The sequence below is a fragment of the Micrasema longulum genome, unplaced genomic scaffold (assembly GCF_059751315.1).
Source record: "Micrasema longulum isolate JH-2025_06_02 unplaced genomic scaffold, ASM5975131v1 h1tg000823l, whole genome shotgun sequence".
Classification (NCBI taxonomy): domain Eukaryota; kingdom Metazoa; phylum Arthropoda; class Insecta; order Trichoptera; family Brachycentridae; genus Micrasema; species Micrasema longulum.
Genome location: NW_028278015.1, coordinates 3952 through 125583, shown reverse-complemented (window position 1 = coordinate 125583; position 121632 = coordinate 3952). Strand labels below are relative to the sequence as shown.

Sequence of the window (121632 nt, the reverse complement as noted above, 5' to 3'; positions counted from 1 at the left end):
AAAAAATGTATTCTTACGCGCGGTAAAAATTAGAGCAATAAATTGGACGACAAACCGAACTACTTTGAACGACGTCACTTGTTCATATGAATCAACCAATGATAAGATTTCCGGTTTACTTGCCGTCAACGACCAATGGGCAGAACACGTCACACGCGTAGTTATTTCAGAAATACAAAACTTTAAAAAATCGTGACTGATAATACGATATATAAAAATTGAAAAAACAGCTATTTCAGTTGTACCTAGGTAATGAATAACTGGCAAAAATTAATGCAAATTCTTGTTTCGTATTTTGTTTTTTATTTAACGTTAACGTTGACTTAATGTTTAAATTACTAATTAGGATAACGACATTGACGGCGATTTCAATTGAAATATTATATACGAGTACAAGGTCTGAAGATTTGTGAAAATGAAGCTCTGATACGCTGCTAAATATTTTTTTGATGGATTTAGGATACTAGAAAAAATAATAGCAACATTTTAAATATCTTATATTATTATTAGTATAAATGTGTTTGGTTGTTATTTTGGATGAATGCATTTAAAAAAATCACCTAAATGTATTTTTTTCTGTTTCATGTCATTTACACGAAACTATGATATTATGACGCGTTTGTTTTAAAAAATAAAAATTGATGATTTCACACATGTTTAAAATAATGTCCATGTGCCCATTCGTTAAAATACATTTCAAATAATATCTCAAAACGTCATCAATATTAATAAATAAATAAAAATAGAACTTAATATTTCTATTACACCCCTGTTCAAGGGTATAAATACTAGGTACCTTGATGAAATGCTTTCAGTCATCCGCGAACCGCGTCCGACATATTTAGGTAAACTTAAATACCAGCATTCAAAACCTAAGATTATTAATTATTAAAAGAAAGTAAAATGGCATCGCATAAAATTAGCACGTTTTTGATTATGAGTTTTGGATTTTTGATAGTTTCTTCTTTAGATGACTTAGCGAGGGGTGATATCAAAGACGCAATTGGAGTCTTCAAACGACAGTATTCAGGTAAGAAAATCAAAAATATATTTTAATAATCTTACTAAAAAACGTATTGTTTTCTTTGCTTACCATGATTATTAAGAATAGTCCAGAAGGAGCGTAGAACCATATTTGAATACACCGGACTGTGTCCAATAATTCCCCCACTTAGACACTCTTTCGCCGCGCGCATACTTGAAGTCACCGAGTAATATTGCCAGATCGCGAAGAGTATAACCATAACACAAATGTAAGGAAAAAAATAACAATATGTTATTTTTCTAAAATTTTATTGTGCACTCGGAAACGTTGATTGACACAACAGAGTAGATAAGTAAAGGGTCATTTAATAAGAGTAATTGAATTAATGAACTTTGAACTTAAAATGTAAAACAGACATTTTTATATCATGTAAAATAATATTTTATGTTTCAAAGATAATGTGAGCCAAATGTCAAATTTCTCTTATTATATTTACAAAGATTTTTTTTTTAACTACCCTGGCAATACTAACGAAATTTTTATTTTGTTTCTTCGACAATCTGACAAATGGAAAAATAATTCAGTTTTTACGTAATGCATTTGTGACAAACACATTTATTTGATAATTACACATGAAATGTGATTGCATCCTGTTTCTTTAAGATCCTAGCAGTATTTCTACACATTAAAAGGACACAACACGGCATAGTTAAATTCTAATCAGGAGTTGCGTACTGAGCGACGTCTACAAAGAAACTAATGGGTCAAAACGTAAACCTACTCATTTATGAATAGTTGAGTCACCTTCTGTTTGATGTGCGTATGCGGTTTTTGGACTATTCTTAATTCTATAAATAAAGCATTAAATAAAACGAAAAATCTTCTTAGTGATGATAATAATAAATTGAAAACTGAGACAACGAATGGTCAAATGTCGATCAGTCTTACTGTACGGTACAGAGGCGTAGATTCTTAAAGTTAATAATATAAACTGCCTTGAAGCATTTGAAATGTGGATCCACCGTAGAATGTTAAGAATATCTTGGACTTAGCCAATGGAGAACTGTTCACAACGGTTAGACTCCGTAAGATTTCAAATTTTGGCCAAACGTTGAGAGGTGATAAATACGCCATTCTTCAGCTTGGCAAGAAAAGGAAGATCGATGGACACCAGATTTCAAAATAGCTTTTCTGGCCTCGAAAATGAACTAGATTAGAAGTGTAAAGGAACTGCTACGCACTGCTCAGGACAGGGAAGCTTTCTTTAAAGTTATTGTCAACGTCGGGGGGACCCGACATGACACGTGAAGAAGAAGAAGTTTAATAAAGGGCAATATTAAATTAGGTTATTTCTAAATTACCGATAAGTTAACACATGGACACTTACATTATTCAATATGTTGAATCTGATAACTGATACAAAAAAATACTTATGAATAAAAAAAACAAACAATAAAACAAAATTACGTTAGAGCATTGTGGCAGTACGGCTTTAAATGGGGTACATGGAATTAAAATAATTGAATTCTGATCTGATGTAATTAGAAGCAATCTGATTTTTTTAAGTGTCTGAAAACCATTTTTAAGTATTTAAATGTTTCGGCAAAGATAAAATAATGTTTTATTTTGAGACAGCTCGGAAAGTCGAGAAACCATCTAATGAAAAAGACGATCAACACTATGGTGCGATGAGCTGGGTCGGCTCGGAGATGAATACACTTACAAATCGTAATAATATCGACACTACAAAAGAAAAACGTAAGTAATAACAGCTGAATTCTTCCGGAGAAATCAAGAAATCCATCCAGCAGAACTAGTACTCTTTTGCGCCTTCAAGAAGGCAATCTATCTACCAGAACTAAAGTATTGTATTGCGCCTTGTACAGGGCAATCTATCTACCGACTCAGAGGTGTTATATTGCGCCTTTTATAAAGCAATATATCTAGCAGAATAAGTATGCTATTTCGCCTTCAATAAGGCGATATATCTGTCGCCGCCAATAAATTAAATCAGCTCAACAGAGCAGCTAAGCTTTTCATTTATCAATTGAGGTAACTCAACGATCAACGTGTTGGTTGGTTGTAAGCTAGCCCCATAGAATTAAGAATATTTTAACTCTATGCCTGGAATATAATGGCTTTATATAACCTTTTTAAGATCAAATATAAAAGATAGTCAAAGTCGCCGTTATTCGTAAAAATTAGTTCAGTGCCGAAACGTATTTCGCCGTAGCGTTTATTGGCAAAAAAAATTAAGTACTTACTTGCTATAAAAAATAAAATAAGTATTTGTCGTGAAAAAATTACAAGAAAATAATCCTAGCAGCTTCACTAGACACAAAATCAAACTACATCAAGATCATATAATTCTAACACTGACTTACCTACTCTTAATATGTGGCTATTCTGCTTGCTGTTATTATGGTTCTTAACTCTTGTGTGACTGTGATGTCACACTAGTCGACATACGATACAAGACTTGATATATCTCTCTTATTTTTTAAAATGATGAACTAATATTTTTTGTAATATTTAAATGGACATTTTCACACCGGATTTAAATTTTTTTTTTGTATAAATGCTGGATGTTAATAAAAAAAATATTTATCTTTGCCACTTTGCTAATTCAGCATCAGTACATCATCTGTATGTATAAGAGAGAGCGCGAAGATACAACTCATAACAAGGAAGACAGAGACGCTGTTCTAAGGCGGGTGTTGTGTAAAACAGATTCGGTCTTCAGTCGGTTGATGACAGTGATGGGGGACGCACGTGCGTAGTATGAGCGGCGTATTTAGAATTTATATTACTAAAACAGGGATAAATTATATGTTTATTTTCATAAATTATGGAAATGGAATTGTTAAACAGTGTGAACTTTAGAATATTCCGTCTTTTACTAGTGGTAACACGATGTTACATCACCGCGCGCAAAGGGATTATTTACCACAGTCTTTTGAGAGATAATAATAATTGGTTGAATGGCTGCCTTTAATTATTTGGTTGATAAAATTCTAGAATCCGTCGTTTGTAATTAAAACGCGTTGATGTTTTAGTCGAATCCAACTACACAAATGCCGCCATGCCATATTTCGTGCCACTGGATGTGGACAGCAATATCGTCCTCTCTTGGGGAATAGACAACAAGGAGAGGAAGGTACTCTTCAAGGTAACATTCTCCAAGGAAGTTCCCAAATTCGACTGGTTTGCTCTGGGCTGGTCGGACTTTGGATCTATAGAGTCAGCTGACTTCTGCCTACTGTGGTTTAGCTGGGATGGTTACGCTTTCCTTCAGGTAACATTAAAGGCCCCGTTTATTTACCCAAATTTGTATACATTAAAAGCCCCGTTTATTTACCCAAATTTATCTTGTGGTCTCTTTTCCGATCCGCACATTTAAAAAACAAATTTAAGGCTTTAATGAACAAATTCTTATTTTAAAAATTATGTTTGAAGCTACTTTGCAGTTATTTTTTGTGCAATATTGTTTTCCCAAGAGCTTGTCCAGAAAGGGCGAATTTGCTACGATACTCTCGTGCGTAATCGCGCATTTGGGGATGAATTAAGTCAGTAGAAAACATGGAGTTGAATGAAACGCACTTAAAATGTGCACTCGCTCTGGAGTTCGCGCGTCAACTGGACGCAACTAGGCGTCTCTGGTATTACGACTTGCGCGTAATACGCGCGAATCAAGCGTGAGTCGAGAGTCTGGGGAAGTGCACGCGATTGACGCGCGTATTTTGAATTTGCACGATGCTTGTGGACGCGCTGTATTGGCGCCTAGTATCTCGCTAACGCGCGAACGAATTCGCGCGAAACGTTTCGCGGCGAATTCACCCCTTCTGCTCATGCCTTCGGGCTCAATCACAAATGACTATCGACGTGCTAAAAAACGTGCTAAGTATTTGATCGATCACACCGAACAATTATGAACACGCTGAAGTTATCGCGGTCGCGTTGCAAAACGCCGAACGCCTTCAACAATTGTTTCGTTTAATAGCTTTCTCAATTTGATCCAAATCAAATAAATAGCATGATAAATTGTGAACAAAAAAATAAAACTAAATTATTTTACATACAGTTTATGAATATTCTCCATATTTACAAAGGTAAAATTCAAATATGTGACTGCTTATGCTTTGCAAAACGTAAATATTTTGAATTTTGACATTTAATATTAGGTGTTACCAAGCATCAAGTTGAAGTATGACAATATTAAACGAATATAATAATCTCGATCGATAACTTTCACGGATGTTTCATTGTGACCGCGCATACGATAAACAACCACGGTGAAAATTTGTTATCACGCCGCTAATTAGCACGTCGATAGTCATTTGTGATTGTGCTGCTGGACAAGCTCTAAATTTTACCTTGATTAGGGAGCACGTAGTAGCTCAGAAACCGGTCGGTAATTCAATAAATAATAAGCGTTTAAAAAGAAAGTGTTCTTATTTTAAAAATATTGGAAAAACAATAACTCTGACATTTCAATACATTCTTTGTTTAAAAAAGATTCGGATTATTTACGACCAGATGCGCATAGAATATAGAGATATTTTATCTATTTATTTTATTTATTTATTCATTCAAAATTACCCTCGCTTTCAGATTCATGAACTTATTAAGGCTTTTTAGGCTTTTCCCGTGTTAATCCATAATAATTAACAAGAACAAAAAAACACAGTAAGATAAATTAAATTACAATAATATATCACGTGATAACAATCCAGATAAATAAATAATATTAAATGTTAGTAAATATTAATATACAGCCACTTACAGACTTTTTATGTCTACCGGTTTCGAGACGTACCCGTTTCTTCGTCAGGACACTCACTAGATCAACATGCAAATACTTAAATACACTTTCGCCTTTACCATCACCGTAGTATACAAAGTATTTACGAAGAAATAAATAAATTACATGCAGAGTTAAAGGGGATGCAAACACCACCATGTCCGAACAAGCACTAAAATTAGGTTAGTAAGAAATATAATTAGCCAAAAAGAACTTGTAAAAATATATTATGCAATAAGTCAATCAGTTTTGGATTACGGAATAATTGGATGGGGATGTGCAAGTGACACATTCATCAAACAAATAATAATTGCACAAAAAGCTTTAATAAAAATTATCTTAAGAGTCCCAATCAGAACTAGCTCCCTCGGTATATACCCAAATCTTAATGTAACATCTGTAAAACAACTTTATGTAAAAGCTCTGTTACTGTACGCACACAAATATTATTCTCTACCTTCCATAACTCCTTCCACAAATACAATACTTACTAGATACTCCACCCTGATGCTACAAAAACATTAAAAAATTAATGCAACTTTCGGTCAAAGAGGATTGGCCTACTACTCTGTTTATTACTCTGCAATTATTAAATACTCACAATATAAAGTTGCTATTAAGAAATGGATGGTGGAGGTGGGTCGCGCACGGATCGATGAGTGGATCAAGCCAAATAGGTAAAATGTGTGCACTGTTTATGATATTTGGTCTTTATAAATTGGTTATGTTTTTATGATTATTTTAGTTTCTATTGCTTATTATGTTAACGATTAATTAATTAAATTGATTACGTTTTTATTTTATTATTATGTTAACTTTGTTTAATAACTAATTAAAGGCATGTTTTACTCATTGTAAAATGTTTCCCTCGGCACGGGACACATTGAGGGAACATTATTATGTATAAAAAAAGAATACAAACATTGTAAAAGTATAAATAAATACTAATATGTACTAACATTCATTTAAATGTTTGACCACAAAGTTAATGCTTTGAACATAAATAATAATATTTAAAAAAAAACAGATACAAATATTAAATAGGATACAAATATTAAATAATTACATGCATTATCAAATAGAAAATAAAACAAAAATATAATTGTAATGATAACGTAAGAAATTAAAGTAATAAATATGCCAAACAACAGTTGGTAGCAAATTAAATATTAAAAATAATAATAATGGAAAAACATCAAATTTGTATATCTAAACATATTTTTTATATTTATTTACAGGATACCTTTACGGATAAAAGTGGAATGATGCATAAAGACAAACACAATGATTGCATAGAGTCTAGTTGGAAAAAATCTAAAAGAACTTTAAGGTTTTCAAGATATTTTGACACGTGTGATAATGAAGATTATATCATTGATGTAAGTACTTTTGATTATGTTGCCATCAATAAATAATATAGAGTAGGCAGAAATGAACAAATAAGGAAAAACTTACCGTACTTCATAAATAAATAAAGTTTGCTTTGTAAGACTCATTTTCCTTCGTGTACTTCACAAATTATGGCAGAAAGGCCGTTATAAGAGTCTATGCACTATTAGTTTCGGATAACGGAATGATGATTGATAAAATATTTCAAGTAGATTCATCTTATACAAGTAAAAGTGACCATTTGCAAAAATGACGAAATTGAGATTATTGACTTTTTGACATCACAGCATAATGCTTGACTGGTAAAAATGCCAAGTCGATCGGACACTCCAAAAAAAATGTAAAATATGTGACCATTTGATAGAAGCTCACATATTTTTGACTAGTAAAGTTTTACTTATCAGTTGACCAACACACATAGTCACTTTTATTAGTAAATTTAAGATCCAAAGAATTGACCAAGTAACAGATAGTCAATTTGACTTGTAGGTGATGTCACCAGTAAAGAGTTAGAGTAAGTAGTAAGTAGTTAGTAAGTTGGTATACGTTTTGTATTTGACAGATACGGTTTTTTTAAATAAAAAGTTTATTAATAAAATTTATTCTTCAGATTATTACGTAACACTTCTTAATTATTTGTTATTTTTCATTTATTTTGTATTTCTGTGTTTATTTAACCTTCATAAATATAAAAAAAATGCATTATTGAAATAAAAAGTCCCAAAAACATAATTTATAGTTATAAAATAAAATACTAACTCCCTTAATGAATGAAACAAAAATGATTATCGGCAAAATTTCATGTCAAATTTTACAGGTAAAATTGACTAAGTTTTTTTTTTTTTTGTATATAAAAGTAATAATGTTTTTTAAATACGTTTAAACTTTACATTAAAGTTAAAAGTACCGTACATATAATGTAAAATTACCAACCACCTACTTGAAAAATCTGATCTTTGAGAAGCAATTGAACTCTAGAAAAACACTAAAATGGCTCCCCTGGACATTATTGATTTTGTCACTTGGTCAATTTCTCTTGTATGCCCACGACATTTCTATCTTCATATATTATGTTTTGAAGGGAATGATCAAATCTTTTTAATTATGTCATGGCTAAACTGGCAGAGCAAAACGGAGTTATAGTACCAACACTTATGTATGGAAGTGGAACATGGAACTGGCAGAGGAAGGAAGAAACCAGAGTGAGCGCGGTTGAAATGCGATCTCTTAGATGAATGTGTAGGAAATCGATATATGACAGGGTTACGAATGATGAAATTAGGCGAGAGTGTAAATCTGAGTCAGTTATAATTGATAAGATTAAGAAAAGAGGATCTCTGAGATGATTTGGTCGTGTAAAACGAATAGATAACGAAAGAATGGTAAAACACAGTTTATATTTATTTTAAAGGAACAAACAGTCGACAATGATATAATAACATAAAAAAAATACGGTTTAAAGACAGACCAGCGAAGTTTCTAAATAATAATCATAAATTTTATTAAATTGTGTTACAACAAAAGGGTGTATTTATGTATAGGAGAGTAAGTGTACATAGATGTGTGTTTATGTGTATTAGTGTGGGAGTACCTAAGTGTTCAGGTTATGGCGAAAGATCTCGCGATCAGATATACCAAAATCTTAAGTCTGGTCATTTCAAAAGCAGGCAGAACCGAAGGGCAATGTATGACAAGATGTATGAATGTGGAAGAAGCTAGGAAAGTTTGCCAGGATAGACGTGTGTGGCGGGCCATTCTCTCAGCCAACCCTCCAAAAAGAATTTAAAGTATTTGATTTATTATGCTCTTGTACAGTATTCTCTTTCTTATGGAATAATTGGATGGGGAGGAGCCTATAATAATCATATTAAGCCCTTAGAAACCGTACAAAAACTAATGATTAAAATTATACTTCACAAAAATTCAAATTTTCCCTCCAATCAATTATTTCAGGAAGCTGAACTTTTGAAGCTACGAGAATCTATTGCCAGCAATGTCCAAAATATGTTTTTATGCGCCAACATTTGTTTCTTAAAAATTTTAATAGATCTAGTCAAAGATTGAATAGTTTACTTAAAATCCCTTGTTGTAAATCCAGACTCGGGCAAAGATACTCATTTTTCATAGCTCCAAAACTTTTTAATGCATTTCATACGGACAGTATGATATATATGAATTATTTGAATATATTACGATTTAATTTATTTTTTTTGAAATTATGGATAGCAAAAATCGGATTTAAATACCTAATTTTTTTAATGAATAGAATGTACTTTTACTATAATTTTCTCATTTTTAGTGACAAAAAAATTGTGTTCGAATATCACCACTCATTTTAAATTTATTGATATCTATTGTTTTCTTTCAGTAGGTAGCCTTTATTTTAATTTGTTTATTTGTTTATTTGTTTAAATTTAATGTTGTGCACACAGTGCTATGTTAATATAAATCTAAACAATATTACGAACAAAAAATAAACCTAACACAGCACCAATTACGTACACAACACAATATATGAAACAACTATCTAACAGTACAACAAGATGTAAGAAGATTTTGTGCTTTGTGTGAATTTACTAGTGATTGTGTTTTTATTGTTGTGAGTATGAAATGTAGTGCGTGGAGTGAGGTGTATGGAGTGATGTGTATAAGATGTGGTGTTTATGTAGTGTGTATTCTGGTAGTACCTAGTTTAGTATTAATTGTTTCTGTTTATTTTCAAAGAGGCTAAATGATACTAATATTACAGTAACTTTAAACTTTGAAGTAAGGCACACATAAGCAAATTTCCCTATGTGCTCCAACAATAACAATAATAACATTAGTAATACTAAACATTAAAATCTATAAGACTCAGCTTCCGTTTGTAGCAGAGAGCTGAGTCGTTAAAGATGTCTAAATCGTACATCTTCTCAATTTTAGAAAAGTTACTAACTGCTCTTCCAAAGAGCGAATTTTATTAATTAATTAAAAATAAAATGTATACCCACTATATGTATATACTCTTACCCACACACAGGCCATGCCTTTGTGGGATTTTTTTTGTGTTAACACACACATTTTTATGTGTATTTGTAACTGATGTACACCTGTAAAAATAAAAAGAAAAAAATGTTTTGCACTAATTTCGACGAATTGATCATGTTCAATCAATTGAATATCCATCAATGAAGTACATGTTGCGCAGGTACCTCTAGATTACACTTTTAGTACAACTATGCTAAGGCTCCTAGATTACAGAGAGTTGCTTCGGGCAGCTTTTCTTGTTAGGCAACGAGCCATTTTTCCTTGTATGTAGGCACCGCCAAGGAGACATAAGTCCTGCGGTATGTGGTAGGCAAGCCATCGCCATGGACGTTGTAAGAGATTATATTTTCAGGAAGGAACAACTCACATAGTTTGGGCCCGTGGAGTGGGGCGCCCGATGTCTCCCTCCCCGGCGAAGACTGTGCGTGTGCAGCTACGCAAGGGGGCGCGCGCGCCGCCCGCGCCGCCGCCCTCGGCGCGCTCGCTGGCCGTGCTCGCCAACACCGTGCACGTGCCCGCCACGGACACGACCTACTGGTGCCACGTGCACGAGATGCCTCCCTGGCTGCAGGAGAGGCCGCACCACATTATACGTGTAATATACCAATATATAAATATATTAAATAAAACTCTTCAATGTGAATCTGAACAACCTATTTAGAAATGTAATGTTTTTAATTCAACTTTATCTGCATCCAGGCGGACGAAAAATACAGTTCTGCTTGTGAAATAGAACCAAATTTCCGGACGAGTGCTTTCGAATCGATGATTACTCTCAGGTAAAAAACCCGATTGCTGAAAACGAGTGGAGATAAGTTCGCTTCGTAGTGTAGTCGTTGACGCATTCGTATACCATGTTTGAGGTCTTGGGTTCGATTCCCGGCAGGGTCGACGTGAGATGTTAATGTAAATGACAAATGCAAATTTTTACTCCTACTTTCCTCCAATCATCCTTCACCACTCCTTATCAATTTCCTTCTTTTCCTTCCCACTATCTCATTGTTTTATCCATATTTCTTTTATTTTAATATAAAGTATATTTATTCGTCAAATAATTTAAACCGTCGTTGCTATATTGTACCTAGTATAATTTAGTGAATACATATTATTGGATGGCAGGCCCTACTATGTATACATTTTTTATACTTTTTATTTATATTCATTTAACCTGTACATCTGTTTGTATTCGAAATAAATAAAATAATATAAACGGTGGTTCTACATTGCAATATTCCATGTTCCTGCCGTGGCACCTGAAACGTAAGTGTGGTCACCCTACGTTCATGTAGCAGATGATCCTATCGAGTGTATTTGCAGGCACCTTAATACGGAATTTATTTTATCAGTATTGGCTTCAATTCTCATATTCCTAATAAATTTGTTTCAACAGTTTGAATCACAAGTGACCAAAGGAAACGAAGGTCTGGTCCACCACATGGAAGTGTTCTACTGTGACGCTGCTCCTGACAAGGTCATATCGAGCTACCGGGGCTCCTGCTTTTCTCCAGACAGACCTGAAGATACCAAGGTAGTAGAGTAAAATAGTTTACCATACCCGCAAATATTAAATGATTTATTTTATCTAAACTATAAGTGATGTCCCATCTCTGTTGCAATCAATTTATTTTTTTGTTCCCAACAATGTCATCAGAAGTCAAAATCTGCCACTTATAATATCTTCTAAAAGCAACATTTGTTTTTATGCTCCAGTGTCCAGAATGTGTACATTAGTCAATTCGTCACACGACTTAGAATTCTTTGGGATAGATCTTCCGGTTTTCGTAGATATCTTTCGATATATGGACGTTGCAGCGCGTTGTACCCACAGATGCAGAGAAAGAGGAAGATCGAAAAATACATGGAATGAGGCATGACCAAATCTAAGAAACACTTGAAAATCGGCGTGTCAAAAGTTAGAATAATCGGCGTGCGTTCATTAGGAGATATAAGAATGTAGATGAAGCAAAGTGTGTGTGTGTAAAATCAGAGGATTTTGGCATTGTATCCCTCTGCCTACTGAAAAATGGCGTGATGTTTTGTTTGATTTACTAAAGGTACCCGAGCAGTTGTTATTTGATCCATAATATTACAAATAATAGAAAGTGTATATTACCAGTCACAGCTATTATCAAAAAGTTATTTTTTCTATACTTAGTAAACAATCCTCTATGTTCTTAATATGATGCGTTTCATATTTGTTTTCCTCGTGATGGTCAGCGCATTCGACGGACGTCCATGACCTCTATATGTCAATCATGTGGTGATCACTCAGTTATCTTGTGACTTCAACTTGATGATCATGTGTCGTTCACTCTATGATCATGCAACAGCCTCTTTTGGCTAAGCTCGTATAACATGGGCCAGGAAATGGTACAAGATCTTGTGCAAGATTTGACCCAATGGATATCGTGTTGTGTAATACACAAATCGGGTGAAATTTGTGGTCAAATTCATAATAATTAGAATACATCCTACTTTGCAAGAAACGTTGGAACCAAAATCTGCGCGCGCATCCCACGCATGTGATACCGCAAAACCGTCCAATTTTGCCCTTGATGGATATTTTCAAATTGCATTTAAATATGACTGAATTTACAATTGTAACCCAATTCAATGATTACCAAGGTCATTTAACTTAGTAATTAAAAAGTAAAACATAAAGTACATTTTTTTTTTAAATCACATAATTGTAAAAAAGCAAAATTGGATGGTTTCGCGGTACTGTTAACTCTCAACTTAACTTTCAACGCGTATTAATTTGTTGTTACTTCATGCTTGCATTTCTTTGTGGAAACACCGATCTTGATACCTGATGTTGATTGTTATGAAATGGTCCGAAATTTGGCATAATAATTAATGTAAGATCTTATTCAAGAACTTGCGCCATTTTTTAACACATGTAATACGAGTTTGATATGCGATATTCGAATGGCATTCCGGATCCATCATATAAATGCACTTCGGATGTCGAATATTTATTTTAATATAACATAAATAAGCACCACGACACTCCATTTTATTCTGAATAAGAATCCGAATATTTTCAATCGTAGGTATGCACCAAGGTTCGTGCTGCCTGGGCTATGGGAGCTGGTCCCTTCGTGTACCCAGAGGAAGCAGGTCTTCCGATTGGAGGACCACAGTCCAACAAATACTTCATGCTGGAAGTTCACTACAACAACCCGGAAATGAGATCAGGTAGGTATTTTAATACGGCACGATTGGTCTATTTTACGTCTAAATTCACACGACCGACACAATAAAATTAGGGAGTACTGATGATTAAAAAAATAATATTTAGTAGTTCTACTATAAAAAGCCCTGCAAAAGGAAATCGAGTGGAGTTTAGTTGGCTTCATGGTGTACTGGTTAGTGTATTTGACCGAAATTAAAGAAAAAAAAAATATTACACAATAAATATATCCCTCCTTATGGTGGTGCTATGTGAATTTTTACCATCGGCGTGGCGTTGTATGAAATGGGCTATTATATTAATTTCGCAGCGAGTAAAATGAATAACCTGGATACGTGTTTCTAAACCTAGGGGGCTAATGGGTCTAAAAAAAGATATTTTCAGAAAAGCATTTTATCAATTATATGAACTAAATTAACTCTCTTTTACAAACTTTCGCCCAGTACGCAGTAAAGTGTTTATTATAATATGAGCACTTTGTGGATTAATTTGCGGACGGCATTGGAGCGTACATCATCCAAGTACTAAATCTTTAATGAAGTTTCCTTAAGAACTGCGCCGTTATTATGTTAATGTTTTAACCTTTGCATTGTGATCAAGTGGCGATCATTAAGTGACAACGTGATATGCTTTCGATAAATCACGTGATGTCCACATATTTACCACATGATGTCCACTCGGTTGGCACACGAAGTCCGCCCACTAATCACGAAATATCCACTCAGTTATAACGTGATGTTCACCCATTGATCACGGAATTTCCACTTACTGATCACACGATGGCAGCTCACTGATCGCGCGATCTGCACTCACTGGTTACGTGATGTCCAATCACTGGAGCACTCATTTAAATACAAATGCAAGAATATACGATTGTGCTCAAAATGTCTGAGATATTTATTTCAGGATTGTGTTTTTATACGACAATTTTTAGATGGAAGTGTTATTGAATTTTTATGTTTTAGGATGGGTGGACAGTTCAGGTATCCTGATTCACCTAACACCCGAGTTGAGAAGATATGACGCTGCTATAATGGAGCTGGGATTGGAATACACGGACAAAATGGCGATCCCACCAGGACAGATCAAATTCCAACTTTCTGGTTACTGCACCACGGACTGCACCAATATTGTTAGTGTTTTAGTAATCTATTGATATTTGGGTATTTAAAAGTACAAATATAATGTTAGGTCTCCAATCATTTTTTTCTAGAATAGCTGAAATAAAATAAGCAAATAATGCATGTATTTTTAGGAAGAAATGAACAGTATTCCGATGTATTCGAAATCTTCTATCAAGTAACGAATTTTATTAAATAACACATTATTTGTAAAAAAATATTTAATCGGAGAAAGTTTTTTAAGGTTTATTTTTTAAATTTGTTACCTGGCCTTGAGATTTTTTTTTCTCTATTTCGCATTTCGCATTTTATTTCTTTGCCGGCCGTTGATGAGTATTGTTTTATGTTCTTGAAATAAAAGACGAATGATACTTAAATCCACACATTTAGTGGTATAGTCAGAAACCGGTTTCACGACTTTCATATTTAAAAATAGTATCTTTATAATAAAAATATATCTGTTCAAACAAAATCAGTACCTAAGAATTTAAACGAAAATTTTATTTTCGAAATGAAGGCAACAGTAAAATATTAAGAAATTGCACATTAGTTACTTCAGATGTCTGAATTTAAATATCATTCGAAAAAATACCATTCTGTGTTTGAAATTGAACCAAAATCCTGGACGAGTGGAGCATGACCCTAAAACAACGACGCATGTGATTTTCTTTAACTGTGTTCATAACCTGGTTAGGTACAAAAGTATATCTTTTGATACTTGGGTTAATTATATACGTGTTTTTTTCAAACCTGGAATACAAAGCCTTCATAAAACAACTTCTTCAAAATCAAATAAAGTGAACGCCGCATTTTATTCACATCCGAGGTCGTTCTACGATCACGACGATAAATTCACCTCGTTACGTAGTGGTTGGTGTATTCACCTACCATGTTTGAGGTCCCGGGTTCAATTCCTGGAAAAGTTGCTATGAAATATTCGATTTTAATGCTTTTTTGAAGAGCAATATTTCATTGTTCCTGGACTAGCGAAAGTCTAAGACTGGTCACCTTACCTTCACGTAAAAAGAGATGAAACAGTTTCCTATGCACCACTGGGTGCGGAAATGGAGAGCATTACGTCTTTTTTTTCTGAAATAAATAAATTACAAATAACTTTCACTTCACTGGCTATTGTTTAAAGCCAGATTGCTAGTTCCATCAATCCAATGTAGAAAAGGTATTTCTTTTTTAGTGGATAATGTTTATTTTTTTAATCATTCTCATTGACTATAATAATAATTATTCCTAATTCTTTAAATTTTATTTTAGGGTTTACCGTCTAGTGGTATGTATGTATTTGGGTCTCAACTGCACACACACTTGACGGGTAATAAGGTGGTCACTCGACATTTCAGGAACGGAAGAGAACTGCATAATCTTAATAAGGACAATCACTATAGCACACACTTTCAAGAGATCAGGCTGTTGAAGAATCAAGTTAAAGTCGAACCGGTAAGAACATTTATTGAGCAGGGGATTAAGGTTATTTCGTAGCCGGATTTCAAGACCACCGGTCTGAATTTTTGTCATGCCATACAACGTATTATAATTAGGTCGATATCATAGGCAGCGCACATCAAATGAATATTATGGTGGTAGGTGGTGGACCGTCTTGCCATTTTCTTCTATGAGAGACAGCACTCGATTTTCAGAATTACCAAATATTAAATTTGTTAATGCTTTTTTTTGTAATATTGTGGGAGGGATTTTTCACTCGTGATATCTTAGCGGACAAAGAAAATCAACAGATTATCAGTTGAGTCAATAAAAGCAATATTATTAACACAATACAATTTTAAACAAATTGCATGTAGAGAACATTTTGCACCGAAATTTCCGGAAAAATAGACTTTATAAAAGCTTCTGCAAGTGGCCAAAAAAGGCGTCAATTTAATTGAATTAAAGCTATTAAAATTATTTTTGACTAAAAGCCGGACTTTTAACCACCCGCGACCGGCTTTCCTATTTTGGCTCCTGGTAAACCGGTGGCAAAACGATAAAAGACAGGCCGTTGGATTTTGAACAATAACAGTGTTTCTATTTCCAATATCTCTCCTGACTATGATATCCGTCGGATTAGTGTGTTTGCTAACCTTTCAAGAGATCTTACTTTGACACCCGACAAAGTCGAAAAAAATATTTGTTTGAAAAGGTGGTCTAGAGGTCCGAGGTTCGAACCCCACTTAACCACAACTTTATTCCCATTTTCTAATATTGATTTATTTACAATTCATTAAAAATGGCTCCCAAAATTGGAATATTTAGGTAAATTATTATGAAGACGCAAATATTTCTTTAAAAAAGCACGAATTATTAGTTTATAAGGTGTGTTACATGGCAATATTTCACTGTTTCTGGATTGGCACCTGAAACGTAAGACTAATTTAACTTCCGGTTACGCATGATCGAGATACACTGTATGTACTTTTCCAACGCAGTGCCCTATGCACCACAAGGCGTAAATTGTGGTTTGATAATGATTAATATTATGCGCAAATAACCTAATAATACCGCGAAACCGTCCAATTTTGCCCTGGATGGATATTTTGTCCAAACAGTCTAATCTATGATCAACCTTTAAAAAAAACATATTTCCATAATTTGGTACCAAATTTACCGAAATCAAATGGAAATATGTTTTTTTAAAGGTTGATCATAGATTAGACTGTTTGGACAAAATATCCATCCAGGGCAAAATTGGACGGTTTCGCGGTACTGATTGTGAATTGACATTTTTAAGGGGGATTTCCTTATAACAACCTGCGACTACAATACCACGGGCCGAGAGCAACTCACCTTCGGAGGACACTCCATAACTGACGAGATGTGTGTAAATTACATTCACTACTACCCCGCCAGCACACTCGAGGTGTGCAAGAGCTCCATTGGAACTGTTGCCTTGGCTAATTATTTTAACTACCTGAAGAAGTAAGATATTTTTCTAACAATTAAACGGAGTTTTTACACCGCATGTAAAAGTCAACTTTCTCGATCCTTTGTCCGTCATTGAGTGATAAAGTCAGGGCAGGATTTGTTGCAATCTGGGTCTTTTGAGACCTAGACGAGCGATATTTTCCTGCAGTGTGTCAACAATTTCCTGAAGATCACTAATATATTAGTGATACCGAGTCCGAGAATGGACGTAGCAGCCTCCAAAACGAGCGTCTTGGGGATTCGGTTGTGGACTTGACTTAGACACGTGCTGCGGATGCTTATAAATTAGCTGTCCATACTGTTGTCATTGCTTCCTGGTGAGGAATTGAGGTTTTTTTTTATTCTCCTATTAATTTAGCGATTTGATATCCGCTCTCCATAATCAGCTACCTATTTTGATGTTTTTGATTATGAATTGTTTACATAGACAAAATAAATTATTCACATTCTGCACTGTCCTTAAAACGATAGTAAGTCAGATGACAGTGGGCATTGGTTTCCGGGTGAGTCCCACAAAGTATATCGTATTAACATGAAAAAAAGTAGTCAGAACACTCAATATCTTCATTATTGTTTTTTAGTATCAATTTCCAGATCGTCTAAACCCATCTTCAAATACTGACAACCTTTAATTGGTTATTTTATAATTTATTATTAATGTTTTCACTTCATGTTATATTATCACCATAATCATCACGCAAACATAAAATATTATTGAACTTAAAGAATTATGTGTTGTCAGATGGGAAAACGTGGATATGGCTGTGAACGGCACTACAAGGGAAAAATACGGCAGTGTCCACAACTGGCACCCAGCGAGGGTTGACCTGCTGAAGTCTCTCTACCAGGAGTCTCCCATCAGCATGCAGTGCAACGCCTCTGATGGGAACAGGTTTCCGGGAGAGTGGGACAACGTGCCACAAGACACCATCCTCACAACACTTTCCGTGGAGCCAAGAATCTGCCCTGATCTTTACTGAAATACCTTGAGAATTCTTCCTCTTTCTCAAAAAAGAAAAGAATACCTGTTTCATTAACAGTTCAAACTGTTAACGAAATAGGTTTTCTTTTGGGACTTGCTTTAATGTGGAATCAAGCCAAATAATAGCTAATGTTAGGGTTGAAATATCATTATGATAATAAAAAACTACAAATTAATATTATACAATGATGTACCTATATTAATAAGGTATAAATTAAAATACTTTGTGAATGTTACACACTGTGTAAAGTGGCCACTTAAACCAGCCATTGACAGGTCATAAGCCATGTAGATGCCTAGACTTCCATATTACCTTCTCTCAAATGTTCTTCATCTCTGTTGTAATATTTTACTTTGTACCCTTTCAATTATTTATTCACCCTCATAAATTTCCACCAAGAACTGTCAATAAATATCAAAATCAAATCATACATTTATTTAGAAACATATTATACATAATTTTATGTAATATTTCCTTATGGACAAATATACGATAATATTTGACCCATTCAAACAAATTAACATTACATTATAAATATTTACCAAATGTTATATTGCTGTTATTATTAGGTACTAACTACTTTATTATGTGTACATATCTAAAAGTATAGCAAATGCATTATTATCAAAAAATATTGAAAATATTACTTGAAAGAATATAATTAATTATATAATATTAAAATTGGTTTTAATAATACATACGTAACGCAGAAATATGACAATTTATTATTATTAAATATTTACATTACACTTCACTTAACCAAGAATCTGTATGCTTTTGGTTTAATATTTTCAACTGTTGTGTGAGCAATAAAATTCATGAATTTGGTCTTATTATTACGCAAATAAATAATGTATTCTATTGGGTTATATTTATTCACTACAGCAAATTAAATAAACTATTTGAACCAAAAACATTCATTGTTTTTTTTATAAATCAACAAAGTCTGTAAATTGCACAAATCATATATACAGGTAATAAAAATAAATACCACCCATTGATTCACAAATACTGTTTCATTTATTCTATTAGCTAAAAAATGATATCCTTTTTAGCAGACTTTCGTACAGTACCTATTGTAAAGTTTGTAAATGTGTCTTTTACCTTTAATTTTTTTGGTATATTTTGAATCTCGAAGTAGGCAAACATTTTAAAACATATTATTATATATGCTCTAATCTTTTAGATTTAGAAAGCCAACGCTTCGAACTCCTCCGAACCTCCAAATCAGATCACATTTTGTGTAGCGTTTTATGTAGCGTGTATTATCTATGTTTTAGGTCATCGCATTGCAACTATGCGGTAAGCACGCGATGTCCACACGCACATCACGTGATTTTCAATCCCCGATCATGTGATGTCGATATTCGTACAAAACTGTATCGGTTAAAAGATACTATATTGGAAAATTGCAATATTTGGGTAAATCATAAAAAAACCAACAAATAAATATATACTTTAAAAAAAAAAATGTATTTGGGAAAAAAAGCACTAAGAAAAATGTTAGCGTCAAACTAAATCAGAGACAATTATATTTCCGAACTAATTTAGAGAAAATATGTCTCCCTCTAGAAACCTTTTGAGGCATATTTTTTAGCAGTATTTATTTGGTCTGGAATAGCTGATTTGACATCGCTTTTGCTGTAAGAAATGTCAATTTCTTGGTATCATGACCGAAAAAAAAATTGAAAAGACAAATTACTACGTCATTGTGGTCTCCTATATAAATTTAAATTTTCCATCCTAAAGGTCTCAAGTTAGACCCGAGTCTCAAGTTACCCCTTTTGACGGTACTGACAGACACTGAGCATAGACTATCATCCTAATAAAAATACATTAATATTGACGGTTTTCATAGATATATGACTTCCATGATTTATAAATAAATAAAAATATGATTTGTAAAAAAAATCTAAGTTTGAGAGCCACTAGCTTTATATAGAAATTGTTGATGGCTATGCTTCATCAGCTAAATCTATGGTCCATGTCTATGCACATCTTTTGGTTTTCCAGTTGTCAAAATCACGTTAAAAGTCAAAATAAACCAGTCGAAAATACCATTGGATTTTAAATTAAAATGAATCCTGATATTGAAAATGCTCTTATTAAGAAAGAAATACTGTACACTGGAAAAAAATATGTTGCTCTTCGAGATGGCTGTAAGGTAAATACATTACAAATTATATTTCACCAGAAATGATAGAAGGTTTATTAATCACTGTGTGTCAATTGATAATTACAATAATGTTTCTATTGTTCAAATATTGTAATATTAAGTGAGTGTTGTATAAGCCTGTGTGGATATATTTATAGGTTCATTTTCATTTCCAAACACGCAAAACTGATCATGATAATTCTCTAGTGGATGATAGCAGAAAGATTGGAAACAAGGAGCCGATGGTGCTGGTTTTGGGAAAGAAATTCAAACTGGAATGCTGGGAAGTCATGGTGCAAAAGATGGCAGTTGATGAAGTGGCCAAATTTACAGTTGACAAAAGTGTAAGACATTTTAATTAAGTGACTAAAAATAATTATGAAATACTTGCTTGGGCCCTAATTTATCTAGGTGTAAGTGGTCGCATTAAGGTTTCCCATCTTGAAATAAGTCATGATATCTGGTAATTGATAATAACTAAGTCTCGGCGTATTGAGACTTAGTTATTATCTCCAATACCGTGCGACAAACAAGGAAGGCAAAACTTAAACGACGCGTGCCCAGTGTCTGCATATTATTCACACATTATACACTCCGTCCACTATAGTCATTTTGTAATAACTGCGTATCGTCGCTGTTCAAGCAAATGCCACTTACCCTAAAAAAGTCCGTTTTGAGTTGAATATGCCATTCAAAGTGTAAAATTATGTTTTTTAAGAGGCAAAAGCCACCAAGGTTACTTAGAAAAAAGTTGCGTCAATAGAAATGATTTGTTGCTAGTGAAAAACAGTAGAGTTTTTTTTTTTTTTTTTTAAATAAAAGAAATATTTGCGTTCTTATGATTTACCCAAATATTTAATTTTGAGGGCCATTTTCAACGAGTTGTGAATAACTCACAGAAAATGGAATCAAGTTGGGGTAGAGTGGGATTCGAACCACAGACCTTTGGTCCGTGAGTCCGAGACACTAGCCACAGGACCACAACCCGAGAGTTACTACAGTACTTTCAATAAAATCTTAGCAAGCGTATATCACTAAAGGCAGATAGAATTTATTGACGGTTTAGGGAGATTTGTTTAATCTTTTAGAGATAAACTCCAGGCTTTAAAGCAAATATCTTGTACCATGACTGCTCCAGATAAGAGAGTGGTGTGGGAGCTGACATTTTTTATTTATTTTTTTGAACAGAAAAATAAATTATATATAGCGTTCTTATAATTTACCCAAGTATTTCAATTTTGGTCGCCATTTTTAACGAGTTGTAAAAAACTCACTATTAGAAAATGGAAATAAAGCTAGGTTAGATTGGGGTTTGAACCTTGGACCTCTGATCCGTGATTCCGCAACACTTGCCACGGGACCACAACCCGATAAATAATTCTGGCTTCTGCTGTAGTGGGGATGAGTTCCTTCCCTCCCAGGTCCTCCGGGGGGAGATAAAGGTAGCTGTCAGCTGCTATGTTAGAAGAGTAATGTTGTGGGACCGAGACAGCGATATATGGACTAAAAATTGTAGGTATCTGTTTCAGCCGCACGTTACAATCCATATTATGCCAGCTTTATCTGCCAGTTAAAAAACCGCTGTTATTTTTAATTCATTCGGTTTTTATATGTATATGCATATTTCAAATATATTTTTTAGTACAAAATTTGACCAATTCTTCTTTTGACCAGTCTGTGGTTTGGTCGGCTGGAAGATATTGCTTTTGGCAAAAAGTGCACCAAAGTACTTTAATTTTGTTCTTGAAGATGTAAAAAAAATAAATTTGCTGCAACAGAGCTGGAAAACATTTTCGATAAGGGAAAATGGAAGTCTAGGCATTTACAGGGCTTATGACCTGTCATTGTCTGGTTTAAGTGGCCGATAAAGGTTTTAGCTCCTTTACTTCACAAAAGTCAACAGGTGGAAGATTTGAGTTGAGGTTGAATGTGGAAGTTTAAACATGGGCAGAATTCTGCCTCACAATTGTGAATGTTACAGTGTGTAAAGTGGCCTCTTAAACTAGCCAATGACAGGTCATAAGCCCTGTAAATGCCTAGACTTCCATATTTCCTTATCAAAAATGTTTTCCCTCTGTGTTGCAACAAATTTAGATCTGAATAACTCCCTAGGGAAGAAATCCAGCCTGTTTGCAAAAATTTGAACATAATCAAAAGATTTTAAAATAAATAAATGCTGAAACAATTATAACTTTGCGAGGTTATTTCATAGTTTTTCTTTTTATCTTTTTTCAGTTAGTAATTCAATATCCGTTTGTATCAAAAACATTGAGAGACCTTAGTAAAGACGCTTGCGACCGAAGAAATCATTTCTGTGGCGTATCCTTACAAAATGAAGGAATTGGCTACAAAGATCTGAACGAGCTCATAGCCAAACCATGTGACTTAGCATTCACAATAGGTAATATTAAAAGTATTCTTTATTTCATTGGTTTTCTTTTTTATTTTAATTGATACATCTCCCGCAGGGGGCAGTCATAGTAATTATTAAGTATCTCATGAGCTTCTATCAAGTCCCCTCTCTTCTGTCGTTCTTTCAATGATGTAAGTCCTAGTACTTTTAATCTACCGTGGTATGGCACCCTTTTGAGTAAATTGGGGATTTTAGTAGCACATCTTTGGACTTTTTCCAGTAGCTCGATGTCTTAAGTAAAATAGGGACTCCATACTTGATATCTATACTTCAATAAAGGTCTTACATAGGCAAAACATGTTTGTTTTAGTCTGCATGAACATTTTATGTTGTACTATATTTTTTGACTCGGATTTCTGAAAATCTCTACTCGTATGCATGAGTTTAAAAATCAATATTGTGAAAATCCATGTACTGTGTAACACTTCGTACCTTGATGCTCAAAATCGCCTGACTGTCAAACCAAATCATCGAAAGGGTTGAGAGTTTCAAATACTTCGGATTATATATGTTACAGAAAATGACAGCTTTCAAAAAGAACTGGGAGTGTGGCTAATTGTAGCAGGCGCCGCATTCAACAGAATGAAGGCTGTCCGGAGATGGGATATTTACTCGGCGAAAACCGAAGCCTCCTATATAACGCTTGCGTAGCATCTATTCTCCTCTGTGATGCGGATGCGAAACGTGGCACCTCACTAGGGCCCACAACAGCAAAATACGAGTTTTGAGAATAGGTGTCTCAGAAAAATCTCGGGTGTGCGGTAGTTTCTCTTTGTGAGGAATGAAGTAATAAGAGAAAGGACGCAGCAAACTCCGGTGACAACTGTTATCAAACGGAGGTGATACGGTTGGCTAGGCATATACTGTGGATGCCTCCTGAGAGCCTTAACCACGCTTGCCTACTTTACAAGGCATCAGGTTCTCAACGTCCTGGACATCCACTGCTGACTTCGTCGGCAGTTTGTGTCAGAACTACAGGATGCGAACCTGACTTGGGTGGGATCACAGGAGCTGGCAGCCGATGGATGCATGGAGGCTCTTTGTGGACACCATATGCTCCAACTAGGGAGCGTACATGGAATGATGATGACTTATCATTTATCTAGTTGCCTGAATCAAGTTGAAATAATTTAAAATTTGAACATTTTTCCAGAATTATTAAAAGTAGAGTTTCCCGAAGACTACGAGAAGGACGCGTGGCAGTTGAGTGACACGGAAAGGTTGGACAACATTCCTGTACTTAAAGAAAAAGGCAACGTTTTATTCAGAAAAAAATGCTACAAAGAGGCAGCTGACATGTACCACGAAGCCATCGCCCTCTGTGAACAACTCGTATTAAAGTGAGTTAATTCTGATTATTGTAATCACATTTTATTGCTTACTACATTTCGCGCCGGTAAGTTCTGGGAATTTGATATAAAACTTCAAAGTCGAAAAGTTGTTAAAATAGATCTTCTATAGCATCTCAATGCTAAAAAAATCAAATTTCAAAAATAAAATCGTCATGATTATAGAACAACGACACATGTGATTTTCTTTAACTTATGTGAGCGGTTTATGAATTTTTTTTGACACTATCTATATCACAACTTGAAAAGTACAAAAATATATCCTTTGGCACTTGGGTTTTTTTTAAATTTTTTTTTATTTATTAATAAAACATATAAGACATGAATATCATGATATTATATTCCCAGGAGTTGTACGAGAAAACTCATTTGGGACGGTACATAAAAAAAATAGTACATTTCTTGTAACAATACATAGTATACATTTAAACAATAAAAATTTAAACAAATTTTAACAATCTATGAACTTAATATTAAAAAAGGAAAGAAAACATTTAAACAATCTGTGAACTTAATATTAAAGAAGAAAATAAAAACATTCAAACAATCTGTGAACTTAATATTAAAAAAGAAAAGAAAAACATTTAAACATTCTGTGAAATTAATATTAAAAAAGAAAATAAAAACATTTAAACATTCTGTGAACTTAATATTAAAAAAAGAAAAGAAAAACATTTAAACCTAAAACACAATATATAGACTATTCACAGAAACTGAGCTAAAAACTATCACTTTCAAAAAGATTCAAGAAATAGGTCTTCATTTCTGGTCTTTGAGATTTACCACTCGACATTTCATTTTTAAGGTCATCAGGCAGTTTATTAAATTGTATACGACCAATGTATTCCAAAGACCTTTTGCCGAACTTCGTGGAACAAAATTTAGAAATGTGAAGATTTTTTGCATGTCGTGTATTATAGTTGTGAATTTCATGATTAAATGTAAGTTTTAAATTTGTGTGAGCAGAAAAGTTTATGATGTTTGAAATAGTGTTAGTGATGTCATACAGTGCCATTACCTTGAAAGGAAGTATTTTTGTGTTACGATAAATATCCTTGACATGGGAATCCCATTTCAAACCAAGAATGCTTCTCAGAGCTCGGTTTTGAAGAACTTGAATCTGTTAGTTATATATATGTTAGTTAAATATATTTATTTTTTTTAAATCTGGAATATAAAAAAGCCTATATATGTAACCTTTTCAATACCAAATATAAAAAAAGCCTATGTCGCATTTTTCACACATCCGTCATTATTCTACGATCATGACGAAATACCTAGTATTGATAGCATTTTTAATAATACAATTGTTTTCAGAGAAAAACCACATGATCCGGAATGGAACCAGCTGGAAGCTATAAAAATGCCATTGCTGTTAAATTATTCCCAGTGCAAGCTGTACGAGGGAGATTATTATGCTGTTATTGAACACTGTACCACTGTATTGAAGACTGATCCAGGTGTGTTTTTACAAATTCATTTCCATATCTGCACCCACTGGCGTACAGGGCACTGCACCCTGCCAGAAATCAAACCCAGGATATCAAGCATGGTAGGCGGACGTGACAGCCACTAGACTTTGAGGCGGACTTCTATCCAAATTTGTTGCAACAGAGGGAACACATTTTTGGAGAAGGGAATATGGAAGTCTAGGCACAGGGCTTATGACCTGTCATTGGCTGGTTTAAGTGACCACTTTACACACTGTGTAACATTCATCATTCTGCCTATGTATGCCTAGACTTCCATATTCCCTTCTCAAAAAATGCTTCCCCTCTCTGTTGCAACAAATTTAGATCTAAATAACTCCTTAGGGAGGAAATCCAGCCAGTCTGCAAACATTTGGACATACTCAAAACATTGTTGGATTTATATCCACTTAATTTCCCTTTTCAGGATTTTTACCCGAGTTATAAAAATATTTCCAACAATTTTTTTTTGACATCTTATTTGTGATATCATTTTAAAAATAAACATTAGCGTCTGACTAACTTGCAAAACTCCAATCTCCAAAAAAAAATTTTTACAGGAGGGTGAAAAAACATTTTAATTTCAACAAATTATACTGTTTTTCACCCTCCTGTAAAATTATTTTTTTTGGAGATTGGAGTTTTGCAAGTTAGGCAGAAGTTATGCTTTCTTATTTCAAAAAGGTATTTTTTATCAATATCATTAATTTAATTTCAGATAATGTCAAAGCCCTCTATAAAAGAGCGAAAGCAAATATGGCGGCGTGGAGTCCAACAGCCGCCATTAACGATTTCACGAGAGTCATGGAACTAGATCCAACACTCACAGCCGCTGTCACTAAGGATCTGAAGGCAATACATGAAATGCAAAAACTTCGAGATTCAGAAGATAAAGAAAAGTTAAAAGGATTGTTTGGTTAGCAATTTATAACTACCTAATTTCCATTATCATGTAATATAAATTATTTACAAACTTATATGATACATACATATATAATATGTTGAAATTGTTTAATATCTTTGTACCTTATAGTCTAGAGGATATAAATACATCATTTTTATGTATGATTGTTTAAAACATATAAATGTAATATTATGTTAATAAAATTTGTATAAAACCACTCACCGACTTATCTGTCTACCGGTTTCGAGACGTAACCCGTCTCTTCGTCAGGACAACAACACTACACCAACATGCAAATACCACTACACACTTTCACCATAGTAGATTTGCAAAAATATAAAATCGACATGCAGGTTAGACACATGCTTCACTACGCCACCACCGAGGGTTAATGACTTATGAAGCTAATATTTCAAAAGGATTAACAATCGGAAAAGGAGGAAAAAGGGAGGGGGAGGGTAGGGTGACCATTACAATGAAATATCGAATTAGTTATTTATAAACAAATACGTTTATTTCTATTTTTATATATTTTTAACTTTTTAATCTTTTTTTTTTTTCTATTGAATATGTTCTGTAACTTGAATTATAAAAATAAAACTTTTATTTTATTGGTTGGAAGAAATTGCCATTTGGCAATAAGCCCGCCAATGTACAAATAACATTATGTACAAAAAGTTAAATAAATAAAAAAAACATCACAGAGGAAAAAAAATTGCATAAATCTGAATTATTTGTTTTTCACAATTTGTCTTTATATTATTGTGTATTAAAACATTAAAAAAAAAATGTGTAAAAAAAAATTTAATTAATTAAAAATTAATTTTTAATTTATTTATGATTAATTCTGATGTTTCCTTCCTTTCACTAACTTTTATGGCAAACTTAACCAAATTTTAGTCACCTTTCCCCATTAAAAACCGTCCAGATATTTTTTTAATGTATCAGATGTTTTAAAGTATAAATGTTACCAGTGGAATTTATGAAAAAGACTTTTATTTATTAATAACATTGTACATACATTTATTAGCGACAGAGCACAGTTTACAGCGACACAATCCATTACAGGAACGACCCACGCCTGCGAACTTGCCCGACTCGCTAGAAAATCCATGTTGAGTCGGGGCACTTGTAATACATTCATAAACATACAAACACACATATAAACATATTCATATTATATACACATATTAAGTTGATACATATCATTAATGCTTTATACATTATACCACTTTTTACATTTTACATTTAAACATACATATTGGTCATTCACCAATTATTCCACATTCCATCCCAGTGGTCCATTCCCGTTCGAGCAAACCAATTACTCAAACCAGATTTGAATTTTGAAAATGACTCAGACTCCTTTGTCGCCTGATCCAGTAAATTACAGATCCTTGGACCTACCACAGAGAAATGCCTCTTAGCCAAAGTTGTTTCACTTTTTGGTACGTAGTAATTCACGTTAGAGGAATATCTTGTTAATATTTTTTGTCGAGTTCTTTGTTTACCAGAGGTCCAAAATTTGATCAGACATGACTTAAAGTAAAGTTGTCTAATTGAAAGGACTTTGGCCTCTTTGAACAATGAATCGGATGAAAAGATAAGAGGATATTTATATATGATTTTTAGTATTTTTTTTTGGGTTATCATGAGTGGTCTATAGATTGCCTGAACACAACCACCCTATCCTATTATACCATATGTTGCCACTGATTGGAAGAGTGCAAAATACACCGAACGAAGAGTGCTGTGGTCTAACACATTTCTTAAGTTGTAGAATAGTTTTCTTAATATATCAGTTGTTTATATGAGATTTCCAGCAAAGATGTTGGTCAATTTATCTGTGGACAGGAACAAGTACCACTGTTATTATAAAAATTCAATATGTCTCAAATGCAGCATTAACTTGAAGTTATTCTATGAACTTTTTTTCAATGAGAACGTCAGGTATTTTGTTTTTTAAATATTAAGTGTTAATAAGTTATTGTCTAGCCAGTATTTATTTATTTGCTTTCCGAGAGTAGCTTTGTGGAAGGTTTCATTCCAGGTATTTCCTTTGAAAATTATGACAAACATTTATAAAATTGTATTGATATTGGTTAAATGTTATTTTATTAAAGCAAAACAATATAATGATTGATTTTTTTAAAAACATGCCTGCAATATAATTAAAAACCTTTAAAAAATTCAACTTTTGCTTTTCTTATATAAATAATTAGATGTGAGAATAAAGCAAGAGATAAATATTGTTAAATATTGTTGTAAACTCGGTTGAAACTTGAGTTTAAATCTGACCAGTATATTCATATATGTAAAAAACATCACCTACTGCCTCTGCAAAAACGTTGTGAAATAGCGGATATAATTTATTTACTTAAAATTGCCTCTGGTTCAATTGACTGTCCTGAACTACTTTGCAAACTTTCTATCAATGTTCCTTCCAAAGTTTTAAGAAATAACCCTCTTCTTCACATACCTCTTGTTTCATCTAATTATAGGCAAAATTCATATTTATGGCGAACTTTTAATAATTTTAATGTAATAAATAAATCATTTAACATAGATTTATTTGAAAATAATCTTAATAACGTGCGGCGTTTGCTTTCGAAATAATTCGTAGTATTTTTTTCTTTTCTTTTAAATTTACATTTAATTACTATTCATTTTATGTTTGAGAATCTTTTTTAACTTACTGTGATGCTACTTGTGAAAACCTGTAATTGGCTTATTTGTTATTTGTTTTGTTATATAAATATGAGATAATTATAGCTGTTGGTTATCCAAATAAATAAAATAAAAAATAAATAAATAAAATATCGAAATAGGAATTTATTTAGAATATTATAGTAAATAATATTGTGTCCATAAAAAATGTATGTACATATTTAATTACATGAGTAATTTTAAACTGTGGCTTCACTTGTCTCTTCAGAAGGAATTTTTTCACCAGGCAATGCTTCAGAAGTCTTTTCTGGAGAAAGTGATTCGGTTAACTCCGCTTCTGGTTCCGTATTTTCCACGATACCTTCACTAGCCATAGATGATAATTCCTGGAAAAAACAGATTCAATATTTATTGTGAAATAGATTTAAAAAATATTAAAATTGCTCTCACATTTGAGATAGCCTTTCTCACATTGATTTATTTATTAATTCAAGGGATACGAAAAAAAATAACAAAATAAATCGTAAAGTTACAAAGCCAATTAAAAGACATCACCGTTGATATTAATAAAATAAAAAAGTGAATAAGTTTGATGTAAGTATTTATTTATTTTATTTATTTGACACTTTATATACATATACAATAAATATACATATAAGGGCGGGTATATTGCCTTAAGGCAATTTCTTCCTACCTACCCAAACCGTTCAGTTTGAGAAAATTATAAATACATGGACATATTGAATCTTACAATTTTATACAAAAATTAAAAGCAAAGATTAACAAAAAAAAATATATGTATAAAAAAATAACACTTTACTATGAAGAGAGGAGAGGGGATGGGAAGGAAAGAAGAAGGATAAAGGAACAATTTGAATATTTAGATAGTGACATTTCAATCTTGACTTAAATGTAAATAAAGAAGGGGCGTCTCTAACATTAGTGGGTAGATTATTCCACAATCGAGCGGCTACTACTGTGAAAGAGGAGGCATAAAAATTAGAGCACATAAGTGTGTGCATAAAAGAGGGTATTTAAGTGAATAGTAAAATAGTAATAGTAAAGTGAACGGGAAGAAAGGGTTAATAAATCATTTTTATATCAACGGTAAAAAGGCCACTGACTGATGGACCATTATAGCCGAAATTCAGTTATATATTTATTGTATCTTTTTTCTCAGATTTTTAAGCTGCGTCGTATGAGCCGACACCCATGGATATCGGGACGTGCATATATCCTGGCGTTAACATTAAAAACCTTCTTATACAGCATTCATAAAATCGACGGATTTATACAATGAAAAATTAAACTTATATTTATGAATTAAGTCAATAAATTAGAACTAAATATTTAAAAATGCAAAATAATGTCATTTCATAGAACAAAACAACCAATTTCCTTCGAGTACCTATTAGAAAACTCCAAAATTGATGTAGTCAAGTCCATCAGAGATTTAGGAGTTGTTTTGGACTATAAACTGACGTACAACGAGCATATAGATAATACAGTAAATAAATCACTGAAATTACTTGGCTTCATTAACAGAATATCCTCTGATTTTACTAATGTCCGTACAATCAAAACTCTTTATTGCTCAACTGTTTGCCCTCTTCTTGAATATGCCTCAGTGGTCTGGTCTCCATTCTATGTCAATCGCATAAATCACATTGAATCAGTCCAACATCGCTTGCTTCGAAAAATAGCGTGGATGCTTGGACTAGAGAGAGATAATTATTCTTATGCTGAAATAGAGTCAATGTTAAATATTTCTAGTCTACAAAAACGTAGAACTAATATTGACTCCATATATATGTTCGGCATACTAAATGGTATAATCGATGTTCCATCATTACTGGGACAAGTAAAATTCAATATTCCGACTCGTAGATTGAGAAACAATGAAGTACTGTTCATCGATCAGCATAGAACAAACTATGGCCTAAATTCTCCAATGACCCGCCTTTGTCGTATTGTTAACTCAAGACAGGATCTGGACTTTTTTGGTTTAAGTTTACAACGATTTAAACGAGCACTAAATAAATAGTCCAGATCTTGTCTCGATGTCCCTTATGTTTGTCAATGCTTCTTTCTTTTTTCTTTAAATGTTTTAAACTATTCTTTTATTGTAATAATTAAACCTTATAAATTGTATACATGGACAATGTCCGTTAATAAATAAATAAATGAATGTCATTTAGGTATACCGACATAAACTGGTCAGCACCATGCGAAGGAACTGATAAAAGGGTACTCTAAAAGGTTCACTTTCAACCTAAAAAAGCTCAGCCTTATCAAGTGAGGGTTATCACTTGAGCCCACCCAGGGCGCTGCAGATTGAACAAACACCTCGCTAGAATGAACCTTTCCAAAACTTCTAAATGTAGGTTCTGCAGTGCAGATGAGGAAACACCCATACACATTCTGTGTGAATGTGATGCTTTACATCATAAAAGGAGCCTCATCCTCGGGGGACCACCGGTTTAACCTGACGATGTTAATGAGCTCACCACCTACCCAATAGCCTGATACTTTACGAATCTGGGCTTGGTGGGGGAGATTGAGCAAAATGAGAACTCTCGCCTTCCACACAGTAGCCAGGCTCTTTATAGAAGTGGGTTTGGAAGGCGAGAACTATTCACGGGGACCCGCCACAATAGATGTTTACAGGTTGCAGTGACGTCACAAGCTCACATAGCACTGACTTCCGCCTCCAAGAATAAGAATACCGACATTAAAAAATGTTTTTGGTATTTATCGTACATGGTCTTAATAGTTTTACATAACACCTATCTTACCTGCATAGTTTTGAAATTAATTAAAAACAAAATCTTTAATGGACTCTCCCATAAGCATATTCGTAAATACCCGACGAGTTAACTATTTGGGATGTTTCGGAATCCACTCGAAACAGCTTCGTAAATAGTAGACTTGTCAGATGGAGATACCTAACGCGGTATCCACCCCAGTAATAAGAGAAAAAAAGCTAATTATTTTATAATACGTTTATGGCGTAGCCTAGATACTACAGTGAAATTGGGCGTTAAGAGGTGCTAGTCAGGGCCTATTTTGTTTTGTTACAAAATTGAACAGTGCTAATTAATAACAAGTGCCCGAGTTTTTTGACATGTCCAGAACGGGAGACATATTTTTGAGTTATACCAAAACACCCTGAAAGGATAGGGCATTGGGGATTTATGAATATGCTTCCTACAAATTCACTTTAAAGCCTTTTATCGAGGGCGATATAATTGCATTTTGAATATTCAAAAAAAGAATAACAATTTACATATTTGGCTCAACAGATGCATATATATAAGCAACATTATTTGGAAGTGTATTTTGGATTGACTTTTGATATTCATCAATCACTATTTAACTCATGATTCTTTAAAAATGTTATTCTACATAAAATTAATACACAAAAGTAAACAAAATCTAGATCGTGCCAAACTAATAATGAATGAAAGTTTGTCATACCTCTTCTGGTAGTCTCTGGAATAGTATTACCAGCTCAGTGTGCTTGGTGTAAGGGAACATATCTACAGGAATGGCTTTAGTTGCGATGAAGGGATCTCCGTGCATCGTCTTGGAGCTGGCGCGCCCGAGGTCGATGAAGTTCTTTATGGCGGCCAAAGGATCGCAGGATAAAAATACCAATTTCTTTATCTGCTTCATGCGACGCAGTTGTGTTATTGCCCGCATGTCTGAAATTACACATTTATAAAACCCAACCTATTTATATCACAATATATTATGATTCTGGCCGATGCATCAACGCAGAAGGAGCCTATTTTGAAGAATTTTGATGTGTCGTAATGAAAAGTTCAATAACTTCTTTGTAATCGACTCACTGACATTATTTTCCGGACACAGCATGTATATCTGTTTTACCATTCATTCATCATCCATTATACCTTTCTCAGATTTCATCATTCATAAATCTGTCATTCATTGATTACCTAGACATTCGTCTAAGGGATCGCATTTCGACCGCGTTCACTCTGCTTTCATCCTTCTGCCAGTTTCACTTCCATACATAAGTGTACAATTGAGCCCTTGCCCCGAATAACGTTGTATCTGCCTAGCTTAGAACTGGGTATGTACCCTTGTTAGCTGGGCAAAGTGAATGTAAAATTGTATTTTGATAAACAGTGTAAATAAATAAAATAAATAAATCCAACAATATTCTAGTCTACAACATTATTCGGGGCAAGGGCTCAATTATTACAATGTTTAAATAATTCAATACTAACGTAAACCAGCTCTTGGTGGATCCACAATGGCTATGACATCATCGTTAGTTGACCTTGCCACGACGCTGGACAGAATATCTTCAGCCCGACCGGCAAAGAAGTCCGCGTTGGTAATGTCATTAGACACAGCATTAAACTTGGCGTCGGTGATTGCCTGAGGAACCAACTCCAGGCCAAGAACCTGTCCACAGTGCTGCGAAGAACAAGTTATCATTAGTTTTTAAAATATATTTCTTATTGAAATCACTTTTTATATCAAATTCTGAAGAACATATTTTTAATATAGTGATAAAATTTAAAGGCAATGGCCAGTTGCACCAAAAAAGTAAAAGTTTAATCATTGTTAAGTTTTTATCAAAATGGACAAAATGGGTAACATGAATAAAGTAAGATAAAGCAAACCATTTTAAGGAAAATGCAAAAATAAACTTCATTAACTTTTAAGGGCCCATGTTGCATATTAAAGAGATGTAATTTTTGACAAGTTGGCAATATGTTGTGTTTTTATTAAAAATAATGGTTTATTTAATAATGTAGGCGCGAAGAGATGGCACTGAACTATGTAGTAATATCATGATAGCCAGAAAATATCATTATCGGGAGAAGTGATGGTAAAAAAACACCTGGCCAACTCAAATGTCAATGCCCATGCTGTGATAGAGGTTGAAAAAGCTCTCTCAGATAAACAGGCGAAGTGGGATTATTTAAAATATTGTGAAGAAGTGATAGAATGTGAATGTTTCTTCTATGCCTGATACTGAGCCAGTTATGTGGTCGAATTTGTAAAGATTAAAGATATAACATGTACAGACATTCTGCCATCGTTCCACCTTATCAAGAAATTCAGCATTAGCATCTGGATAACATACATCTGCATAATCAAGGAGTGACTCTAGACTAATTTTTGCTTAAAAATGATTGGCAAGACTATGTTATAAGCCCAAAAAGGGCAGCTATAAGAATTAATAAAAAAATATGTTACATGCGTCGCAGTCAAAGGCGAAATGTCTCATAGATTGCCGGTGATGAACCAGCAAACGTGGTAACGCGTATGTCACTCTCATCTAAACAATAAACTTACAGTAATGCTGATTTGGAAAGAAGTTACCTTTGCAAAGCAGAGCCCAATAGTTCCGGTTCCACAGCAGATATCTACCACAGTGCATTTCATTTCAGGTTGTGCCAACTCAATAGCTGTCTGATACAACTTTTCCGCAGCAGCCGTATTGATCTAGAAATTAAATAATAACTTTAATATATGTGTACACAGTGGTGTGGTTCCATATAGGCACATAAGCAGTGCTCACCCTACTAGAATTTCATCAAACCAATAGCAAAAAATTATATAAAATATGTGAGTAACTATTTGTAAAATTTGAAAAATGCGCCAGATATAATTCAGTTAAGTATTGTGTCATACCGATCAGCGCGCCGCCATCGGCCAGGCACAAACTACAAATGCTTATTTTGTTCATATTGCAGCTGTTGTTTACATGAACAAAACGTGAATATGTGTTTTTTTCAGTTGTAATTACGCATGTATGGCTAACTTTGTAGGCAGTGCTTTTCATAAACTTTAGTGAACTGTTTTAGAAAGAAAAACGAATACGTTACTGACATCTAGCGTTTTTTTCAATTATTATTTAATAAAAGATGATCAAAGATCAAATGTCAAAAAAATAACCTCAAACGCCTTGAATCTATTTCTTTCATACAATCGAGAATATGGTCCACGTTTATTTTGATGATAAAAATTTAAATGGAGTTCAGTGAAACTTGTGATAGTGACGGAAATATGTATTTAAGCGTTTTAAGAAACAAGGCGTTTTCTCGGTTATCCTTTATGGACAAAAAACTAATGTGACGAGTGAAGGAAACTGTTTGGCAACATTTATTACTTATATTTTATAAAACCTTTTTTCTACTGTCCACCCTAGTTAAAAACTCTGTGCACGCGACTCTGTATACACATAATCAGGGCCGCGACAAATTATATTTTCATCGGTACATATCGAGACGGTATAAAGTAAAATAAATATGTATGTATGAAAATGTGTAGATTTGTATGTAAATTCAAAGTATCTTCGTTGGTAACCTGTAATTGAATATGTTTAGAAAAAAAAATTGTAAACGTATTCTATTTTTCATACAGAAAACTTAATTTTACTAAAATTGAAGATAAATTTAAACTTTCCATTAGAATATGGGCCCAGGGCCCCGATAACAATGGGAAGTTAACATTTATCTTCAATTTTATCTACAAAGTAAAACTAAGTTTTCTGTATGAAAAGCAGGTATAAAGTAAAATAAATATGTATGTATGAAAATGTGTAGATTTGTATGTAAATTCAAAGTATCTTCGTTGGTAACCTGTAATTGAATATGTTTAGAAAAAAAAATTGTAAACGTATTCTATTTTTCATACAGAAAACTTAATTTTACTAAAATTGAAGATAAATTTAAACTTTCCATTAGAACATGGGCCCAGGGCCCCGATAATAATGGGAAGTTAACATTTATCTTCAATTTTATCTACAAAGTAAAACTAAGTTTTCTGTATGAAAAGCAGAGTATACATATATTGTTTTCTTCTAAACATGTTCGATTATAGGTTACCGATGAAGATACTTTAAATGTTCATGCTAATATACTCATTTTCGTACACAAATATCGATTTTTCTTTGTAGACAGTCGAAGATGACTCTGCTAACTTTGTAAACATAGAGAAAATGAACCTATTGTGTAAAGCTTTAGTAAAATTTGTATAATAAATATTATGTATTAAAAAAACAACTAAAGCTGAGTTTATTTTTAAGCCTTCACTAAGGAACATTCGTATTACAAAACCAGCCATCATTAATTTTAATTAAGTAATTTCACACAAAATATTATTTAGTATGTAAAATTGACCGATTATCCAATATTTTATTCAGCTTCTAATTTGCATGAAGTTGTAGTTACAATCATTTGTAGTTTCTAAGAGCACAATAAAATTAATAATCTCACACAGTACATCCACAGTTAAACAAATAAATACAGCAAAATATTAACCTGGAAAAAAGCAACCGGAGAAATTCTGAAGTTGAGTCTAAGAATAGTATCATAAATATGTGTTTCTCCCCATAGCAATTCAGGGTCGGGTAGCGGATCTCTTGATTGCCTTAAATTGTAATAAATGCAGCATATTATAACAACAATGTGGTTTCTATTTTTATTTAAAAGTTGTAATATTTCATGTAAATATTAATACAACACTGCTAATAATTATAGCTTTCAATAGAAAGTAACAATAATTCAAATAAATTAAATAAAGATGCAAACTTCTGCTGTCCATTAAAACAATTGGTAAAGAATGTTTAAAAAAGCATTAAAAAAATAGATAATGGAGGTAGGTAGAAGTAAAATGGACTATATCATTCGGCCAAACCAATTTTGAAATACCTGCTATGCATACATTTATGATGTTTTTTATGTTTTATAATATAAATAATATATGGGTATACGGAGAGAAATGAAATATATTTGTAGTGTTTTAACCTGTTTTCAAATTTTGTGAATTTCTCTCTGCATATTATGCTTTCTAGGTATGTATATTCACTTGCAAAAAAAATGAAAGCATATTGTTGTGTCTTTGACATGGGTTGCCCCAGTAAGGACACATTATTTTTATTGTTTATAATGAAAAAAAAAAAAGAATAAATAAATAATTGACTAGTACCTGCGAACAATAAGTTGGAAATACAATGATTTGACATTGCCTTGTTTAGTTTCGTCAGAAGTAAAATGCTCCACTAATGATTTCTTGACATTTACCAGAATGTCCTCAGATAAATCCTGAAACAAGATATTAGGTAAACTTTTTGGACAGATTTTAATTCATTTCCTTTTTTTTGACATCACAAACTCACTATAGATACATTTATTTTAATAATTATAGTCTATTTATATAATGTTCTTGGTTTCGGGTGATGGTTTGTTGGCATATATTTGCCTGTCATACCTTAATGAAACCATTAACCAGACTCCTGGGGGACTGAGTCACCTTCTCAATTCTTACTTCAGTAGACCGAAGTGTTTAGGTGACTAAGTTTGGATAAGGGCTCAGTATTGTGGGGTATAACGCGATCCCTTGCCCAGGGCTACGGGTGAAGACCTCAACGGCAGAGATGGGGGAGATGATGTGCTTCGGTATGACAAAACGAAGGAAGGGGCGTAAATCTTCTCTCAGGCCACTCGGACATACAGCGGCGTCGGGCAGGACATTGCCCTGAGGATGGCAGCGGAGAAACAATAGTCAACGGTGGCATCCTAAGCCCCAGTTAGCGAGGGGGGTTACTGTCTCGGCGTCAGGTGGCAACTGGTGGAAATCTCCTAGTCCGACATGTAGACTGAAGACTAGGAGGGCTGATCTCAAGTAAATGGGACATACAGCCAGGAAGAAGAAGTCTATTTATATGATAATATGCAGTATTTTTTGTCATCAACTAAATAAGTAAACAGTTGGGAAAACGTTTATTGATTATTAAAACTTCATTAGAAATGTGTAAAAAGTTATTAAAAATGATTCTTAGTTTGTGATTTTATTTTATCAAGTTGAACACAAATCTGTTCTATTTCTGTAGCTCAATCACAAATAACTATAAGCGTGCTAATAAGCGACGTAATATCAATTTCTCACCATGGTTTATTGTATTCGCGATCACAATGGAACATCCATGAACATCTAAGATTAAATGTCAAAATATTTGCGTTTCGCAACATATAATCTTGCTGCGCAATCACATGTTTGAATTTCACCAGTGTAAATATAGAAAATATTCCAAAACTGCTATTTTTATTTATTTATTTATTATTTATCATGCTATTTATTGCATTTAGCCGGCAGTTGGTAAAACAAATGTCAAGAAAAGCAGTTGCCATAGTAATTGTAATTTAATTTTCACTTTTTTGTATTGATACTCCTTACTATTTTGCGAATGCAATGTATTGTATTATTTATAATAGTAAACGCCGATTTTTCGCCAGTGAACTGTATTTATTTATGAGGAAAACAAAAAACAAACCGCCACGAGCATTGACCTAAGTCAAAAAATCTCTAAAGATTACACACGCATTGACTTATGACTGCGATAACTTAAGCATGTTCATTATTGTTCATTATGATCGCTCAAATGCTTAGCATGTTTTTAAGCACGTCGATAGTTATTTGTAATTGAGCTACTGGGTGCTTTTAAAACCTCTTACATACAAGATTTGAGTATTTTTTTTAAAAGCTTGGCAGTCTGTTCCAAATCTTTTTGAAGTTTTGTGAAAAAGCTTATAATTCATTAAAATTATAGTTCATCCAGCTTAATATATTGAAAATACGTTTCACAAGTTAAGCAGATTTTTTGATAAGCAATTTGGAAAAAATTAAACAAAAAACCAGCAGCTTAACTGTTTGACTAATCATTCCAAATTAGCTTTGTCATTTTTGTATGTAAAATCACGCAAACAATGCAATTTCCCAGTGGTAAAAAGAGGATAAATATATTATTTCTCACCTTTGGGTTCATTCCAAAAACCAACATCAAGTCTCCCGAGGTGGCTGACTGCCGCATCGTCACCTGGGACCAGTTACCACTGTGGTCTTCAGGATTGTACGGCTTTATAGGACTAGCTCGCACAAAGTCTTGGAAAACCTGACAAGAAATACAAATACATTTGAAGCTTCACTTGGAGTCGTTTAAGACAAAAATTCACCCTTTTTTAGAGTCAGTATTTTTTCCACTTAAATGTCTTTCAGTTAGGATAAAAAAAAAACCCTGAAAACAATAATAACAATAGTTAAAACTTGAAAGCAATCAAGTGAATGAAAAAAGTTGAATTACTAATTGCCACATTAAAGCTATTTGTGGGTACAACGTCCATAGATCGTTGAGACACATTGAAATCTAGAGCGTCGACCGAAGAAGCAACTTGGCATTTACATAATACTGTGCAAGACCAACATTATTGCACACGGGGTTTTAACTCTTAATAACGAGATCGGATGATAAATCCAAAGCAACGTTTTGGAGTACTTCACCCCCACCATAGAGGACGTGAAGAACAAAAGAACACGAGTTAAGTCAGCCTGTCTATTCATCATCGCCTTTTACTTGTTACTCTCGCGCTTCATAACCAAGTTTTATTCCATTTATTTTATTCATAACTAGTATTTTATTTAGCATGTAATAAATACACATCGGACATTAACTTAGTTTCTTATGTCATCTCCAACTGCGGTAGGAGCTCCATCCCCATTTAACAAATAAAAATTCTACATATTAATTATTAAATATGCTTTGGCACGGATTTACGTGTAACTTTCTTGTGTCTTTCTTAAACTTAATGGAATTTGAATGTATTCGCCGTGCGTTTTCTCCTCACCTTTAACACGTTCCTGAACACTTTTATCTGATAGGATCCACTCATAATTTCATAACACATATCATAATTTTCTTATATTTTTTTAATATTTCACTTTCGATTGGACCGTAGTTGACGATTTGAAGTAAATCTTATTTTACTATTACTGGGACACTTTTTTTGCTGGCTGTTTTTTATAGGGACAATAATATCTCCTCCAACCAAATAATTACTTCAGTTTCACATAGCCTATAGCCGTCATTTCCTAAATGGGAGACACAATTTTGACAGCTAAAGTCACCATAATTGCGAACGTTTTAAACTAGCAAAACCATTTGTAAAAATAAAATAGATTTTATAAATTACTGAGCTGATCTTCTCACCTCCATAAACTTGTGAAACATTATATTTAAGTTGAAATGTTAACTATTTACCAGTCCTGAAGATGCCTACGTAGGCGAAAGTGTTAGATGGTCAATAAATAAGTTAACAAAACTAAAACCAAGAAGTTTGATTAATACTTTATATTAAAATTACTAACTGTGGAGTTTTATAAAAAAAAACAACATTATTAAAGTACTTACTAAAACAGCTTTCTTCATAGCATCAGATATATGAACTAGATTTTCTACGGGTGCCACCCCAGTGTCGCCAGTGATATATCCGCCGATCCTGAAACCGACAGTAGTTAACTTAGTCTTGGTGTCAACACCGACGGTGAACTCGCACTTGTTCCTGTATCCATCAATGGCTTCAGCCGTCCGGATGGCTCCGAACTCGCACATCAAGCCGTCATTTAACTTTCTCTGAGCTTCAATGTACGGGCGGAGGTTTGGGTGAGCCTTCCAAAGATCATTACCCATTTTATACATGATGTAGCGCACTGCCGTGTGTTTTAACTCGATCTAAAATGAAAAAGGCATAATTCATTATAACTTCTCGACCGACATTTGTAAATCATAATGACCATCTTTTTGAGGAAGTTATCTGTGCTATTTGTGTTAATGGGTCTAAAAGTGGAAGATTTTCATCTTCTAGCAAAGTTATTTACTCCAAAATTGAAATATTTACGTAAAACGCACTACAAATACTTTTAATATATATTTTTTTTTAAAAACACAAGTTCATGCATCATGTCTAATCTGCTAAGGTATCTATTTTTATAATAAACATAGTTGTTAATATTACATTATCTTAGTTAAATGCATAGATTAGAATTTTGGGGCTTCAAATACTAATCACATCAATAAAATTATTTACATAAATTGTCAGATCAAAACCAAAATCGATACTTAAAACCATAGAATCATAAATAGTCAATTCTGTCAACAATATTTCGAGTATTTCTAAATGCTTGTAGACAGGCTGGATTTCCTTCCCAAGTAGTTATTTAGATCTAATTTTGTTGCAACAGAGAGGAAAACATTCTGAGAAGGGAATATGGAAGTCTAGGCATTTACAGGGCTTATTACCTGTCATTGGCTGGTTTAAGTGGCCACTTTACACACTGTGTAATTTGGACATACTCAAAACATTGTTGATAAAACCAACTGGTATAAGAAGAAGTACAAAAATTGGAAAACTGTTGAATTGGTTTAGCTGGATGAATGCAGTTAGCTGTCTTACCAACCGCGCCATGGCGCCTGGCTTCGAATAAGAACTACCGATAATTGATTAATTTGTTTTACCTGTTTCTCATACGGTATATTCCAATATGGTGTGGTACTGTCTTTAATTTGTTCTTCTTGAGTTTTATCCTTTTTCTTTTTCTTACCATCTCCTTCCCCTTCAGCATCAAGTTTCCGTTTCTTCACAAGAGGGTCAGGAGTTGGATCGGCAACCTTAAAAGAAAAACTTATTATGGCAAAATTCACCAGCTGCATTGTGTTTTTGCTATAAAATATGAATTTAATGTCTTGTTTTGTTAAATTAACAAAGAACCGCTATGTGCTTTTCGTTGATACACCCAAAATTCCCTCCTTTTGTCAGCACAACTCAGATAAATTAATGTAGACATTATTAACTGCACATTGGTTTATACAGAAAATTTCTTCTTGGAGATGATTATTTGGGATAGCTGCTGAATGTACATCTTGAGTGGTTTATACTATGTATATGCACTGCATGTAATGTATGTGTTTGTGTATGTTTTATATATGAATGTAAATGTGCGTATGCATGTGTGTCTTTGTGTATGTTCCTATATGTGTGCATGGATGACTCAGAGTATATAGAAATACTCTTCTGCTAAAATGCAATGTTCAGTAAAAAAATTGAGCCAATCCATAGATTGCTCTTTACAGGTTTATTATCTTAAAAAATAAGATATTCTATAAGGTTTGCAGGGCGTAAATCAACACAAAATATGTGTCCTATAAAGGGTAAATGGGTGATTTATAGACAAATGAGCAAAACTGCTTATCAGCTGGCATGGCGAAGTCAGAGTTGATTGTAAAGATGAATTATTGTGACATGCCAAGGATTTTTTAAGTTTTTGAAAAAACTTGAGCTAGAAAAATTGTTAAAAAAAAATATGTACAAATCAAAATGTACGAATTTAATAAACAAACTGGTCACTGTATAAGATGTATTGTCAATTATTTATTTAAAAAAAAAAAAGAGAATTATCCGAAATCTCCGGGCATGTACCCTTTGAAAGGTGGCAGCCCTAGACACCGCATATATTATGCCATGCATGGTCAAGTGCAGGACACGGACAAATCGATGGATGGGATGAAAAATGAGACTTCCTGTAAAACACAAGACAGGTGGCCATCCTAATATCAAGTAAAAACATGTGTTTTTGTGTTAATATATATTTTTATGTTTAATATCCAAAATCACCTCAGCAGTTAGCTCCTTTCCTTTCCATTTGAAGCCGTTGAGAGTTGCAATTGCCTTGGTTCGATCATCTTCATTACGGAAACACACATAAATCCAACTGCTTCCTCTCCGTGGTGGTTTAATCTTTCCTGGATTCAGCTTCAGTTTATTAATCAATAGCTTTCTTACTTCCTATAAATTTGTTTAAAAAATCACATTTTTATCAATCGTATCAGTAACTCTATACCTAATAATTATCAATAATTCTACTATCTTTTATCCGAAGTTTAAGAGCAAATCTTACGCTTATTCCATAAAACTTTGGCATATTATTCAATTCAATTTTGAAAAGTTCGGATGAAAAACCTCCAGTTTCCAAGTAGGAAAATTCGTTAAGTTCATTGTTTTTAGGGATATCCGTTTTGGGTGACGTGCACGGTGGATCTACAGCCATTGGAACCTCAACGCTAGCCATATTTGAAGGAATATATAAACTATTTTCCCAAAATTAAATGCGGTTAAAAACAAACACAACCACGCCGTAGGCCAAGGAATAAGCCGGTTTGACAGATTTCAGTTTGAGTTAGGTTTGAGGTTAGGTTGTGAAAAATACAGTTGACACAATATTCCATAGATTTTGTGATTTTGTGGTTTACTTTGTGGTCAGAGGTGCTATTCTGAACCACTCTCGCGGCACGAAAAAAATGTTTTTATCGTGTATTTTGTATGTAAATACACGAGATAATACGGCCGCGAGAGCGTTTGCAATACCAGCCCAGATCAAAAAACTTCATCAAGGAATGGATTGTATAATAATTTCAACATTTCTCATAAAAAATCGTCATCATCATTCCCTTTCCGCACCTAATGGTGCATTGGGCACTGAATCGGTACAAAAATTGCAGCGTATCTTGATCAATTTTGTTACATGAAGGTAAAATGATCAATCTTACGCTTTAGGTACCAGTCCAGGGACTATGAAATATTCCAGTGTAAAAACACCCTTTTAAATAAATATTTCATATCAACCATGTCGGGAATCGAACCCGAGACTTCTTGCATGGTAGGCAAACGTCCTGACCATTACACTACGAGGCCGTATTAAAAATAATCTGGTATTCCATTTTTCAAAATAAACCCAGTCTTTATCTGTATTGTAAAATAATCTGATATTCCATTATCCGCAAGAAACCCAGCTTTTATTTGTATTGGGAAAATACGTGGACGCTGTTTGAAAATATTTTAATACGAAAAAATAATGTAACTTTCCAATGCCTGTGTTCTAGATTTTTTGAAAATAATAATATGTGAAATATTTATGAAATTCTACTAAATTTCTACGCCTTCATTTTTTTATCTGCACTCCGTGGTACATAAGGCACTGCATCGGTACTCCAATCGTAATGTAACATCAATAATTTATAAGATGTATAAAGGCAAGATAGGCAGTCCTACGCTTTAGGTTCCATTCCAGGAACTATGATAATGAGGAAGTTCAGTGTCTTTTTTTTCTTTTTTTATTTGTTAATAGAATATTAAACTAGGCCAAATAATTTTAATTTTAATATATCGTATTATCATCGCTATGATTTTTTAAAGTTTTGTATTTCTGAAATAACTCCGCGTGTGACGTCAAAGGTTGTTTTATGACAGTTCTTTCGATTGGTTCGTTTACGGTCACCAAACCGGATATCCTTCAAAGCTCTCATATTGTTGGATGGTTCATATGAACGTCATTCAAAGTAGTGCGTTTTAAAGAAAGTTTAAAGAAATTTTACATCAAAATTTAATGCTCTAATTTTTACCGTGCACAAAAAAACATTTTTGTATCCAATTTCCAATTACCAAAGACCTTTATTTATTTATTTTCATTTGAATTTTATAAATAAAGGCTTTCTTAAAACTCCTGTACGCTTAACTCATTTTCGTTTTCGTTCCAAATAGTCTGTTGGACAAAAACGAACTGAAGCGACGATACGTGATTGTTTACCCACCCATAGTTATTATACAAGTTATGCTTCGTTATAGTAAACATATTTTAATAAAATGTAAATCTTTCACGTCACCCTGCAAGGAATCAAATCAGGAACCACTACACAACAAGGTAGACTTATCTACACTCGATTTCATGTTTCGGGATTTTTATCTAAGAGATTTTTATCAACTCTATCGAAACAATTAATCAGTATTTTAAATAATTACTTCGATAGGCTGGAATATTTTTCATATTTTTAGCCTGGAATTTAGAACTTTAGCTTTAATATCAAATTTTATCTGGCAAGATGGATGCTTAAGATATTATATCCAAATTAATATCTACGTACTGACACTTAATTTGCTGTGGGAAATTACAGAACGAACTTCTTCGTCTCTTTTCTTTTCACCAATGCCAAGAATGCTTAGGCTTTACAATGAAGTGTCCAAAGACAGCTCGGTTGTTTTGAGTATGTCCAAATGTTTGCAGACAGGCTGGATTTCCTCCCTAGGGAGTTATTTTGATTTATGTTAAATTTGTTGCAACAGAGAGGGAAAAAATCGAGAAGGGATATGGAAGTCTAGGCATTTACAAGGCTTATGACCTGTCATTGGCTGATTTAAGTCCATTCTCAAAAATGATTTCCTTCTCTGTTGCAACAAATTAAAATAAATAATTAGCTCACTTCTGAAACTTTCCGACAGGGTAATGTCTTGTCTCTCGTCTCTCTGAGATAATTATTATTTATTTGCATATTTTTTTCTCAAATTATTTATTTATTATATGGCACAAGTGCCTTTTATAATATAAAATATAACAATATGATATTTAAGTTTGTAAGTGAAAATTATTGATGGAAGTTCATTGTAATTTATTATATAAATAAAAGACGAGTGATACTTAAATCCAAAAAGATGATACATGTATGTATGTCAGCATACAAAATATATAAAAAACTCGGTATATTATGAATATAAAATGAGTTAACACCAGAACATTGGCATAAGTAGCTTTTGCAAATAATTCGTTAATTGTTACTATAGAACATCATAAAATATTTATAGAGATGATTTGAATTCACCGAGACTCGAGTTAGAAATGTCGATATGAGAGGTACATTCATTTTCTAGTCTGTGTATATGCGGTAGGTATATATGAGTGACAAAGATAGTTGGTTTGAGAAGAGTGACAATAATATAGACCATTTTGTCTAGTTCTACGTCTTTGATATTTATTATACCTAGGAGTTCGAATCAATCGAATTTAGAATTAATGAAATATTAAGTCAATTATTGTCCTGCGGTCCTCCAGAGTGGGTATTTTTTTAAAAAAAGTAACAAAGACATGTGGTTAATTTGTTCTAAATGAAGTCGTTGGACTTTTTTAACATTATTTATGTGAATTTTGTAAAAAGGGGACCATATAGTAGAGTTGTACTCCAATTGGCTTCTTTCCAAGGATATATACAAAAGTTTAATTATTTTAACTGATTCAAAATCCTTTATGGTTCTTAGAATGAAAGCCAAAGTTTTCACACTTTTAGAAGTAATGTAGTTGATGTGGCTTTTGAATTCAAGTTTTTCGTCAAATATGACACCAAGATCTCGAACCTCTGTGATTTTTATTATGTAGTTTGTAACTTATATTTTTTGTACATACTTTTTACATGTTCATTTAATGAACTGTTAATATATACAAATCCATAAGGGTTTATTTGATAACCTGTCAATTGGTTTAAATAAAAAATAGATAAAAAAACTCATGAATTTGTCCAGTATTTCGGTTTTAAATATTTCACGCGGAGAACTGTAGGTATTCTACATACGCCTTTTCACGGTTAAAATATTAAGTATTTACGAATGATAAAAAAAAAAAAAAAAAACAGACGTTTTTCGTGTTTTTTATTTCCCCGGGTAAGGCGCTGCGCAGTTTAAGTACCCGATTTATAAATTAATATCTTATTTGTCCTTGCCTTGAACATTAAAATTAATGTCACGAAGAGCTACTTCAGTAATGATAAATATTTTCCTAACACCTGCAGATTATCACATCTACGCAGATATTTTTAATTGTTCTTTGTTCTCATAAATGTACGATGTACGAGCTAAACCCGACAATGCTTTGATATTTCTAGATTTGAGGATATACTCGTAAATAGATTAAATGAACACAACGTACCTATCTTATTTGTGAACTTGTCCAACTTATACGGGATAACCCAAAAAAATATATATTGATTAGTCATTGTTGTTTTAATTTACTGAAATTCCGAAATCAGTCGATCTAGTTGAATAGATTGACGATGACTCATAATAAAATGACGACATAATCTTTTTCGCATGAAAAAATAATTAGTTTTTTAAAACATTGATTTAAACTTTTACTAATGATCAAACAAGCAAGCTTTATTAATAGCTGGATCTCATATATTAAAAAAAAAAAAGATTACAAATAAAAAAGCACGTAAACATACATGAATTGAATATTTTTCAAAACAAATATTTGTGTTCTTATGATTTACCTAAATATTTTAATTTTGAGGACCATTTTCATCGAGTTGTAAATAGCTATGTATTAGAAAATATGAATCAAGTCGTGGTAGAGTAGGGTTTGAACCCCGAACCTATTATCCACGAGTCCACGACTCTAGCCACGGGACAACTACCAGGTTCGGTCATAAAATAGGTGTAAGATTTTTTTAAATTGTGAGTAGAGACTTAAAATCAAGAAATAATAGTAAAACTAGGTGGTTTGATCACGAATAAGATGAAAGAGGCGGCTAAAATGTATACTCAGTTTTTTAGACTTCAATAAATCTATATATATAAAAAATAGTGTATGTATGCATAGAATTAAGAATAGTCCAGAAGGAGCGTATAATCATATTTGAATACATCGGACTGTTTCCAATAATCCCCGCACTATTGCCTACTTTTGCCGCGCGCATTCGTGATGTCGCAGCGTAATGTTGCTTGATGGGAAAAAAATACTCATTACACAAATGTAAGGTTAAAAAAGCAATCTGTTAATTTCTCTAAAATTTTATCGTGCTAGCGGAAACATTGATTGACACAACAGAGTAGATAAGTAAAGGGTCATTTAACAAGAGTTATTGAATTTTTGAACTTTGAACTTACAATATAAAACAAATTTTATTTTACATAAAAAATAAATAAATTGTATCATGTTAAATAATATTTAATGTTTTAAAGATAATGCCGTTCAAATATCCCCCACGGCGTTGTTTAATTCGAGGTCTAATTTTCATTAGTTCTTGCATTAGATGAGCCAAGTAGGGTAAAAAAGTTTACTACCCTGGCAACACTAACGAAATGTTCATTTTGTTTCTTCGACAATCTGACAGATGGAAAAATAATTCAATTTTTAAGTAATGCATTTGCTACTTAAACATTCGTTTGCTAATTACACATGAAATGTGATACCGTCTTGTTTCTTTAAGATCCTAGCAGTATTTCTACACTTTAAAAGGACATAGTTGAATTCAAATCAGGAGTTGCGTAATGAGCGATGTCTACAAAGAAACTAATGGGTCAAAACGTAAACCTACCTCGTTTATGAGTAGTTGAGTCGCCTTTTGTTTAATGTGCGTATGCGGTTTCTGGACTATTCTTAATTCTTTGTATGTATGTATGTTTGTCCTTTATAGATTCAATAACTACTGGACCAATATAATGGCGATTTTTTTCAACATAATCTAATTTAGTTTTGTAAATATATCTTTAATTTGTTCATCAGTTAGGAGAGAATACGTGTTTTTCATCGAGCTTCCAGGGTTGCATTTGACTAAAATGCATATATTGAAAAATTCGGAAGAGTTTTTTTTTATTTATAAAAAAGTTTGTATTTTAATGTTTACAAATATAAATCATTTTTGATGGATACTGAACTGATTAATTTCCTTACAATTTCTTAATTTATACATATTAGTTCATTTTGAATGGATTTTTAGTTATGCTTAAATAATTTTAACTGACATTTGAAACATTTTCGAAAAACGGATTCTTACACAAAATGCACCACTGTTGGTAAGTAACGCAGAGTTTGACATTTGCAAAAAGAATTATATATTTGAAAATGAGTTATTTTATGTTTCGGAATTCAACCATAAACAAGTACCTAGGTACCTGATTAAATTAAATATTTGAATATTAAAAAAAATATTTTTGGAATTAAATCATAAACCTAGGTACCTACTTATCAATTAAAAGTCATTTTCCTTTTATCCAAACAGTTTTTGCACACTTTCACGGCACAATCAGGCATTTTACTTTTTATTTATTTTGGTTTCGAATTAAATGTCAAAACACGGCTGGCGATTAAAGAATGACTAAATTCGCGTTGGACATGGGTTCAGTGTCGTAATTTTAGAGGGCTCAGGGTAAATCGCACTCTGAATTTTCTTTATTAACACGTATTCCCGTATTTTCTGGATTATTTTTAGATTTTTGCACAATTTTGATTTGAGCACGACGAGAATTTTCAGCCAATCACATGAGGAGATAAAACGAAAAAATAACCCTTTTTACCAATATATATAAATTGCTCAAAAAAGTACAAAATAAATAACGTATGTCCGCATTTGCGAAAAAAACGTTTGTTCAACCAGCAGGCAAGCCAACGTTTGGGCAGGACAATGTTTATCGGGTCCGCTAGCAATAAATAAATGCTTACCGAAATCAAGCGGTATTAAAATATGAAAATGGCGGTACGCAAAAAACTCATTGCTGATTTAGAAAAAAACGACTATGACGAAAAAACGATAATTATGATTTTAACTTAATAATGCCCGTTATTTTGTATTGTTTTAACGTATGTTAAAATCTATCGTTTGCATGTCTAAAAAGTACGGAAATGTAACCAGATTTTTAAATTCCCGTAAATTTTGGGCCTTTTCGTATAGTGGTCAGCGCGTTTGCCTACGATGCAAGAGGTCTCGGGCTCGATTTCCGACATGGTTAATATGAAATATTTATTTAAAAGGGTGTTTTTACACTAGAATATTTCATAGTCCCTGGGCCGGTACTTGAAGCGTAAGACTGATCATCTTACCTTCATTTAACAAAAATTATCAAGATACGGTGTGATTGGTGTACCAATGCAGTGCCCTATGCACCATTAGGTGCGGAAAGGGAATGATGCTGATGATGAAATTTCGGGTCACCGGGAAAGTTCCCAGGAAGTTACGAGGAACATTCCCGCCTAGCGAAACATTCCGGGAACGGCACATCAGTACGAATATAGCAGGCTATAATTTGATAATTTAAAACTATGTTAGTAAAACTCAGGAATGAGGCATGCGTTCATTTGTCGTCGAGGAGCAGACTAGTGATCAGTGTGGCCAAGTGTGTCCGTTGTAATGCTAACAGAAGTTCTCTGTGTCTTGCTAGGTTCCGTGGTATTTTTTTATTATTATTTTTACCAGAATTATGATTATTGGGAGGTCAGAGGGGTTCCCTTTGTGAAGCCACAATTTCTTTTTGGGAATTACAAGGATGCCGTATTGGGGAGAAAGCACATCGGAGTCGTCCAAACCGAATTGTACAAGTTAGTTCCACATTTTGTCATTTTTATTACGTGTTTTTTTAGTTTTTTAGACATTTACAACAAATTTTGAGTACGTACAAGCTACCTGTCTGAAAGGAAAAGCTGCTTGAATGAGCTCTCTGTAATCTAGTAGCCTTGGCATCTTTGTGCTTGAAGAAGTTTTTTTTTTTAATACACAATTTTACATAGACATAATTATATGTTTTTTTATGTCCCGACTTGTTAGAGAATTCCGTGTTAAGTCGGGACTCTTCGATATATAAATCAAAAATATTTATTTACATATGAAAACAATATACAAGTAATCAAAACAATATGCAAAATAATCAAAACAACATACAAAATAATAATTGAAAAATATAAATAATAAAAATTAATACATGTCAAAAAATGGAATATGGAAAAGTTATATAATAATACGTATGACAGTGATGATATACACATATACGTATATGGATAATAATGAAGACAGCAGCGATGTTATATATTTATTCCCGATGCAATCTCACACAGTGGTCTCTACCCCTCGATACAATCCAATTATGGATATTCATATTAAATATAGACCTTGTTTTGGAGAGCTTAATATGTTCATCCAAGACTCTTGGAGCTATATATGAAAATTCATAAGGTAATTCAGAAGTTCATAATATGCACAAATTGTTATTTAATATTTGTAAAATAACCAATTACCGACTTTTCTATGTCTACCAGTTTCCGAGACGTGCCCGTTTCTTCGTCAGGACACCGATTAAACCAACACGCAAAACCCACTATACACCTTCACCATAGTTGTTGCACAAAAATATAAAACCAACACGACATGCATTAATAAGCACATACACTGATTAGGACAAACATGCACATAGAAAAGTCGGTAAGTTGTTATATACAAATATTAAATAACATTTAGTGAAATGTTTAACCACAAAGTTAATGCTGTAAATATTTATAATAACATAATATGTACAATTAATTTTTCACTGGCATAAATTTTATTGTTTTTTATATATATTTTTTATATTTATTTTATTTAGTTCCATGAATAAAATAGTCTAAAACAATATTTACTTCTATACTCGTACTAATGATTCTACCGTTATTTATCACTACAATATACTTTCATCCTAATTTATGATATTTAAACGCTTATTTTATATTTGCACTTAGATGAAATATTTTTATACATAATAAAACTCTGATGGTATACTCTTTATATTTAATTTTAATATACTCGTGTTGACTTTTTTCTCCTTTTTAAAATTTCTGGAATTTCTTCAAACAACTTTATTCTCTTGTACATAAGATAGTTCTGGGTTCTAGGACGTTGCTTTTGATTCCAGTCTTTAATTTTTAGATCCTCTTGTTGCATAGTTATGAAAGAACTCATTATTGTTTTCTCTCTTATCTCGGAACTATCACATTAATAATTTAGTTAATTTCATTAGCAACACAGAATTTTATTTTCCGATCAATGATTGTTCGGTTGTTTTTCAATTTTTTTTATTTGTTAAAATACTATTGAACTAAGCCATAAAAAAAGGGTTTCGTATTATCAGCGCTATGATTGTTCAAAGTTTTGTATTTCTGAAATTACTCCGCGTGTGACTCCTTAAGTTCTCTTCGGCTTCTTCTCGGTCATTTCCACCGATAAGTCCGTTGACGGTAAGGGAACCGGAAATCTTTCACAACTCTCTTAGCATTGGTTGATTCATATGGACTAGTGACGTCGTTTAAAGTAGTTAATTTTTATTGAAATATTTTCAAATATTTTTTTCGTACGTTTTCGAGAATCTTTGCAGTATAATTGAATTCTCTAATTTTTGAGCCAATGTAAAAGGATTGTGAGTAGACATTACGTTCGACAACTTTAACACCGAGGGTTAGAAAGGTAACACTACTTCCCTTGATGGGAAAGAGAAGTATTGTAAATGCTACAAAATGGACATATCTCTAATCGATTTTCTCATTTGTCAAGGATTCGGGTTTTATTTCACACACAACACTGTATTTTTTACGGTCCCCGGGACTGGCCAAAATAACACGTTATAGGCACTTACACTACTTACGCTAGTTTATTTGGCCATTAATTTAATGCCTCAATAATTTAATTTAATGTAGATACAACGTCATTTCATTCAATGTATTTTTAAACATGCGCTCGGAGTGAACACACTTAACAAAGGAAGTAAGTAACAGCTTAACACTATTTTTATTAGTGACGTGTTGAACCCGGCAATGCTTTGCTGTTGCTAGATTTGAGTATACAAGTGTGTTCAGAAAATAACCAAAATTTTTGTTTTTTGAAAAATAATATTTATTTATTCGTCTACAATAATGTTGTCGCCATAGAATTAAGAATAGTCCATAAACCGCATACGCACATCAAACAGAAGGCGACTAAACTACTCGTAAATGATTAGATTTACGTTTTGACCCATTAGTTTCTTTGTAGACGTCGCTCAATACGCAACTCCTGATTTGTATTCAACTATGCCGTGTTCAACTATATCCTTTTAAAGTGCAGAAATACTGCTAGGATCTTAAAGAAACCGGATGCAATCACAAATCATGTGTAATTAGCAAACGAATGTTTAAGTAGCAAATGCGCTACTTAAAAATTGAATTATTTTTCCATCTGTCAGATTGTCGAAGAAACAAAATGAACATTTCGTTAGTGTTGCCAGGGTAGTAAACTTTTTTACCCTACTTGGCTCATCTAATGCAAGAACTAATGAAAATTAGACCTCGAATTAAACAACGCCGTGGGGGATATTTGAACGACATTATCTTCAAAATATTAAATATTATTTAACATGATATAATTTTTTTTTTTTATGTAAAATAAAATTTGTTTTATATTTTAAGTTCAAAGTTCATAAATTCAATTACTCTTATTAAATTACCCTTTACTTACCTACTCTGTTGTGTCAATCAATGTTTCCGCGTGCACAATAAAATTTTAGAGAAATTAACAGATTGCTTTTTTTTTTTTTAATTAAAATAGATGACATTAAATGATAATCAATATAAAGCTCTGTTACACATTAACCATTTAATTATTTTTTTCTTAAAATCTTTGTCAACATTTTCTTTTAAAATCATCTTAGGAATCTTATTGAAAATTTTAGTAATTGTACAAAGAAGTGTTCTTTGGCCATACTTGTTTACAAACCTCGGTACTGACAAGCTTTCGCGTTGTGCTAGCCTTGTATTATGTGAATGTAAATGCCTCTTCTGGTAGTTACTATCAAATCGGTATCTAGTAACAAATTTGGGCCATAGAATAGCATTTACGGACAGGCACCCTTGCTTTTTAAAAAAATCGGGTACCTCTTCTTTATCAAGTCTAGGTGATCTGTTAATCAATTTAAGAGTCGAGGTTTGTAAAGAGTGAATTTTTTAAATGTTGGTTTTACAAGAAAGGGCCCAACTGGTAATACCGTACCTAATAATTGATTCTGCTAATGATTGATAAATAAGTCTTAATGTTTTTATTGATACAAAATTTTTTATTCTAAACATGCTGCCTATAACTGTCCTTAATCTTTTACACAATTTGGTAATTTGTTTATCCCATTAAAAAAATATATCAATAGTAATGCCTAAATACACATATTCATCAACTACACCAATTTTTTCACAGTTACATAATATGACAATACCACTATGAAGACAGTTAAAACTATGAGAGACTTTATTAATTTGATTCAGTGCTGGTACATGAGGAGATCTGACATGCATAATTTTAGTCTTTTTTGATTAATACATGAATACAAACGTCGTCGCATATATACAATTTTATAAACTCTTTCTTAAATATTATGTATTATTAGATTAACAGTGGATTTTTTTTAAATGCCCTTGTTTATATTTTTTTATGTAAATAGCTGCAAAAATCCCAAACAAATAAATAAATATAAGTCCTGTAGAATGGAGACCAAATAGGAGAAGCGTATCCTAGATGGAATCGAACTAGTGAGCAATGAAGAGTTTTGTTGATATTCATATTTTTGACGTCCGTCGCCATTCTATTGATTAAACCGAAAAGTTTGAGAGGTTTGTTTATAATATTATCAATGTGGCCACGATAGGAGAGTTTACTATCTAAAATCTGAATCTGTTTTACACAGCACCCGCCACAGAACAGCGTCTCTGTCTTCTTTGTTATGAGTTCTATCTTCGTGCTTTTTCTTATACATATGTGTTTCTGAATTAGCGGACCTTCATTCTTCGCGTAGCAAGGATAAATATTTTTTGTATTAATAGCCAGCAAAAACAAATTTTACTTTCCAAATTCGATGCGAAAATGACAATTTGAAGATTACAAAAAATACGAATTCATTATTAAAAAATAAAAGAGAGATATGTCAAGTTTTGCATCGTATGAGGACTAGTGTGACATCACAGCCACACATGAGTTATCCAGAGTCTATCGCCGAGTTCCTTTCTCCATAGATCCTCTCAGCGTTTTTCTGCAGAGATCTCCGAGTCAGTTGTCACTTTGAGGAAGCCCTTTCTCGATCCCATGGTGATAATTATAACATATTAACGACTAAATGAAAATAATGTTTTTTTTTCTAGTAAGTTCCCGAACGCTCGCTACGCTGGTTACTTCAAATTAAAATATCCCGCCATAATACTGAGGGATCCAGAACTTATTAAAGATGTTCTTGTAAAGGACTTCAACCATTTTGTCAACAATGAGTTCCAAGTATGATAAAGGATTTAATACATTATTTTAATTGATTATTATTTCTGAATATAAGTCCTGTCTGTGTAATTCACAAGTTAGTGTGAAAGCGTATTTTAATGATTGCTGACGTGCGTACCCAAAGCGTGCAGTAGCAAAAAATTCGCTTGTCCGCCTGGGGTAATATATTAAATATATATTTATATATATTACATATGTTTATATATATATATATATAAGCGTTCTTATAATTTACCCAAATATTTCAATTTCGGTTACCAGTTTTAACGAGTTATAAATTAGAAAATGGAAGTCAAGTTGAGGTAGTGTGGGGTTCGAACCTCGGATCTCTGGTCCGTCCCCAACACTAGCAATTGGACCACAACCCGTTTCAAATTATGTAGTAAAGCTTAACAAAAGATATTTTAATGAATATTTTATCAAAATCAATATTTAAATTTAACGAGAACTCTCGAGTAAAAATCCTGCAAAAGGAAATCGACTGGAGATTAGTCGGTCTCATAGTGTATTGGTTATTGCGTTTGCCAGGCATTAAATAAATGAATAATTGTAAAACAAAAAAAATCGATCCACCGTATTGTACTTCATCGTGCCGTGGTATAAAATGAGCCGATCATGCGATATCACGGGCTCGTGGTTTGCACGTGCACAGCGACAGCGGTCTGGTCCCTGTGAATGTACGGTAAAAAGAAGATAAAAGACCTGAAAGATTTCACATCCTGAAAAATGGCGTCGTGGTCTCCGGCAAGGATGTACGCATCCATACACATCCGTTCCTCCGGTCCTGCGCCAATTTGAGGGCAGCGTTCAACGAGGACCCGTTAGTTTCTGTAGAAGGCTGTCATCTTGGTCGTTTACTCTCGAAGCTGTCGCTGTAGCTATAAGTTTTTCGAGACTATCTTCGTTCTTTCTGTCAAGAAATAAAAGTTTTTATTGCCCAACACTCAAACTACTTACATAGTTCGACATCGCACTTCATTTTTTTTTTAATAATTCAAACCGACGTGAGTCCGGCTCTAAAGTATTTCTCCGACTTGAAAAACAAATTGATGTATCGTTAGAATTATTTCAGCGCGCTACCGTCGGCCGTGTCAATACAAATTTCTATGGAGGCAGGTGGCTCTAGCGTTTCGAACTTTTACTAAAGTTTGATTGAATTACAGTGAACAATTAATTACTTTGAAGCATTTAGCATTTAGATATCCAATATCCAATTTATTTTATCGGGGATAATGAAAGAAAATATAAAAATAAAATGTCTATAACAGGCGCACGAAGCATGACAGAAAAGTAAGTTCCTGCACTCATTTCTAATAGGATTTAAAAAATATATATTTCAATCACTGTATGAACACCTTAGATATTTACTTAATTATCCGTATATAATTAACAGTTCAGTTATCAGCAAAATTGCCTCTGTTGAAATGATGCGAAATGATGTTTCTGATATCTGACTCTTAGATACCAAAAATATTTATTTGATACATTTTTAAGCCTCATTTTTTCTTCTGCACAGGTTGACCCTTCCTGTGACCCAATATTCGCTACTAACCCGTTTTCCAAACAAAATGAGGATTGGAAGACAACCAGAGGACAATGGTCTACAAGCCTCACAGTCAGTAAGATAAAAGTCATGTACGAGATCATGTGGGAAAAGGCCAAAATCATGGATGAATACATCAGGGACCATGTGCAGCGTTGTCCTGATCAGCCTTTTGAAGGAAGGGAAGTAAGTATTAAAATTATTGTACAGTATCGACGATGGCCCAGGTTTGCCTGATCGGGTTTGGCTCTCGCGGTCTACTAACAAGCCAATGAACTAACATAACCTATCACCATCACGATGAAGAAGTTTAGGGCTACGGGAAATTGGATATTAAAACTGTTTTCTAACACGCGGAACAAATTAGAGCGTACGGCGTTTCGAGGACGAAAATGTGTAAAAAAATAATCAAAATTAACTAGTTTGAACTAACATATTACAAAGGAGACAAATATTTTTTTGAGAAGTGAATATAGAAATCTAGGCATCCACGGGGCTAGGCATGACCTGTCATTGGCTGGTTTGAGTGGCCACTTTACACACTGCGTAACATTCACCATTCTGCCTATATTTAAACATTTATATTCCTGAAAATCTTCCATCTGTTGACGTTTGTGAAGTTTAAGAGCTCAAATCATTATTGTTACGGGTGAGATTCATCTGATTGAATTATTTCACCTAGATACTAGGCAACGCCTGAGTTTAAAAAAAAAAAATATACTTCTTGGACCAGGTGGATTTATCAACAATGTTTTCAGTTTGTCCAAATTTTCGTAGACAAGTTTGAACTACGTCACAAGTTCTTCGGAATCAATCAATGATGGAGTGTTGCGATAGATCTCCGGTTTCCGGGAGGCCAACTCACCGGTCAGGACAACTCGCTAACGCCAACTAGATCGATTCAAAAATAGCGCAACGATTCAACTAAAGCAATTTGTTTCGATGTAATTTACTACTTCAATTGATTCAGTTATGTCCTAACGGAGATTACGTGTATATATTTAAATTTGACAATTGGGTAGTTAAATGTTATGTGTGGCCTGTATTGTTGTATGGCTGTGAGACTTGGACTCTGAAGGTGAACGCTATGAACAGGCTGGAGGCTTTTGAGATGTGGTTGCATCGCAGAATGCTTAACACTTTGTATCCCGGAGCCGTGCGAACACGTGATTATACAACCACGCGTTGTGTCCCGGTCATGTGTTTTCACGTGGTTTACCAGCTGTCCAAAAAAGTGCATTTTATTGACATTTAGTGACTTTTATAAAAAAAAAGCACGAAAATAGGAGTGAGACCATGTATATTTTATTTATTTATTTTATTTTATTTTATTCAGAAAACATACAGTCATCCAAAATAAGTATTAAAAACAACAATTTTTTTAACGTAAAAAGACCAATTAAGTTTTCATAAATTAAAAAGATATAAACATTAAATGTGAGAAAAAATAAAAAATAAATAAGAATTTTAAGTGAGAAAAGAATAATTGTTGACATTTGCGTTTTCCATGGAGGTAATAAATTAAAATAAATAAAAATACCGAATGTACACTCCGAGCCATCCACGCACACACATGAACGCACATATAAAACATACACAAACATATACATTACATGCGGCACATATACATAGCATAAACCACTCAAGGTGCACATTCAGCAACTATCCCAAATAATCGACCCCATGAAGAAATTTTCTGTACAAATGCAACGTGCAGTTAAAAATGTCTACATCAACACTGAGTCCGTTATAATTTCCACAGGTACGTCTAATGAATGAATTCGAGGTATAATTGTTTTTACAAGTTGGTACATAAAAAAGGGAATTTAATCTAGTATAGCGAAGAGGACAACGGAAACCAATATTTTGTAAAAGATACGGCGAATCAACTATATTATTGAGAATTTTGAAAAGAAAAATTAAATCATATGTAAGGCGCCTTTTTAGTAGTGATTCTATATTAAAATTGATCAAAGATGCGCCGTAATCATTTTCAATGTTGCCAAAACGATATTCCAGGCTCCTTATAAATTTCTTTTGAATGTTTTCAATTTGATTAATGTATACATTATATGTGCAAACATTGCAATGTGGCTCTCCATAAAGGTTAATGTTGGCAAAATTATCATACAAAAATGACTTATTAAATTGTTTAAAATAAATATGAGAAGTTTCAATTGATTTAACTTAGTATTTTTATAATTATGACACTTTTAAGAAATCCTTAAATCAAATTATATGTGTATTCGGCCGGTACTCAAAGTGTTAAGATATCTTTGACAGACCTGATAACAAACTCAGAAGTCTTAAGTCGAGCTAGAACGAATAGATAACTCCGAATCACCATAAATGTTCGTAAAATTTAGTATCTGGGGCATATTATGCGTGGAGAAAAGTACCACTTGCTTCATTTAATGTTGAAAGGCAAGAGGAGCTGGAAGAAGACAGATATGGAGCAGATTTTCCGGGCAGCACAGGACAGAGAGACTTTTGCCAGAGTGATTGCCAACGTTGTGGTTACCTGACAGGGCACTGAGAGAAGAAGAAGAATTGAGTAGTACGCAACTTGTAATGTTTTTTTTTGTTTCAGTTGTCCGCTACATTTTTCACGGACGTGGTAGTGGCGGGGATTTTTGGTTTGGAGATAAATTCCTGGAAGGTGGTAAATAACCCCTTCAGAGCAATAACCAGGTCTATTTTCCAGGCCACCTTCTGGGATGGTTACATCAATCTCTGCTTAATTATCGCTCCCTGGTTGAGCAGAATACTCAAACTTAGGCAAGTCCATCGATGGATACATATTTATAACGTTGAGACGGGACGTGATCCTGTATATAGGTCCCGGTTATAATGGGAAGTTAACAGGGTCATCTTCAATGAGGAAGTTTAGTGCTACGAGAAATTGTTCAGCGAAGTTTTTTGAAAATGTATGAAAAGAATTGACAAAAATAATCACTTTGTAAGACATCACTAGTTCTTCCAAATCAATCAATGATATAGAGATTTACGGGGAGCCAACTGACCAATCAGCAGAGCTCACCGAGAACAAGGGGAAGAGAACTTGAGACGTCACTCGCGGGGTAGTTTCAAAATAAGAAAACTTTTTTTCAAGAGATGGAAGAGTAGAAAAAGAAGTTGAAAGGAGATTGAATGCGGGCAACAAGATAAACAGCGCACTAAGCACATTAATTGCTTATAAAAATATGTCAATTGAAGCTAAACTGGCAGTGCGTAACGGAGTTTTAGTCCCAACACTTATGTATCGAAGTGAAACATAGAACTGGCAGAGGAAGAATGAAAGCCGAGTGAACGTGGTTGAAATGCGATATCTTAAACATATGTATAGGAAATCAATATATAACAGGGTTACGAATGATGAAATCAGGCGAAAGTGTAAATGTGAGGCAGGTATGATTGATAAGATTAAGAAAGAGACTCTGAGATGGTTTGGTCATGTAGAACGAATGGATGATGAAAGAATGGTAAAACAAGTATATATGGAGAAAATGAACGGTAAAGTGAAACTAGGACGACCAAGGAAGACGTGGCATGGTCAGATAAACGAAAATCTTTAGTCTGGGCTGGTATTCCGAACGCGTTTACAGCGCGCTATAATGCATATTTAGTACGTAAAAACGCGCTATACCACGCTATAATTTCGTTTGGAATACCAGCCCGGGTCATGTCAAAAGCAGGCAGAACCGAAGGGCATGTATGAAAGTGGAAGAAGCTAGAACTGTATGCCAGGATAAACGTGTGTGGCGGTCCATTGTCGGAAACAAGGCGTGATGGTAGTAGTAGCTGTAGTAGAAAACTTTGAAAAATCATAGCGCCGAAACTACGATAGGCAATTTTTTGCATATTTTTTATTGGCTTAGTTTAATAGTCTATTAACAAATAAAAAATATAAAAAACCTCTGAACTTCTTCATTGTCTCAAAGTAAAAACAGATTTTCTGTATGTGCGATTAAATTTTTATTTAAAAAAAAAAGTAAACGTGTAAATTTGTTGCAACAGAGAGGGAAAACATTTTTACATCTCAATAACTCTCTAAATGTGCATGTGATTGTGTACCTACTAAACATGTGGACTGAAATTATTGTAATGTTTTTAATTATTATTGTAGGTTCGTATCCAAACGTATAGAATTACTCGCGAAAGGAGTAGCTCGTGATATTCTGGCCACCGGCAGTGAAAACAGCATACTGAAAAATGATATCTACGAAGTGATGAAGAAGTACAATGAACTGGATTCTAAAAATGGTGAAGTTTTAAGAAAAAATCCTAACCGCGTCAACAGAATACAAAATCATTTTCATTTTCATCTTATTCGAGTAGAAACTATCGCCATATAACCTTTGCAATACTAATAGTGTGACCACGGTGTAAAAATATAAAAATATTCTTATTTATTTTTAGCATTATTAACTTGATATTTTGATTTGAACATAGGCACCAGGATAATAAAATGACAATGTATTAGATGTCTGATTTCAAGTCTGAGAGATGCGTATAATATAAAAACGTAGACGTATAGCGTAGAAGCAGAGATTCAGAGCAAGGGAACATTTAAACAAGAAATTTCGATTTATACGTGTTATTAAATACGTATCGTAAAAATTAACAAAGTACCAAACACATTATACAGTAAATTTAGGGAGAATATAAAATATGTAGTAAGAAATCATCAGGTAAAACTAACATATGTAGTAAATGTAGTGAAAATAAAACGTAATAAAAATAATACATTATAAACAAGTAAGAAAATGTCACAATGTAAAAAAAAAAAAAAAATATGTATGCAGTAAATGTAGCAAAAATGTAAAATAGTAAGAAATAATTGAAGTAAAAAAATGTATTTATTTATTTTAATACTTACAATTATTCTTAAAAGTATTAACTACTCATCACAATCCGATGTGTCATCACTTTCGTCATCTGACACATTAAAAACCAAATCACGGTTTGCGGTGAAATCATCAAATGCAACATTTAACACGAGTTCCTTAGTTTGTCCGCACAAAGCCCGGCCTTGTCCCATCTTCGTAGCTTTAGACATGGTCACTGTATTTTTCTCGAAAAAAAAAAAACGGATCAGTAAATTTTGAATTTTGAACCATATGGTACGGACACTAGCCAATCAAACGACGTGATTTTTACAACACATTTCGATACCTGCATAGTACACAAATGGTTTGTTTTAGTGTTAGTTTTGGAAAGGTTAAGTGGCGGGCACTCTACCTATGGTTTGTATGCCCCAAAATTAACGCTCAGAATAGGAAAATATCACATATTACGAATACCAATAAAAATATGTAAAATGGATTTTATTTATTTATTATATATATACGGCCTTACCCAATTACAACAGTTACACGAAGAAACATAAATGCAAGAAACTGAACAAAAAGAACATAAAACTATTTAGCAAAGACAAACAAGGGCAAAACAATAATAGTATACAATATATTAACAAAAACGAAAGACCAAAAACTTTGAGCTAAACCATGCCAATCCAACTTCATCCCACACTGTTTAGTCGCGAAGAGATCTACGAAAAGCCGGAAGATCTATACCAAAAAATTCCAAGTTGTGTGATGAATTGACTAATCTACACATTCTGGACATTGGGGCATAAAAACCAAAGTTGCTCTTAGAAGATTTTATAAATAGCATATGTTGACTTCTGGTGACACGGTTGGGAACATGAAAAGAAATTGATTGCAACAGAGATGGGACATCACTAGGCACTAAGTATTTTGAAAATGCATGTAAGGTCCATCTCAGTTCTACGTCTCTCCAATGAAGACAAAAAAAATAATTGTAAATTATTTTCAGAATCAATATGGATTATGTGGAGAAATGTTTTCATGCATAACTTTTATTATCAAATTGTTAAAAAATATATCTCCGTCAAAACGCGACATGTTTGGCCTTGACAATTGTGACGTCAATATTCGTAACGATGTTTGATCGCGCCACTCGCCAGAAGCCGATGGATGGTCGAATATTGCTGGTTCGCGGATTGCGTTATCTTTATATTCTTTGCCACCGAACCCTAATACAAATAAATGCAATTACCTACCTTGTACTGGGATTCTTGGAACCTTATTGTTCGGACTTCTCTCGCTGCAGACAGGATCAGATCCTGTGGTCAGGATCGGCAGTTGTCGGTTTCTTGATTATTAATATGCGATTGTTATCGCATATTAATAATAAATAAATAAGTCATTGAGTCGTGTTCGACTCAATGACTTATTTATTTATACTTTTACAATGTTTATATTCTTTTTTTATATAGAATAATGTTCCCGGGGTGTCCCGTGCCGAGGGAAACATTTTACAATATGTAAAACATGCCTTAAATTAGTTATTTGACAAATTTAACATAATAATAAAATAAAAACGTAATTAATCTAATTAAACTAATTATCATTATTATAATAAGCAATATAAACTAAAATAATCATAAAAAACATAACCAATTTATATAGACCTGAAGACCAAATTTCATAAACAGTACACAAAATTTTACCTATTTGGCTTGATCCACTCATCGATCCGTGTGCAACCCACCTCCACTATCCATTTCTTAATAGCAATTTTATATTGTGAGTACTCATTAATTGTCCTTATGAATAATGGAAGTAGATTGTTCACTTTAACCGAGTAGTAGGCCAATCCTCTTTGACCGAAAGTAGTATTAATTTTTAATTGTTTTTGCAGCATCAGGGTGTTGTATCTAGTAACTGTTGTATTTGTGGAAGGAGTTAAGGAAGGTAGAGAATAATGTTTGTGTGAGAATGCTAAAACAAATTATTTGTGATCGCGCTGGGAATATCGAAAATCATGTTTACACTCGGTGACAGTTCAGTTGTTATTAGAGCCGGAGAGAAAAATATTCTACCCGCAGTAGTATAATAGCAACATCTAAACTAGGGCCCAGTGGGTAGCAAACAAATTCAACGCCGCAACCTAGTAAATGTGCCATTCACAAACACATATAGTAAATGTGGCGGAACCAATGTTCTATTTAAATGTAAACGGTTGTGACCGTTTAAAACCAAAGTTCAAAATATTACCGAATCGTGACGTATTAGGGGCGCGGCCAATGCAATGGACCGATTTCGCGGGAATTTAAAACTACGATTATTTAAGTACAAATAAAAAAGTTTTTTAACTCAACAGTATTTCATAGACCCTTATTAATTTTAAAGTGTAAAAAAATATCTTGATATTGCCCTAATAGTAGACTAGTAAATGATTAAATTATTCTTCGACTTGTAGTTCTTTAAAGAATGGGATAATAATTATGGCCCGTTGCAGTGAATTAACTGACATTTTAAAGGTGAAGTAAACACATTGATCAAATGCCAAAACTCTTTTTTCCTGGTTTTTTATATACAAAACATCCATCTTAATTGAAAATTTCAAAACAGTTTACACACACTTCTTTTTTTATACACAGTGTGTAAAGTGGCCACTTGAACCAGCCAACGACAGGTCATAAGCCCTGTAAATGCCTAGGCTTCCATATTCCCTTCTCAAAAATGTTTTCCCTCTTTGTTGAAATAAATTTTAATTGTTATTTGAATTATTTGAAAACCAAGTCATGATTAAATCTTAAATTTTACAGATTTCTGCATCAGTCATATTTTACAAGACGTTTGTATTTGTTATTATCTCTTGTAGTAATAATTATATTACAGTAATAATTCGCTAGAGAAGCCCTTTAGCTCTTTTGCATAGAAAAATATCGTTCCAAATTTCTGATTTGATTTTTAGTTTTACAACAAACGTGTAACGGACGGCTTCAGTTTACGCTTACAATTCTCGGTCTAAACACCTCTGACCCGTTGTATTGCTGTATACTGTAGCTAACTTCGTGGTTTCTGTCTCCCGACCCTATTAGCCGGTGGAGTATTATTACTCCAAGATTATTGAACTGTTGTTTATCAATCAGCCAGTTGAATCCTTCTATCTAGACTGATTTATAGAGGCCGGAGATCATAGATAAACCTTGTTATTTCGAGTGTTTGCTTAAGGTCAAGTTATTTTAGGAGTTGACTCTTTGATTTCAAGTAAAAAATAACGTCAATGATCAGTAATGTTGAACAAAATCAGCATTTTTTTATTAGATTGGAGAAAAACATAGAATATATTGAAAATTGAATAAGCAACAAAGTTCAACAGTATGGGAAGTGGCTTGTTTTTATATTACTTATTGAATCGATCAACGCTATATTTTGACAATTTAAATATAAAACTGTTTGTGGAAAGAATCAAATTTTTAAAATCATTATTGTACAAACGTGATATTGGAAAACTATAAAAATAAATTTAAAAGCACTATTTAAGTATTATAGACAGAAAAAAGTAAAAAAAAGAGTGTTTTAACTTCTTTATTTATTATTTTTAAATAAGCAAAAAAATTGACGGTTATTATTCCGTGTGACGTCGGATAAATTTCTACAAAGGTTTAACATATGCATATTTAGAATTATCTGAAAACAAGGCGTTTCGCGGCCTATGGATTAAACGGCACATATTACGTTACCGCACCATATTTATACACAATGTTTGTTAGAAGCGCACTCGGCGGGGATGACGTGTGACGTCAAAGTGATGTGACGCCAATAATTGCGAGTTTTATCATTTGGTTGTATTTAAACCGGATAATTAAAAATGAAAACTCAGAGTTATAATTTTCTAGAGAACTATTGCCTAAAACAAAACCGTTCCAAATTTTGGCAAACTAAAAAACAAAAAAACAAAGTTTTTAGTTTAACAACAAACGTGTAATGGACGATTTCGGTTTGCCCTTGCAATTCGACGATCCGTTGAATTGCTGTAATCTGTAGCTAACTTCGTGGTCAATAATCATAGAATGATTTTTCTCTGCATAGGCGGCTCTATTAGGTCATTAGTCATTACTCTAAGAATGAAAACTAGTTTCATATACGTTTAATTTATTTATTTTTACTTATACATATATTACAAATTATAACGTATCCCTAACTCATGAGGCCAAGAGCCCTGTGATGAGTTGGTATACAACATAATTAAAAGTGGAAGCATGAATATTATTAAACAGTACCAAAAATAAACATTGTTACATAAGCATATATATGCTTTTGTATATATGCATATTGTATATAACATATATATGCATAAGCATTAATACATATGTATTTCAATAAACATCTGGATAACACGCTTAAATAAATCAATACAATATCTCGCAGCAGATATACATTTTTTTTTTTTTTTTTTTTTATTATATTGAAAACATATTATACATAATTATATACAATATTCCCAAGGAGTTTTTTTAAAAAAAACTCATTTAGGGACATACATTGATAGTAATATCATTAGAATCGTAATAATCCGCTATAAATATTTAATATATTTCCCAATTTATGAAATACCCTTATTATTTTAATTACTTTTAAACACTCAGTTAAACATTTGGTACGACTTTTGAACTTTATGTATAACATATTATATGTATAGTTTTGACATCTTTCAAACTGTTTTTATAAAAAAATGTTTCTTCTCAGAGATTTCAGTGATGGATCTTGCTGGTCGCGTTTTCGGCTTCTTACTGGACGGAACAGAAACCTCGAGCGGAGTTTTCGGGTTAATACTGTTTGAAGTGGGTTAAGTCTTGGATTTTACCGAATTATTATTAAACCACTTGATTTCATTTTGCCAGCAGATACACTATTAATTTGTTCTATTTTTCTGCATAGTTGGCGTCGAACCAAGAAATACAGACCAAACTGCGAGATGAATTAGACAAAGCCGCGCCTAAAGATGAAAATATTCCTTTTGATGTCTTGGATAGTCTACCATATATGGATATGGTTTTTTCTGGTAAGCTTTAGTATATTTGAGTTTTTTGACAGATTTAACCTTATTTCATTAAAGTTATTTGGTGAATATCGTTATCATAATCCATCCATTGACTGTGAATTACAGCAGGTTATTGAGAATTGCGTAACAATAATTAGAATCCGAGAAGATGGAAATTTGTAGTTGTGGAACTAAAAAAACTCATCAAAGGCGTAGATTTTCAAGAAATGATTCAATGTGCCAATAAAATGTCTCCTGGGCTCAAGTAACCGACCGTTGTCTAATGAAAATATTAAAAAATGTATCCTCAAAAAACTGAAAAAGAGGGGGGTCAAAGAGTAATAAAAAAATACACTTAAGTCTTACCTTTAGGATTTTTTAGAGAAAACCTCTGATGCGATTCTATGATCTAAGCGGTTTTTATTTAATTATAACTTATTATTTATAAGTGATAGACACCCGTTTTTGCGTTTTTGTCGATATTTTCATATACGAGTAACAACAGCCGGTCACTTGACAACGGGACACATTGAATCTCAAAAACTAACGGTTTTTTACTGAGGTCTTTTTACTGAATTTAAACGAACGGCTTGGAAGCTTTGAAAGAAAAGTTTTAAAGCGCCAAAATCGTTTGATTTCCATACTACAATTTAAAAGTCGCTAAAGACTGTGCATTTTTTATAGTTAAGACTGGGAAAGAATGATATAAAGAAGTGAGAGTGATTGAATACGTGATTAAAAACAAAACCACTCGAGTTCGGTGCGAACAAGAATACAAAGACAACAAAATAAAATTCTTAAACTAACATACAACCTACCCTACCTGACCTCTACGACTGAACTGTACAAACAACACACCAGTTTGACATAAACTACTTGACTAAAATTGAGACTTTAAAAATTGTGCACAAAATAACACTGGGAAACATACAAGACGACGACATAATATTAGTCAAAAATGCTGACATACACAAATATAACACCCGACAACAACAACACTATCATATTGAAAAAGCAAAGACAAACACAGGACAGTCAAAAATACTACATAATGGACTTAAACACTACAACGACTTACCTTACTACTTGAAAACTTTTACTGGGGACAAATTTAAAATCAATCTGAAAAAGCACATGATGACTGAACTAACTAGACTAGACGAGACATAAAATGACTAGACAATATTCAATTTCTAATGTAACCCTAACGGGTTTTTTTAAATTGTAAATAAATAAAAAAAATAAATTAAAAAGGGTATGGTCATACTTTTATAGACTAAAAATAATGCGAACGCAAATGCTACAGACGGTAAATAAGTAAATAATAAATAATTTTTTATATTTGTAAAAATAAAATAAAGTGTTCAGTAAACTCAAATCAGTGTTTGATTTCTAATATTATAAGTTTAAATATACAAAATAAACACCAAATCAATCAATAAATTGATAAATAAGGCTCTCAGTATCGAAGATGGCCAAACGCTAAAAATAGTATTAAAAGCGCCTAACTGTATATTTCATCTGATCATTTTTATCACATGAAGGTTAGATGGTCAGTCTTACACTTACCAGTCAGGTACCAGTCCAGGGACTATGAAATATTCTAGTTTGAAAACACCCTTTGAAATAAATATTTCATATCAACCATGTCGGGAATCGAACCTGAGATCTCTAGCATGGTAGGCAAACACGCTGACCATTACACCGCGAGACTGACTGCATATTTAATACTCTATAAAAATAGCGTTTCTTGTTATGTTAACCGTTGGGTTAATTATTGTTCAAAGTTTTAATGGAACCAAATATTATCATATAAATTTTTTTTTTTCGTAAATATTTAAATTAAAAAGTGCTATTACAGATTTTCGAAATTTTCACGAAAATAGGTAAGAGGTCGTTCGGCCATTTTTGATACTAAGAGTCTTAAATAGTTAGTTCGGTATTGGCGTCAAAATAACAAATTAATGTAAGTATAGCTAGATAAAGCAAAATGATTATTAATTTGTTGTTACAGAGACTCTTCGCATGCACGGCCCCTTGTTGTCCATGAATAGAGTTTGCAGTAAAGAGTACTCCATACCACCAGCCACTCCTCAGGGGAAGGCAGTGACAGTTCCTGTAGGAATGACCGTCACGATCCCAACGTTCGCCCTGCAGATGGACCCGCAGTACTTCCCTGACCCTAACACCTTCAACCCAGAACGATTCTCAGCAGAGAACAAGAACAGTGTCAACAAGTTCGCGTATCTGCCTTTCGGTGGAGGGCCGAGGGCTTGCATAGGTTAGTTGCCTTACGGTGTCTATGTGTTTGAGGCATACGAGTGGATATAACTATTTATTTATATATTTTTATTCTTTAATCGGATAACTAACAGCTACATTTATCGTTATATCTATAATCCTTCTGCACGTGTGATGTCACTGAACTCCTCCTAATCGGCTTAACCGATTTACAAGCGGTTTTCAGCGAAATGTAAATCTTTGCGCTGCACGTGTTCGTAGATATAAAAATTTTCAATTGAATCTCTAAAAAAGGTTAGAAGCATAAACCTTTTTTTCATCGATCTACCTAGTTTGCATTCGACGAGAATGCATACATAAAAAAATGGAAAGATGCTGTTTTTTTGTAATTAAAAAAAGTTTGTTTTTTAATGGTTACAAACAACGTTAACTTTTTATGGATCCCAATAAGATTCTTTCCTCACATTCCTTACAATTTCTTCCTATTTATATCTTTTTACTGGATTTTTGGTAATGCTAAAATAATATTAACTGACATTCGATGCATTTTTTAAATCGCATTTATGAATAAAGTGCACACCTGTTGGGGAGAAGAGCCGAGTTTGAAATTTTCAAAAAGAATTCTATATTTGAAAATTAATAATTTTTAGCTATAGACTTCAATCATCAATAAGTACCTAGGTACCTACTTGGCTCTTTTACTTCACAAAAGTCAACAGATGGAAGAGTTGAAGAAATGTGGATGTTTAAGCATAGGCAGAATGGTGAATGTTACACAGTGTGTGAAGTGGCCACTTGAACCAGCCAATGACAGGTCATAAGACCTGTAAATGCCTAGACTTCCATATTCCCTTCTCAAAAGTGTTTTCCCTCTCTGTTGCAACAAATTTAGATATTATTTTTATTATTCGTTATTGGCAGGTGGCCTTTGCTGATGCGCCTATATCTCGTGTACTGCTTTTTGTCCAAGTTCTTCTTCCTTCAAAAAAGCATCCAAATGTGTTTTGAACCGGTTGACCGAAATGCAATGGACAATTATTAGAGACTAGACCTGGCAATGTATTCCAGTCTGAAACACCCTGCTGGAAAGAAAGTTTTTCTTAGGATTGAGGTGGAATTAGGGACGATAGAGCTTCCAGCTATGACCCTGTAAATTGTGTTGGGATTTAATTGATACATCTCATGCAGGTGGCGGTCATAGTAATTATTGAGTATCTTATAAGTTTCTATCAAGTTCCCTCTCTTCAATCGTTCTCCTTATGATGTACGCCCTAGTGCTTTTAATATTCTGTGGTAAAGCACCCTTTTGAGTAATTTCGGGATTTTTGTAGCACATCTTTGGACTTTTTCCAGTAGCTCGATGTCTTAAGTAAAGTAAGGACACCATACTTGATATCAATACTCCAATAAAGGTCTTGTATAGGTCTTGTATATTTCAAGACATACCTCTGGAGATATTTTGGAATGCCTTTTTAATCAAATAAATTATTGACTTATCTAATTAAAGTAAGTAATAATCTTCTTCTTCTCGCGGTGCCTTGTCAGGTCCCCCCGACGTTGGCGATTGCTACAGCGAAAGCATCGCGGTCCTGCGCTACTCTCATATTCCTCAGCCAGGACAACTGCTTATTGGATGTACTCGAAATGGCGATTATTGGGAAAAGATGACCAGAGTAGTTTCCCGTTGCCTTCTCTGGTGGATTTTTCTGTCGGGGTTACCTTCCTTTAGCTGATGGTTTTGAGGCGCCAGAAAATCGCCTTTCATCCTGTATAAATCAAGTGTAAATTTGACGATTATCGAATATTACGAATATTGGGGTTGACAAATATAGGGTTCTACAGTACATACCTACTCGTGAATCTATTTTGTATTATTAAACTTTTTGCAGTTAATGTTAGTATTTTTCAATCACTTACCGTATTTTTATATCTACCGGTTTCGAGATGTACCTGTCTCTTCGTCAGGACACCCACTAAACCAATATGCAAATACTAATATACACTTTCACCTTTACCTTCACCGTAGTTGATATAGTATTTACGAAAAAATACATAAATTACATGCAATATTCTAAAATGGAGAAAAATTTGGTATGTAAATAATACCTTAACTTTCAATTTTTTTATCAAAACATTTAACCTGCTCTTTATACTAAAAATAATATTGGAAAATTACTGATAAATTGTCCCACTTCCTAATCCCCACCACCGCACATTCTGTAACATATCGCTGAATATTATTAACCTAATTTTAGTGCATGTTCGGACATGTCCGAACCACCACCATGGTGGTGTTTGCATCCCCTTTAACTCTGCATGTAATTTATGTATTTTTTGGTAAATTTTATATTTACTGCAGTGATGGTAAAGGTGAGTATTTGAATGTTATTGTATATAATAATGAGTGAATGGCGGGTACGTCTCGAAACCGGTAGACATAAAAAGTCAGTCAGTGGTTAAATACTAATATTTTCTAACATTAAATAAAATGTTTGACCACAAAGTTAATGCTTTGAACATAAATAATAAACTTTTTGAATTTTTAGGGGTAAGGTTCGCCACGACCCAAACTAAAGTGTGCTTGGCCAAGCTGATCCGTAATTACGAACTTACGCTTTCTCCCAAAGGACAACAGAAACCGGTCGACATTGACCCTACGGTTTTCGTGTACAGAGCTTCTAAAAAACTTTTGATCGATTTCAAGATCAGAAAAGAATGAAATGCCAAACATGTATAAGATTTTCAAAAATAACTTTCAATAAAATGATTATAATCTATGGAGCATTTTAATAATTTAAATTATTACCATGTCACAGACCCCGGGATTGATTCCCGAAATGTTTAAGACGAAATATTTATTTAAGGGTGTTTATTAGATATCTTTAGATTTGTCGATCTCGTGGTGTATTTATTTTTATTATTTTATTTATTTTTATTTTTATTTTTTACATATTTATTACAGCAATTTACAATGAATTATTTATACAACAAATTAATTGAGTAGTAAAAGTATACATACACATTTTTTATTTTTGCTGGTGGTTCATCTAAACTCTCTAAATAGGGAGATCTTCCCCGTTCTAAGGCAGTAAATTGTGTATTTTATAATAATATTAAAAAGTAATTACAGTTTTATTATTATGTGTGCTTTTTCAGTCTACATTAAACAATAAATATCCAGAGAAAACATAAATAATACCAAAATCTCTATATCCTAAGTCCTAAATCATTACTAGTAAATCAAAAAACCAGGATACGTCTTTCTACATCGGACAACAATTTCTCTGACTCGCTCCGACCAATATGGATTAAAAATGCAGTCAACACCTTCCTCAGCCTGGCAATCCCACCACATTTCCATGAATCTGGGATAAGGTTATATACCCTCGGGCCTATATAGTATTGCTGCCTTTGAGCCAAACAAGTATTAACTCCTCTCTGTAGAATCAGATCCTTATTGGAGTGTCTAGTATTATGAACATGACAAACCCTTGCGTATTTTTCCCTGCGTGACCGCTAATGACCTCAAAATATACTGTTGACGAATATCCAGCTGGTATATTGGTTTCCACGTTTGCCTGCCTGTCTTGAATTTGATTCCTGGCATCGTTGAAATGAAATATTTATTCAGAAAGGTGTTTTTACAATGAAATATTTCATAGTGCCTGGACTGGCACCTTAAGTGTGAGACTGATCATATTACCCTAATGTAACAAAAATTATTAAGATACGCTGAGATTGGTTTACCAATGTAGTGCCCTTTGCCCCACTGGGTGCGGATAGCGAGACGTTGACCTTGCTCTTTCATGACATTGGTTGTAGGAAGTCAGAAAGGCTGATGCATGCCGTGGATTGGAGATGCTTACTGAATGTTAAAAATAAAAATATAAAAAAAGGAATAGTAAAAGAAAATATATATATACAAATGGCAATCATGAAGTTTCGTATTATATATTAAATAAATTGTCTGTGTTTTATGGATGTATGTATACATATGCGCATGGGTGTATGTACATGTGTGTATGTGTGTGTATATGTATATGTATATATATATGTATGTGTATATGTGTATATGTATGTATATATGTGTGTATGTGTGTATGTATATGTATCAAAATGTGTAAAAGAGTAAGATTATATTTTATTAGTCTGTGCTTTCTATTAACTTATAAACCATTTCACGTATTGAAATGTAATTGCCTAGCTTCAAACGGGGTATGTACCCTTATTAGCTAGGCAAAGTGAACAAAAAAATGTAATTATGATAAAATGTATAAATAAATAAATAAATAAAATAATAAAAAATAAGAACAGACAAAATCATAATTGCTTCCGTTTTATTTTCCATCGAATCGTTTTTTTATTTATTTACTTTCACATACATTGATTTGTTTTCACAATATTTTTATGGAGCGGAAAGGCCGTGAAAAGTCAACCAGAGATCCCCTACGGCTCTGGTCACCAGAACAGTCGGGTCTATAGGGAGTGGGCGAGGTTTGGTTTTGGAGGACAGTCTCAGTTCGAAATTCCTGATGATGGAGCAAATGGCCACTTTGGAGTTGACCAAACCCAGCCTCGAACCTGAAATATTAGTAATACTTAAGTGTAGGTTCTAAATTGCCATGTATTCAACAGAAATAAATGATATTTTTAATGATAAAAGCTTTGTGGAACATTTTTATTCAATATTACAATGGAATAACTTTGTTTTTTATATGTACCACTTTATTTTTTATTATTTGATAACTAACTACTTTGGCAAAACACTATGCTTTCTTCAGGGTTAATTACAAACTAACATAACAAATATAAAAAATACACGATGGAGGGGGTGCAGCTAATGGAGAAATTAAAATTTTAATTTTCTTTTTTTTTTCATTCATAAATGGCTTTTCTTGTATCATAATATTTTTTACTGCAATAATATATACAATTTAATTTTGTGTATTTTTTTTCTAAATTGGAATCTGATTTTTGCATTTTCCCTGTTATCATGATCATCTTTTTTCCAAAATTCTATGGTTGTTTTAGAACTTAAATTTTATACATAAATATCATGGTATTCTAAAACATTAGTTGCCTGTATGTAAGTTATACATATTTGTAATTAACTATATTTTGAGTTTGTCCAAATTTTTGTAGACAAGGACTGGATTCAACTCCCCGGGGAGCTGTTAATATTAACATATTACTACAGATAAAAGACGAGTGATATTTTAATCCACAAATTTGGAATATCCAGTGACCGGTTTCATCGCTTTCGCGACATCTTCGAGATGGGTATCTTTATTAAGGAGTTTAATGTATTTATACAGAACAGAGGTAAGGATAGAGAATTCAAAATTATATGTATATACACAATATCGACTTTATATTGAATATTAAATTATATTGTGCATGTTCATTTTAAGGAGTTTGAAAAACGGTTGATTAAAATTAATCTAAGATAATTTTGACGTTAAACTATTACGTATTAAGCTATTTAGTCATGAAAACCCGTTATTATTTACCCCATCATACAGAAAATTATTCAAAATCGAAAAAAAAGACTGCTACAACACTATTTTTATTTTTCAACCAATTTTTATAAGATTAAAATTTTTAACAATGACGGGTATTTATACAATGGAATATTGTTAAATCAAAATCCGAATATTTTAGTACACAAGAAAAAAGCCACTTTCATAACACCAAAAATAAAAGGAAATAAAAAAATCCATTGACGATGCAATCACAGGGCCCATATGCATGGCAGTCAAAATTTATAATTAGCTTCCTAAAAAAATTAATTGCATTAAAAAACTTCAAGAGTGTTAAATGTGTTTCTAGCAAAAAAATGTTTCTACAGTATAAATAAATATTTGGAAGATGTAATTGAATGAATTAAAATGTAAATAACTTAAGCAATAGACAATTTTTTACTGTTTGTATTTTCTTAACTTTTTAATTGTTTCTTTATTTTTATTTTTTAAATTGTTTTTTTTTATTTTTTTTATTGCTGTATTTTTTTGGTCAGACTGTAAGAAATTTTTAGTGGCAATAAGTCTGCCGCCATTTAACTGTGTATACATTTGTTTTATTTTTGAAAAAATATTCATTTATTTTGTATTTATCACATTGTCTATATTATTGTTGATTACTAATAATGTCAATTTTAGTGACATCGACATATTACACTAAAAATACCATATACCATACACTGAAAATACCATATTTTTATCAGAAAATACCATATTTTTATCAGATCTGTTAAAGACATTTTAAATTTATCTCCTGCTTATCTTTTAAGTTTTAATTTTAATTTTAACTTTAAATTTCGTTAGTGTTATCAGGGTAGTAAATTTTTTACCCTACTTTGCTCATCTAATAAAAGAACTAATGAAAATTAGACCTCGGATTAAACAACGCCGTGGGGGACATTTAAACGGCCATTATCTTTAAAACGTCAAATATTATTTAACATGATATAAAAATATCCGTTTTATGTAAAATGAAATTCGTTTTATATTTTAAGTTCTAAGTTCATTAATTCAATTACTCTTATTAAATGACCCTTTACTTATCTACTCTGTTGTGACAATCAATGTTTCCGCGTACACAATAAAATTTTAGAGAAGCTAACAGATTGCTTTTTTTTCTTACATTTGTGTTATGATTATTTTTTTTCCCATCAAGCAAAATTACGCGGCGACATCACGAATGCGCGTGGCGAAAAGGGGGCATGGTGGGAGGATTATTGGACACAGTTCGATGTATTCAAATATGATTCTACTCTCCTTCTGGACTTTTCTTAATTCTATGTGTCAAACGCTTTTTTTGTTTTAATTTGTATGGCAAGTACGTAGTTGATTTTTTTGTCAATAAACGCCGTATTACGGCACTGAAATGAATGTTAAAGATCGTGCGGTCTGACAACATGTATATATATTAGAAATCAGCGGTAAATAAAATAAACGTCTCTCACCAACGCAGATCCTGGGCCCCTCGCCGAAGGGCAGGAAGGCGAACTTGGGGACGGCGGCCTCGTCGCGGAAGCGCTCGGGGTCGAAGGCCTCCGGGTCGGGGAAGTAGGCGGCGTCGTGGTGCGTGGCGTAGTTGCACACCGTGACGGGCATCCCGCGCGGCACCCGGAAGGGCGCCCCGCCCGCCGTCGCCGGCGGCAGCGTGTACTCCTCCGTGCACATGCGGTTTACGGCCAGCACGGCGGGGTAGATGCGCATTACCTCTGCGAGACGAACATCCAGTAAGGAAAATATCAACAATATTTTAAATGTGGACAATGCAACGGACCAGGGCCTTATGCTGGACTCGTTCGTCTTTAGAATCGTGTGCGACTTCCGTAATTCGACAAGTGACAGCATTCTTGAACCACCCATACGAACGCAGTCGATTGAAAATCAATCGACTTTATCTCGAGTGCCACAAAGCACTTGACATTGACAATCGAATGCGACATCGTAACTCCAGCTGTCAAACTTCCTTCTTGTAAAACGCTCGGCATATGAAATGTATGTATAAATTATGAAATATGAAATGTATGTACAAATTAATAAATAAATTCATGTTTAAATGACGAGTACCTAGGTATTTTTGTTGTATTTTAACTTAAAATTTACAACACTGATCAATGTTATGATGATGGCGTATCAACAAATATAACTGTACTTATTTTAAATCCATTTTAAATGAAGTTTCACTAGAAACATGATTTTAAAATTATTTTATCGCTCGTCAATGTCAAAATACGTATTTGAGATTTTTATTATACAATATGTTATTGAAGTACATTAAGTGAATATGAAATATTTCTAATAACATGTAGATGTGTGTTATGTCAAAGGCAAATAATAATTATAAATGTTGCAGTGCTAAGTAAAACATTTTTTTATAAATAAACTACTATTTTTTCGTAAACAAAATATTCAACGGAAGAATTCCGACGAGAAACAATATTTTTTTTCGTGTGAGAGGAGAGCCATAGATAAATACGGATTTTTTAGTGTTGTCACTTTCTCATTTTTCTTTGTGATTGAATTGTCGGAGGGTTTTTAAGAAAAGCATTATGGCGAAGCAATCGAGATGCCCAATCGACTATTGTCGAGTGGGTGACAAAATGTCACATCTTTCCAGCATAAGGCTCCTGGGCCCCGATTACAAGGGGAAGTGAACAGAGTTATCTTCGACTGTCTATAAGGAAAAACCGATATTTGTGTACAAAAATGAGAATATTTGCGTGAACATTTCAAATATCTTCGTCAGTAACCTATAATTGAACACGTTTAGAAGAAAAAAATTGCATGCATGTTGTGGTTTTCATACAGAAAACTTAATTTTACTTTGTAGATTAAATGAAAGATAAATGATAACTTCCCATTGTAATCGGGGCCCTGATATATATAACCTGATACCGTGGGTTTGGAAATATGAAAAACTAACAGTATTGAAAAAAATCATTACGATTTAGTTGACAGCATTGCCAGATAAATGCCGATGCATCAACTTTCATACATCTTTATACAAAAATTCATTCACGGCCTTCGGTTCTGCCTGGTTTTGACATGACAAGACTTAAGATTTTGATTTATCTGATCATGTCACGTCTTTCTTGGTCGTCTTCGTCCCCCGTTACCGTTCATTCTCGCCATATATCTCGTCTCGTCTCTATGTATTATATAAATGGGTGTATATTAATATTATGTATATATATATATTTATTCATTGGCCTCGTGGTGTAATGGTCAGCGCGTTTGCCTACCATGCAAGAGGTCTCGGGTTCGATTCCCGACATGGTTGATATAAAATATTTATTTTAAAGGGGGTTTTTACACTAGAATATTTCATAGTCCCTAGACTGGTACCTGAAGCGTGAGACTGATCATCTTGCCTTCATGTAACAAAAGTGATCAAGACACGCTGCGATTGGTGTACCAATGCAGTGCCCTACGCAATATTAAGTCTAGAAAGGGAATGATGATGATGATGAGATTTATATATATATATATATATGTATACATTTATGCCTGTGTACATTAATTAATTTTTTAATTTTTTTTTAAGTGTTATAATTTTTCATATTTTCATTTTTTATTTATTTTTTATTTGTTATGCATTTGTTTCTCTATTTTATATTATTTTGTACACAAACAGATAAGCCCGACTTTTTTTGGCGAGTTCAACCTGAATTGTTCTATTTTTTATTGCTTTATTTATTGTTTCTCATGTTAAATATAGGTTTACTAATAAAAACAATCAATTCAATAAAATGGATATGCCATATAAAGTAAAATATTTGAAAATGTTGCGAAATAAAAACGTACCCATAGTTACCGAGTTTTATTTTTTTATAACAGGGCTGCATTCAACGAGCATATATATGCCACCAAAAATTGAAGGATACTTATACAATCAACCTTTATAACATCGGTTCGGTAAAAATATTTTTTTTATGTATTATTAAACTTAACCCAATTCATCCCAACCTAACCCGGATGCTTTAAGTTCGGCCATTTCCAATGGGCTAACTTGCAACCATCCAACACGTAAAACGTTGAGCTATCTTAATTTATTCAACGAACGGCCTAGCTATTCAAATGGATGACGGCATTTAATGGACAGCCTCGACGTCCAATTGGACTCAATTGAGTGGCTGATTCAATTATTTGGCGTCAACATATACTTAATGATAATACGCCGTTTTAGACCAAAACCTAAGAATCCTCTTCAGATTGATGCGATGATTGTCGAAATATTTACTAGCAATAAACAACAAGATAACATACCGTTAGTGATCATATCTAAATATTTATTTCCTTGAATATCATCAAAGGATAGCTGTCCGCCATTAGCTTCTGCAGCACCGTTTAACTCCTCGCGCAACTTTGTTTGGATGTGGGGATTAGCTGCCATCTAAAGCACAAAGATTTTTTGTTTGTTATTTCAGTTTTTTTTATGTATAAACCCTTATGGATTACAAACATTTAACAAAAAAAAATTTTTAAGTCATATTCTACTATAAATGATAATATTTTTGACATCTTTTGTAAAGGTTGTCTGAATCTTTTGTTTATTTTTGTCTGGTAGTTTATTGTATAATTTCAGTCCCCGGTTTATTAGTCTTAACACTTTGAGCACCGGCCGAACACACATAAAATTTATCCTGTGCCCGACCCATTTTTTGTGAAATTTCATGCTTTGTGAAGGGTTTCTTAAAAGTGTCATAATTATGAAAATACTAGGTTAAATTAATTGAAACTTTTCAAATTTATTTGAAATAATTAAATAAGTATTTTTTTTATTATGGTTTTGCCAACATTGACCTTTATGGAGAGCCACATTGCGCATTGCAATGTTCGCACATATACAAGGCCTCACTCCTTTTTTGTGCTTTGTATCCCGGAGCCGTGTAAACACGTGATTATAATAACCATGCGTTGTGTCCCAGTCCCGTGTTTTTACGCGGTTTACCAGCAGCGAAAAAGTACTAATAAAAGTCACTAGATGTCAATAAAATGCATTTTTTGCGACAGCTGGTAAACCACGTGAAAACACGGGACCGAGACACAACGCATGGTTATATAATCACGTGTTTACACGGCTTCGGGATACAAAGTGTTAACTGTCCTTGTCTCGTTTTAGAAAGTTGTGTAGACTATTGTTTTGATATTCTCGTATTGTGTTCATGTTTACAACAATTTTTTTAGTCCTTCGCCTACAATTATATCAGTGGCTAATTTATGAATAAATTTTAAAGATTCTGGTTAAAAGAGTTCAGTTACATTTAATTGTTTAGTTTATTTAAAGAGTTCTTTAGTTGCTGTTAGATGAGATCATTTACTATACTAGAATATACTTTATATATTATACATGTTTTATGACAAAGAACAGTTTTTTTATATGTTAATTTTATGAGTATACTATAAAAATCAATTAATAAAACATAAGTACTATTACAACATATTACATTTCACATGTTCCTAAACATTTTTTTATCATATTTTTTATTCGTATAAAGATACACAGGCAATACAAACAAAATAACGTATCCCTAACGCTATGAGGCTATAAACCCTGTGTTGAGTTGGGATACAACATAATAGAAAGCGGAAGTATGCACAATATTAAAGAATACAACAAATAAAAATTATTACGTAAAAAAAAAAAATAATAAACATCTGGATAACACTAACTGACTAACTGACTAACTACTAACAATAATATTTAATTTTGCTACCTTTTTAGTTTGTTTGTGTCATTTTGATTTCCTGTTCCCCATAGAGTTACATAAATATAACATATTTTAGTTTTTGCATAGGCTTTCTGCATGTGAATTTTCCGTTTTTGGAGCAAAATTTTTGATTGAAAAAAAAGACTCGATAATGTCGCCACTTTGCTAATTAAATTTTTGATATGAATTTTCTATGTCAATTGTCTGTATTTTGTAAGTCCTAGTATGTACCATGTTCAATTTCAGTTAGTCGTTCATCATTTATGTAAGCATCTATTTTGTGTCATTTTTTTCGACGTTAATTACATTAACTCGGTAGTCAGATGGCAGAAGGGACCATCTGTATTTTTGTGTATGTTTAAGTTTTCAAAAGTTTAATTAGTATTTCAGTAAATACACGAAGAAAAAGAAAAAAAAAATCAGCGTCATTTAGAATGGTAATTTATTATTAAAAAAAACATTAAAATATTTTAGTTTGTGGATTAAAGTCTTGAAATTGATGCGTATTTCAGCTCTCCTGAACATTTTTGAAAATTACAGATGGTCCCTTCTGCCATCTGACTACCGAACTGTATGTTAGTTTGTGTTGGTCCATTTAGTCAACATAGTTGGGTTTTCGTTTATACCATTGTTTGTTTGTACGTCAGTTTGATTTTTTTAGAATAGTCCAATTTTGGCGGCATACATAATAATTTTTCCTTTAAAATCGTACAGTGATAAGTCATTAATATATACAATAAATACTAGTGGACCCAAAATAGATCCTTGTGGTACTCCAAAATTTACTGTCCGTATTTGACTTTTTTTCCTTTTATATAGGTATATTGCTTCCGATTTGTTAAGTATAATTTTAGTAGTTTACATTCTTAAAATTCTACTCTAATGTCATTAAATTTTTTTTATCATGGTCTCAACATGTACCGTATCGAAGGCTTTTTTAAATCCAATATTACTCATATGATTGGAGTTCCAGCATCCATGTTTGTTTGTATATAATTTATCAAATTTACTAGGGCAGTTCCGATATCTTTTTTTCTTGAAAACCATGTTGCTTAAGCATATTATGATAAGATTTTATATAACCCATTAATCGTTTATGTATATATTTTTTAAAGATTTTATTGAATTTAGTTAAATTTGCTATAGGTCTGTAAATACTAGATTCTGTTCGATCTCCACCTTTAAACATAGGAGTTATTCTTGCAGTTTTGAATTCTAACGGGTAGATTCCCAAATTTACATGCATGTTAATTAATTTTGATGTGACTGGGCTTCATTCATCTTTTAGATTTTTTTTCAGTGTAGGTTTGATTTTATCTTATCCCGGTAATGCATTTTTTCTAAAGATTATCATACGTACTTCTTTTGTCGTTGTTGGTTTAAGAAAAAAGAAACTATTTATTTTTCTTCCCCGTTTTCTGACATGTTTAGACATGGTGAATTTAATTTACTAGGAGGTTTTTTATATTTATCTATGTTGGTGTAATATTCATTGTAGATAATTGATATTTCTTCTAGATCATTTGTTAAAATCCCATCTTTTAGTTTTATTTATTTTATATTAGCTGACTGTAATTTTGTTTCTGATTTGAGATTTTTTATTATTTTCAACAGTTTATTACTGCTGCTTTATGCTGATTTCATTTCTTAAATCTCTTTGAATATTTTTTAGTTTGGTTACAAGTCTATTGTATTTTTTTATTTGAAATAATTTGTTCGGATACTTTGTTTTTATTTATTATTTTCTAAAATGTGTTTTTAGTTGTTTTATATGTTCCCTCATTATATTGATAATTTCTCAGTTTTCCCGGCACTATTGATCCTCGGGGGTGATTATAATCGGGTATCTTATGACGATACTATGACGGTATGGCTGAAGAAAAATATTTTCGTTAGCAAGTTCAGCGCTATGGGAATTTGGATATAAAAAAAAGTTTTCTTAAACACGATAAAAATTAGTGCATTTAATTGAACGGCGAAGTTTCTCTAAAATATATGAACAAATGAACTACGTTAAATGACGTCATAAGTTTTTCTAAACCAACTGATGATAGTTGATTGAGAAAAAAAAACTGTTTTAAAATCGTAGTTTGACAGTCTACGAGTATTAACATTCTTTTTTTAAAAACCACTAACCTTCCTCATTATTTTATGAACTTAAAAAAAACTGAAAAAAAATATATAAATCATGTCTCCGAGATTAACCTTTTTTAAATATTTCTTTCACTTTCAATACGAATGATAAGATAAGTTTTTTCAATATTTTGTCTGGGAAACCAATAGTTCTACAATTTTATTCGGTTTAGTACAAAAGGGTACAAAAGGGTTTTCGAAAATGTTTTGGGTCTGTCCAAATTTTAGGCAAGAACTGAATTTAACCCCCAGGAAGATTAACGTATTACAAAAGAGATATAGAAAATTTTAGAAAAGGGAATACGGAAGTCTAGGCATTTACAGGCTTTTTGTCCTGTTATTTAAATCCAGCCCGGGAAATATCAAACTCCTGTGTTTAATCCTCCATATTTGTCTTCAACACGTTATGGATTGGGGTCCTCCACCTCTTCTGACAGACTGCCGCGTTATCCGGGCTGCTCCAACCCCTGATGTTCTCGGCGCAAGCGCAACCTGGATTTTGGTCAGTCCGTCTAGTGGAGAATCTTCATCTCCCTCTGCTTCCTTCGACCCTTCCTTTGACCATTAATTTTTCACAACTGTTCTCTTCTGGCGATTTAAACAGAGGATAGTCTGTCATCTAAGTTCAGCTCTTTTAAGGTGGAAATATTTGTACTTCTTGAGGTTCAGGGAATATAAAGCATATGTTGAATCCGGTATACAAATATGAAAAACGCAAAAGGTACTGGCAGGAAATTTCATTCTGACACTATTGAAAAAAATTGGTTTAGTTTTAGGGTGCAAAAAACGGACTAAGAAACTTTGATTTTGTCGATTTTGGCTAGGCATAATCAGTCTGACGTGGTATCAACGAGAGAGTGATAGAAAAATAATATTCAAATACCTATTTATCAAACCGCTTTTGGACCGCATGTCCTCATCATCTTGATTGCCTTACGAAATTCTGTTGACAATATTTTTACCTCGTACAGGACAAAGGACACCAGACCACTGGACGTTTCCACTCCTTCAGACAGGAAGCCGAGGGCTCTTCCAGCTATTTCCACGGGATCTTCTGGAAAAATGTACACAATTTTAATCTTATTGTGTAAACGAGAAACGTGTTGTTGTTACTCAGTATTATTTTTTGGAATACCTTCGCCATTTTTCATGAGGCTTTCAAAAAAGTCGTTTTGTAGGAATCCGTGTTTTTTCCGGATGGCGATAATATTCTTAGCGATGTCCAAACACTCCTTCTTTACCCAAGGCTTTACAAATCTGCAAATACAATACGTAAGTACAACAATCTTTTTAACTCATTACGGCCAAAGGGGGTATATTGATTAAATTTTTTGCGCAACCCTATCCTATAATGTAAAGAATGTATCAACATTATTATATTTTTTTGGCGAATTTTTTCAATAATAATTCGCATTTGTCTTTGCTTTCCCCCGTGCAAACAGCAAACTTAACATTACAATTCATCGCTCTACAGTGTAATAATCTTTAATACGTTGGTCAGTTCGCACGTGTGCTCGTTGCTATTTGGTCAATTATTTCCAGCAATAACCACGAAAATCCGTATTATATGGGTTAGAGTTTTAAATGCATTCCCCCTCCCAAATCCCCGTTAAATGTCAAATATAACACCGTTTATTTGACTTTGTTTGACGTTTAATCATCGATACGAATCTTATCTACTCCCGGGAGAAGATTCAGAATAGCACCCCATTAATCTTTAAATAAATTATTCTTCTGTATGTGTGATGTCACTGAACTTCTCCTAAAATGGCTTAACCAATTTAGGTGCGGTTTTCATCAAAATGTAGATCTTTCCGTTGCGCGTGTTCGTAGATATTAAAATTTTCAATTTAATCTGTAAAAAAAGTTAAAGTGTTATTTTTTTTTCATTTACCTACCAGGGTTGCATATACAAATATATACGAAAATATGTTGTTAGTTTTGAGCTTAAAAAAGTTTTTTTTTGAATGTTGACAAACAACATTAATTTTTTATGGATCCCAATCAGATTCTTTCCTTAAACTCCTTATAATTTCTTCCCATTTCTTTCATTTTAGCGGGTTTTTGGTAATACTAAAATAATATTAACTGATATTCAGTACATTTTTCAAAACCGAGTTTATGAATAAAAAAGAATTCTATATTTGAAAATGAATTATTTTATGTTTTGGAATTCATACATAAACATGTACCTAGGTACCTAGTTAAATTAAATATTTAAATGTTTAGTTTTTTAATTCAATCATAAACAAGTATCTAGGTACCTAATTATCAATGAAAAGTCTTTTTCTCTTAATCCGGACAGTTTTTAGACGCTTTCACGATACAATCGGGTATTTTTCATTTAACTTCTTTTGGTTTCGAATTCAATGTCAAGCTCGCGTCAAAACCCGGCTAGCGGTTAAAAAATGACTAAATTCGCGTTGGACACGAGTTGAGTGTCATAATTTTAGAACGATCTCGTATTTTCTTCCTTGGTTATGGTACTAGAGCAGTGATTTTGGCACGATTTTGATTTAAGCACGACGTGAACTGTTAGCCAATCACATGAGGAGATAAAACGAAAAACTAACCCTTATTAGCAGGCAAGCCAACTTTCGGGCAGGACAACGTCTGTCGGGTCCGCTAGTATATGTATATATTGTTTGTATAGTTCACGAGTCAATGTTTCTAAAAGGGAGTTTTATTCCCACTTTCTTTTATTACGCAAATACAATGTTATTATATTGATTTGTCTTACGCTCAGTTTACTTTGGACTGCCGTGCATTTTAAAAATATGTTTCGATAAATATTTTATGACGACCATACAAAGATTTGTTAATGAACAGCTCTGACAGTAAAACCGCGTTGTCAAATTAATTCATCTTACCCTACGGTAAAATACGTGTGTATCCAGGGAGCTACGATGTAAGAAAGGATTTTCAGCCCTTCCCAGAAGTCAGACTCGAAGAAAGAGAGAGCGAGCCTCTTGAACACATTGTCTTCGTCAACGAATGTATTGATTTGTAGCCCCAAAACCCCCGAAACTGCTACGTCCGTCAGATACGATACAGCAAGCTGAAATATTATGTACATTATTATTAACATTTTAAGTATTAATTTTGTCGTCAAAGATTTCAACAAGTGTTGTAAATATTTGTGTATAACCACTCACCGACTTTTTAATGCCTACACTAATTACTGTACTGATTAATTAACTACACTACATAACAGTAGCTCAATCACAAATAACTATCGACGCGCTAATAAGCGACGTACTAACAATTTCTCACCGTGGTTGTCTATCGTATTCGCGATCACAATGGAACATCCGTGAACACCTAATATTAAGTGTCAAAATATTTACGTTTCGCGACGTGTAATCCTGCTGCGCAATCACATATTTGAATTTCACCTGTGTATAATGTAAAATATTCCAAAACTGCTATTTTTATTTATTTATTATGCTATTCATTGCATTTCGCCGGCGGTTGGCAACCCAAATGTCAAAAAAGCAGTCGCCATAGTAATTGTAATTTTATTTTCACTTTTTTGTACTAGATACTCCTTCCCCTTACTATTTTGCAAATGCAATATATTGTATTATTTTTTATAGTTAACGACGATTTTTCACCAATGAACTGTATTTATTTGCGAGGAAAACAAAAAGCAAACCAACACGAGCGTTGTCTAAGAGATTACACACGCGTTGACTTATGACAGCGATAACTTAAGCATGTCCATTAATGTTCATTGTGATCGCTCAAATGCGTAGCATGTTTTTAAACACGTCGATATTTATTTGTGATTGAACTACAGGTGTTTGAATGTTAGTGTCCTGACGAAGAGACGTACCCGTCCCGAAACCGATAGACATAAAAAATGGATGTGCGAAAAATGCGACATTGACTTTCTTTTACATTTGATGTTGAAGAGGTTATATAAAGGCTTCATATTCCAGGTTTGAAAAACAGAAAGCAGACGCACCCATCTCTTCGTCAGGACACTTATTACATTTACATAATAAGAATTAGCATGTTAGTGTTATTAGTGTCCTGATGAAAAGACGTACCCGTCTCTAAACCGGTAGACATAGAAAAGTAGTCGGTATGTGGTTACATAAAAAAAAATTCGTTGTGGTCCTCGAACAACGACGGATGTGCGGAAAATGCAACATTGACTTTCTTTCGCATTTGATCTTGAAGAGGTTATATAAAGGATTTATATTCCAGGTTTGAAAAACAGAAAGCAGACGCACCCATCTCTTCGTCAGGACACTAATTATACTAACGTAACAAGGATTTGCATGTTAGTGTAATTAGTGTCCTGATAAAAAAAAGTTCCCGTCTCGAAATAGGTAGACATAGAAAAGTAGTCGGTAAGTGGTTACATAAAAATATTTATTTAAATATTACACTTTGCTTAATTATAATTCTTAATAAAGATAATTCGAAATGGTCGTAAACGACGCATATGAGAAAAATGCGACATTGACTTTCTTTTAAATTTGATCTTGAAAAGGTTTAATTTTAATTATTAAGGCTTTATTTTCCAGGTTTGAAAAACGTTATATAGTACTTTTGTACATTAAAAAAAATTATCAAGAAAGTAACGAATTTTTAAACTGCTCACGTGTAAAGTTAAGGAAAACTACATTCATCATTGTTGATCATGGATAATTGATTTAGCGCCATTATTGTGAAATTAACCTTAAGGGCGTTGTACGATAAAAAACCCGATACGTCTTGTTACTACATGGGTTGTTGGAGTTTTTGTATTTTTCCGTGTCCATCTGATCAGAAATTATGAGGAAAAAATGCACATTCAATAGGTCCGGCAACATAAAATAAGTCAACAATCGGAAATTCAGTACTACGAGAGATTAGATATGAAAAAAATCTTGCGCGCAGTAAAAATTGGACCATTTAATTGTGTTAAAGTGGCGATAGTCTTATGTGGTCATATTTCTATATCCTGTGTCTTTTATCCTTCCTCTTATCCTTACCTGTCGTGAAAGAATATTTCAACTGTTTCAATCCGTAGTTTAAGCCCGTCCGTTTCAATAAAGCGAAGAAAATCATAAGAGAAGACGCCCCTCGATTGCTAGAAATAACCCGCCTGAGGAATCTGCTCGTGTTCTAAATAAAGATGAGTCCGATATGAGGAGTACCAGCTAATGGAGCCTGGCACCAGAGTGATTTAGCTACCTTTCAAAATGAAGATAAAATACACTGGTTTGGTCAACCATTCAATCCTTTCACGCTTCCAATATCCATATTCCGCTGACCAGAGGAACAAAAAATACCCAGTCAAGTCAACGAGTAGGGATTTTAAAACTTCTACCTTTCTCACTTCCAACGGCTTTCCGGGTGCTTCCTTGACACGGGTCCTCAGGTAGTCCACCATCCTGTCGGCCTTTTCCACCATGACGGGGAACATGGCCTTCACTCTGCTGGGCGTCAGCAGCGCGGACCACTGCGCCCGCCGCGTCTTCCAATCCTCCCCAACGCGGAAGAACGGGTTGACGGCTAGCATCCGGTCCGCCTCAGTGTCCGTCTGGGGAGAGGTTAGGGAGATATAAGAACTCCGGATTCTCATAAATTGTGAAATCATTGAATTTCACAAGCGTCCAAGAGTGGGTTTAGATGATTAAATATAATTAAGCGTTAAGAACTCAGTACTTCTGGTAGGATTCGATATTTTTCAACAGAGACGAAGCTGTTGAGAATAAAGAAGTCTGGGCATTTCTATGCATTATTGTGATCTGTTATTTATTTTATTTATTTATTTATTTATTCGTATTATTCTCTTACAAACTAAAATTAATAAAAAAAATAATGTGACCTCACCTGGGGTTACCCGTGCCGAGGACACTTAACAATATACTTTTTTGAAATGTTTTTACATTCGAGAATAAACAAAGAAAACTAACTTTATAAACAGAGATAATTAACAAAATAATCATACAGTTTTAAAAACTAGGTATATATGTATATCTATATTATTTATATTACAAAACCCACAATGAAAATAACGAAAACCTAACAGAAACTTTACATAAGCTATTCACTTGTGGAGCAGTTGATTCAATATTGGTTCGGGCGAATCAGACCATTTTACTTCTACCTAGCTCCACTATCCATTTTTTATAGCCTTTTTAAACATTTTCTCGTTACTAATTGTTTTAATAGATAGTGGAAGTAGGTTATAGATTTTAATTGAATAATACTCAAAATCCTTTGTCCGAAAGTGGTATAAGTTTGTATTTGTTTAAGTTGTCTTTGTGTTGAGGATCTAGTGATTATATTATTTGTACGTGATGTATTGTAAGGGTTTTATGTCTTTCATTTGAGTAAGAGTAGTTTTTGAATCTGTAAGTGAATATTGTTTTTAAATACTGCTGTTAACAAAAAGCAATCTGTTAATTTCTATAAAATTATATTGTGCACGTGGAAATATTAATTGACACAACATAGTAGATAAGTAAAGCGTCATTAAATAAGAGTAATTGAATTAATGAACTTTAAATTTAAAATTTAAAACAAATTTTATTTTACATAAAACGGATATTTTTATAATGTTAAATAATATTTGATGTTTTGAAGATAATGTCGGTCAAATGTCCACCACAGAGTTGTTTAATTCGAGATCCAATTTTCATTGATTCTTTCAGTAGATGAACAAAGTAGGGTAAAAAAATTACTTCCCTGGCAGCACCAACGAAATTTCCATTTTGTTTCTTCGACAATCTGACAGATGGAAAAATAATTAAATTTTTAAGTAATGCATCTGTTATATACACATTCATTTGATAATTACACATGAAATGTGATTGCATCCTGTTTCTTCAAGATCCTAGCAGTATTTCTACACTTTAAAAGGACATAGCTGAACACGGCATAGTTGAATACAAATCAGGAGTTGCGTACTGAGCGACGTCTACAAAGAAACTAATGGGTCAAAAAGTAAACCTACTCATTTATGAGTAGTTGAGTCGCCTTTTGTTTGATGTGCGTATGCGGTTTCTGGACTATTCTTAATTCTATGTTTCCATGTTATTTTAGTAAGGCTTTTTCGGTGCAACTGGCCCACTGTAGAACAAAAGTAAAAGCTCGTATGGTTCGAGTTCGAGGTACCATTTTCTTTCCCATGTAATACGAACTTAAGGTTTAAATGAGCATTCTCACGTGAAAATCATTTTCGGCGAAATGATTGTAGTCCTTGACGAGTACAGCTTTAATGAGTTCCAAGTCCCTGATGACTAACGTCGGTGTTCTCAGCTTGTAAAACCCGAAATATGCGGCGTTGTCGAATTTTCTGGAAAATTCCAAGATGATAATAAATTATATTATTTTGATTTAATGCGCAACGTAGATACAAAGAATTATTAGAAAAACAGGTATTCAGCGAATCAAATCTATTACAAACAATAATTTAAAAAATTACAACGGGGATGGAGAATACCTTAAATAAGGGAATATGGAAGTCCAGGCATTGACCTGTCTTTGGCTGGTTTAAGTGGCCAGAAATATGGATGTTCAAACATAGGTAAAATGGTGAATGTTATACAGTGTGTAAAGTGGCCACTTAAACCAGCCAAATACATGTCATAAGCCCTGTTAATGCCTAGACTTCCATATTCTCTTATTTAAGGTATTCTCCATCCCTGTTGTAATTTGTTAATCTTAATGACTCCCGAGGGGGTGAAATCTAGTCTTTTGTCTACAAACGTTAGGACAAACTCAAATATTGAAAACAATAATTTATTTATTTATTCAAATGTACATGACAACAATATTGCCAATTACAATGTACATAAACTTTATTATTAGGTAATTACAAAAACATGTTTTAAAAAAAAACAATAGATTATTGGTACAACAATAGTAAACAAAGACGAATAATTTACTAATACACAGTATGGTGCATAGTTAGAGAGGAAGAGTCTAAAATTGGTAATCCCAGCATGGAAAATATCTACCTCTCCCGGTGAGCTCTTCAATAAACCAATCATTCTCCCCTCAGGCATCAACAACGGTAAATTTGTCCTGCATTCAGTAAGAACAAACGGTCTGTGTTGCTAAGCTCTTAAATAATTGTTCAGTATATATAATTTTCTGGGCTGCAAAATGTTTGGATTGTAAATTAACCCGTTCGGAAGTTTAAATGCCATCATAAGCGAGGCAATTCTCCTTCTGGCCCGCAGAATTGTGATAATAAGCATAATTAGTTATAATTAGGGAAAATGATGGGTACTGCAATGAGTAGTATCCATACTCTCGCATGTGCAGGTAACGAAGAAACTTCTTCTATGTTCTCTCCACCATTAGTGAGTGAGTGGCTTATTCAGGCCCCCACACCACTGCAACACTCTCCAGAATGCTACGCCCTAAAGTTGTATACGAAAATTAGATGGTATTAAATTACAATACACTTTTCAACTATTCTTCCAACTGCTGATTTTTGTGAAGTGAAAGAGCTGAAACTTTTTATAAAAATTATTTTATTGAAATAAACGGCACTTAGTGTCTTTTACATATTAGTTGCATATACAATAAAATACATACATGCAAGCGGAGAAAATAAAATATAGTATTAAAAAAAATTATTACAAAACAGTTATTTACAAATTAAGGAGTCAAAATAAAGATACACAGTTTAAAAATTATATTACCAGTTATTAAAAATAAAATATTTGGTCATAGAAATATTTTGAACCTGAAAAAAAAGAGTAAGAAAGCAACACATATCAATAAAAAAAAATTAAACAATTTTAAATAAAACTAAACGATAAAAAAATACATTTATTTTTATTTAAAACTACTACTTAGGTAACTAGTATAAATATACATATAAATACATACTGATAATAAAAAATAATAAAGAGAAATATTTTGTACTTTTAAATAAAATCAAGAATAGAAAAGAAAAAGAAACATTAATGAATAAATTTATTGATTCAACTGAGTGAATTTTTTCACCTACATACTAAGCAACATCTGAAAAAAATTCAATTTTTATGCTTCTTAGACCAGTTGGTTCATTAGAAAATATTTGGATTTGTCCAATTTTTAGTAGACAATGACTGGATTTCACCTACTAAGGAGTTATTAAAGTTAACATATTAAAACAAAGATGGAGAACATTTCACACAATAGAAGAATATGGAAGTCTAGGCATTTGAAGGAATCACGACATGGTATCGCTGGTTTAAGGCTGTAGTCTGAAAGGGAATCCTATATTTGTATCCCTAATTATTTTTTAATGCAAAGGTTCGCAAACTTATTTCACCCATCTCATTAAAAACATATTCACTCACTTCAAAAATAAAAAAAATCTAGAGCTCTACAATTTTTTTGTCGTTACATGAGAAAATACCATGCCAACCGGGACGTCACGTCTCGTAACGTGCAAATCAGAAATTCTTAAGATTATTTCCAAACTAAGGCAACGAGCGGCTCCAGGTCTAGACGGCATAATTCCTGCCATCCTTTGTATATTTAAAGATGAGATAGTTCAACTATTAGTATTTCTCATCAATACATCCTTGTCGTGTGAAAAGATGATCCCAATTCATAAAATTTTATGTTTTTATATTTTTTTTAATAAATTAAAGTGTTCAGTAGACTCAAATCAGTGTTCGATTTTTATATTAAAAGTTTTAATAAAAATGTAATTTTGTCCATAAAATAGTGCTGTTACGTAAAACTGATTAAATCAGTATAGCACAGGTTATGCCATTATGGGTTTTTTTCTTATCACTTTGTTTAATTTTATTCACATGTACCGTAAACCTATTTGATTATAAGATAAAAAATTCAATAAAGTATTTTTTTGAATCGGGTTGTGGTTCTGTGGCTAGTGTCTCGGACTTACGGACCAAAGGTCCGTGGTTCGAACCCTACTCTACCCCAACTTGATTCCCATTTTCTAATAGTGAGGTATTTACAACTCGTTGAAAATGGCCCTCAAAATTAAATATTTGGGTAAATCATAAGAACGCAAATATTTATTTTTAAAAAAAATTAGTTTTTGAAGAGAAATAAAAGTACATATTTTTAAATCGCACAAATTGTGTGATATTTTAATCAAATTCTATGTTAACCTAAGCATTTGAAGGCAATAATTTAAATATTTTAGTTCCAACATTTTTTTTATGAAATCATGTTTTTTTTAAAAATAATACTTTAATTGTTACGAGTACATGTTGTCTTGAACCAAAACGGTATTTTCTGGTTATTATCATATTTGTGACCTTTTATCACAAAATAACTTATTTTTATACCGTAATTATAAACATTGATTGTAACACTAAATTCTTTATTTTTTTTAGTCAATTCAGCAAAAAATATAAACATATTTATAATATTACAAGTAAATACAATTTTTAATATAAATTTAATACATACGTTTATATAGCGAAAGCTAATTGATTAGTTTTGTCGTTTAAATATAAAAAAATCCAGGTGAAACGGTATGCAAAAAATGGACGGTTTGTAAATCTATGGCAACCTAGAATCGTTATTCTGTTTTAGTATAAAATAATTTTTCTTAATTTTAATTTTAGAATGAGGAAGTTCAGTGGTTTTTTAAAAAAAAATATTTGTTAATAGACTGTTAAACTAAGTCAATTTTTTTTTAAAATTTTTATATATCGTATTATCGGCACTACGATTTTTCAAAGTTTTGTATTTCTGAAATAACTCCGCGTGTAACGTCAGAGGTTCATTTCAGCTTATTCTCGTTCAGTTCTTCCCATTGGTCCAAAAGCGACAAGCAGACCGTAAATCTTCCATAGATCTCAAATCATAGGTTGATTCACATGAACCAGTGACGTCATTTAAAGTAGTGCGTTTTTATCAAAATATTTTTTATTATTTTTTCTGTACATTTTCTAGAAACTTTGTGTTACAATTTAATGCTCTAATTTTTACCCCGCGTAAGAAAACATTTTTTGTATCCAATTTCCCGTAGGGCTGAAGTTCTTCATTATATTTTTTTATGATGAAAAGTAACTTATGAGACTTCTCACTTCTCCGACTATATTTTCAGTAATTAATGGCCAAAACATAAAACTACACATTCATGAGTAGTTTAATCGGCTTTAGTTTGATGCGCGTACGAGGTTTCTGGGCCCCGATTACAATGGGAAGTTAAAAGAGTTATCTTCGACTGTCTAAAGAAAAACCGATATTTGTGTACAAAAATGAGTATATTTGCATCTACATTTAAAGTATCTTCGTCGGTAACCTATTATTAAACATGTTTAGAAGAAAAAAAATGTATGCATATTCCGCTTTTCAAACAGTAAACTTAATTTAAAAAAATTAAGATACATGTTAACTTTCCATGGAATATTATAATTCTATGAAAGAAGTATAGATTAACGTTCCTCATTACGCAAAAGAATAAACAACCTTGTATACGTAATGGGGAATGACGTCTTACACAAACGTGTTTATTTTATTTATTGACTAATAAATATATAATACAACTAGCGGACCCGACAGACGTCCTGCCCGAACGGTGGTTTGCCTGCTATTAGCTTGGAAAAAGACTTTTCATTGATAAGTAGGTACCTAAGTACTTTTTTGTGATTAAACCTTAGAGTATATACATACATCTGGATTAAACGCTAAAACTAAAAATTGTTAACATTAAAATATTTAATTTAAGCAGGTACCTAGGTACTTGTTTATAGTGGAATTCTAAAACATAAAATAAATTTTAAAAATTAAATGGCATTCTTTTTGCAAACGTCAAACTCCGGTCTTTTCACCTACAGAGGGGTGTATTTATGTAGGAATACGATTTTTAAAACTGTATTGAATTTAATATTTATTTATTTATTTATTTATTTATTTATTAACGGACATTGTCCATGTATACAATTTATAAGGTTTAAATATTACAATAAAAGAGTAGTTTAAAACATTTAAAGAAAAAAGAAAGAAGCATTGACAAACATAAGGGACATCGAGACAAGATCTGGACTATTTATTGTAAACTTAAACCAAAAAAGTCCAGATCCTGTCTTGAGTTAACAATACGACAAAGGCGGGTCATTGGAGAATTTAGGCCATAGTTTGTTCTATGCTGATCGATGAACAGTACTTCATTGTTTCTCAATCTACGAGTCGGAATATTGAATTTTACTTGTCCCAGTAATGATGGAACATCGATTATACCATTTAGTATGCCGAACATATATATGGAGTCAATATTAGTTCTACGTTTTTGTAGACTAGAAATATTTAACATCGACTCTATTTCAGCATAAGAATAATTATCTCTCTCTAGTCCAAGCATCCACGCTATTTTTCGAAGCAAGCGATGTTGGACTGATTCAATGTGATTTATGCGATTGGCATATAATGGAGACCAGACCACTGAGGCATATTCAAGAAGAGGGCGAACAGTTGAGCAATAAAGAGTTTTGATTGTACGGACATTAGTAAAATCAGAGGATATTCTGTTAATGAAGCCAAGTAATTTCAGTGATTTATTTACTGTATTATCTATATGCTCGTGGACTTGACTACATCAATTTTGGAGTTTTCTAATAGGTACTCGAAGGAAATTGGTTGTTTTGTTCTATGAAATGACATTATTTTGCATTTTTTAATATTTAGTTCTAATTTAATATTATTTTAGTATTACCAAAAATCTAGTTAAAAGAAATAATTGGGTAGAAATTATGAGGAATTTAAGGAAATAATCTGATTCAGATACACAAAAAACTAATCCTGTTTGTAAACATCAAAAAACAAACTTTTTTTACGCAAAAAAACAACATCTTTCTATTTTTTGTAAATGCATTCTTCTCGAATGCAACCCTGGTAGATTGATGAATAAGACATTTATGCTCCTCACTCATTTTTTACACATTAGATTGAAGATTTTAATATCTACGGACACGAACAGCGCAAAGATCTATATTTTTTCTGAAAACCGCACGTAAATCGGTTAAGCCGTTTAGGAGGAGTTCAGTGACATCACACGTACAGAGGAATTATATATATAAAGAAAACAATAGTGTGCTACACAAAAAATAATTTCGAATAAAAAATAACTTTTTTCTTAAATGTGTATTCCTGACTGCACTATTTATATCATCTGTTCATTTTATTAAATAAAAATAATCCTCTCTAAGTATGTAGGATTTCGGTTACTGAGGATGCTCCAACACTCCTACCCCAGTTCGAGATTGACAGAAGACACGAAGTTGCTGTTCGTTGAAAATATAGAAAATGAAGAATATTTTTGTTTGTTCTGTTACAAAAAATATGAAAACCCCTCACCCAAGGTTGGATAATGTGCTTGATATGCCAATCATGGGCCTATGAAAAATGTAGCAATAGCGAAAGCTACTCAAAACGGTTTGTATGTGATTTTTGCCAAAAACGTTAATATTACCCCACCCCGTATGCCTCGGGTAATTCCGAACGGCAGGTTTTTCATTAAATTTTGTGTTTTTTATTTATTTTTTAAAATATGTTTTTTTTTATATTGTACGAAAAATACCAAAGTTTTATTCGAAATAATTTAGTTTTAATTGATACGTTTTATTCTTCAATTTTTTTTTCGATTTTCCCTTAGGAATTCGCCAATACCACACTTTCCCCTATAACTTTTTTTTACAATGTGAAAATGATGTATTATGTTTTTTCAGTATTCAAACAAACAAACAAACCATCACGCCGTTTCCCTGTAGGGGTAGGCAGAGAGGATAGAATGCCATATCACTCTACCTTTGCATACATACCTCGCTTCCTCTACATTCATACATTTTCTCATGCACGCACGCCGATTATTCCTACTTTTGACATGTCCATCTTCAAGTATTTGATAGACTTGGTCGTGACATGTCTTACTCGGCCTTCCTCGTTCTCTGCATCCATCGACATTCACATCGTAGATCCTTTTAGCCGTTCTTTCGTTGTCCATTCGCTCTACATGTCCAAACCAACGCAGCACCCCTTTTTTTATTCTGTCGATAATGCATATCTCAGCCTTACACAGTTCACGGATCTCGACATTTGTGCACCTATCATAAATCGTTTTACCACTTATTTGCCTGAGGATCGCATTTCGACAGCAATCAACCTACTTTCATCATAATTTTTCCAATTCCATACTTCGCTCCCATATATTAGAGTTGGCACTAGAACTCCATTTTGAACTGCTAGTTTGGCCTCCTGCGATAAAAATTTGTTTGCTAAAGTAGATTTCAGTGCACCGTTTACTCTGTTCCTGGCACTCACCCTCCTTTCAATATCTTTCTCGGTCTTTCCATCCCTAGTAAACATACTTCCCAGGTACACAAATTCTTCTACCTGATTCAGAATATCTCCGATTTCAGTATTCAGATAAAAAAATACTATTATCAAACCATTCGTTTAATTTATTAATATCTATATTTGATTTTATATTTACTTTGGCATGAAGATCCTTTTATAATGAGTAGGTACGGGCAATTCTTGAAATAGATATATATTTAACAAGCGACAGCCTAAATGCATTATTTTGAAAAAAAAATACGATAAATACCTCACTTTTAGATTTTAGTTGATTTTATGCTTCAATTTTTATTATTTATTTATTTATTTATTATTATCATTATATTACATACACAAAATTATAAAATTATACATAAATATGTAAAGTTGCTTTGACTGTCTAACTAGGGTTATTTACTTTAATTTAATTTCCTAGCTAGTCGGGACCTTAAAAGAACCTCTGTACATTTTAAAACGGTGAAATAAATAAATAAATAGTCCCTGGACTGGTACCTGAAGCTTAAGGCTGAGGTTTGGTGAAACAAACGAAAAATGAGGAAATCATACAATTTTGCCATTTTAAAACGAATGTTTTTTTTCAATCGCGCAATAATAAAATAAAAAAACACATAAATAATTTTTAAGTGTATTTTAATTAAAAAATAAACTCAAAAGTTTTATGTAACTAAAATATAATTACTTTTAGACCGGCAGATTACGCCATTTCAAATTTAGACTAAACTTAGGTATCTGGGATCTCAATAAAGACTAAGTATTGAACTAAAATTTATTTGTGTAATTAAAAGATAATATATTGAACATGAAAGTGCAATTTTTTTTTTTTGTTTTAGAAAAGAAATATAAGCATTTTAAATTACATACGTTTTTGTGACATTTTCCTTTATTCCCACGTGAAATTATGCCTTCGGTAATACATAAAAAAAAAATATTTATTGAAATATTTTAGTTAAAAATTTTTTTTTAAAGAAGATAATTCTGGTTGTAATATTTAATTTTTAACAATGTCTTATTTACGTTTTTATGACCTTTATCCCTGCACTTCACGGTACCGATAAAGGCTAAGGCTGATAATCTTACCTTCACGTAAGAAAAATGATCAAGATACGCTGCGGTTGGTGTACCAGTGCAGTGCCCAATGCACCATTAGATGAAAAAGGGAATGATGATGATAATCTATATTTTGAAATATTTTGAATTTTTCCAAATTTTTGTAGACTTAGGCTGGATTAAACCCCCTAGGGGGTTATTCAGATTAACATACATATTACAACAGAGGAATGGTGCATATTACACGGAGAATAAAATGGCTACAACGCCAAACAAGACTTCTATATTCCCTACTAAAAAATGTTTTCCATCTCTGTTGCAATAAATCTCAGTATTTTTTTACACGTACATTAAAAACAAATATTATTTGTAATATTTTGATAAAGAAAACGAAAGTTTCTTACTTGTAAATGTCGTTGTAGATTAATCCGAAATGTTTTGTCCCCGTGAGCGCTTCCTTAAAATTTCCGAAGAAGAATTTCGGTTGCTCATGAGGTACTCCGTGTTTCTTCCAGTAGCCATTATTCCAAGTGAAAAAGAGGTATATCCCCGCCAAAATGATGCTTAGGACACTTAGAATCACAACTAACATCTTGTCGCGTGAGGAGTAAGTGACTACTGTTGTCGTACATCAGGAGAGTGACAGTTTTATCAATAATATTAGCACTAGCATTAGAAATAATGAATTTATAATAACAGTAGCAGCTGTTAAATTGGCGCGCTAATTTTAAATGAATGAATTAATGCGTTGTTTTAGAAATTGCGCCCCGCTCAAAGACGCTTGTCTCACACACGTTGAGTCGCGGGTTGGATTCCCAGTGAAATTACAATGATAAAAAGTAACATAAAGCCAGCTTTCATTGGAGACATCCATCGGTACAGTACTCGATCAAAAAACAATATATATATTGGATCTGTGAAGTCTACGAAGTTTGGTACTAGATCTTTACAATACATAGGTTTCAAGGAATTTAATAAATTGCCACAAAAATTTAAAGTACCTATTTCAAAATATAGAAACAGGACGTGCGAATTGAAGAATTATTTTTTCCAGAAGTACTTTGAATAAATAATGTTAGTTTATAGAGAATGCGCATCTTGAACATATACCTTTTAATATTTCACCGTTTTTGCTTGTATATGTAATTTTTAATACTATTTAAATGTTATTTGTGTTTTTTTCTTTTTATATACTTTTTTTGGCTTGTATACATAATTTCAATTTTTTCAACGTTTTTGATAAAAAAAATTAACCTGTATTGGGTGTGCGCATATTTTGTTAATTAAAAAAAATGATTTTATTTTGTACTAGTTCAGTATGTATATATACATCCATGTAATTTTTAAACTTTTTCAATTTTCTTTCCCAGATTGCATAATGTATACATTATTTTGAATTTATTTCCATGCCTAGTATTCTGTTTATTCTGTTATTTTCAAGTATTTTTCATACCCTTTTTAATTTGTAGTATATCATAATTTTAATTTTTCTGCTTTTGTTAAATAATATTATAGTTTAAAATTTAAAAACGTCTCTAAAAAAATTATTATCTGTATGTCCCTAAATGAGTTTTTTTTTAAAAAACTCCTTGGGAATATTGTATATAATTATGTATAATATGTTTTCAATATAATAAAAAAAAAAAAAAAACGTAATGTGTCTCAAGCCCGGGTATTCTTTGCTGTAAACCCATGTAATATGGTGTTGTCGTGCAAAAATTATCATCATTCCCTTTCCGCCACTAGGGGCATTGTGTTAGTATACCAATCGCAGTGTAACTTGATAATTTTTTTTCATCAAATGGACGTATATATGCAGAAAAGATCCAACTCACTTTGGATATTTTTTTAATTTATTGTAAAAGTCGATACAGAATATCTTATTTATATTTAAACAAAAAAGACCCATCTGGTTAGACAAACACTTACGTAGTAATTCAATTTTGAAACACGGTCCATAATGCAATACTAGAATTTTACATTTTGCACAAAGAGTCCAATGATATTTGGTCCTAATGTAGTTGAAAAATGTTTTCGTATAAAAGATATGCAAAAGAAATTTTTGCATCAGGAATAGCGCAAATGCAAATATTCCGCCTACTTCATATAATTACATAAAACTGATTTTCTTACCTTCATGTAACAAAAATGATCAAGATTTGCATATAATTCTAAATTATCCCTGGATACGCTACGATAGGTGTACCAATGAAGTGCATAATGCCCAATTAGATGTGGAAATTGAATGATGATATAAGAAAATAAATTACAAATACAGTCTGTAAAAGCAGACAAATAAAAAAAAGCATATTTCATGGATATAATGACGTGTCTATTAACTAATTATTCATAATAAATCCGATATAATAATAAAAATAATGAAAAATGGTTTATTACAAAAAATACTATTTCTGCATACATACTTAGGTAATAGATTTCTCTGGATTTTGTCTAGTCTGCCTAAGTAGGTATAACCTGTTTTAAGGCAGACATTTTTATGCAAAATAAACAATAACATGACTACCTACTACCTATATTGATGTATACTATTTATTATTTTAGAGGGTTTTTGAGTAAATTTTCCGATTTTTCTCCATACAAACCCAGTAGCCAAATTTAACAAAATGTAGTTTGAACTTTTTTTGCATTTAAAAATATTAAAATCTGTTTAAGCAAAAATGATCCAGCTCCATAAATAGGCAAAAAATTAACAGATGAAATATTAATTTTCAACAAATAAAACACCATTGGCAAGAGAAATACTATTTCCATCATTAACATTAATTTTTCAAATCAAGTAGTGATCTGTAATTTTATACTAGGGTGATCTTATATTTCTTCAAATATCTCAAAACTGTGATTTCACAGTTGGATCTTTTCTGCATATATACATCCAAATGAAGGTAAGATCAGTCTTACCCTTCAGGTGCCAGACCAGGGACCATGAAATATTCCATTGCAAAAAAACAGTTTCTTTGATATTACATGTCACCCTTATCGGGAATCGAATCCGAGACCTCTCGCATGGTAGGTAAACGCGCTGACCATTACACTACGAGGCGAGGCAAGGTGAAATACAGCACTTAATTTGTTGCGACAGAGAGGGAAAACATCTTGCGAAAGAAGTATGGAAGTCTAGCCATTTACAAGGGCTTATGACCTACCATTGGCTGGTTTAAGTGGCCACTTTACACACTGTATAACATTCACCATTCTGCCCATGTTTAAACATGCTCATTTCCTGTTGACTGTTGACTTTTGTGAAGTAAAAGATCTGAAACCTTTATCACGTGGGTGGGATTCATCCGGCTGAACCCATTCACCTACTAGACAACGCCTGAAAACTATTTGACAATTTTACTTCTTCTTTTACCAGTTAGTTTAATCAACAATGCTTTGAGTATGTCCAAACGTTTGTAGACAGGCTGGATTGGGAGTTATTTAAATATTTATTTATTTGACACTTTATGTACATATACAATATATATATACATATAAGGGCGGGCATATTGCCTTAAGGCAATTTCTTCCTACCTACCCAAACCGTTCAGTTTGAGAAAATTATAAATACATAGACATATTGAATCTTAAAATTTTATGCAAAAATTGAAAGCAAAGATTAACAAAAATAAAAATATATTGAAAACAATTAACACTATACTATGAAGAGAGGAGAGGGGATGGGAAGGAAATATAACTTTGTTGCAACAGAGAGGTAAAACACGGGAAAGTGGTAAAAGTTACACAGAGTGTAAAATGGCCACTTAAACCAACCAACGACAAGGCATAAGCCCTGTTAATGCCTTGACTTCCATTTTCTTTTCTCAAAATGTTTTCCCTCTCTGTTGCAACGAATTTATATCTATATAACTCCCAGGGAGGAAATCCAGCCAGTTTACAAATATTTGGACGTACTCAAAGCATTGTTGAAAAATAGCAATTTAGCGTTAGCTTTTCACATGCTAAGCCTTAAATATCGCAATACACGACAATTAGTTGGAAATACCAATAAACTCAAATCACTACTTGGTGCCTTTAAAGCGGCCACTTGAAGCCAAGGATTTACGATGGCAGTCGTAAATTTATTTTGTGTTATCAGCGCAATATTCAATGATTGGCTAGGCTACTTGATACTGAAATAGATTCACGGACTTTTCCCTTCCGATTCACGGAATTTTTTTCAGGTTTAAGGCATTTTTTATTTGAACTGAAAAATACATCATTGGGAAGCTAAATTTCTTAGCTATTTTTGAACGCATTTTTGTTGACGACTAATCCACTTTTGGAATCCAGCTTCATTCTGCTCATATTTCAACAAAATATAGATGTTGAAATATGGGCAGAATGGTGAATGTTACACAGTGTGTAAAGTGGCCACTTAAACCAGCCAATGATAGGTTATAAGCCCTGTAGATGCCTGGAGTTATATATTGCCTTCTCTAAAAAGTTCTTCATCTCTGTTGTTATATGTAAACAGCTCCCTCGGGAGTTGAATCCAGTCATTGTGTAGACAATGACTGGATTCGGAATTCGGATTGGAATTTGGACAAACTCAAAATATTTTGAAATGTCATTATGATTGTTAAAGTTGTGTTTTGTGAAATTCAAATATGTTTTTATAAAATACTGTTGAGTATGCTGTAAGACGCCGAGCTACTTTCGCTGTGACACGTTGAACAGCACTGATCTAATGTCACGTTACTCGTCAGCGTGGAAGTACAGCGGGGAGTTAGGAGGGGGAATACATGTTAAATGTAAAGTACGAAATCCGGATTTTTGTGATTATGTCGGGAAATTTACGCCCAAATACGAGTAGCAAAAAGCACACGCGCGAACAGACCAACATGTCAAAGATTATCAAACTGTATAGCGGTGAATTAAAATGTTTGCTGTTTGTGCGGGGAAAAAGCAGTGATAAATGGGAATTATCATTTTAAAAAATCGGCTAAAAAATATTTTAATAATTTTGATATTATCTTCTTAACATCATGGAGTAGAATTGTGCAAAAAAATCGATATGATTAATTAAAAAACGTTATTTAAAAAAAAAGCTATCTGGGGACCCTGGATGAAACGATATTGTGTCCTGTGATATTGTATAATATCTGTGTCCAAGCAGATGAAGAACACAGTTGTGTGTAAATTTGAACCAGAACCCTGAACGACTGTTTTTGACTCGATGGGTGCTCTCAGGTAAAAATCATGAATAAGGAAAACAAGTGGAAATAAGTCCGCCTCGTTTGGCGCGTTCGCCTACCAGTTTTGAGGCCTCGGGATCGATTCATGGCAGAATGGATGTAAAAATATTGATTTTAATATCTGAATGGTCTACACTGCAGGTAAGGTGGTTAGTCCTACGCTTCAGGTGCCAGTCCAGAAACGATGAAATAGTGCAGTGTAGAACCACCTTTAAAATATTAAAATCAATATTTTACGTCAATCCTGCCAGGAATGGAACCCAGGAACTCGATAATAGTAGGCGAATGCGTCAACCACTACACAACGAGGCCGGCTTATCTCCACTAGATTTCCTTATCACATAATTTTCACACACATAACTGTATTTTTTATCCGCCCGGATACAGAAAATAGACAGAATATGGGAATAGGTGAGGTAAAATATTAATGTAAAATTAGAGCCTTTTAATTTATTCCCTTTATTATAAGTATTTTTAAGTAGGTAACATAATATTTATTTTTTCTTATTTATACATAGATTATTCTTACGTATATAAAATTACAGTAATTTCAATATTAATTTTGTTATGCATAAAATAAATAATACGAAGTCGTATATATTTATATCCATCAGATTTATAGTATAGTGTAGATGTTTAGTCAATTTTTAATTTTAAAAAGTACATAATATTTATCATATGTTTTAAAATGGTTATTTTTTTATTATTTTTTATTTTATTCAGAAAACATAAAGTCATAAGTATTTAAAATAAAATTTTTTAAACATAAAAAGACCAATTCAGTTTTCATAAATTAAGCAAAAGATATAAACATTAAATGTGACCAAAAAAAAAAACAAATAAATAAGAATCTCAAGAAAATAATAATTTGGGTTTTCCATGGAGGTAATAAATTAAAATAAATAAAAATACCGAATGCACACTCCGAGCCATCCACGCACACACACATGAACGCACATATAAAACATACACAAACATATACATTACATGCGGTACATATACATAGCATAAACCACTCAAGATGCACATTCAGCAACTATCCCAAATAATCGACCCCATGAAGAAATTTTCTGTATAAATGCAACGTACAGTAAAAAATGTCTACATCAATACTGAGCCCAGTATAATTTCTACAGATACGTCTAATGAATGAATTCGAGGCTTAATTGTTTTGACAAGTTGGTACATAAAAAAGGGAATTTAATCTGGTATAGCGAAGAAGACAACGGAAACCAATATTTTGTAAAAGGTACGGCGAATCAACCATATTATTTAGAATTTTGAAAAGAAAAATTAAATCACAAGGCGCCTTTTTTGTAGTGATTCTATATTAAAATATATTATATAATAATAGATCCCAGCAGAATGCTTGTACGAAGTTTTCCTGTAATTTGAATTATTTCATACAAAAAACACGTCCGATTTTTGCTCAGAGGAATGGTGAAATCTCTTTGGTGGCCCCAAGAGTGCTTAATGTCCCGGATGAATATATTAAGTTCTCCAAAACGAAAGCCATTTTCAGAAAAAAATGTGCAAGTTTGGATTTTGTCTAAGGGAAGAGACCATTGCAGGAGACTGCTGCGAGATATTGCGTAGATTTATATACTACTAAACGTGTTGTCCAGATGATTATATATTGAAGTATATGTTTTTGTAATCATTTTTAAGTTTGCATTTTTTTAAATAATATGTTATATCTCAACTCAACACAAGGCTTTTGGCCTCATTGAGTTTGAGATACGTTATTATATTTTTTTTGTAAAATAAGGTGGCGTAAAAGCCATCACCTTATCGGAAGATGCCATAACTTTTACTAATGGCGGCAAATGTTAGTTAGCTTTGACATTTGTGAAGTAAACAGATACAGAATTCACGTCAACAAGACATGAATAATTCGTCGTTGTTGTTGGCGCAGCGTGAATTTAGGCGCAGATTTCCTGGTCGTCCAACACCAACTGGATAAGCACTACGGCGTTTAGCCGCTCGCCTAGAAGTGTATGGGACAACATGAGATGCTGCCAGGTCTGGCCGGCCTCGGAGCAGCCGTTCTGATGAGAATATCTCGGCTGTGGCTGAAGATGTCGCAGAGGATCCCGGAGTATCAACCAGACAACGTGCCACGTACTCGGGCATCAATCGGCGGTCTTTACAGGGAATTTTGGGATTGGATAACATGTGGTTCCAACAGGATGGATCAACGGCGCATACTGCACGAGCCACAACCAATATCCTGAAGGCTGTATTTTTGGATCGCTTAATCTCTCGTTTTAGTGATTTGCACTGGCCGGCAAGATCTCCCGATTTGACCGTTCCTGACTTTTTTGTGGGGTTTCTTGAAGTCAAGAGTCTACGCTAACAAGCCTCAGACTCTTAAAGCCCTCAAAGAGAATATCCGGCAAGAATGCGAGAACCTAGCGCTGGAAGTTGTGGAAATAGTGAAGAAATATGCCATAAATCGGGCCCTCGTGGTCATCAATTCTAGCGGCGGCCTCTTGGCCGATATCATTTTCTCGACTTGTTGGAAAAAAAGTTAAGATATCAAATAAACACAATCCAAAGGCAGAATATTTTTTTTTTATTCATAAAAAAAATTACAGGCAAAGAACATCGGATGACAACTTTTGCGCAACTTGTATATATGTATTTGTATGAATAAATAATAAAAATATACTCTTATATACAGAGTGTTCTTTAAACCCTGTCACATCCGAAACCACGATGATCAGTATGAACAAGTAGACATATTGGCACATTAAAATAAATTTTTAGAACGGATAAAATTTAAAAAAAAAAAAGATAAATAAAAAACAAATGGTTGCTTACTCTTGTAGGGGTAAGTATAAGTAAGCAACCATTTATTTTTTTTTAATATTTTTTTTTTTTAAATTTCGGTGTTCTAAATATTTTTTTTAAATATGCTAATATGTCTTCTTGCCCATACTGATCATCGTGGTTTCGGATGTGAAAGGGTCTAAAGAACTCTCTGTACATATATACTTAAAATAAGTTAATATACCACTGATTTTCTTAAATTGAACGGTTTGGGTAGGAAGAAAAAAATTGCCTAAGGCAATATGCCCGCCCTTATGCATATATATGTAAACTAAATATATATGTTAAATGTTTAAATAAAATTAAAAATAATTAAAAATACATTTAAAATGATAATATTTAGCAAATTTTTTTAGTTATTATACTTATTTTTTTAAAAAAGAAATCAATTGTTACATCAATTTATTTTGCGCGATTAGTCAGTTTCCTTTCGCAACTTGTGGAAAGAGAGCCAGATTTCACCAACAGCCCTATTGACAATGACGTTAGGGTCCACTTCTAACGGGCCGGGTTTGGTCCTGCTCGCGACCCGCAGTTCGAAGTTCCTGACGATGTGGGCGATGCAAGTCTTGGTGGTGGCCATCCCGAGACGCATTCCTGGAAATCAATTATCATGCGTTGGTAAAAGGCCCAAATAAAGAAAAAACTATGTATTTATATTTATATGTATTTACATTTACAGCAGAACTCCGTTTATCCGAATTCCAGTCATCCGGATTGCAGAATACCCAATTAGTTATTAGAAAATAAAAAATAAAAGATATACCTATTTTTAATTAAAATTTAATATCACATACTACGAATACTAATAAAAATATGAGAAAAAGATTTAGAAAAATTAATTTTATTTCCGAAATCAATATGGATATTGTAGAGAAATGTTTTCATACATAACCTTTAAAATCAAATTGTTAAAAAATATGTCTCTACAAAAACGTGACACGTTTGACCTTGACAATAATTATTGTGACGTCTAGTTTCTAGACGATGTTCTATTATAAAGGATGTTTTTACACTAGAATAATTCATAGTCCCTGGACTGGTATCTGAAGCGTAAGACTAATCATCTTCATATAAGATACGCTGCGTACCGGTGACGTGCCCTATGCACCATTAGGTGCGGAAAGGGAATGATGATGATGATGTTTGAGCACGGAGAAGACCAAGAATGTTCACCTGCACATTCGTTATAATATTCCAATGTAATTTTCCTTACCCACGCAGATCCTGGGCCCCTCCCCGAAGGGCATGAAGGCGTACTTGGGCGCGCCCCCGGACGCGCCCTCCGCGAACCTGTCGGGCAGGAAGAGTTCGGGCTGCGGGAAGTAGCGCGGGTCCACCTGCGGGGCGTAGCTCGGCACCGTGACGGCCATGCCGACCGGCACGGTGAAGGGCGCGCCCCCCCCGCCGCCGCCGGCCGGGGGCAGCGTGAAGGGGCGCGTGCACACGCGGTTGATGGTGAACACGGGCGGGTGCATCCGCAGCACCTCTGGAAGTACAACATTTTATATATTTACACCCCTAACTTAACGGAGTACGAAAGTACTTGCAATAACGGAAATGCTAGGAAGCCCAATGAGGAAGTTCCGTTTTTTTTTTAAATTTGTTAATAGACTTATACCCGTATGCAGAGACAAAACTTAAGGTGAGGAAAGTACATTCTAATCTCAAATGCGGAGAATAATCCGAAGGTAAAGACAATAGAATGTACTTTCCTCACCTTAAGGTTTGTCTCTGCATACATAAACTCAAACTAAGCTATTTTTTTATGGTGTTATAAAGTTTTGTATTTTTAAAATTACTTTGCGTGCAACGTCTCAAGTTCTCTTTTCCTTCTTCTCGAAAAGTTCTGCTGATTCGTCAGTTGACTTGCCGTAAACCGGAAATCTATCACAACTCTCTTGTCATTGGTTGATTTGGAAGAACTAGTGACGTCTTGCGATGTAGTTCGTTTTTATTATAATCAATTATTTTTTATACATTTTCATGAAACTTCGCCTTTTACCGGATACATTTTATATATATACAATTTTCCGTTCTCATCGGGAATCGAACCCGAATTTGCTCGTGTTTAAGTCAAGCATATTAAACACTACACCACGGAGGCCGCCAATCCGTTTCGATCGGGCAGATTCTTTTACCGATATGAGATTCCCACGTATGTAAAAAAATAATATATTCAAATACACCGATTATCAATAATATTCTATTTCAGGCTTATAATGCTTTAATATCAAACAATTAAAACAACTTTTTTTGTACGTCTAAATGTTTATAGACAAAGAAGCGTTGCCTAGTAGGTGAAATAATTCAGCCAGATGATTCTCACCCGAATCAATAGAGGTTTCAGCTCTTTGACTTCACAAAGAGTTTAAGAAAAGTGAAACATACCCAAAATATGCAAACTGAAATATTATTTCAGTTTTCTTTATTATTTTATTTTTGAGTTAAATTCATAGTTTACATAATTTACTGTCTGTATAAAATATATGTCCAAAGGTGGAAAACTATAAATGGCTCATAAAGTTGTTATATAATATGCATTGATTTATATAATACATAAGACATGCCCCATAGAGTAAAATATGTTTAAAAACAGTAACAAGCAGTGAGTTTACACCAGGGCTGCATTCAACGAGAGTCCATATGCTACCGAAAATTGAAAGATACTCCTTTTACCTACATAAAAAAGTTTGTATTTTAACGTTTACAATCAACATCACATTGTAAAACGAGGCTAGCACAGAGACATGCATATTTTATAGGCCCAAATTAAAAAAAAAAAAATTACTGATAATATTTTATGATCCCAAATTTTGAAAGTTTTCCCTTCTTTTAAAAAACACGCACTATCCTGGATTCAAACTAAAGATATTAACTTTTTTTTTCTATGAAATATTTTGTTGTCCTGTAATAATAAGGAATATTTTTATGTTTTTTTTATCAATATTTTTATTTCCTTTTTTTAATTACCATAAAATAAAAAGTACCTTATAATATTTTACAGAATATTTTTTTTCTCTTTCTTATATTATACAAAAATATTATACCTGTCTATTTATTATAGGAGCAAAAAATCATAAACATTTCTTGTATACCCACGAACAGGCCATGTCTATGTGGGATTTTTTTGTTTACTATTTTTACTGACAAAATGTATTTCATTGCCATGTGATTATCCTTTTTTTTTTTATATACTTTGTTTTACCTCTTATGTATATTGTAAAAAAAAAATTTTTTTTTTTTAAATATGTTTTTGGTGGATTCAGATTCATTCCTTATAATTTCTACCCATTTATTACTATCCACTGAATGATTAAGGACGAAAAGATAATATTAACTCACCTTTATTATATTTTAAAAATGAATTCCTATCAGTGCATCACTGTAACTAAGAAGAGCTTCGCAATTGCCCCGCTAGGTGTAGTTTGACGTTTACAAAAAATAATATTTATCAACAATGTTCTGAGATTTTGCAAATTTTTGTAGACAAGAACTGGATTATTTATTTTATTTTATTTTATTTTATTAGGTAATTCAACAAAGATACATACTAGAAAACATACAATTTAAAGCATTCGTCGAAATAATTTAACATGCAAATATATCTTCAATTATAGAATTACACAAAATAGATTTATACGTTAAGTTGTAATACATATTTTTTAATATTTTTGTTTATACAGGATACAATGCAATAAAAAATAAGTTGTACGTGTATACTTATTGAATAGGATTTATTCCTAAGAGATTATTCGCAAAAGCTGAGAGAGTATCATGAAAAATGTCAATTTTATTGTTTCGGCAGTATATATTATATTCCCGACACATGCAGGCCATAGGTGTGTGTCCACTAGGGATCTGTTAACATTAACATATTACAACAGAGTGGGAGAACATTTTAGAAAAATATTATATAGGCAGAATGCTGATTTTTGATAAACATAATTTACAGGAATAACCCGCTAAGCCTCTATTTTAAGGCTTGTCTGCAGTTAAAATACAGGGGACATATCTCCTAGCACTCCATAGAAGGAGGTAATGAAAAATCACCACAACACCCCTACTAATTGAGAAAAAATATTTCAATGAGTTTTTTCTAGCAACTGGCGGGAATCGAACCCACGATACCAGTTCACAGTTTTTTAACCAACTGTGCCACGGCGCCTGTCAAATGTTACACAATGTGTAAAGTGGCCACTTAAACCGTTAAACTTAAAATGTTACACAATGAGTAAAGCGGCCACTTAAACCAGCCAATGACAGGTCATAAGCCATGTAGATGCCTAGATATCTGCATTCCCTTCTTTAAAATTTTCTCCATCTCTGTTGTAATATGTTAATAATATTTATATTTGAATATGAATTATTTTAAGCTTTGTTAATCACTGTTTCACAATTCTTTTTATAATGTTTATCCGAAAGGTTTTTACACGTTTTCATGACAAAAGTAGCCATTTTTATTTCGATTCTAAACGTCACGCCTAGCTGGCGGTCGAAGAACGACTAAATACGCGTTGGGCATGACTGAGTGTTTGGGCATAAGTTAGGTGTCATAATTTTTGAGGGTTCAGGGCATGTTTATGTAATAATAGGTCAATAATTATAATATATAAATATTTTTTAGTAAAGCTGTTGTTTTCTCAAAATAAAATAAATAAATAAATATGGATGTTTAGACATGGGCAGAATGGTGAATTAACATATTACAACAGGGATGGAGAATACCTTAAATAAGGGAATATGGAATTCTAGGCATTTACTGGGCTTATGACCTGTCATTGGCTGGTTTAAGTGTAAGTGTAAAGTTGCCACTTAAACCAGCCAATAACAGGTCATAAGCCCTGTAAATGCCTAGAATTCAATATTCCCTTAATTAAGGTATTCTCCAGCCCTGTTGTAATTTGTTAATCTTAATGACTCCCGAGGGGGTAAAATCCAGTCTTTTGTCCACGAACGTTTGGACAAACTCAAATATTGTAATGGTGAATGGTATAAGGTATGTAAAGTGCCCTCCTAAACCTGTAAATGGCAGGTCATAAGCCCTGTAAATACCACGTCTGTTTTAATCTGTTTAACAAATCAATTTTATTTAAATACCTAGAGTGATCATCTCCAGGTAGGGCATAGTGGTGATATGCTCGAAGGTGAGCTGACCATCATTGGTGGCCGCCGCTTTCTCCAGTTCCTCTCGCAGCCTGCTCTGGATGTGGGGGTTGGACGCCAACTGGAACAACATGATGAATAGTTTAATCACCATTGTTGCAATTATAATTTTTACGGCAAATACCACAAAAACATAATGTTTCATACAAACCTCAAATAGAGTGAAGGAAATGAGTCCACTGGAAGTTTCTACACCGTCGGAAAGGAATCCGAAAGCTCTTCCGGCCACCTCCAATTCATCAACTAAAAAATAGGACTGCACATTACATGATGTAGATACATTATTTACAAAAAGTTATTTAACAAATTACAACAGGGATGCAGAAAACTTTAGAGAAGGAAATGTGGAAGTCTACGTATTTACAGGGCTTATGACCTGTCATTAGCTGGTTTAAGTGGCCACTTTACACACTGTGTAACATTCACCATTCTGCCCATGTTTGAACATCCACATTTCCTCAACTCTTCCACCTGTTGACTTTTGTGAAGTAAAAGAGCTGAAACTTTTATCACGGGGGTGAGACTCATCCGGCTGAACCCCCAGTGAGGTCACATTATTTTTACTATTAATTATAGTTTGTAAGCGAAAAATATGAATAAATAAATAAATAAAATCACCTATTAGGCAACGCCTGAAAACAATTTTCATACTTCTTCTTTTACCAGGTAGTTAATTCAACAATGTTTGAGTATGTCAAAATACTTGAATTGAGAAAGGAATATGGAAGTCTAGGCATTTACAGGGCTTAGCCCTGTTAAAATAAATTAAAATTATTATGATTTACCCAAATATTTCAACTTTGGGGGGGGGAGGTGGGTGAAGGGCGTCTTCAACGAGTTGTAAATAACTCGTCCGCCTCACGGTTTAACAGTCAGTGCGTTTGCCTACTATGCAAGAGGTCTCGGGTTCATGAAAACATGACATGGTTGACATGAAAAAAATATTTTTAAATGCGTTTGTACGCTGAAATATTTCATAGTCCCTGGACTGGCACTCGAAACGTTCAAGGAAATTTTATTATACACGGGGTTACGTTTCACACAGTACCTTGTAAAAAAAAAAGAACTTTATTCAATAGAAATATCACATACTACGAATACCGATAAAAATACATAAAATGAATTAAGAATAATTAATTGCATTTTCGAAATCAATATGGATATTGCGGAGAAATGTTTTTCATACATAACTTGAAAAAGGAAATTATAAAAAAATATGTCGCTAGAAAAACGCGACATGTTTGGCATTGATAATTGTGACGTCAAGATTCGTGACGATGCTCGATAAAAAATTTAACCGTTAGGAATAAAGTTCAAAATTAACATGAATCGTGATGTATTAGGGGCGTGGCCAATGCGATGACCGTTTTTGCAGGAATTCAAAATTACAAAATTAAAAATATGTTTTATGTTACTAAGTAACAAAATAAAAATAAAAATAAAAATTCTCGACAATATTTCAGAGACCCTTATTACTTTAAAAATGTTTTTAAAAAAACGTGATATTTCCCTATCGTTTACTATTTATTGTATTACGTGTTAACATAAGATATGTCCGCTTTTTTACAAATTACATTACAATTACAAACAAATGCGAAAAGTAAAACAAAATGGTAAAGGTTCACGTCATTCGAAAGAAAATTTTCTGCTCGTCAAGATGTTGTGTTTGCTTTTACGTTACGTATCACCTTTTTGCAATAATAAGGTGTTATCTTGAAAAATGCAATTTCACAGGAAGCCACTTTAAACATTGATAAAAATATAAAATCCCAACCGATGTTTTTTTTTACTGAACCGACCGATAAAACTAATTTCTTCGTTTGTTTTAGTCTCTTTCACACAAACTTTGACCACAGAACAGCGTCTCTGTCTTTCTTGTTATACGTTCTATTCTCGGGCTCTTTCTTATCCAGCAAAACAGATTTATTTCGCATTGCAAGGATAAATGTTTTTTGCATTAAAATCCAACTCATTAATACAAATTTTACTTTCCAAATCTGGTGTGAAAATTTTCATTTGAAAGTTATGAAAAATAAAACTTCATATTTTAAAAAAATAAGAGAAACACATAATAATTATATCAAGTCTTGTATCCGATGTAGACTCGGGTTACATCATAGTCACACAAGAGTTAACAAAAAATATTGATCTTAAATCTTAGATGTAGTTGGTACAGGAATAACGTACCTATTTATACGTCATTTGTTTAGTAAAGGAAAACATTTTTTTTTTAAATATTACTAAGCACCTTTATCTCCTTTCATCAGGATTTCGAAGAAGTCGTTTTTCACAAATCCATTTTCCTTTCGGATCGCGATAATATTTCTTGCAATATTTAGCAGTTCTTTTTCATATTCCTTCTTAATAAACCTGAAAAAATAATTTATAGGTAAAATCACTGCAACATGCGACAATAAATAAATATGTTTATTTTTAAAAATAAACCACACCCTTGACATATAATACATAAACATGCCCTCCCCTATAAAGTTAAATATTTTTAAAAGTAGTTACAAAAAAACGTATCCATAGTTACAAAGTAATGTTCATTTACACCAGTAGATCACTAACAAATAACTATCGACGTGATAACAATTTCTCACCGTGGTTGTTTATCGTATTCGCGATCACAATGGAACATCCGTGAAACCCTAATATTAAATGTCAAAATATTTACTTTTCGTGACGTATAATCCTGCTGCGCAATCACATATTTGAGTTTCACCGGTGTAAATATGGAAAATATTCCAAAACTGCTATTTGTATTTATATATTTATCATGCTATTTATTGCATTTAGCCGACGGTTGGTAAGCCAAATGTCAAGAAAAGCAGTCGCCGTAGTAATTGTAATTTAATTTTCACTTTTTTGTATTAGATACTCCTTATTTTTTGCAAATGAAATATATTGTATTATTTTTTATAGTAAACGCCGATTTTTTGCCAATGAACTGTAGTTATTTACGAGGAAAACAAAAAACTAACCGACACGAGCGTTGACTTAGAGATTACACACGCGTCGACTTATGACTGCGATAACTTAAGCATGTTCATTGTGATTGCTTAAACCCTTAGCATGTTTTTAAGCATGTCGATAGTTATTTGTGATTCAGCAACTGGAGTGGTATTCTGAACGCTATAGCACGCGTAGATAACGATTTTTTAGCGAGTATTTACGTACTCTATAACTTATATTATGTTTGTAGGATTTGATCGTTGAGGGTTGGAGCTCCTACTCCAGCTAGAGATTAACAGAAGACACGAGGTTGCATGGTGAATAAATAAGTAATTGAATTATGTCACGCGAGTGTAACGGAGATGAGGTGCTAAAGTAACTGCACTTGAACTACATGCTAGAACTGGGTGACTGATTGAACTGGACTGAATTTTACTAGACTGGGCGTTGACTGCGCCCTGTGGTCTCTTTATGGGCCACATCCCTTTGTTCTTCATATCTCTATAGTAGGGACGATGTTAATGTACTGCAGGACGTTGATCTTGTGTTTTACAGAATGTAATGCATTTAATTCAATAGAAAACGCTGACTTGCTTCATCGGTCGTCGCACTATAATTTCAGGTGAATTTTTTAGCACGTGTGTGTGTGTGTCATCGATCGTGGACTATAAACCTCACATGTGAAATGTATAAAATGTATATTATGAAGTGTTAAATAAATCAAATAAAGAATACGTCATCGTTTTTACTTTTATTAAAGAAATCTCTAGAGGGCGTCAGCGTATTTGTGTACAAAATTTTGAACATCCTGAATACATTAATATTTTTTTCGTTTCGAGGATTCAAACACGGTAATTAAAGTTACCTTATTTTGAAGAAGGTGTGTATCCACGGGGCTATCATGTAAGAGAGATTCAATAAACCTTCCCAGAAGTCGGACACGAAGATTGAGGTGGCAATCTTCTTGAAGATGTTCTTTTCGTCCTCGAACGAGTTCAGCTGCAAACCCAGCACCGACGTCACGATTACGTCAGTGAGATATTTCAAAGCCAGCTGTAATCATAATTATTAAATTACAAAGGACCTTAATGGAAAATAGGGACTTTAAAAATCAAAAAGCATCGTCTTCATCAATATTGAATATAAGATTTACTTGGAGCAGGTTATTTTAGGGAGACCAAGGAGTCACCAAACTTGATTGGTAAAAGAAGCGATCGAGATTTATAAACATCCCGACAGTATTATTAATTTTAAGAAAGATAGGCTGGAGGTTGGGCATATCCAGAGACCAATATACGTATCATTATATTAGCTTAAATATATTAGCGAATTGTACCTGCAGAGATTTACGAACAAAGAAGTAATAATGATCTCCTGTACAAAACAATCAAAACTCTGCCTGTTCGAGGACTACTGTAGTTTTGCACCATTTTGGAACAATTTCATAGTAATACATTCAAGTTTCCTCTCAAACATAACCATAATACACGCTTCACGTCAAATGATGGCTTGGTAGTACCAAAAGTATGTAATAAATATGGAAATAGAACTCTCAAATATTTAGTACCTAGAATTTTTAATTTATTACCAAAAGAACTTAAATTTAACTCACATTGTAACAAGAGCAAAATAAGAAAGTGGCTACTCGATCAAGAGTTTATATATGAATAGTAGCTTAGGTGTAAATATTTTATTTTTTCATATATTTTCTTGTATTTAAAAAATATATTTATATATTATTATTTGTATAAACATGTTTATTCTGATCTTTCCGGCTGTTAATTTTTATATGTTATTCATTGTTTTTATAAATTTAAATAATATTATTAAGTCAGTATAAATATAATCTTCACCAACAAGCTACAAAAAATGGCTTGGTGGGATTTTAGTTTTAGTAAAAAATATAACAAGTGAAATTTTTTTAAATTGTAAAAATGTATAATTATGCTATTAAATCAAAATAAATCAAATATCTTCTCTTCAAAACCGTCGAAATAAATCCGACCTTCTATTCCTATCTTAAAGAGCTCAATAAAATTAAATATTCCAACTAGAAACCTCAGACAAAACTTACTCTTTCATACCGATAACCATAGAACTAACTATGGTTTTTATTCCCCTATGCCCAGAATTCTGCCAGCAAACATACCAGTCTTGATTTCTTTGAGAACAAGTTGTCTTCTTTCAAACGATCACTTAATCAAATTCAATTATAAACACCTTTCTCCCGCTTCCACTCCCACCAAGTTTACTATTTACCATTGTGTCTTTCTACTTTCCTTTATAATAATTTTCTATGTATAAATATGTCCTTAAAAATGCCCATTGGGCGTATATTTAAATAAATAAATATAAACAGAGATGATCGTATGCGATTCAAATCATTCCGTTCCTCAGTAAGAAAGAAATTACATAACAGCGTAGACTGTGAAACGACACAGATTTTAGATTAACAAGCTATATTATAAAAAATGACTGTGACACAGTACAAATCCACATGTTAAAGGATTTAGCTCTTTTACTTCACAAAAGTCAACAGATGGAAGAGTTAAGGAAATGTGGATGTTAGTGTGTAAAGTGGCCACTTAAACCAGCCAATGACATGTCATAAGTCCTGTAAATGCCTAGACTTCCATATTCCCTTCTCAAAAATGTTTCCCTCTCCGTTGCAACAAATTATAAGAATATCATAGTTTTGAAAAAAATTACATGCTGGCACACATGTTCACACCCATAACGATTTATTGAGACTCAAATGAGTGTAAATACACTAAACAGTTTATTGAGACTCGTTACCCGAAACTATTCATGGAATTCCATTTATCCGAAATATTATTTGAGAGATTATTTTACACAAAACCATTTAAACCCAAAAAAATAAAACTTGCTTACCAAAAACTGTTTATGGACCCAAAACTATTTATGGACTTACATTTACTCAAAACTATTTATGGACTTACATTTACTCAAAACTACTACGTCCAATTACATAAACCAGTTTATTGAGGTTTATTTACATAATTGTTCATTATATTTTGAATTTTTCTTTTCGTTTACTATATTTTTTTCTTTGAATTTTACAAAAAGTATACATAAATTACAAATATAAAAAAACCATTACATTTACAAAAAAAAAATCCCACAAAGGCATGGCTTGTGTGGGGGTATACATTTTATTTGAAATTGAAATAAAGGCTACTGGAAGAATACGATAGATATCAAAAAGTTTCAAAAAATAGTGCTAATATTATTTATTAGAACATAATTTTTTTGTCACTACAAATGAGAAAATTATAGTCAAATTATGTATTCTATTCATTAAAAAAGGAGCTAGTTAAATCTGCTTTTTTTTATCCACAATTTCAACAAAAAAATATATTTAAAATTAAAGAATCTCTATTATATTGTCCTTATGAAATTCATTGAACAGTTTTGGGGCTTTGAAAAATGAGTGTCTTTGCCCGAGTTTGGATTTACGATAAGGGATTTCAAGTAAACTACTCAATCTTTGACTAGATCTATTAAAATTTTTAGGAGATAAATGTTGGCGCATGAAAACTTATTTTAGACATTGCTGGCAATAGATTTTTTGGAGCCTCGAAAATTCACCCTCCTGAAATAATTGGTTGGAGGGAAAAGTTGATTTTTATGATGTGTAATTTTAATAATTAGTTTTGGTACGGTTTCCAGAGGCTCAGTATGATTATTATAGGCTCTTCCCCATACAATTATTCCATAAGAAATAGAAGACTACATGAGCATGATAAACCATTTTTCTAGTGTTTGGATGAACATAACTAGTTAAACGTTTGAAAACAAAAGTCAAATATCTCAATTTGTCAACATTTTTTTCAATACGATTAGTCCATTAAATCTAACGTTACTCCCAAATATTTTATCGACTTTTCAGTTTACATTTTTTCTTAGTTATAACAAATATCACGGTTACAGTATTTATTAAAAAACATTAAGTTAAGGTCAGAAGAAGGGGCTATTTTTTGTTGTTAATGTCTTCTATTTACCATATAAAATATTTTAGACACACAGGTCATTTATAGAATATCAATTATTACTTACTGATAACAATTTATTGACCATTTATCTAAAACTGTTTTGGAATACCTTTTATATTGCATATAATATGTATTTTTTAAAATCAAATCGGTAGACCTCTCTGGCCTCCAGGGGTTCCCCCGGCCTCTCCGCGACGTGGGTTTGGAGGTACTTGACCATGACGTCAGAACTGTCCAGCATACCCGGGTATATGAGCTTCACCCTGCTGGCTGTCATACCAGTAGTCCACTGCATCCTCTTTATTTTCCATTCCTCCCCAGTCAGAGCAAATGGGTTAGCGGCCAATATAGGGTCTTGTTCTTTATCAACCTAGTAGGGAAAAACACTATTTATTATCATTATCGTATTAGTACACCAACCGCAGCGTATCTTAATCAATTATGTTACACGAAGGCAAGATGATTAATTTATCAGTCTTACGCTTCAGGTACCAGACCAGGGACTTACGGGTCATGGTGGCTTCATGAGCTACCTGCATCGCTTCAAGCTCTCAGAGATCGACAGCTGCCCATGCGACGATGAAACTCCTCAAGATGTCCCTCACCTGTTGATGCATCGCCCCTTTTTCAGCTTTCAAAGACAACAGCTGGAGGCGCGATGCAGAGGCCTGGGTGAAGATCGCTTGTTTGTCTTAGGCCTTAGGTAGTCGATTATATTTTTATTTATTAATTAAAAGTTCAAGTACAAAGAATAAGTACTTTATTGCTATAAGCCAGTGATTCCCAAAGTGGTCTATATCGACCCCCAGGGGTCTATGACAACCTGCAAGGGGTCTACGTCAACGAAAATAAAATTTGGGGGTCCAAGAAATGAAAATGGGGGTCTACGATTGTGGATCTCAGCATACACTGATATCTTATAATATAAAGACATGTACATTATTTATAATTTCCTTATAAGAAATTTTTAATTTCCTTTTCATCATCATACATACCTAGTGGAAAGGGGGTTCAGCGCTGTTACCAATCTCCTAACGAAAAAAAGAAAAGAAATTTTTAATTTCCTTTTCATCATCATATGTACCTAGTGGAAAGGGGGTTCAGCGCTGTTACCAATCTCCTAACGAAAAAAAGAAACAGACTGGACATCATTGGCCGAGGAGATTTAAGATTAAACCTGACAAAATTGATGCCAAATGTTGATAATTTATTATTAAAGAATCAGGTTCATCCTTCCCACTAAAAACATTGACTTATTGCTTAGTTTATTTTATATAACAGATACAAAATTTTATTTTGAGTAGTTTTAATTTAAATTCAATTAATAAATGTATAAAACTTAACATTTGTTTTAACTTTAAGTTTTTAACACTAAACTTCACTACAGTTAGAAATTTATGAAAAATCAATATCAGGTAAGTAGGGGGTCTACCAAAAACCGAAAAACATGGTGTAACGGACCGTTAGAAATGTGAATAAAATATGCAATAATATAGTTAGGGCCCCCGGTATCTGTAGGCTAAATGTTGGACCTACAATAAAGTATGAATATCACACTTTCGGGTCTGACTTTAGCGATACCGGGGTACTATAGAGTAGAAATATGTGTTACAGGCCCTAAAAAGGGCCTGAAGCTAGACGTTTGACCAATTATTGCCCTAAAGTGGGACTTTGCATTTGTGTAAACGAGACTAAGGACTGCCTTAAAAAAGGCATTTGTAAACGAGACTAAGGACTGCCTTAAAAAAGTCATTTTTGCAAACGAGACTAATGTTTGCCTTTAGAAAGGCATTTTGTAATTGATGTGGCGCGTGCGGCGGCTCCCAGCGAAGTGACCGAGCCGAGCGCCGGCACCTCCCTACTACTGGATCTACACCTTGGACTTGACCATCGCTTTACCCCAGGACTACGAACCAGTATCTTCCACCGACCTACGCAGTAACACCGGACTTGAGAGGAATTTTGAGACTTCATAACTTTCGGGATTTACGACCCCGAGAGCGACGACGGCAGCGAGACACGGCCAACACCTACCCCTTGCTACAGGATTGTGGAATACAGTCCAAACTGTTACTTGTACAGTACACATGGCAAGGGGTCTACAACACAAAAAAGTTTGGGAACCTCTGCCATAAGCAATATCTTCCAGCCAACCAAAAAACAGACAAGTCAAAAGGAGAGTTGGTCGAAAATTTCTACAAAAAAATCATCAATATATATCAAAAGATACATACATAAAATAATAATAACCTAGTTAATTAAAACTAACAGCTGTTTTTTAATTGGGAGATAAGGCTTGCACATATTGACTTTAAAAAGTACATTATGTTATACATATTAAGTGATGAGGAATGTGGGATCAGATAATGAGTTTGGAGGGAGAGAGAAAGAGGAACCAAGGAAAGAAAAAGGGATAAACATATATATTTAAAAAAAAACAGTAAAAATTTACCGAGTTCAAGATTCTAGGGATAATGTTTCAGGCGTTTCTTGAAGGTGGGTAGAGAAGGTGCATTTTTTATATGAAGAGGTAGCTCATTCCAAAGTCTAGCAGCTTGGACGGAAAAGGAATAGCTGATTAGATTATAGCCGCTAAAATAAATCCTAAATGAACTTACGTGGAAATCATTGGCCGCAAAACAGTTAAAATCTTTGACCATAACATCTTTGATGAGATCCAAGTCCCTTAGTACTAGTGTTGGGGTTCTCAGCTTGTAAAATCCAAAATATGCTGCGTCATTGAATTTTCTAGAGAAAAAATAAAACATATACCCAATACGTATAATTAAATATATCTGAATATGTATTACAAACGAGAAGTTGGTGGCATTTCAACTCGTGGGTAATTGCCTTCCTCGCTTTTCGCAAACGGACGGATTTTCTTTGTGATCGGACGTGAAAAATCCCATCTATAATAGGGAAATATCGCATACTACGAATACTGATAAAAATATACGAAATAGGTTTAGAATAATTCATTCTATTTTTAAAATCAATATGGATATTTTGAAGAGATGTTTTCACACGTAAGTGTAAAAAATAAATTCAAAAAAATTCGTTGTTAGAAAAATGCAAAGTGTTTGGCCTTGGAAATTTTGACGTCAAGATTCGTGATAATGTTTCAATGGCCAGGAACAAATAAACATGAATCGTGACGTACTAGGGGCGTGAGTAATGGAATGACTGTTTTTGCAGGAATTCAAAATTACAAATTTAAAAATACTTTTTATGCTACTAATAATTAGCATTAGTCGGCCTCGTGGTGTAATGGTCAACGCGTTTGCCTTCTATGCAAGAGGTCTCGGGTTTCGATTCCCGACATGGTTGAAATGAAATATTTATTCTAAAGGGTGTTTTCACACTAGAATATTTCATAATTCCTGGACTAGCGCCTGAAGCGTAAGACTGATCATCTTACCTTCGTGAAACAAAAAAAATTGATCAAGATACGCTACGATTGGTGTACCATGCCCTATGCACCATGGGTGCGGAGAGGGAATGATGATGAATAATTGGCAAAAAAAAAATATTACTTTAAGAATGTAAAAAAGAAATAGTGATTTTTCCCTCTTGCAAAAACAATTGACAACTGAAAACTAACGTCACGTCAAGTCTATCCAGTCACATCGATGTCAATGATGGCGTCGTTGAAATTACAGATCCAATAAATTATCCGGGATAGTAAATAAACAGTAACAAAAACATTACGTAAAACACGAATATAAATTGGATCTGTAATTTAAATTATACTTGTTATAGTTCTACATTATCTCTGCATTATCTTTGACACAAACATCGACGTGATTGGACGGACCGGACGCGACTTTAGTTTTCAGTTGTCAATTGTTTTTCAATTCCTTTGAACGTTCCTCATTTAAAAAATAGAAAAATGGTCACAACCAGAAATAGCTAAGATGGTTAAGTAGGTTCTTACATGAAAATAATATTATGGTTTAAAGACATGAACTGAATACTCAGTATTTCGAATTTGATCTTGTGAATATATTATACAGTTCATAATGGAGTTCTGGT

The 121632-nt window shown here is 33.0% G+C and overlaps 6 protein-coding genes across 9 annotated transcripts in view; 3 read left to right on the top strand and 3 right to left on the bottom strand.

Annotated features, from left to right (window-relative positions):
- The first annotated feature begins 842 nt into the window (after positions 1-842).
- Positions 843-18994, top strand: Tbh (Tyramine beta hydroxylase). Of its 3 annotated transcripts, XM_088230841.1 has the most exons (11): positions 843-1030; positions 2621-2743; positions 4042-4280; positions 7025-7165; positions 10555-10797; positions 11593-11730; positions 13256-13400; positions 14361-14527; positions 15786-15968; positions 17257-17444; positions 18193-18994. In XM_088230841.1, the coding sequence occupies exons 1-11, from the start codon at positions 904-906 to the stop codon at positions 18428-18430; spliced, it is 1932 nt and encodes a 643-aa protein (XP_088086967.1). In that variant the 5' UTR covers positions 843-903; the 3' UTR covers positions 18431-18994. The 3 variants fall into 3 exon arrangements, with proteins under 3 accessions (XP_088086967.1, XP_088086968.1, XP_088086969.1); XM_088230842.1 differs by lacking the exons at positions 843-1030; positions 2621-2743; positions 4042-4280; positions 7025-7165 and adding an exon at positions 9569-9720; XM_088230843.1 differs by lacking the exons at positions 843-1030; positions 2621-2743; positions 4042-4280; positions 7025-7165 and adding an exon at positions 9569-9774.
- Positions 18995-20425: 1431 nt separating this feature from the next.
- LOC148278824 (AH receptor-interacting protein) lies at positions 20426-26940 on the top strand. Its single transcript, XM_088230832.1, has 6 exons — positions 20426-20597; positions 20747-20932; positions 22824-22989; positions 24155-24341; positions 25668-25810; positions 26538-26940. Exons 1-6 carry the CDS (start codon positions 20511-20513, stop codon positions 26738-26740), a joined length of 972 nt encoding a protein of 323 aa, XP_088086958.1. The 5' UTR covers positions 20426-20510; the 3' UTR covers positions 26741-26940.
- Positions 26941-29537: 2597 nt separating this feature from the next.
- On the bottom strand, positions 29538-43486 carry LOC148278823 (tRNA (uracil-5-)-methyltransferase homolog A). The gene is made up of 11 exons (XM_088230845.1): positions 43161-43486; positions 42878-43048; positions 41722-41874; positions 40618-40938; positions 39187-39324; positions 37362-37477; positions 36695-36803; positions 34752-34874; positions 33644-33836; positions 32868-33094; positions 29538-29776 (listed from the first exon to the last, which is right to left on the bottom strand). The coding sequence occupies exons 1-11, from the start codon at positions 43329-43331 to the stop codon at positions 29630-29632; spliced, it is 1869 nt and encodes a 622-aa protein (XP_088086971.1). The 5' UTR covers positions 43332-43486; the 3' UTR covers positions 29538-29629.
- Positions 43487-50136: 6650 nt separating this feature from the next.
- LOC148278822 (cytochrome P450 6j1-like) lies at positions 50137-71529 on the top strand. The gene is made up of 9 exons (XM_088230850.1): positions 50137-50396; positions 54981-55110; positions 56627-56839; positions 59244-59431; positions 60780-60916; positions 66217-66311; positions 66409-66532; positions 68526-68792; positions 71299-71529. The coding sequence occupies exons 1-9, from the start codon at positions 50209-50211 to the stop codon at positions 71469-71471; spliced, it is 1515 nt and encodes a 504-aa protein (XP_088086976.1). The 5' UTR covers positions 50137-50208; the 3' UTR covers positions 71472-71529.
- A 1543-nt stretch (positions 71530-73072) lies between these two features.
- Positions 73073-98080, bottom strand: LOC148278821 (cytochrome P450 6j1-like). Of its 2 annotated transcripts, none has more exons than XM_088230837.1 (9): positions 97841-98080; positions 89277-89406; positions 87433-87645; positions 84980-85167; positions 83245-83366; positions 83072-83163; positions 78532-78658; positions 75717-75977; positions 73073-73333 (listed from the first exon to the last, which is right to left on the bottom strand). In XM_088230837.1, the coding sequence occupies exons 1-9, from the start codon at positions 98026-98028 to the stop codon at positions 73158-73160; spliced, it is 1497 nt and encodes a 498-aa protein (XP_088086963.1). In that variant the 5' UTR covers positions 98029-98080; the 3' UTR covers positions 73073-73157. The 2 variants fall into 2 exon arrangements, with proteins under 2 accessions (XP_088086963.1, XP_088086964.1); XM_088230838.1 differs by having other exon boundaries at positions 83072-83160; positions 97841-98072.
- Positions 98081-105742: 7662 nt separating this feature from the next.
- LOC148278820 (cytochrome P450 6j1-like) overlaps positions 105743-121632 on the bottom strand; it is an 18234-nt gene continuing 2344 nt past the window's right edge. Inside the window, exons 2-9 of the mRNA XM_088230836.1 lie at positions 120219-120348; positions 117758-117970; positions 114453-114640; positions 112881-113002; positions 110784-110875; positions 110567-110693; positions 106683-106955; positions 105743-106063 (exon numbers count right to left, since the gene is read on the bottom strand). Of these exons, the coding sequence (XP_088086962.1) occupies positions 105882-106063; positions 106683-106955; positions 110567-110693; positions 110784-110875; positions 112881-113002; positions 114453-114640; positions 117758-117970; positions 120219-120348 (1327 nt within the window). The 3' untranslated portion in view covers positions 105743-105881. The remainder of the gene's footprint in view (positions 106064-106682; positions 106956-110566; positions 110694-110783; positions 110876-112880; positions 113003-114452; positions 114641-117757; positions 117971-120218; positions 120349-121632) is intronic.

Bases quoted from the DNA above. Each gene is read 5' to 3' on its own strand.
- LOC148278823 (XM_088230845.1), bottom strand. From the start codon at position 43,331: ATGGCTAGCGTTGAGGTTCCAATGGCTGTAGATCCACCGTGCACGTCA. The intron at 39,325-40,617 runs GTAAGTACTTTA...ATTTCTTGTCAG, and splicing joins CTATGAAGAAAGCTGTTTTA to GTTTTCCAAGACTTTGTGCG. The intron at 36,804-37,361 runs GTACTAGTCAAT...TTACAATTTAAG, and splicing joins TTCCAACTTATTGTTCGCAG to GCAATCAAGAGATCCGCTAC.
- LOC148278821 (XM_088230837.1), bottom strand. From the start codon at position 98,028: ATGTTAGTTGTGATTCTAAGTGTCCTAAGCATCATTTTGGCGGGGATA. The intron at 89,407-97,840 runs GTAAGAAACTTT...GGAATTTTCCAG, and splicing joins ATCTACAACGACATTTACAA to AAAATTCGACAACGCCGCAT. The intron at 83,367-84,979 runs GTAAGATGAATT...TTGTATTTGCAG, and splicing joins CACACGTATTTTACCGTAGG to ATTTGTAAAGCCTTGGGTAA.
- Tbh (XM_088230841.1), top strand. From the start codon at position 904: ATGGCATCGCATAAAATTAGCACGTTTTTGATTATGAGTTTTGGATTT. The intron at 10,798-11,592 runs GTAATATACCAA...TTGTTTCAACAG, and splicing joins GGCCGCACCACATTATACGT to TTTGAATCACAAGTGACCAA. The intron at 13,401-14,360 runs GTAGGTATTTTA...TTTATGTTTTAG, and splicing joins CAACCCGGAAATGAGATCAG to GATGGGTGGACAGTTCAGGT.
- LOC148278822 (XM_088230850.1), top strand. From the start codon at position 50,209: ATGCTAACAGAAGTTCTCTGTGTCTTGCTAGGTTCCGTGGTATTTTTT. The intron at 55,111-56,626 runs GTATGATAAAGG...TCTTCTGCACAG, and splicing joins TTGTCAACAATGAGTTCCAA to GTTGACCCTTCCTGTGACCC. The intron at 56,840-59,243 runs GTAAGTATTAAA...TTTTTGTTTCAG, and splicing joins AGCCTTTTGAAGGAAGGGAA to TTGTCCGCTACATTTTTCAC.
- LOC148278824 (XM_088230832.1), top strand. From the start codon at position 20,511: ATGAATCCTGATATTGAAAATGCTCTTATTAAGAAAGAAATACTGTAC. The intron at 20,933-22,823 runs GTAAGACATTTT...ATCTTTTTTCAG, and splicing joins AATTTACAGTTGACAAAAGT to TTAGTAATTCAATATCCGTT. The intron at 25,811-26,537 runs GTGTGTTTTTAC...ATTTAATTTCAG, and splicing joins TGTATTGAAGACTGATCCAG to ATAATGTCAAAGCCCTCTAT.